This window comes from Myotis myotis, unplaced genomic scaffold, assembly GCF_014108235.1.
Source record: "Myotis myotis isolate mMyoMyo1 unplaced genomic scaffold, mMyoMyo1.p scaffold_m19_p_41, whole genome shotgun sequence".
Taxonomy (NCBI): Eukaryota; Metazoa; Chordata; class Mammalia; order Chiroptera; family Vespertilionidae; genus Myotis; species Myotis myotis.
This window is the reverse complement of record NW_023416348.1, coordinates 517,735-656,337: the sequence shown is the minus strand read 5'-3', so window position 1 is coordinate 656,337 and position 138,603 is coordinate 517,735. Positions and strand designations below refer to the sequence as shown.

Here is a 138,603-nt window from a genome sequence, read left to right as displayed (position 1 = left end):
TTATATCAGAGGCCTGGGCTGATTTCCTCCGTGCATGTCCTCCTCGGGCAGATGGGTGCAGTCTGCTCTCTGTCTCCCTGGGCAGGGGCTGCTCAGTGACCTTTCCTCCCGAAGGACCTCACCCACGGGTGGCAAGTCCTCGACACACGCGCCCCAGATCCGCTACCCCCCGCAGGCATACTGGTCAATTACCGTGCCTCCCACTCCCCAGTTGAGCCACCCAGACCCCCCCACTCTGACGGCTGGTCCGGACCATGCCTTGTCTTTGCCGTCTCTGTGAGTCTCTGAAATCCTTGACTAGACAGTCAGGTTAGAACTCGGTAAAAATTGGTTCCAGCAGTTCCACCGTCTTGAACTTCTGCTTTGGCCTCTCCACGGTCACCTGCCTTCTTCTTAAGCTCTGGATGGTTCCCCTACCGGCCCCCAGCTGAGCCAGCACAGGGGCCACAACCAACAGCAGCAGCACCTTGTGTACGACACCCAGCTGACCATCCCCGGCCCTCACACCTTGGCCTCGGGGTGGGGGGGTGGCCGTCTGGGGGATGGTCCTCTCAGGGCCAGAGTCAGAGAGGGGCAGTGGAGGCCCTGGAAGCTGGGCTCTGACTCCACTTTGCTCTTCAGCCTGCACGCGGATCACTGATTTGGAGGAGAATACCCATGCCCTCCGGGGCACAGTAAAGACGCTGCAGGAGGAGAACCAGCAGCTCCGGAAAGAGGTAACAGTGGGCGGTGTCCGGAATAGACGGGCAAGCCGGTGTCCAGGTGTCCCGTGGGGTGACAGGTTTGGGGTTTGCTCTCAAGCCAAGTTCAGTCTGTGACCTGACTGTGGCACGGGCTGGGTCTTTGGCTCTGCAGCTGGAAGAGTTGGGGACCCAACTCACCCAGGACAAGGCCAACAGCCAAAAGGAAGAGCTGGAGGGAGAACTCCAGTCTAACATCGCCAACACCGTGAGGCCCTCCAGGGCCACGCAGGTAGGCCCTCCAGAGCGCATGTCCCCCTGGCGCCCCCGCCTGCCCGAGGGAGCCTCCGGGATCACAGCCGTGTCCTGGTCATTGATCAGTGATTCCTGGGTGACCAGTTCCCTCGCTCAGCTGCAGCTCAGACCAGCAATTCTCAGCCGCTGCCGGCCGCGGGGGCAGGTGTTGCCTCCCAGGGACACTGGCCATCTTGGTGGTGGTTGACAGGACTGAGGGGAGGAGGAGGGCGGTGCTGCTGGCTGTGCCCATTCGATGGTTGTTCCGTAAATATCAGGGTCAGTTGGCTGCTAGTGTTGTTCAGATATTCTGTATCCTGACTGATGTTCTATGTACTTTTTATTTTTCTTTTCTTTTTAAAATATTTTTATTGATTATGTTGTTACATATGTGTCCTTATCCCCACATTACCCCCTATTGATGGGGGCAGGGAACTCATGTGCTCAGCCCCCTGTTGTCCGTGTCCATTGGTTAGGCCTATATGCTTGCATATAAGTCCTTTGGTTGATCTCTATGTACTTTTTAAAAAATAGGCTTTTACAATGGGTCACAGGGGGCAGCCAAGGAGCTGATCCAGAGAGCGGGCATCCTGTGCCCCTAAAGGTCCCGAGTGTGGAGAGGGCGCAGGGCTCCCGTAGCACCATGTGGGCCCGGCCAGCGCAGTTCCTTCAGTACTGGGAGTACCGCACTCAGCACGGCTGGTGCTGCCAGCCCCGAGGGTCCCTGCTCTTTTGGGGTCTGCACTTGCCCTGCTCTTGGCCCCTCACTGCGTGTGGGGGTGCAGGGATACGGGGTCTGTTGCTCCCCGGGGCCTGCACCCAGTGAGGCATCCTCACCTTTTCCCTCTGGGCAGGAGGAACCTTCCAGTCTGGGCCCCCAGAACCAACAGGGGGCCGAGGAGAGGGAGCTGGAGGAGCCGGGGGAGCAGGAGAAGCAGGTTCCTGAAGTGCAGGAGGCCCTGAAGCAGGAGCAGGAGGCCAAGGCCCTTGCCGCCGCCAGAGAGAACAACGGAGAGAAGGAGAGGCTGGGGCAAGAGAATGAAAGGTAACCGCCCCGCCCCTGCAGCAGCATCTGCCGCCTTTCAGTCACACCAACTCCCTCAGCTCCCGCTGAGCTCAGCTCAGGTGAGTCCCCTGGTAATGGTGCCTTTTCACCTGCCCTGTCACGGTCACGCTGATGGTCAGGAGGGAAGGGCCTCCAGCTGGTGGCTGGGATGGAGCATCGTCCAGGTGTGGGTGACCGCCCCTCCCACATGGATGATGGTGATGACTGTGTCGGGCACGGGCATCTTCATCCTCTCTCACCAGCCATTCCAGAAGGACATATGCTTGCTCCCCGTCATTCCCGCGTTCCCTGTTGGCGAACTCACCTCCTCGCTGAGATGCACTTGTCACCCCCCATTGGTCCCCATGGCCTGTCAGGGGCCTGTCCATAGGGCGAGATCCTGGAATCGCCTGATGTGCACATTTGCAGCTGCGGTTGAACAAGGCCTCTGACTCCTGCCTGTTTCAGTTCTCACACTGCACACGAGCATCCCTTCTGTGGTCCATTGAGTGCCATGGAGTCCTCTTCTCTTGCTTTCTGGTGGCGATTCCGCTGTTTGAAACGGCCCCAGATGGAGTGCTGCAGTGCTGTCTAGTGTCCCAGTGCACGCTGTGCTGGGCCTCAGGGAGAATACCCGAGTGGCACATGAGGGTCGTTCAGGCCCGAGGTCTGGTGCTGTTGGCTGTCCCAATGAGCATATGGCACAAAGCGTCCTTATGTCTTGATTGGTTGACAGAAATGTGGCCAGAGACTCACAGGAACTGGTGGGGACAGTTGCAGTCTACACTGCTCAGTGCTCGTGGGGGCTCCATAGGACATTATACCGCGGATCCTGAGAATTGACTGCGTTTGTATCCTTCTTTTCAAACAGATGAGGAAAGAGGCTCAGAGAGATTCAATAACTTGTTCGGGCCAGTCCTGAGTGTAGTGGCCCAGTCAGGACTCAAATCCAGGTCTTGTCTCAGCCCAGTGGCCTGACCACGTGAAGCCTTCCTTCGCACAGCCTTGTTTTAATATGTTTGGGGCTACAAAGTCAGGTGCCTGCGGGGCCAGGCAGGTCCAGCAGGTGGGGAGGGAGTGTCAGCGGCAGGGCAGGCCCTCGTGGAGAATACACACCCTCTGAAGGCGGTCAGCTGCGGGGCGGACCCGGGCTGCCAGGCCATCCTTTTGTTTCTACTTTTTTATTCTTCTTATTATTTAATCCTCATCCCAGGATACTTTTTCCATTGCCCTTCTGAGAGAGAGGGAGGGAAGGAGGGATGGAGGGAGGGGGAGAGAGAAACAGCGATGGGAGAGACACATCTATTGGATGCCTACAGCACACACGCCTCTATGCCGGGGAGCAATCCCACAGCCCAGGGACATGCCACTGGGAATCCAACCTGTGACCATTCCGGACACAGGCTGATGCTATCACTGCTGAGCTGCCCCTGCCAGGGCCTTTGCTTGATGCTTTCTCCCCACCCTCCCAGAATCTCGGTAGCAGAATATTGATGTGAAACGGAACATTTTTAGAAATATTGAATAACTAATTACTTTAAATTAAATCACGGAGACTGTGTGGGCCTCACAGGGCCCATCTGTGCTCACATGGAGTCCGTTAGCCTCTGGTCATTGAGATTTCAGGTAGAACCCTTACTCCTGGAAAGCCAGTCGGGTAATTATGCCGATGATAATGATGATGATGATGTCAGTGGCTTTACATAATGCTCCAGAATCTCTTATTTGTATCAGGAGTTGGGATCAGAAAGGGACTTGGAATTGGGGAGAAGAGCTGGGCAAAGGCAGAGTTTCAGAGCAAAGATGGTCTGATTCCAAGTTTTTCAAAAGTGTTTCAGTCGAAGAACCCTTTTTCCAAGGAGGCAGACATTCAAAGCCTTCCATGGGAAGGATTTTTCACAGGCTGCTCTGTTGAATTGTGTCCGAGCCTGCCTGTCCTGTGTCCCAGCCCAGAGTGTGGCAGCCGGGGTGGCCGCATAGAACCCCAACGGACACAGTTTAAGAACCTCTGAATGTGCTCAGCCCTCATTTCCACAGGGGAAAACCTGAGGCCCAGAGAGGATGGGGGTGTGATTGAGGTGTACATGGGACAGAGGCTGGGAGTGCTCCTGAGCCCTGGGCCGTGTGGCTCTCCACCCGCAGGCTCACTTCCTGGACTGAGCTGCTTCAGGCGGAGCAGGAGGAGCTACGCTCCCACAGCCAGGAGCTGCAGGCCACCCTGGAGGAGGTGCAGCGGAAGATGCGGATCTGTCAGGCCGAGTACCGTGACCTGAAGGCGGAGCAACGGCCCAAGGAAATCTTGCTCACCAAGCTGACCATGCAGTGTGAGGTGAGGCCGGGGGCTGGTGGGCCTCAGGACACCGGGCCTGAGCCCGGGGCTGACAGCCTGGGGCTCAGCCAGGTCCGAGTGGGTCCTCATTGGCATCTGTGCCCAAAAACTGTGAGGGAATGTCACCCAGAGGCCGAGAGGAAGCCAGAGGCATTTAACAGGGACAAGCACCTTGGCTGGTGGGGATGTGTTAGAAAAGACCTCTCACCAACCTTTGCTTTTGTATTTTTTAAATCTATTTTTCTTGATTTGAGAGAACAAGGGAGACGGAGAGAGAGATAGAAACATCTATGAGGACAAAGAATCGTGGTTCCGCTGCCTCCTGCACCACCCCCGCGGGGTGCCAGCCCACAACTTGGGCATGTGTCCTTGACCGGATTCGAACCTGGGACCTTTAGTTCGCAGTCCGATGCTCTCTCCACTGTGCTAAACTGGTTAGGGCCTGACCTTTCCTTTTCGCAGGGCCGGGGGGGGGGGGGGGGGGGGGGCGTGCATGGAAGCAGCTAAGTGCTGTTTTCATTCTGTCCTCGCGGCTGAGCTCTTTGCTCTGTGCTCCCCGTGTCATCTCACTGAATTCTCACAATGCTTTTGTGAGCTGGCGCCCATCCTCATCCTCTGAGGTTGGGTCTGAACTCAGTTTGTTTGAAGCCAAAGCTTGGGCTTTCCCGCCACTCCAGCCCGATGATGTTCTGGGTGGAGAGTTGAGCAACCTCAGCCCCGAATTCCTATCCAGCCCGGCATTTATTTTTCTGATGTCAGAGAGAGGAAGGGAGAGGGAGAGAGGGATGGGAACTTCAATGATGAGAGAGAACCTCTGATGGGCTGCCTCCTGCACGCCCCCTACTGGGGATCGACCCCTCATCCTGGGCGGGATCCTTGACCAGGCATCTCTTTTGTGAACTCCTGGAGCATGGGGGGCCGCTCCACCACCTGAGCCACACCCTTTGGGCTGCTTCCTAATGAGATACTTTACATTCTTTTTAAAAATGGCTGTCAAGTCCTCAGAGCCTCTTGTACATTTTGCACTGATGGCGCCTCTCTGCTCAGACTGGCTGTGTTTTCAGTGCTCAGTGGCCACACGTGGGCAGGGCTGCGCGACTGGCCGGTGCACTTGGCCATCCCCATGTCATTGGCTGTGTTGGTCCTTGCGACTGGTGAAGCTCATGCCGAAATGGCCATGTTCATGCACGTGGCCCTTTTCTCCTTTTGGGAGCAGTTTCCCAGCAGTGGAGTCACAGGGGCCCGTGGTGTTGAGGACATTGTTGGTCTGTGTTTCAGTCGCTCACCCGTGCGAAGAAGGACTGGCAAGAGGAGAAACGTCGCCTGAGGAGGGAGATAGACACCTTGAAAGAGCTGAACCAGAGCTTCCTGGACGCAAGTGACCAGCACTGCACTGAGAACATGTAAGGGGGAGGGGTGACCGACACCTGTCCTCACAGGGCTGCGGGCTTCCAGCTCCGCGCCCTGGCCTCCACATTCTGGGCAGAGAGCCCGCCAGCGAACTGGTGTCCCCAGGGCAAGGGAACAGACCATCTTCCCAGCGCACCCTGCTCTCCTTTCCCCGGAATGGCTCTAGAATTCTGCAAGAAGGGGTGGTTGGATTTTGCTGGCTTCAACGACATGGCCCACTGCCAGGCGCTTCTTAATCTGCTTTTGGAATTAAGCTCAGTTTAAAAATTATGACAGAGGTAAAGAGAGGTACCTAGGGAAGCAATCCAGGTCGCGGGTTGAGCCCGTTCTCTGCCTGATTTCCGCTTGAGGGGCTGGAGAGAGGGTTGTGGGAGCGCCGCGGTTGTCCTCCCTCTGCTGACACGACACGGACCTGGCTGTGGCGGAGGCCCTGCGAGGTGCACAGAACCAGTGACCTGGTGGCCACGCACAGGCAGGGGTGATGGCGTGTGAGCAGAGCTGTGTGCCCAGCAGACAGATGTTGAGGAGCTCCAAGGAGGCGGAGAAGGAAGCGTGGTGTGGGAGTTGGGGTTCTGCAGCTGACCCGGATGGGGACAGGGCTAGCCGGGGGGGCAGGAGTTGGGGGGACGTGAAGGTGGAGCACGGGTGGTTGGGGTGCAGGGAAGGTGCAGGCAGTGGCAGGAGGGAAGGCTGGAGCAGGGGGCACTCAGATGGGGAAGGCCTCCATGCCTTGCTAAGGAGTGAGATTCCCTGGGAGTGAGTGTTTATGGGAGGCTGGTCTAAGGGCCGAGGGAGCTGCCAGAGAGGAGGCAGGAGGAAGAGGCTTGGTGCTGGAAACCTTGGGGTTGGAAGTCAAGTGACCCGAGATGCATCTGGTGGGCCCAGGGTGGTCTTCACCCCGCGGTGCTGAGCTGCGGGACTGTCCTTCCTTGTGATGGGGAGTGGCTGGCCGTGTGGGACAGAGGGACATGGTCACAGTGACCACGGGGGGCACTGTCCAAGTCCCTGCGGTCATGGTGCTGCTCTACTGTTCTCTCAGATTCTTCTGCTCATCTACAGGTGGTTAGCCACCTACCCAGGATGGTTTACATGGAAAGCCACACTGTAGTTTTGGGGTAGAAATGATTGTGGCCTGAGTTGGCTCTCTATAGCGCAGTGGGTCCCAATGACCAGCAGTGGTTGGGTAGGTGCCAACTAGAAGCATCGGGGCCTGGTACCCAGGGGGATGATCTGATGAAGGTTTTGCATGAAACAGTGTGTGCAGGAGGCCAGGGAGTGGGCAGGCTTCCTGAGCTGCGCCGAGTGGAGTCTTCCCAGCCCGGGGCGGGTTGGGGGCCTGTCTTCTGTGAATTTGTGCGCCTAGTGGTGGGGGTCGGTCAGAGCCAGACAGGAAAGCGCTCTAGCATAAGGCCCAGCAGCACGGCTGAGGGAAGAGAGGAACACAGACTAGAAGAACAGATGCCGAGCCAAGGCCGCTGGGAGCAGGTCAGGGTCGGTGGTCCTGGGCCCAGCGGTTTGCGAGTCATCGCTTTTCACAGCTGCTCACTTCACGGTGAAGTCTCAGAAAAGCCCGCGTCTTAGGTGGGACCTCGGCAGCCTCATGGCCAAAGGAGCCTGAGCTGCTGCCTCGATCCAGGGGACTCATGTTCAAGCAAGGAAACCAGGGTCTCTGCCGTCAAGGCCCACGGGTTTGCCATCCTGAGTTGCACATGGTTCGGGGCTTGCTCTCCTGAGATGTGGTCCAGCCTGCTCCTTGGTGCTACAGCAGGTCTCCTCACGTGTTAGGGTTCCCGGACCCACGCCACAAGCTCCCCTCCCCATCTTCCCCCCTCGGCGAGCTTGACGGTCATGAGCACCGTGATGTCCGAGTCCCCGGAAAATGCCGGCCCTTCTGGGCCAGGTCCCAGCCAGGGCCGATGAGTCCATTGACACGTTTTATATAAAACCAGACTGTTCTTTCTTTCTCCTCTGTTTCCAGCGACACCCGGCAGACTATGCCTACAGGAGAGGCGGAAGAGGACCGAATTGGGGCTCCAAAGGAGGCTCAGTGTCCTGCTCCTAGGAAGTGAGTTGATTTCAGCAGCAGGAACTTCAACTCAGAACAGGAAGCTGCTCTTTCACGAGTGGGGAAAGCCATGTGGAGCAGTGACCAGTGTGTGGGGCCCGCACCTTCCCCTCTATGGCGGGTCCCCTTTGCGCACCTCCCTCCCAGCTCTGAAAGAATTGAGAGTTTCTTTCCGGCCTTCCTCGGGGTTATCCTCTGAGGGATGGCGAATGCCAGCTGCCATGTCCGGTTGAAGGGGCAGAGAGTCTGGATTAGAGCCACTGAAGCAGGACTATCAGGCTGTGTCTCCAGGTTTCAGGACCTAGAAAGCCATGTTTCTGTTTTGGGAAGGAAGCGTGGGCCAGACACCTGCCTAGCACCCAGGGTCTTCAATCATAGGGACATCTAGGTCTTCCCTACATTCCTCTGGAGTCCCTGGACCCCAGGGTGGTTCACAAACACCTTCCCTTCTGCAGAGTATCAGCCCCGGTGGTGGGCGGCTCGGTCCCCGAGGCTGCGGGCTTCCGTCCAGCAGGCCTTCCCCTGCGTCCGGGCCTGAGCCCCAGGAGCTGGGCCTTCAGATTGTCCTGCCCCAGCCCAGCCTTGAGGGCAAATCACCATGAATCCTGCAAGGGCTCTCTGTTGACATCACAAAACCACATAATTTCCCACCCTCCTCCTGTCCCTTGTGTTGGCGGGGACATTGAGGCCTCGATGAGGAAAGTACTCGAGTTGAGTCAGCACAGTGTCGCTCTGTGGCAGAGCCAGGATTAGAACAGGCTGCGGTTCTTCTTGTGACATTAGAATGCCTCCATTTCCGGTTAGCTGCACTGTATGACCCTTTAAGTTCACTGTTTTCATTGATTCGTTTTTATTTTACTATATATATATATATATATATATATATATATATATATATATATATATCTACATATATATGTATATATTTATATGTATATGTATATATATTAGTTTATTTTAACTGAATTCAGAGAAGAAGGCTGAGGGTGAGAGAGAGAAACATCAGTGATGAAAGAGAATCATTAATTGGCTGCTTCCAGCACACCCCTCACCGGGAATTGAGTCTGTAACCCGGGTATGTGCCCTTGACCAGAATGGAGCCCAGAACCCTTCAGTCCATAGAGTGATGCTCTACCCACTGAGCCCAACTGGCTAGGGCTATTTTAATTTTGCTTAAACCTCACCTGAGAAATTCTTTTTCATTGATTTTTGGAGAGAGTAGAGGGGAACAAAGTGTTGGGGGGTAGAGAGAGAGAGAGACATCAATGAGAGAGACATCAATATGAGAGACACATTGATTGGTTGACATCCAGCACATGCCCCCACTGGGCCGGCCCAGGGATAAAACTGCAACCCAGGTACATACCCCTCACCCAGAATCAAACCCTTGACCCTTCATCACCTGGGCCACTGATCTAACCCCTGGGGAACACCGGCCAGTGTCCATTCTTTTTATCCACATGGCCCACTGGGCCCGCCCTGTTCCCCCCTCACCCAGATTCCTCAGTGCCCGGAAGGGGCTAAGTCTGCCCGCCTGTCTCACCTATTGGGAGCTCCAGCGGGAAATGAGGAGGCCCTGACTCTCCCTGACATGGCCCTGGGATGCACAATTGCCAGCACACCTAGATGAGCACAGCACCTCTCCCGGTGCCTCCCAGTGACGCAGAGTGGAGGCTGCATGTGAGGTTCTGTTTCCCGAGAGGCTAGTGCGGGTTTCTGCCACAAGGAACGCTTCTCCCGTCTCTGGGTCTGTGCGAATGAACTGCCAATGGTGCCCCACGCCCTGAGGCCACATGCGATGATCCTGGTGCTGGCGATGCAGATTCGCGGGGAACCTGGTGCTGAACCCCAAGTGAACGGCCGCTTCCCCGGCTGGAGGGGCAGTGGGGGTTGGCAGTGTCCTAACCCTCTACTCCTAATAGGAAAAAGCGCTGGAGTCCAGCCAGAGCCTTCCTCAAATTTCTCCAACGCCAGAGAGACGGCTCACGAGGACAAGCCAAGTCGCCCCCAGACAGCCTTCCCAGGCCCCTGGAGGCCACCCCATCGTGCTCATACTTGGAGAAGGAGGGAGACGCCCGCCGTGGGCCCCCACCAAAAGGTAGGAGGGGCTGGCCTGGCTGCAGGAGGGCAGTGAAGGGGAGGATCTCAGGCCTTCCTCGAGGTCAGGGCAGAACCGACGAGAGGCGAGCTGGGTGCGCACACGTGTGCTTGGAGCCTGAAGGGGGCTCCGCACGCCCCCGTCTGCCCCCTGAGGTGTGTGAACACCCAAGCAGAACATGTAAGCCCACGTCACTGTGGTGGCAGTTTCATCCAGAACCATTTAGCTCCTTCAGCATGAGGAGCCTCCCCATCACGTACACTGTGGTGGGTCCTCGGCTATCCAGAGCGGATCTCCAGACAGTTACCGCGGAGACACGCTCAGGAGAGGATGTGTTTGGGGCTCCTTGTCTCTGCCAGGCCTCGGAGTAGCCATTTCCGTAGGGAGAGCCCCCATGTACCACGTCCTGGACGTCTGCCAGCCTTCAGCCAGGCTCGGGCTCTGCTCTCTCTATTGCTCTGAGAAGTGGGTGTGGTTCTCTTCCCCCACCTGACCTGGCCCTGAGTCCTCCCACCAGGGGGGCTGGACCTGCTCATTGAGGGCTGTGATGGGAGGGAGCCATTGGGTCCACAGTGGATTTGTAGCTGCATGTGCTGCATGTGTTTCCTGGGATCTAAGAGGCTGTCAGCTGTCAGCTGCCCGATCTTGTGCTCATAGAAAGAAAGTGATCGGGTGGTGGCAGTGAGGGTTTTGTCAGAATCGCCACCAGCCGACAGTGACTGGGAGGGATGCTCCAAGCTGCACCCTGATTTCAGAGATGGAAGGTTGGACGGGGGTGGGGAGGGGGTTCCTCTTAGAACCAATTAAACAAAGCCATCGACTGAAAGGTGGTTTAGTTTTCACATTCACTTTGAAATATCATTTTATTGATTATTTGCCTATAAACCTGCCAAACATGCCCCCTGAGGAAGTTAAAAATTTGATGAAGGACATTAGGACCTTCTGAAGATGGGGCCAGGCCCGAGACTCGTGGGCTCCCAGGGGCTGGGGTGCCAGGACCTGACAGGACCCGGGGCCGTGACGAGGCGCCTGTGTGACGGGTGCACCAGCCGTTCCGGGTGGCAGTCACCACTGCAAGTCCTGCTGTCACTCGAGATGCAGAAATGCAGTGTGCGCACGCGGACACACTGTCTGGGCGCTGCTGCTTGCGTTCCCGGCCTCACAGGAGGTGAAGTGGGGGAACCGCTCACGTGCAGGTAAATGACCATGAAGCTTACAGCCTTGTTAGCATTGGTTTTCTCCAGAGGGTTCTGTGGCCTCAGGTTTTCATGCTGGCTCCTCACACTTTTGGACATGTATCACGTCCACTTGTGTGATTGGCCAAGTTGATGAATGAGCTATAGTCAGCCCAATTGAGTCAGCAAAACCTTCTGAGCAAAGACTGCTTGACAGATCCCCGCTGTGGTTTGGATCCCTGAGTGAGCAGGTCAGGGGCTGCAGTTAGTAACGGCAGCCGTGCGAGGGGGCTTTCTGGGCTCAGCAGCCTTTCGGTAGTTGACCCACTTTGTCCGTCTCCTTGAGTTCTAGCTGCCATGGGAGGTCGGCTCCATTCCTGTCCCCCTTCAGAGCTGGGAGGGGAGCTCAGGAATGCTTGACCAGGGTCAGCACTGGCCCAGAGAATCAGTGTTGGAGCTGGGACCCGAACCCGCGTCTGACAGGTTCCGGGGCCCGAACTCTTAACCGCTGTGAGCACTGCCTGCCCTTCAAGCTGCTTTGGTCCCTGAAGATGCTCAACCAGGTTGGGGCCCCAGCACTGAGGAGTGGGTCCCTTCTCTGTGGTGTGAGCTGTGTCAGCAGGTGGCGCTGCGGGGGAAGAAATAGCAGAGGTGCGGCTGTGCACTTGAATCCTCCATCAGAACTGGAGAAATCCCTTCTGTTCATGGACTGCCGTGTTGAGGAAGTCACTAGACCAATTGTCTGCTCTCATAAGACTAGAACTTAAAGGCTGTGAGGGCTAAGCCAAGAGGAGAGGATGCGGCTCGATCTAAGCTGGAACAATGCTTGAGTTTGAGGGTGTTTGGGTACAAGATAGAGGTAGGTATTTTCGTTATGTGCAAAGTCATCCTGCCATCAGAGGCTGTGAGATGTACCAGAATTATTAGTGAGCCTGCCCGTTTGTCTCAGTGGTTAGTTAGAGCATCGAAGGAACAAAGGGCGCAACTTAGATTTCTGGTCAAACGCACATACCTCGGTCGCAGGGTTGATCCTGGCCGCGGTTGGGGTTTGTGAGAGAGGCAACCAGTGGATGTATCTCTCTCCCATCGATGTTTCCCTCTCTTGCTCTCTCCCTCCCTTCACCTACATCCTCCCATCCACTCTCTCTCTAAAGACCAATGGAAAAAAATCCTCCCGTGAGGACTTTTTAAAAAGAGGTATTGTTACTGAGGAGTTCAGGTGGACTGTTTCACTGCCTGCAGCAGGCCAGAAGCATGCCACTAAGTGTTTGGAGGGGAGCAGGAGTTGGTTGTGTGTGAGACAGGATGCCAGGGAGCCTGTCATTAAAATGGATGGGTAAGCGCAGCTGGTGTGGCTCAGCTGGGTGAGCATCGTCCCATGAACCAGGAGATCACCTTCTGATTCCCGGTCAGGGCACACTAGTATGGGCATGCAGAAGACAGCCGATCCATCTTTCTCATCATTGATGTTTCTATCTCCCTCTGCCTCCCCCTCTCTGAAAATCAATGAAAACACATTGGACAAAAAAGTGGATGGGTAAGGAAAGCTGCCCCCTACATCAATAAACACCCCTGCTTAATAATGTAACCCATGGAAATGGAAAAGCAGTCTAAGGCGTCGACTCCTTGAGCAGTACAGAATGCTCCTCTCGTGCTCCGTGGAGCCCTGGCTCCAGCTGCCACTCCAACTCTTGACTGGAGTCCGAGCAGACAGGGTTCACCGGGCCCTGATGCTGGTTGTGCTGGGGGGAATGTGGCCGTCTCTCCCGGGCTGGACTGGATTCTGATTTCCCAAGTACATTTGGCGAATGTAGCGTCATTTGTCCATTATTCAATTCATTTACTTGCTGTTTTCTGTGTTTTCATCCTTCCTCCCTTGCTTATCCGGATGACAATTTAGCGACGGAACAACGAAAGAGTGCCTTTTGGAGCAGAAAGAAGCATGTCGAGGTCAAAGACAAGCCTCCAGTGGCCAGCTCTGCTTGGTCTAACGTCATGAAATGCTGCATTTAATGCACCCACCCTCTCCTCCCTAACTGGCCTCTCCCTTTTTTCCGACCACGAAGATTTATAATCCTTTCCCTTTATCCCTGTCTTGATCATATACCCTTTATTTCCGAAAATTTTTTAAATTTCTTTTAAAAGAACAAAAAAACTCCAACAACAACAAAAAGCCCAAGAAAACCAGTTTTCTTGAAAAAAGAAAAATCCTGAACCTAATGGAAACCTCAGTCGCCATGACAACAAGGCCACGCCAAAGCAGGAGTCACCATCGCCCTGACTTAGTCGCTTGATGTGTCCCCTACTTGGACTCTTGCACCGGCACTAACTCCTGGGCTGCCACGGCCTGGTCCTCCCTCGGCCTGTCTCCCGTGGGCGCAGTTGGAAACCCGAGGTCTCTCTGGCTTGGCTGTGTCCGCCGCTCTGCTCCTCCAGGTGGCGTCACGCAGTGGAGGCCTGATGTCAAGGGGTAAGATTTGGGTGCTTCAATCTTCACGGTGGGTGTGACATTGAGTGGCTGAGGGGCAGGGGGGCAGGTCCTGGGAGAGTGAGGAGGGGCCCGCAATCCCGACAGTGGGTGTGGCTCCGGGCCCACAGCCCCGGGGCTGCCTGGAGCCCAACTCTGTGCAAACAGCCTGTCCTCGTGCTCCCGGAGCTCCACCGCACGCCTGTGCCACTGGGATTGGAGAGCCCATCGCCTGTCCCACGATGAGGTAGTTGCAGGTCTTTTAGGGGTTTTGCCCTCATGTTTTTTTAAATTAGGGTTCTGTTTAGCTTTGACAATAGTATACGTTCATGGTAGAAAATTCAGAGATTGCAGAAAGCACAAAATGCAAGGTAAACCCATGGTGCAGTCAAAGTCACCATGCGGAGAGGAGGACTTCTTAAACAGACGGTTGTTCGGGTGGCAACCGACTTGGTTCTCAAATCCTAAGGGTGCCCTCCTGGACGTGAGGGCCCGGACCACAGGTGCGGAGTGGTCCTCGGCAGACTCGGGTCAGGGTGCTTTGAAATCAGGGATCTGGGGACACAGTGTCTCACAGCGGGTGTGCCCAGGAGTTACGTGTTGGACTTGTGCCAACATTTGGTGCAGCCTCGTGAGTTGGTCCCCCAGGTTCTCCCAGCTGCTCCGGGCCCGCCCTGTGAGCCATGGGCAGAGTGGAGGCCTCCGCTCAGGCCTGCGGCCAGGGCCTCCCACTCAGACCACAGCCCGTGAGGCGCAGCCCCACCTCTGTCCCTGAGCTCCATGGGCCCTGCCGCCTCTGCTGCTAGGCCTCAGTGTGGTCGCCCCCCCTTGGCCTGGGGTGCTGCAGCCCCATGTCTCACTGTCCTTCTCTGCCCCAGGCCCTGGGGACCCGATACTGAAGGGAGTGGCCCTCCACGGAGGCAGCCTTGACCACTCAGATGCCTCTGCTGACCCAGCACCCAGGCCTGGCGTCCTGACCAAGGGCGCTGAGGGAGCTGAGGCGACGCTAGGCTGTCAACAGGCCAAGCAGGAGCGGAAACTTTGGTCCCGGCCATGTGGCCTGTGCGGGGCACGCCCTGGGAGGGGAGGGCTCTCCGAGAACCCTCCTGCCCTCACTCCGTCCTCTCCATCCTTCCTCTCTTCTCTGTAGGACACTCCCAGGTGCCCGATGACCTGCCAAGGTACCTGCTCAGAAACACTTTCATCTCCTGACCACCGGGGGCCAGGCAGGCGCACCTGCCAGGAGCAAAGGGAGGATGCCCTCCCTCTCTGTGCCCGCAGGAGGACTGTCAGCCCCTCCGGGGGAAGCTGCTGAAGGCGGGGCGGTATGTGAAGCCCAACTTGAGACCTGCTGAGCCTGAGGCCCACCCAGTGCGCCCTGAGGCAGCCCTGCCTCCCCAGAGCCTTTCTCTGGGCAGAGCCAGGCCACCCCATGCCCCTTGCCCCCCCACCTCCCACACAGCTGCCCGCTGGTGCCTGTCCCTAAATAGGGCGGTCAGCCTAGCCTCAGCCCAGCTGCTTGGGACCCGCAGGCCACAGGCCGGCAAACAGGAGTCACCTGAAGGCGGGGATTCTGAGGACTCGAGGGGCAGAAACAGCCAGCCACACCCTCTGCCCCAGCTCCTTCACCGCCTGGGTCCCCAGTGCCAACCACTGGACAGGAGGCGCTTCTCACTGGCTCCCCCAAAGGAGGAGAGGCTGGCTCCCCTGCAGTCTCCGCCACGGCCCCGCCACGGCCACGGGAGGTGGCAGCCGCAGCATCTCCAGCCCCAGCACCGGGCAGTGACTGCAGCCCCGGCTGCCAGGACGAGGCCTCAGCCCCGGACGTTCAGGGCAGGTGGCCACCGTGGCCCCTGTCCCGGCGGGTGTAAGCTTCTAAGAGCCCAATGGGTCCAGGGCAGGACCACAGAGAGGGGCTCCCTGACAAGAGCCCACGCAAATCACCCGATGTGGCTCCCACACCAACGGGCCCCTGAGAACATCAGTCACAGGAACAACTTAGAGAGCAGGCGGGCGTCGCCACAGCTGCGTGGGACCAGCAGGTGGAGCTCAGAGGATGGAGCGTGGCCGTGGGTGACTCCACTCTTGGACCCGCAGCCCCTGAGCCTTCAAACTCCTGACGCCCCTTCTGACCACCAGGGCCCCCTCTCCCATCGGCCTGAGGGGCCGGGAGCGACTTTGGAACGAGGAAGGGTTCCCCCCGCTGCTCCCAGCTTTTGGTTAGTGAACGGGCTGTGCTGGACCCCAGGGTCACACTCCCACGATGGCTGCACGCGTCTGACCCTCCAGAAACTGGTATCTTTGGAACAAATCCACGTTGGCCCGGGGATGCTCACAGTGCAGTGACACACACACCCCCTGAGGCTGACGCTGTGCCCCTTAGAACACGTGTCAGCAACCTGACCTCCATGAAAGCGTCCGTGTGTGTGCGGGTGCGGGTGAGCAGGTATATGCAGGCACGCACTCAGGGCTGGGCCTGTGGTCCGGAAACTTGACTCCATCTCCAGAAGCCTGGGGCTCCCAGGAGAAGCCCAGACCGGACAGACGACCAAGACCTCGCGGCCCTGGGTGGACCTTGGAGTCGGGCTCACTGTTACCCCAGAGTGTTGCCGAGCCAGGCCTGGTCCCCACACTCCTGAGCCCGGGGCCCGCGGCCTTCCAGGCAGGTGGCCTCAGGATGTGCCTCTCTCCAGCTGGCTCCTGGGGCCCCGGACCTGCCCCCGGGTTCACTTTTCTACCATCATGGGCTCTGCCCCGCCTGGCGCAGAGAAGCCTTGCCCGCCCCCTCCCAGCAGAGGCCACAGTGTGCAGAGGGGAGCGTGTGCGAGAGGCGGGCGCAGCCTGATTGGTAACGCGGCTGTAGCCCCCGGTGTCCGCCATCGAGGATGACACTTCGATTCTTTGTTTCTGCGTCACTTCCCGGGATAGAAACCCAATTTAATACCTTCCATACCCGGTGTAGGCCCTCATGAAATATATGTGTTTTGAGGTGTCCCCCTAATGGATGTACCACAGGCAGTCCACCAAATGTACACGCCCTTTAACAGCTGAGAACTCAATTTTCCCTCCGTTTCAGGGTTAGCGGATTTGACGGAATGGGTGAAGCCAGACTAAGCTTGGAACCAAGAAGATGTACCCTCTGGACTTTGTCATGGGGACACATCCAGGATGAAGTGTCTGGTCCCGAACGGGCCCCAGTCCAGGCGTCCAGGGCCGCTGTGGACAGAGGACGCGCAGAAACACCGAACGCAGCGATTCTCGGTGTTTGCGGTTCCGTGGCTTCAGCAGCAGCAGCGCCTGGACCAGAACTGACGCAGCCACGGAGTCGCAAACATCAAGAATCGTTCCTTCGGGTCGGTGTTTGTGCGCACCTCTCTCAATAGCTGCCCTCGATTCCTCGACTGCTGGGTGTTGGGTCCCCTCAACTTTAACTTTTCTGTGTCCCCATAAAAAGCCTCGTGGAGACATGGTCTTCGTTCAAATCTTACGGTCTTCACCCATTTCTTCAAATCTGTTCAAACTGAAAAGAAGTGAAAATTAAGTGCGTTATCAGCTGTTAACGTGTCTACATTTTGGGGGGATACTACACGTACTTTCAATGGAGGGAATTTTCCATCACTTGTCTGACCTCTTTGTACCTGTTTTGGGGGACAGCCTGTATTTACATTCAATGGGGACTCATTGTCCACAGCAGCTGAACTCTCTATACCATTTTTGGGGGGACACCTTATATTTACATTCCTATGATGTCATTTTTCATCAGCAGCCTGAGCTCTCTATACCATTTTTGGGGGGACACCTTATATTTACATTCCTATGTTGTCATTTTTCATCAGCAGCCTGAGCTCTCTTTACCTTTTTGGGGGACAGCCTATATTGACATCAGTTGGCCTCAATCTTTCTCCTTGGGAGTCGCACCTCAAGTGTGTATATGGCCGGTTTCCTGACACATGGTTTCCGGTTTACTAAGGTGCTCTCCTGGGATGGGCTTAGCCTAGGGATGGGGTTCTCTAAACAGGTTTTCCTTTGGAGTTGATGTGCTGAGAAAGAACTGGGTGTGCAAATGTGTTCTGCCTCGGAGTGCTGTGAGGTGTACGAATTAGCCATTGATGCTGGAACACAAGGATGGGTTTGTAATAAAATGAGTTGGAGTAGAATTGAGTCCTGGATTTCCTCACTGCTTGTCACTGGCAGTGATGCCCGGGCTCCGGGCTCCCCGCGCCCGCCCCCGGTTCCTGGGCCCCTGGAATGCAGACCTCCCTTGGCCAGGAGGCCAGAGAAGGGGAAGCCACGTTTCCTGTTTCCCAGGCAGCCCCTCTTAACAGGCCTTGGTGTATTTTAAGTCCCTCTAAGTGGAATCCCATTTTGATTTGGGATTTCTATCACAGCAGGAGCTCAGCTTAAAATGATCCTTGGGTTTTCCAAGGCCACTCAACTAGGAAGAGGCCGAGGAGGGAGGAGGACGGCAGGTGAAGATCCCCCCAGACCTGACCTCATGGCGGCCCGTCCAGCTGCCGCCTGCGTGCCCCTCCTCCCTCACCAGCCTCTTCTGTAAGGTGCCTCCTGTGGCCTCCTTTCCCCTTCTTTCCAAGGCCCTGCCCCTGGGGGAGCCGCCCCCTCTGCGAGCTGCCCTCCCCAAAGATGGGAGCCAAACTGAGCGTGTGGACCCCTGCAGGCCGCCTCCCCTGCGCCATTGGCTGTTGCAGGGTCTGAACCTGACCGGTCACCCCTGGGAGCTCTCAGCCTCTGTCCCCTGACTCTCTCCCGTCTGGGACAGCTCTTCAGGGCGCACACTGGCCAGTCCCTGGGTCCCCCCTCATCCTTTCCACAAACACTCATTGAAGCTCCCTGCGTGCCTGCTCCCGGGTTCCACCGTGGAGGCAGCCCCCTCCCTGCCCCTCTGCAGGGCTGAGCCACCTGCTCCCCAGCACTGACCGCTCCTGAGCTTCAGGCCTGAGGTCGCTGCCTTAGACCCCCTGCCCGGGCTGCGGGCTCCCCCACTCTCCCTGGCTCCTCTGGGCTCCCTGCTTATCCAAGGCCACCAGCTGTCAATCACAGAAGCCAAAACCTGGGGTGCGGGCTGGACCCCTCCTCTCTCCACTTCCCACAGGTGATCGCTCCCCTGAACCTGGGTCTGGAATGGATCTGGGATGTGCCTGCCCCTCTTAGCTGACTGTTCTCATCCCAGGTCCCCCCGACACCCCTGTCCCTGGGTCTTGGCAGGGCCTGGCCAACTGGTCTGCCTGCCTCCCACACCTTCTCAGGCCCCTGGCACCTCTGGCATCCACCCCGCTGACCTACCTTTGTGAACCTCCCTCCCTCAGCCTCCACACTAGCTACACCCGTCCTTCTGGGGACTATGTGTTCCGTGTGACTCACCGCGGGGTGCACCCCACCCGCTCTCACCCCCCTCCAGCCGCAGACAAGCTGGTCGTACCCACAGCTTTCACTGCCATCTTCCCAGAAGGCTCCCAGCACCACTAGCCCAGGCCTCTCCTGGGAACCCCGAGATCTGTTGCCAGCTTGGAGGTCCCAAAGACACCTCCACCCCACAATGCTCAGCACACCGTTCCCGCTCCTCCCCCACCAAAGCCTCTGTGCTCCTCCTCTCATCCCTTCTGTCCCCTTCCCCCAGACCATGCAGGGCACCGCCCTCTTAGAGGGGTTCTTTCCAAAGGCTGCTCCTCTGGTGTAGGGTTGCCAGAGAAAGCACAGAACTTCCAGTTAAAGTTGAACTTCAGATACACAACTACCAATTTAGTATAAGTTCGTCCCGAATATTGCATAACATGTACTTATATGAAATTATTTGCAAAATCTGGCCATCCTATCAGGGCCTGGCCAGAAGTGGAGAGTTTGAACAGTGAAATGACTATGTTTTAAAAGATAAGCTTTTTAAATGATATCATTCATCCATCTGCCTCCTGATCCTCAACACGTACTGTTGCAGACTGTGCCAAGCTCCGGGCACTCAGGTGTAAGCAATGGAGAGGATGCCTGCCATCACCAGCAATTCCCTCTGCCCACAGGCTCTACCAGCTTTGGTCTACACCTACCCACTGCTGCCCTTCAGAACACGGTCAAAGGTCCCCGTCTCAGGAGCCGGCCCAGCCCTCCATGACCAGGAGGCTTTCTTTACGGGGCACTGAGCACAGCCCGAGCACGCCACTCGCTCTGTCCCCTGCCACTGCTAACGCCCAGGGGACTGGGCATGTATTTTACTCACGGCTGGTGGAGCGGGTTCAGGGCACTCTCAGGCTTAGTGACTATTTTTGACTGAGTGGTCCTTTGTCTACGCCTGGGTCTCTAACCTTCCTGGTGCCCTGCCTAACATCCTTTCAACTAAATCTGTTCTGCGAGATGAGCGAGACTTGGATTTCCTGCTCGCAACAGAGAACCCTGATGAAACTTGGGCTTGGGAGCAGTTTTTTGAGCATCCAGACCAGAGGAGGGACCCCTCAGAGCGCCAGTGGCCCCTGGGACATCCGCGTTTGGGGAACCGACACGTTTGACTGTTGTCTTCCCAACACTTTCTCTCTGCTTTATTTCACTGCATGCAGACCCTGGCCCTTTGGAGTGAATATTGTCAGTTGCCCACCCAGCAGCTAGTCCAGGATTTATTCATGTGCTACTTAGTCAGAGGGTGAATGAAGACATTTTCCAGATAAAAGGGGGAGCAGACATGGAGGAACCGTTTAAAATGGTATTTGCAATTATTAGGGATAGACTTATGATAGAATACTAAGTAAAAAATGCAAGATTAAAATGGTATCTTAAGCAAGGTTAGATTGAATTATAGATATAGATATAGGTACAGATACAGATATAGATATATCGAGATAGAGATAGAGATAGAGAAAGATGTAGATATATAGATATAGATACAGGGTGTCCCAAAAATGTATACACACTTTGAATAATGATATATTCCTGTGGGTTAAATCTGAAAAGAAAGAAACATCCATTGACCTATGAGCTGTTAAAGTGCGTATACATTTTGGGGGGACACCCTGAATATGTCTGAAAATTAAAAAACAATGGCAGGAAGAATGCCAAGATCCCAGCGTGGTTGTGATGGGCGGTGGGAAATTCGGTGGTTCTTTCGTCATTTCTCGGGTTTTCTGTTATTTTCTAAGCTTTATTTAGCCAAAGCGAAAGCTCTGGGTAGAGGAAGTTTCCAAGCGGCAAGGATTCTCCGAGATGAAGTCAGCATTGAGCTGCGGTATCTGAAAACCTTTCTCCGGAGCGGAGGCCCTTTGCATTTTCCCCGTGAAAAACTCCCATTCGCTCCAAGAGGCCGCCTACCTTCTCCGGGAAGCCCCAGGGCCTCAAGTTTTTCCTCGCCCGAAGGAATGACGTCAGGCGCCGCGGGAAGGAGCCGGCATCCCGGAGTCGCCCCGGGGCGCTGGGCCCGCTGGCGGCGAGCGCAGGCGTAGAACCCTCATAGGCATCGTGGCGAAGCCCAGACCCTAGCTGGCCGGTTAGCTCAGTTGGTTAGAGCGTGGTGCTAATAACGCCAAGGTCGCGGGTTCGATCCCCGTACGGGCCAGAGTGCTCTTTTAGCAAAATCCACTTGCCAATTCTTTTACAGCATATTTAAAAATATGCTTTTCAAATACGGCTTTTGAGATCCGTAAACCGGGTGCAAACAGGAGACAGTCGCGCGATCATTCCGGACTCCGCCTCAAACCTGTCGCAGCGGCCATTGGGAGGGAGAGCAGGATCCCGCGCACGGCTGCCAGTGCCTGTCCCCCGGAGTCCCCGGGCGCCGCACCCCGCGGCCACCCTGAGGGTCTTTCTTAGGACGCTCTCAGAGCCTACCGACAGTGGCTTCCCCATGCAGAGCTTCCAGGGCCCTGGGTGGAGACCCCAGTTTCCCGGAGTTCTTAGAGTTGAAATCCCGGCTTGTAATTCATTCATTCCACGGATGTTTATGGAGAGAGCCTGGGGCGCGTCCCGCACAGAAAGCGAAAGACGCAAATGCCAGCCGCTCTGGAGACAGTGACCAGACCCGACGGCCGTGTTTTTAGGAGGCGGTCTGGTGTGGAAGCCTGTCTTTCATGTTGTTAGTGATTGTTAGAGAGCTTACATGTGCCCTGACCTGGGAATCGACCTGGAGGTATCGGGACGACGATCCAGCCAGCTGAGCCTCCAGGCCCAGGGCTTCTTGCCACTTTTTTGCTTTTTCAGAGAGCTCTTAGGCTTCACATTACTCCCTCTTGGTTCTGCAGTTTGCAGCCAGATGGCAACGGAATTTATTTCTCACTCATGGCTTAAGTCTGCAGGTGTGTAGTCAGGAGTGTTTAGATCAGCAAAAGCCATCTTTAAAAAACAAAACAAAACAAAACACAAGACACCCCAAAACATATTTTTATTGATTTCAGAGAGGAAGTTGAGAGGCAGAGAGAGATAGAAACATCAACGATGAGAGAAAATCATTGCTCTGCTGCCTCCTGAACTCCCCCTACTGGAGATTAAGCCTGCAACCAGGGAATGTGCCCAGACTGAGAATTGAACCATGACCTCCTGGTTCATAGGTCAATCGATGCTCAACCATTGAGCAACACTGGCCCACCAGCTTTTAAGGTCAATATCCTTTTAAAAAATATATATATATATTTTATTGATTTTTTACAGAAAGGATGGGGGAGGGATAAAGTTAGAAACATGGATGAGAGCAAAACATTGATCAGCTGCCTCCTGCACACTCCCTACTGGGGATGTGCCTGCAACCAAGGTACATGCCCTTGACTGGAATCGAACCTGGGGCCTTTTAGTCCGCAGGCCAATGCTCTATCCACTGAGCCAAACTGGTTAGAGCAGCCAATGTCCTTTTATATCAGGGTCCAGAGCAAGGGTTCCAGACATCTTTGAAAAATCTCCAGTGAGGCGGTAGCTGGCTTGGCTCAGCGGGTAGAGGGTCGGACTGAAGGGTTCCGGTTGGATTCAGGTCAATGGCAGATGCTGGGGCTGTGAGCTCAAGGGGCATCCAGGAGGCAGCCAATCAATGATTCTCTTTCATCTCTGATGTTTCTCTCTCTCCCCCTCCCTTCCTCTCTGAAATAAATAAAAATATATTTTAAAATAAAACCTTCAGTGAGAACATCTGTAACCAGAAGAGGGCCTGGCCTAGGGGGGTCAGTTAGAAGAATCTGGGGCTGCGGACACCAGGCATGGACTCCGGCCCATGAGCTGCATGTCGCATCTTGGATGTCTGTGTCAGGCTCCTTGCTAGATGCAGGGACACACAGAGGAGGCAGCTGAGACTGCTGCCCTCAGAGCGCACACTTTCCTGAACGAGGCCTGAAGGGGTCCAGAATATGCCTCTGTGACATAAAAAACATTTTGAGCAAAAGGCATTTGAATTCCTGAGCAGTCTTTTCTGCCTAAAAAAGCAGAGCCTTCCAAAAAGAACGCAGAAGAATGCGACTGTCATAAATCGCCTTCCCTGGGAGCAATCAGGAAAGACTAACTCAGGACACCTAAACGCATTTCACAAGCTATCATCGCCCCACCTACTGCAGGGAAGGGCCTATTCACCTTCCCAACAGCCCCGTTTCCCCGGGCGCCCCTCTCCCTCCTTCCTCTGGTAAGAGTGTACAGCCCACACTCTAACTGCCTCTTTGAGTCACTTTTATTTTCCTGTGAATTCTGGCAGGTACATGAATAAAAACATGGTTGCATTTTGTCTTTTTTCTAATTAACTTGTCTTTTGTCAGTTTAATTTGCAGGCCCTCAAAAGCCGAACCAAAATGGGAAGAGGAAACTTTTTTCTTGCCCGACAGGTTTCAAAAGCTGCCGGACATGACCCCTGAAGGTGAGGTCAGTCCTTGACAGACAGGCGTGGCCGGCTGGTTCTGTCGTGTGAGGGGGCGGGGCCACCCTACGCCCCGCCCACCGACGTATCCCTTCGCGGTCGCCTTCCGAGGCTTCTGGGCCCGCCCGGCACTCGTAGCCGCTCCTTTCCCGTGAGGCGAATCTGAGCCGCCGTCGCCCGACGACCCCGGTTCGAGTCCCCGCGTCGGACGCCATGGCGGGCTCCGAGCCCGGGGCCCCGGGCCGGAGCGGCAGCGCCGCGCGCCTGGCCCCGCTGGGCCCCGATCAGCTGCGGCAGGTCCTGGAGCAGGTGGCCCAGGCGCAGCCGCCGCCCTCCGTCCCGCGGGCCGCCCCGCAGTCGGGTCCCCGCGCCCAGCTCGCGCGCCCGCCGCGCCCGCTGCCGCCCCAGGTGAGGCGCCGGGAGGGACGTGGGGAACGGGGCCGGGGAGGCCACGTCCGCCTGGCCAGACTCAGGGTCCCCGCACTGGCCTCCCGGGGACGGCTCGCCCCCACCCCCCGCCGTCTCCGCCGGGGTTTGCAGCTCCCGACGCGCCTGGCCGGGAGCCTCGCCCGCGCCGGGCCCTCCTGCCGCCCGGCCGCCAGCGCCGCCGCAGGCCTCGCGGTTCACTGCGCACTTACGGGCACTTCCGCGGACGAGCGTCACCAGGACACCCGGCGGGCGCTCCCGGGCAGGTGCCGGGAGCCGCAGGGGCCGCGGCAGCGAGAGACCCGGATGGATTCCCAGGAGCCAACGCCGAGAACTTTTCCGGTGGCAGCTGCTGAGACTCAGGACAGAATTAAGTACATTTTTTGTTAAAAAGTATATTTTTTTATTGATTTCGGAGAGGAAGGCAGAGGCGGGGGAGAGATAGAAGCATCAGTAATGAGAGAGAATCATTGATCGGCTGCCTCCTGCACGCCCCCCCGCCCCCCTTTCTGGGGCTGGAACCGTGACCTCCAGGCTCCTAGGTCGATACTCAACCTCTCGCCGCAGAGTTAAGTGCGTGGTGGTGGCGGGTGCGGACTTGGCGCCCTGCAGTAGTAGCGCCTGGATTTGTAACTCAGTGCTCAGCACAGCGCCTGCCATACCCTTCATGCATGAAATATGCAAAAAATATACCACAAAACCTCCTTTCCCAGTGGCATCCTTTCCAGGGTGCCAGGCTCTTGGTTAGTAGGGAGGTGGGGAATGAAACAGGGTCTTGTAGCCCCTGAAGCCCAGGTCCCCTTTCAGCACTGGGCCGTGAATGACAGCCGCCCCTCATCCCAGCTTCCCCAGGCGCTTCTTCCTCCAGGTGGGCAGAGGACAGAATGGACAGTCCTCATGGTCGAGGTCCCCTCCCCGCACCCGGTGATTTCGGCTTCTTGGAGCTGTACCCACTTCCGCATCGACCCTGGAGAGTTGTCTAGCTAAAGTTGGAGAAGACAAGTACGATTCTGCCCAAACTGCTTCCTCCTGCATGCTCTGGACACAGCACGTCTGAGCAGCCAGAGGGTGAGGGTGGCTGTCGCCTGCACACACCGCTCCCCGCCGGCCCCGTGCTGCGCACAGAGGGGCTCTCAGCAGCCGCGCACAAGGGTTTGTATCAGCGTTTGCAGGCCAGCAACAGGCTCAGAGAGGTTAGGTGCCTGTGCCCAGGGTCCCCCGCGTGTGGCTGCCCTCCAGGGCCTGTGGAATGTGGCCACAGCCTTTTGGGTTTGGTGTGACAACTTAGGAAAGAGTCCGAAAATGACATTTTCCACCACATGAAAGCAAACTACAGTTAGGAGGCGCGATTGTGTTCTGTAGCTCCTCTAATTGGAAGGATATAAATTCTGTGTGTGTGTGTGTGGTTTTTAAAAAATATTTTTTAATATTTCAAGAAAAATTATTTTAAATATAATAATGTTATATGCAATAAACATTAATATTTCAAGGGAGGATATAAATTCTACCTGGAATCACAATAATGGAATTGTGTGGCCTGTTCAGCGAGTACTCTTGGACCAGCTGCGCCACGGAGGCCACAGAGGCAAACAAGATGTGCCCCTGGCCCCTAAGGAGGCAATAATCTAACCAGGGAGGTAAAACGGGACTCAAACTTCTGATCACAGTCGGAGAGCTAGAGGACACTGCCGGTGATGCTCAGTGGCTGAGCATCAACCCATGAACCAAGAGGTCACTGGATCGATTCCCGGCCAGGGCACATGTTTCTCTCTCTATCCTTCTCCCTCCCCCTCTCTCTCTAAAAGCAATAAAAACATATTTAAAGAAAAGAAAGCTGTAGGCACAGGGGAAGGGCTAAATGCATTAGAGAAAGAGGCTTCTGGCTGAGGGGTCAGAAGCGGTTGTGGAAGAGGTGGTGTCCGCACTAGATTGGGAGGGGGTGCCGTTGAACGTGCGGAAGAGGAGCGCATGCGGGGGGTGCATTTAGAGAAGGGGGTTCTCTGTGGGGTGTGCGGATCGGAAGGCACAGCCCCAGTGGACACACACCCACGGGTCAGGCTGTTCCCGTCCCTCCCGTTCCTGCCCCGCGGAAACACTGCTAGCTTCCTCTAATAGCCGCGCCCTGTTTTTCTTACACCTGGAATACCTTCCCACCTGGAAAAATTCTACTCAGCCTCCAGGGCCCCGGCCCCCACCCCCCACCCCAGAGGTCATTCGGGAAGCCACCCACTCCTGGGAGTCACTGCCCCTGTTGCCCCACGGTGGCGGGTGGCATTGCTTTCCTGTCTGCATTCCTTAGGGAACCTCTCTGCCTTCAGAACCAGCAGTGGAGCTGTTGAAAGTACAGATTTCAGGGCAGGAGGTCCCGCTCAGCTCGTCTGCAGGCGACTGGGGCAGGCAGGGGACTAACTACCCGCCTCCTCTGGGGAGGCAGGGCTTTGCCGATGTCTACGCTGGCGCCCAGAGGGACTCAGAAAGTCTGCTCAATGAAACGAATGTGACACCCACATGGGAAACCAGTGGCCATAGCAGATCAAAAATTGAGGCCATGTTTGTGCTGTGGTCGTTCTAAAACAATAGGGTTTGGCGCACACACTTCTATTTCTTAGTGTGCAAATGCTTCCACACTAACCTGTGGATGTGACAAAATGTATCACTTGGTGAGAAAGGTTCAGAAACATCACTATAAACGGTACAGCTATGCAGGCTGTCCCCAAAACTACACACTTTAACAGGTGACGGCTCCATTTCAAGAATGAAATGTTGCCAGAACCGGTTTGGCTCGGTGGATAGAGCGTCGGCCTGCGGACTGAAAGGTCCCAGGTTCGATTCCGGTCAAGGGCATGTACCTTGGTTGCAGGCACATCCCCATTGGGGAGTGTGCAGGAAGCAGCTGATCAATGTTTCTCTCTCATCAATGTTTCTAACTTTCCGTCCCTCTCTCTTCCTCTCTGTAAAAAATCAATAAAATATATTTAAAAAAAAAAAAAAAAAGAATGAAATGTATTTGAATAAGCACTGCTTTTATAATTATTCAAAGTGTGTGTATACGTTTTTTGGGACACCCTATATTACATAGACTTTTTTTTTATTACATAGATTTTTGAGATGCATTTTATAATTTTATTTTTTCATACATTTTTATTGATTTCAGAGAGGAAGGAAAAGGGAGAGAGATCGAAACGGCAATGACTAGAGAGAATCATTGATTGGCTGCCTCCTGCCCCACCCTGGGAATGGGGCCTGCAACCTGGGAATGGAGCCCGCAACCTGGGCATGTGCCCTGACCGGGAATTGAACCGTGACCTCCTGGTTTATAAGTTACCGCTCAACAACTGAGCCATGCTGGTCGGGCATAATTTTATTTTTTTGAAGATTTTTTATTGATAATTAGAGAGAGAGGGAGGGAAAGAGAAAGAGAAACATCAATGTGAGACTAAGACATTGATTGGTTGCTGCTTGCACACCCCCGACCAGGGATTGAGCCCAGCACCTGGCGTGCACCCTGACCGGGAATTGAACCGGCAGCCTTTCGGTGCACGGGACGACGCCCAACAACTCGGCCACGGCGGCCGGGGTGCATTTTATAATGTAGAAAAAATGTCCATGGTGGATTTAAGATGAGAGCAAAATTGCAGAAACATTGATAAGCTAAATGCTTCTTTTCTTTTTAAAGCAACTGGAAACCATCTGTGTCACGGTAACGTCTGGAGAAACGAAAGGTCAGGAAGGGCCGAAGCCCCAGCTGGCCACCGTCCATCCCAGGACAGCCCGGCCGAGCCAGCCGCCCGGGAGGCACTGCCGCGTGTTGGGGCTCAGCGTCGCCAGCCCTCGGCTGCCCAGGGCACAGCCCCTCCTGAGCGCCCGGCCGCAGCCTCCTGTCCAGGTGCTGCTCCAGAGGCCACTGCCCGCCCTCCGGCCGGTCCCTGCGGTGAGACTTGTGGCCCCCCAGGCGCCAAATGGACTCGGCGCCACGTCGGCCCCTCAGTCAACCTCCGGCCAGCCAGCAGTAACATCTGTTTCATCCAGTTCAGCAAATTTATTTATTTCCAACTTGCATACAAAACACACTGAGAAACTAAAAAAACCTTTCAAAGTGAAAACACGTTCTGGGCGGATATCTCGACCTCCCAGGTATAAAGCCAAAGATTATAAATTCATACGGATGGAGGATTTGGCCGACAGCCACCCGTCCGACTCGGACGATTATTCAGAGCTGAGTGTGGAAGAGGAGGAGGAGCAGCGGGACAAGCAGGCGCTCTTTGACTTGCCGAGCAGCTCCCTGAGGCCCAGAGCCTTCAGGTGTCAGACGTGTGGGAAGTCGTACATAGGGAAGGGGGGACTGGCCCGGCACTTTAAACTCCAGCCGGGCCATGGCCAGCCCCAGCCGGAGCCGTTGCTGTCTGAGGAAGCCAAGGGGAGCATGGCCCGGGGCTGTGCGGAGGGCCCCACGCCCCCGGGATCGTCCACACCAGCTCCTCTGAGTGCGGAAGGGGCCCCGTCAGCTCGGGGTGGCCCGCAGGTGAGCTTTCTGTCTGGTGGCAGTGTCCTGTTGCTGCCGTCACCCTTAAAGTAGCCTTCATGGTGTTCGAGGGGTTCAGGCAGAGGCTCAAGCAGAACCAAGTCCTCTTGTTGGGAGATCTGAGACCCACCTTGTGGGCCTGCTGCCGGGGAAGGGAGGTGTCTGTCCGGCACAGCCCGGTCCTCGGCGTGGTCATCGGGCTGCGTGCAGCGCACTCCAGCTGACAGCGCGTCTTGGGAAAGGTCGGGATTGGGGGCGGCGGCCCACGGTGCCTCCTTGGACATCGGCAGTGACACCTGGGCGCCTCCTCTCCCCTTGTTGCCCCTCCCAACACCCTCTAGAACGGTCAGCCTATGGAAGGGGAAGCGGCGCTGGTGACGGAACCAGCAGATGGACGTTACTCAGCCCTTTGGGAATCAGAGAGACACCCCGGACCTGAAAGGGGCTACGCCCCGGCCCCCGCGGGCCAGAGCCGAGCTGCCAGGAGCAGAGCCGGGCTCCAGGAGGTACGTCGCTCTCACACGGGGTGAGACCTGTTTGGCGTGGAATGTGGCCGTTCGCTATTAGGCTCCTGAATTGGAACGTAAAGTACCGAGATCGGTAGGCAGTTCACCTGGAGTGCACTTGGCTGAAGCCCGCAGTTAATTCCAGGCTGTTCACCTAGAACCATTCAGGTTTACCTGTCTGAACGGACCAGAGGGTCTTACCTACAGCAAGGGCTGCTTGCCTTTACACATTTTGGAAAATTATAACCCGTGTTTTCATGGAAGCCATTCAGAAAACAACAGAAGTAGTTTTTGCGGTTGTTACTGTCATAAGTTGCAAGATATAAAAGCATGTTTCAGGTTTTGAGTCCGGGAATCTCCAACCCAGCCCGGAAAGAAGGTGTATGGAACTTATTTATTTATTTATCTTCTTTTTAAAAAATATTTTTATTGATTTCAGAGAGGAAGGGAGAGGGAGAGGTAGAAACATCAATGATGAGAGAGAATCATTGATCGGCTGCTTCCTGCACACCCCACACTGGGGATGGAGCCCGCAACCCGGGCATGTGCCCTGACCAGAATCAAACCTGGGAGCCTTCAGTCCGCAGGCCGACGCTCTGTCCACTGAGCCACACCAGCCAGGGCAGTGCACTGAATCTAGCTGGACTAACTGGGAAAAGTGGGACTCACTCAAGTTGCCTTTGGCCAGGATACATGTATTTGCCTGGTCACGGCGGATGGATGGATGTCTTAAGGGAAGTGAGAGCCAGCAAGAGAGCGCGAGGCCAGTCAGCGAGACACCGGCTCCACACGCAGGGGAGGAAGTGGTTTCACAGGAAGTGGCTTCCTAGAGAGCTCCGTGAGGTTACAGTTCTAGCGGGAAATGCGAGCCCTCGTGAACTGGCTTGTGGGGGTGGGGGTGGGGGCTTGTTCATTAATCCGGGTGACGTGTCCAGGAGTAGGAGGTGAGGTAGTCCTTGGCTTGACTCACTCGTTAGCATCAATTAGCCTCCACCACCGGGTTAGGCCCTCTGCACAGCCCAGCCGCGGCCCTGGCCCGTGCGGAGTTCGTGGTGCGCTCCCCTCACCGTCCCTGACGGTGGTTACCTCGCTTAACAGTGAGGAGCTGAGACTGCAGAGGCTGCACCGCGCACAGGTCCCCTGGGGTGGCAGGTCTGGAACCTGGATCTAGGGTGTTTGGTGTCCACGCACGGCCTGTCTGCTCCGTGTGACGGGGACTCGAACACGGTGGTCCTTCACGTTAGCGAGGTGGCACGGGACGTGAGGACTGCTGACCGCACCCTGACTCGCAGAGAGGCCGTCCGAACCGGGCGCTAGAGCACACGCTGCTGCCTGCACGGACCAGGCCTGTCCTGGGTGTGGGGGGGACAGTGTGCGCGAGAGACACCCCACTTGGGGAACGATGACAGCCACAACGGCCTGGGACAGTTGCCAGAGAAGGAGGAGGTGCCTGGCTGCTGTTGGCCAGGTGTGGCGAGACGATGCCCACTTTCCCTCCACCCACACCTCCCGAGTCCTGGAAACCCGCTGGTCATTGCTCTATGGGCTTTGCAGTGACAAAGGGCTTTGGACGGCCTCTGTTCCCAGCCGTGTACAATGTCATTGTCATCAAAGGGCTTAGTCGTAGTTAAACACCCGGTCCCGCAGAGAAAGGTCTTCCTTTTGCTTTTGTGACTTTCCTGAGCCACTGGCTCCGCTGATGGCTCCTCAACCTCCCTGAGCCCATGTCCTCCCTGAGCCTCGGGGCCTTCCTGTCTCTAGGGCTCTCCGCTTCCGCCACCCTATTGCTGCCCTGGCTGCCCTCGTCCATCCCCCTGTGTCTCGACCCGCGCTCCCCTGCTGGCTCTCACATCTGTTCCTCCTGTTCAGGCCTCTCTGGCGCTTCAGCCTCGATTCCAAACGTCCCACAGCTGGTTCCTTTCCCACCCACCTTGCCAGGTCTGCCCAGAGCTCAGCCGGGCACCCAGAGCACCCATGGCTCTCCTTTCCCCTCACGCACCCCTCCTCTTCCAGCGGTCACTCAGCCCTGGGGACTGCACCCTCCCTGCTGCCGCCCAGATACCCCCCCCCCCCCCCGCCCTGCCTGCCTGTCACCTGGTCCTCTTCCTCTCCCACCTGTGCTTTGGTGGGGCCCTGACTGGCTGCCTTGGGATTTCTGTGCCTGTTCTTCTCAGGCTGGTGAGCCTGGAGCCCTGGAGAGAAGGGAGCGCGTCTCCCCGTCGCCATGTCGTTATCCAGAACTCGTATCCACTCCGTGCTCAGGGCTGTCGGGGAGTCAGGCTCTGAATCCAGGTGGATCTCAGGATTTTGTTCATGGGGAACAAGCGAGAGTTAACAAAGCAGAGTGTTCGTGGTGTAGAGTGCTTCATCACTGAGATTTGAGGGACCTTTCTGCCTTTTATGTTCTTTGTTGCAGCAGCTTGTTGGCTGATGGGAGGCTCTGTGGGCTTTCAAAGATGTCAGTCGCTCTCTTCTGGTAGGTTCTGCAGCACTGTGGGCTCGAGGACCTCGTGGAGTTGGCTCTGCCCCGGCTGGCCCAGGCCGTGACCGTGTATGAATTTCTGCTGACGAAGGCGAGTGTTCCTGCACGGTCCAGGGGATGACCAGGGCCATTTAGAAAGGTGTCCTTCACGTTAGGTTAGGAGCCAGGCCTTCTGCAGTCCTTTCCCTCTGGACGGAGCTGGTGAGGCTGCTGGTGCTGCCGGAGGCCCTGGTCTCCCCGGGCAGCTTTAGCTTCTGTGGGAGGCACCGAGGGGGTAGCGGCAAACCCTGGCAGCACACGGCCCCAGCACCCACCTACCCACCTACCCACCCTCCCTCCCTGGCTTCCTCCACTCTGGACTCCCCCACGCTGGGTACCTCCAAGCGGGCTCTGGGCCCTGGTGAGCCCACTCTGATGCCGCGCCTGGGCTCCTGCACCCACACCGCACACCTCCCAGCAGCTGCCAGGGAGAGGAGGCCCCCCGCAGGCCTTTCTATGTCCCCTTTGCTCCAGGCCCACTCGTGCAGCCCTGCGGGCGCAGTGCTGGGCACACAGGCTCTCCCTGGGCAGTGAAGGGAACGCCTGCCGGGGACAGGCCTCGACGAGGGCTGAGGAACCCGTCTCCTTCCCTCGACGCGTCCTTCTGTATTTTCCCTCTCATTGCCTCCGGTGTCAACGTCTTCATTTTTATCTTCATTAAGGTTGAGAAAGGTCATCTAGCACAGCCTTTGTTCCCAGCCGTGTACAAGGAGTTTGAAGAGTTGCATCAGATGGTTAAAAAAATGTGTCAGGATTACCTCCGTGGCCCCAGCCCACGATCTCAGGAGCCCCTGGAAATAAAGGATCCAGAGGTAAGGGTCCCGCTGGGAAGCGCTCTGCTCGGAGGATGAGCGGTTCTGCAGGAGAACGTGCATTTCCGTGGTGACGTGGGCACTGTCGGCCGCGCTGTCACTCTTTCTTTTCACGTGAAGGCGATAAATGCTGTCTTCAGGGAACTCGGAAATGCAGATAAGCTCCAGGAAGTCCACACCATCACGATTCTCCTCCCGCTGATCGGAGTCGGAGTCACTGCCACGGTTAATAGGGTCCTTCATTATGTAGATTTTTGGGTTACACACAGCCCAACGGTCTTGCTTGTGGTTGTTTTGACAAATTTCTCATTTCAATGTCATTGTCATCAAATTGCCTTTAGCAATCTTGGGTCCTTGACAGAAATGCGGTTTTTTGTTTTGTTTTTTCCTTCTTTTTTGTGTGTGTTTTTTGCTTGTTTATTTCTGATAGAAATGTTTTTGAAAAAGCCCTGGTTTGGTTTCTTTTGGATACAAGCCTTTGCTGCGAGGACGTGTGCCACGTGGTCAGGGAGAATCGCCTCATCCCACTGCCATGTCCCGGAGCAGTTCTCTGGCCCGCAAAGTCCCACACTGTTAGCCAGGGGACACTGTCAGGTCGCTGGATGCTAAACTCGCCGGCCCCTGGCCTCTCCTCTGACCTTGATCTGCCCTTGCTTCCCTGCTGCCCCCGCATGCTCTTGGTGTTCTCTCCACGGTCCGTGCGTAAATGCCGACCGATGTCCACGACGACCTTCACACCTGCTGCTCCACGTGGAACCTGGCGTCATCCCCCCACCCCTCCAGCGGCTGTGGTCCCACATGGGCAGCTGCCAGGGCCAGCCGGGGCTCCCAGCCTCCCAAATCCACGTCCCGTCCACCGACTGGGAAAGGAGACGTGGTTCTGGAATAGGCAGGATTCTTTTTCTGAAGTACCAGGGAGAATTCAGAAAAGGAGGCACAGTGGGCGAGACAGCGGCCGTGGCAGCAGACTAACGTTATTAAGCTTGTGGTGACACGAAAGAGAGTGTTTTAAATTTTATTAAAAACCTTGCTGGTGTCTCCTGACCTGCTAACCCAGCGGCTCTGGCTCTGGGAGCGGCTTTCACCACTGGCTCTTCCACCTCACACTGACCTTCACTTTCCCTGTGCAGACGGCGCCTCGCTGTACAGAGGGACTTCGCAGACTCAGAGGCAGGCTTTCAGTCCTTCACCTGTGCTCCTCAGGTGGCCGAGTCCTTGGGAATCACGGAGGAATTCCTGCGCAAGGAGGAAACACACACCGACGGCATCCGACACGCGTGCCGTGGCCGGGAGGCCAGCCCGCCGAAGAGGGAGAACGAGGTGGGCCGGCGGGGCGGGGCCGGGCCTGCCTGGCGTGCGTGGGGACGGCTGGGTTTGCCTTCACTCTCAGCGCCGCTCCAGGAGGGGAGGTACCGGCCGCCTGCACCTTCCTTCCGCTGACTGGCTGCTCTCCCTAGACCGCAGGGGAGACACTGACTTCAGCGAAAAGGCCCAGAAGGGCAGCTCTGCCCCAGGAGCCCCCCGAGGCTTCCGCCTGCAGTGGCGGCCAGAGGACGTCCCCGGGCGGCCAGCAAGGGTGAGACGCTGTGTGGTTACGGCTGTGACTCAAGGGCCTGCTTTTCAGCCGGAGCCCCTATGGCCACATTTAAGAGAGCCCTGCCCTCCGGTTTCTCAAGAGCTTTATCTCGGCTTCCCCATGTTCTGTCGCTCATATGCGTCCCCAGGAATCTCGAGGTCTTGGAGGTTTTCTTGGGTCCCGTGTTGAAATGAAGAGCCGCCATGTGGTGGTGGGTGATGTGCCAGGAGGGGCCCAGGGCTCCCCCGAGTCTGGCTAGGCTTTCCGGAGACTGGGCTCCGAGTGCCCGCCGAGATGTAGCACTTGCAAACATGACGTATTCTGGCTTTCAGTCCTGCCCTAGTTGGGCACCTTGAACCTGGGCATTTTGAGAACCATGGGAAACTCTCTTACAAGCCAGCTTCGCAGGGCCGCCCGCTGGTGCGGTCTGATTTAAAGAGGCCTCTCCATTCCTAACTCATTGCTTAATCCTGCAGGGGGGCGGGGCAGGTTTATTCATGAGAACAGGGAAAACTCTGACCCGCGGGACCCAGCTTCCCTGCCCACGGGGCTGCACTTCCTCCCGTGGCTCCGTCCGTCCGTCCGTCCTGGGAAGCTCCCGTCCAGGCAGCAGGAGTTTATGTTTTCCTTTTGCTGCACATGCGCGTGGCAGCCTGTTTGGACAATGAGTGCAGCGCACAGGCCATGACACAGCACGTGGGTGACTTCCTGTTTCCCTCGCCGTAAGGTTTGCCCCTGGAGTCAATGGGACCGCCTGTCCCTGGCGTGAGGAAGGCCAGACCACACCGAGATCTGCGGGCGACAGCAGCACGGGCTGGGCCAGCAGCTGAGAGCGCTTGCCGGGGTAGCAGCCAGGAGCCTGTGTGGGGCCCCCCCTTGCGTGGGATGTCAGTGGGCCGGGCCTTCACGCTCAGCCCGGACAGCCCAGCCGGGGGTGCTGACCCGGAGCCGGCCGCAGCGAGCCCCACCGAGGGTGCGCAGGGACCCTCTTCAGACCTGGGTGGCGGGGACTCCGCGGCGGCTGCATGTCCGCGGGAGGGGTGCGTCCCTGCTGCCTGGCGGGGCTGGAGCCCCGGAGTGCCGGTGAGGCCCTGCTCACGCGGCTGCGGTCCCTCCGCCGGAGAAAGTCTTGTCCCTGCAGCCCGTGTCCCAGCCGGGCCTCCGCTGTCTGCTCCGTGGGTCTCGGGCCCCGTGCGCGCATGGACCAGTCGCCCTTCGGACCCGGCCACACACTGACCAGAGGGAACCGGAGAGCGTCGTCGCCGAGGGTGAGGCCGTGGCTTTGAGATCACCAGCGGGTGCCAGGAGCTGTTGTCTTCCCACGTGACTGTCCTGGCCCCTCCGGGCGCCGTAGTGTCTGGGAGGCGGGCATTGTCCACCGGCCCTGAGCGGAGCGGCCTGCCCTGCAGCCGGGCCGCCGGGAGGGCTTCCTCCGGAGACCGAGGCGCAGAGCCCTCCCGGCGAGAGGGAGTCAGAACACAGCCGACTGATTTTATGCAGAGGGTCTATTTCAAGGCGTGTATATTTTTCTAATGTGAATACTGACACCGAGGAGCCTTTTATTTATAAAGAATGATGTCTTTCCACCCCATGCCTACCTTTTTCTCTACCTTCGCATCACAGTGGTGGCTGCAGGGTATTGGTGATGAATTCCTCCGGGCGTCCATCTGCCTCAGCACCACTCACCGTCCCTGGGTGCCCTCCCTGCTCCCCAATGCCTGCCCTTCCCCAGGGCCATGTGCTGCTTTTCCCCAGCACTGTGCTGGGAAGCAGGAGGGCAGGGGTCTCTGCTTGGTGTTATGGAGGTGAGTGAGCGGAAAAGGTGGAGCCCCCGTCCTGTGATGCCCGTCAGGCACCTCACACAGCAGTGGGTCAGACACGCACTTACTTTCCACTTACAGGACGGTGCTCTGCTGCATGTCCCAGTGCATCTTCACGTCACCCGGGCATGAGCCTCACTGTGGATGTAAGTGGGCAGTGAATTTCACGATGGAATGAAAGTGCCCTGGCTGCACCGTGTAGTTGAAAGCACAGGAGGCCCTGGCAGCAGCCACAGGCCTCTGCTCGGGGAGCCTGTGTCGCTCCTCGGGCAGCGTTGGCGGGCCCGAACCCGAGCCAGCTTTTACACTGCTTCATCCTCACAGCACCACGCGGGCAGAGGGAGCGGAATTCCCTCCTCATCAGGAACTGTCTCCTGTCTACCTAGTGCTTACAGTTTATTTATTTATTTTTTTAAATATATTTTATTGGTTTTTTACAGAGAGGAAGGGAGAGGGATAGAGAGCTAGAAACATCGATGAGAGAGAAACGTCGATCAGCTGCCTCCTGCACACCCCCTACTGGGGATGTGCCCGCAACCAAGGTACATGCCGGTGACCGGAATCGAACCTGGGACCCTTCAATCTGCAGGCCGACGCTCTATCCACTGAGCCAAACCGGTTAGGGCGTGCTTACAGTTTAGAGGCTGAAATTAGGAGTGGGCATGGAGGCCTCAGAGCACAGACTGTACACATGCCCCTGAGTGCTGCGTAGGGGCCCGTGGGCCTCGAGGGACTGTTTCCAGCACTTCTCATGGTGCCCGGCTGTGGTCAGCACTGCACCCCTGCAGGCCCTGAGGCACAGGCCCCCCCTCCCCTCCCCATCCCACCTCCAAAGTCTTGGGTTGGGGACAGCTGAATGGGAAGAAGAGGGTCCTGGGAGAGTTGAGGTCCTTTTATTTATTTAACTTATTTTATTGATCTTAGGGAGGAAGGGGAGACAGAGGGAAACATCATTCAATGTGAGAGAGAAACATCCATCTGTTGCCTCCCACACACGCCCCAACCAGGGACCAAACCTGCCACCTGGGCATGTGCCCTTACCGGGCATTGAACTGGTGACCTTTGGTTGCAGGGGACAATGCTCCCACCAACTGAGCCACCCAGGCAAGGATGAGGTCCATGTTATGTATGTATGTATGTATGTATGTATGATCCTCTCCTAAGGATATTTTTTTCCTTTTTTATAAGAGAGAGAATAGAAGGGATGGAGAGAGAGAGAAACATTGATGTGAGAGAGACTCATCCATTGGATGCTTCCTATACATGCCCTGACCAGGGCTGGGGATTAGCCTGCAACCAAGGTACATGCCCTTGACTGTAAATCAAACCCCTGACCCTTTAGTCTGTAGGCTGACACTCTAACCACTGAGAAAACCAGCCAGGGCTCCACTGATGTTTTTTAGAGAGTGTGGAAGTGAGGGGAGGAACAGGAGAGACACATCGATGTGAGACACACCCATTAGCTGCCTCCTCACCCATTAGCTGCCTCCTGCATGTGCCCTGACTGAGGATTGAACCTGCAACCCAGGTAGGTGCACTCAACTGGGAATTGACACTGTATCCACTGAGCCACAGCTCCATATATATTTTTATTGATTTCAGAGAGGAAGGGAGGGAGAGAGAGAAACGTCAATGATGAGAATAATTGATTGGCTGCCTCCTACACACCCCACACTGAGGATCTAGCCAGCAACCCAGTCATGTGCCCTGACCAGGAATTAAATAAACCATGACCTCCTGGTCCAAAAGACAGATAGATGCTCAACCACTGAGCCAACACTGGCTGGGCAGGGCTCCTTATTTTTAAGATGAATCCTTGTTTTCATCCAGGGAATAGCACGGCCATAGTTGATAAATGTCAAGCACTACCGAAGGGCCTTGATGAGCAGTGCGGCCCCAACCTCAGCCCTCGGTTCCCCCAGCTGAGGCACCCGCCCCCCTTTCTCCTCGTGTCTGAACCTGGCTGCCTTGCTGCTTGACTGACTCATGTTAGATGTTAGCCATGGACAAACCACTGAGACATGGGGACCTGGCGCGTGTGCCTTCCCCCCCACACCCCCTGCACAGGTGCCCCTCACACACTGTTCACGTCTGCTTCGCGCACTGAATTGTAACTATGGGTCATGTGAGCCTGAGCACTACTGTAACATTTTCTTGTAAGAGTTTTGTTTTTCCTAGAGATTATTGCCTTGTTTTTTTTCATTTGCTTAGTTTTCTTTCTTTTTTGCTATTCGTTTTTTAACAAAATCATATCTGCATATAGTGTCAACTTTCTAGGACTTTTGTTTTTTGGGTTTTTTTAATTTAATTTAATTTTGTTTTGTTTTTTGTTTTGTTTTAATTGATTTCAGAGAGAGGAAAAGAGAGAAAAATAGAAACATCAATGATGAAAGAGAATCATAGATCGGCTGCCTCCTACTAGTGATGGAACCCACAACCTTGGCATGTACCCTGATAGGGAGTTGAACTGTGACCTCCAGGTTCATAGGTTGACACTCCACCATGGGGCCACACCAGCCGGGCTAAGACTTATTTTTGTAAAAGCAGCCCTCCTTCAATATGACACACAATGTCCACAGCTGAGCTCTGTGTAGTACGTTGTGTTATTTTTATGCTTTTGTGTATGTTTCTGTGTTCCCAGGAGTTAGTTTTCATCAGAGGTACTTATCATGACTTTATTCCCAACACCATTCTCTGTTTTGCTGGTCCTTTTCTATTCCTTTACTGTCCACTGGGCAGATTTCTGGAGGCAGAGGAGAGCACTGTTCTCTCGTGACATCACTGCTCTTTCCAATAGGAAGTGATCTGTAGATTATTTTACAGCTAGAGGCCCAATGCATGAAGATTCGTGCAAGAATAAGCCTTCCTTCCCCTGGCTGCCAGCACCGCCTTCACTCCAGCCCAGAGCTGCCTTTCTGCCTCTCGCCTTGTGTCAATTTGCATATTCCCTCCTTATTGGCTGTGGGCGCCACCATCTTTGTTGCAAAGTTACAGTCAATTTGCATATTCTGTCTTTATTAGATAGGATTGTGCAATGACTTTGGAATCAGCAAACAACCGCTGGAGAGCTCATCCGTTCCTTTGATCCCTCTCTGTTTTGTGACAGATCTCCAGGCAAATGCCTCCAGATTATGTGTTCCTCATTTCCCTCTTTTACTTCTGTTTGTTAATGGAAGTATCGATCCTTTCCATTAATTCTGGGCGAGTTGGGTGTCCAGGGATGAGGCATCACGGGACATGAAATGTCCTAGAAAAGCCTAGAAGTTGCTCTATGTCTCCACTGAAGAGTATGTCTCCACTGAAGAGCATTTATTCTCTAAGTCCCCTTCACTCCCCATTTCTGGGCCCTGCCCGTGGCCCTGGGCTGGGACCACAACCTGCCCCGAGGCAGCAGGACGTCATTCCTGCCAGAGGCCTGGCTACAGCATCCTGCTTTTGTGAGATTAGATTTTAGCAAATACTGCACAGGTAGAGGCAAGGGAACCTCTAATCACTGTCACTTTTAATGCTCTGATAGGCCACAGCACAGCACGGGGCCACGGCACAGCACGGGCATGACTCTCTTGGGACAGTCCCTGTTACGTATGAAGCCGTTTCTTTGGGGCACTTTTCTTTCCTTCCCCGGGAAGCACTTGCTCCTGGGACCTCGAACTTTAGTTTCATGAGGTTACAGCCCACTTCCCATAGCACGGAGCTCCACAGACCTGTGTCTGGGAGCATGGCAGAAGCGACCCCCTCCAAAGTTCAGTTGCAAATATTGCCAAACTATAGGATTTCCGCCAGAAGAATGATGTGGAAGAAACCTCGCTCAGCCAGTGGCATCCTCAGTATGCAAACAGGCAAATTTTTTGTAGGAAGTTTTCATTTCATGATCCCATCTTTGCGCAATTATCTCTATGGTATTTTTTTTAAATCAGTCTTTATTGTTCAGATTAGTTGTTCCTCTTTTTTCTTCCCATAGCTCCCCTCCACCCGGTTCCCACCCAATCCCATGCCCTTACCACCCCCCCCTAATGTCCTCATCCATAGGTATTCGATATTTGTCCAGTCTTCCCGCACCCCCCACGCCCTCTTCCCACCGAGAATTCAGTCCACTCCCTTTCTATGCCTGATTCTATTATAGTCACCAGTTTATTCTGTTTATCAGATTTTTTTATTCACTTGATTTTTAGATTCATTTGTTGATAGATATGTATTTGTTGTCACTTTGTTCATAATTTTTATCTTTACCTTTTTCTTCTTCTTCTTAAAGAATACTCTTCAGCATTTCATATAATACTGGTATGGCAGTGATGAATTCCTTTAGCTTGTTCTTATCTGTGAAGCTCTTTATCTGACCTTCAATTCTAAATGATAGCTTTGCTGGGTAGAGTAATCTTGGTTGTAGGTTCTTGCTATTCTTCACTTTGAATATTTCTTGCCACTCCCTTCTGGCCTGCATGGTTTCTGTTGAGAAATCAGCTGACAGTCATATGGGTACTCCCTTGTAGGTAACTGTTTTTCTCTTGCTGCTTTTAAGGTTCTCTGTCTTTTGCCCTTGGCATTTTAATTATGATGTGTCTTGGTGTGGTCCTCTTTGGATTCCTTTTGTTTGGGGTTCTCTGTGCTTCCTGAACTTGTAAGTCTATTTCTTTCATCAGATAGGGGAAGTTTTCTGTCATTATTTCTTCAAAGAGGTTTTCAATATCTTGCTCTCTCTCTTCTTCTGGCACCCCCATAATTCTGATGTTGGTACACTTGAAGTTGTCCCAGAGGCTCCTTATACTATCTTCATATTTCAAATCTTTGACTTGGTTCTTGGGGTCCTCTAGTCTGCTGTTGGATCTCTGTATTTCAGTCAGTGTATGCTTAAGTTCTAATTGGTCCTTTTTCATATCCGTGAGGTTCTCACTAAATTTCTTGGAGGTTTCTAGAAGACTCTTGAGTAACCTTATAACCGTGGTTTTGAACTCTATATCCAGTAGTTTGCTTTCCTCCATTTCTTTCATTTGTGACCTATTTCTTTGTCTCCGCATTTTGGCTGCTTCCTTGTGTTGACAGAGTGGCTTTGTGTGCTAGGTGTCCTATAGGGCCCAATGGCTCAGCCTTCCTAATTACCTGAGGTTGACACTCTTGGTGCACCCCTTTGTGGGTTGTGTTCACAGTCTTGTTGTAGTTAAGTCTTGAATGCTGTTGGTATCACTGGGAGAAATTGACCACCAGGCCAATTGGCTGTGAGGACCAGCTGTGTATACAATGGGAGAACTGCTGTGCTGGAGACACCCTTATGGGACAGGACTTGCTTCAGTGGGGCTTTGGGGCTCACCGAGTCTGCTCCTTAAGTGTGTCTATTATGGATGTGAAGAGTTGTAATCTGGTGTGGTCTCACTCTGAACACTGAGTACACTGGCTCTTGGATCTCCAAGGAGGTGCAAAGTCAGCCACTGCCTGAGGCCACCCAGCAGGAGCTACAGAGAGATCTGCAGATTCTTCCTCTTTGTTTGGGGTTTGGAGGTGCCCAGATGAGACCCAGCTGTGAAGTAATGCAAGCTGCTGACAAGCCTTGGGCCTTCTTTTGGAAGCTCTGGGATTCTTTGACCCAGCTGCAGTTTGTTAGATTTTAGATTGCAAAATGCCAGGCCATTCACATGCAAAAGCCTCTGCTCCGAGCTTGGGTGGGATTGTAAATTGGGTGGGGTGGGGTCTCAGGGAATCACAGGGTGGTGCAAACAGCAATGGTTGCCGTCGGCCCTGCCCCAATAGGTCCTTGGGTCTCTGTGTCCCTCGGCACCGTGCAGGAACAATGTATGCTGCAAGCACCTCTGAGAGAACACCGCCCTCACGTTCCGGCCGGATGCCAGACAGTCCAGTTTCTCCCTGTAGGAGTCTGGGTCCCCAGAGTCCTGCCTGGAACTGGAGTAAAGAGTAGTCGGGAGTTTGTATCTCCCGCTTGAAAAAGACCACAGCGTACCGACTTGCCAGCCCGTTTCGCTCGCCTCCGGACCTCTGCTCTTCTGCACCTCTGCATCTCCTACCTGTCCAGATGCCTTTTTCTTTCCCTCTAGTTGTTGAACTTCCCCTCAGCCAGCCTTCCCGTGGTTCTGGATGATATGTTTTGTCTTTTAATTGTAGTTTTGATGTAGTTGTGCAAGGCAGCAAGTTCAGGTGTTTACCTATGCTGCCATCTTGGTCTCTATGGTATTTTTTTAAATATTATTTTTTTGTTAATCCTCACCCGAGGATATTTTTCCACTGGTTTTTAGAGAGTGGAAGGGATGGGGAGAGACAAAGTAACATAGATGTGAGAGAGACATATCGATTGGTTGACTCCTGCACATGCCCCGACCAGGGCCAGGGATTGAGCCTGCAACCCAGATGCATGCCCTTGACCAGAATCGAACTCAGGACCCTTCAGTCTGTGGGCCAACACTCTATACATTGAGCCAAGCAGGCCAGGGCAATATATTTTTACAGATTTCAGAGAGCAAGGGAGAGGGAGAGAGAGAAACATCAACAATGATGAGAGAGAATAACTGATTAGCTGCCTCCTGCATATCCCCACTAGGGATTGAGCTGGCAACCTGGGCATGTGCCCTGACCAGGAATCAAACTTTGACCTCCTGGTTCATGGGTTGATGCTCAACCATTGAGCCCTGCCAGCTGGGCAAACTCTATATTATTTTGAACATTAGCTGTAATTACAAAACTCAAGAACTCAAACAATACAGATAAATATAAAGTAAAAACACTACAACTAGGGATTTTCTACAAAATGCCACCTGTGTAAAATACACCTGATTTACAGAAACAGGATCACACCATCCTTCCGTTGAACTCATTTATTTTGTGCCGAGGTCCTCAGGGGTGTTGGGTTCACCGTGGGTCGACCGGTGACACTGTGCGGCAGACAGTATGCAGCAGACACAGTGCATTTGCATAGGCCGTGGGGCGCTGGTGAACCGGTCCAGTCTGGACGACCCTAAGAAGGTGGCCAGGCCAGAGCCCAGGGCATGACATGCAAGACAGTCCACCGTGGGTGCTGCAGGGGCCAGTGGAGCAGGCGGGGTGGAGAGCAGCGGGAAGCCTGGAGTCACAGCGAGCGGTGCCCCGTCTCGAGCAGCATGCTCTCAAGAAGCAGCCTGCTGTTGCTCTGTATGTAGGGCTGGTGCAGCCACAGCGACAGGTAGGTGAGGGAGAGGTCGTGGTCCGCGGTGTGCGCCAGCCCATCCACGATGGTACGCTTCAGGAGGAGCTCCGCCCCGTACATGTCTGAGAGACGGCGGGAAGCCTCGTCTGTAAGAAATGCGAGTCTCCCCTTAATGGCAGCCACACAAGGAAGCACCTGGGCAGGAAGCTGCTGGCTAAACGCCAGATTCGGCTACGGCGCAGAGGTCAAGAGGTCAAGGACCGGCAGGTGTGCACGCCTGGCTGCGGCCCTCAGCAGGAGCACACAGCAAGTACACGATACAAAGACTAACTCTAACCTCCCAACTACTGGGAACCTGCAAGGCTAAAATGGTAGGTTAACCTCAAACTGACAACACTGCAATACACACCAGTTAGCTGGTTTTACCCACTTCTCACTGAAAAGTGAGATCTCAGTCAATATAAAGTAGCTTAGCCCTTCTCTTGACTAATAAAGCTAAAAATAACCTTACTTCATAGGACTTATGAAAGCAAAGGGTTCCATTGCCCAAGCAGTCTTCTCCCATGAGGTTCACTGAAGTATTATCCTTATTCAAACCAAACAAAAGGCAAAAGAACCATCTTAAAAAATTTTGTTTTTCTTCATTCTACCCACTGGTTTAAAGGGCCAGTAATGGCAACCTGCTTCATGGGTCTCTAATTGTGTTTTTATTATTCTTTGATTTCAGTGGTCGGCAAACTGCGGCTCACGAGCCACATGCGGCTCTTTGGCCCCTTGAGTGTGGCTCTTCCACAAAATATCGATTTCTACGCAAGGGCCACGAAGTTTCAATTGCACTGTACATGAGCGCCCGCACGTGGTATTTTGTGGAAGAGCCACACTCAAGGGGCCAAAGAGCCGCATGTGGCTCGAGAGCCGCAGTTTGCCGACCACTGGATTAGGTGATTAATGATTAAGCCAAGAATAAATGCTCTATTTATTTAAGATACCCCCGGGCTCCTTCCTCCGAACGCCTGCCAGCGTCTCGGCATGCCAGGTCCAAATGGCACAAAGGCTCTCCGAACGCACTGACAGCCAGGCAGAGAGGACTCACAGAAGTGGGCGGTGGGCCACGTGTGAAACAGGGGCGGCCGGCTGCTGTCCTGCCCATAATGGTAGTTTTCCAGCTCACAGACTCCCTTGGTAGTTGAAGACAGCTTTTCCATTTTCACCTGTATTTTGGTCTGAAACGATATTAATTTGGAATGAGAATAAGATTTGAAATCTACTCCAGTCTCACATTCAACAGCTCCTTAAGATTTCAAAGCTAAGACATGTAAATCTGTTGAGACCAAAAGTCCAGTAATTCCACCCTGTTGGCTCCGTGTACAGCAAATCCAGGCAACGGAGGCAGATGGCTGCTATGACGCCACTCATCTGGATCACTTCAGTAACAACCCCATTTCCAGCCCCACTTCACTCCGATTCCAAAGACCGGCAGGAACCAATCCCGCGCAGGCTCCTGCTTCTGTGGAAGGCGAGGGGGAGCCAGTAAATGATTTCATTTCTGATTCTTTCATCAGCTGCCTGAGTTTACTGGAGCCTCTTGGAGGAAGAGGAGGGTGGAGGGGGGATACCTGCTCTGTCTCCTAACACAGTACAGCTCCAGGCGAGAGGGAAGGCTGAGTCCCAAGGACGAGATAATTACAAAAACCTAATCCTTGAGAGGAGACAAGTAGCCTGCACACCGTCTGAAGTCGGTACTGCATTTCAATCTACAGAAAAGGCTGGCCTTCACTCGTGTGCTCAGTGGATAGAGCGTCCACCTGTGAACTGAAGGGTCCTGGGTTTGATTCTGGTCAAGGACACATGCTTGCGTTGCAGGCTCATTCCCCAGTAGGGGGCGTGCAGGAGGCAGCTGATTAATGATTCTCATCATTGATGTTTCTCTCTCTCTTCCTCTCTGATATCAATAAAAATATATTTTAAAAAAGAAAAGAAAGAAAAGGCTAAGTCCCCAACACACCAAAAAACATTCCCATCAGGAGAAGTTAAAACGTAAAGACTTTATGTTAACGGGTGAGTGATAGTTATCCAAGTTCAAACGTGCAAACCCCTATTCCTGTGCCCTGCAAAGAGGCGACGTGTCTTGTCCACGTTTGGTGGCCAGTATGGGGGACACTGGCCTTCGGACATCAGTCCATTAACCCCTGCGAGCGGTTCTTGTGTGCCAACCAGGACCCTCGGCCACCGCCCATGGAGCCTACTTCTGTACCAGCTGCCAGCTAAGAATGGGCCTTTTATTTTTTAAAAAGTTTTTTTAAAAATATATTTTATTGATTTTTTAGAGAGGAAGAGAGAGGGATAAGAGTTAGAAACATCGATGAGAGAGAAACATCTATCAGCTGCCTCCTGCACACCCCCTACTGGGGATGTGCCCGCAATCCAGGTACATGCCCTTGACCGGAATCGAACCTGGGACCTTTCAGTCCGCAGGCCGACGCTCTATCCACTGAGCCAAACCGGTTAGGGCAAGAATGGGCCTTTTAGATGGTTGAAAACAAATCGAAAGGAATACATGTGAGATATGAGAATTACATAAAATTGAAATTTCCGAGCCCATAAATAAGGTTTTGCTGTAGCACAGCTACCGCCATTTGCCTCCAGACAGAGCTGAGAGGTGACCAGAGACGCTGGGGCCCCCCAAGCCTTGGCATGTTTACCGTGGAGCCCAGCGAGGGGGCGGCCTGGCAGCGGCCAGCACGTAGGACCAAGAGAACAAAGGTCTAGGACAGCATCTTGGGACATCAAGACTTAAAGGGCAGGCAGAGGAAGAGACCAACAGAGGAGGCTGAGGAGGGAAAATCCAACTTGTGAGCAGGGAAGACCGCCCTCGGTGTCCTGAGAGCCAGGCAGCTCTGACACGCCCCGGGGCCTTGGGTCTTACCAAGCCGTCCAAGGTGACCCGCAGCTCCTCACACAGCGCCTCCAGCTCCGCGCTGTATTCCCGCGGCCTCTGCTCTGCATTCTCATCGCAAGCCGGGCTGCGGCTCTCCAACTCGATCTTGTCTTTACTCCTGGACGAAATGGAAGAGCGGCAACAAAACACGGTCCGTAAGCTAAGCTCGCCTCAGACGTCAGGGTAAACTCGCGCACACTCAATATCCATGTAATGTCAGATGGTCGGCAAAGGTGTTGCATGTCGTTCAACGTGTTCACTCATTGGCATATGCCATGAATACATCCGTCAGTGACTCAGTTTCCACGAGAACAAGCCAATTACACTCAGCCTGTGGCTCCTCGGTGGAGGGTGGGGTGCTGGTGAGGAAGATGAGTTCACAAGCTGGGGATGCCTGTGTAGCCTGAGGCTGTGGCCCACGGGGCAGGACCCTGACCTAGGGAGTCACAAGCAACTCGGAAGGAGAAAATTCCACATGAAAGAGAAGGGAGAATGCGGGGCACTGGGACCGGCTGAGCCGGCTCCAGGAAAACACAGTGGAGGCTCCAAGCGCCTCCGGTGGCGCCAGCGGCCTGGCCAGCAAGGGAAGCCTAGACGCGCCTGTGGACACAGGTGAGCTGGAGAACAAACGTATGTAATTAGGACTTTGAGGAGGTTAAGAAAACATATATACAGGCTGTCCCCAAAAGTGCATACACACTGAACAGCTGATAGCTTAATTTTGAGAATGAAAAACACTGCCTTTATAATTGTTCAAAGTGTGTGTATACATTTTTTGGTGACACCCTCTATATATATAATCTAACCTGGAGACAGCAACAGATCCCACAGGTGAAGGGCTCAGTCCCCACGAGTGACCCTCCCAGGGGTCCAAGTTGTTACCTGTACTTCTGACTGACAGGCTATAAATCAAGGGATCCCACAACCCTGTCCTCCAGTTCAAGTCATTTGCTAGAGTCATTCACGGGACTCAGGAAAACAGGTTACTCAATAGATTCCAGGCTTATGACAAAGGGTATTAAAGAACAGCCAGATGAAGGGGCGCATGGGGCAAGGTCCAGAGGGGCCCCAAACGGGAGCTCCTGTCCCTTGGGGCTTGGGACACCCTTCCCACACATCAAGGTAACCCTGTTTACAACACGGAAGTTCTAAAGCTCTTGGGGCTTTATGGAGGCTGCATGATGCAGGCAGGACGGACTGGACCACTGGCCACTGGTGATTAATTCAACTTCCAGCCCCTCACCTCCCGGAGGGGTGATGCTAAGGGGTGGTGCTGAAAGTGCAACCCTCTAATGGCCTGGCTGGTTCCCTTGGCAACCACCCCCTACCTTGGGGGCTTTCCAAAAGTCACCAAAAGTTACATAAACTCAGATGTGGTGGGAAGGGGCTTGTTCCAAATGAGCGGACACTCTTATCGCTCTGAAGCTAGTTCAGGAACGGGGACTATTCGAGGACAAAATACCAAACATTATAACAAAACATTCTCCCATTGCTCTTAGCAACTAGGAAATTATAAGGATTTTCGGAGCTGTGTATCAGGAATAGGGAGGAAGACCAAGTATGGTTTTCTTATAAGTCACAATAGCACAATATAAAATGCAACCTCATGAAGACAAAGTCCCCTTTACCTACCCCCACCCCCAATACTCATTCTTCCTAGAAGAGACCAATGTCCTGAGCTGAGCCTGTGTCCTACCAATCCATTCCAATACTTTCATGCACAGATGCAACCATGGTCAGCATGTAGTGTCATCTGTACTTAAGTGCACATATAGTTCACACTTGCATATACTGCTTTACCACTTTCTTACTCAATAGAATTTAATTTATCCATGTCCATAGAGACCTCCCTTAAAACGTGTGCCCAAGCAGGAAGGCTGCGGAGCTCGGAGCACGGGCAGTACTTACAGTAAACTGATTTTCATGTTGGCAATGTTGTTTGCAGTCGCAAAGCCTGCATCATTGAGGGTTTCCCACTTCATGATTAAATTATGCCAATCGGCTGCATTGTCCTTAATTTTTCTCGCACTAACGGATAAGACAGGTTTCCGGGACGTTGCACTTCCCAGGGTCTTTGCTGACAGGCAGTAAAAGAAACACAGTTATTGTGAAATTCTTGATCGTAGTTGGAGGGCAAATGCCCTCATAAATCTCAACTGTAAGCCGACCTGACACGCGACATCTTCTGGACAGACAGCGTGGAAACAGAAGAATGGATGACTGGGGAAGGTCCCAGAACAACAACAACAAAAAAATTGTTTTTACATTTTAAGACTCTCCGGAGATGGCTGGACCCTTTCCCAACTTAATGGCTCCACAAAGTTTTGCCTTAAGCACTTTGACCACTTTCAATGAATGTCTTTATTCTTATTCTTTAATTGATTTTTTTTTAGAAAGAGGAAAAGGGAAACAGAAAAACATCGATGGGCTGCCTCCCGCACACACCCCAACTGGGGATCAAACCCAAAACCTGGGTATGTGCCCTGACCGAGATTTGAACCCACGACCTTTTGGGGTGTGGGATGATGCTCCAACCGAGCCAAGGGCACTTGGACCATTTTCAAAGGCTGGGGATAAGACAGAGTGTGACTTCCTGCCCAAGCCCTCCAGGCCCCAGCCAGGGCTCCCATCACCTGCCTCAGGCACTGCTGCCCCACATTTGATCAGAGCTTCGTGCTTCTCCAGACACTGGCCAGGCTGGCCCTAGAGATGCAGAGGCCACCTCAGTGCTGAGGACGCAGGAGGCAGTCCCAAGTCCTTCAGGACCTGGCTTCCTCTCCACCGCAACCCCTTAACCTACAGCTAAAATGAGCTCCTGGCAGCGCCTGGAAAGTGGAGTCACCTGCAGCCCTTTGCACAGGCAGTCCTTTCTGCTGGAAAGTTCTGTCCTTTCCTGGGCCAGTGCTGCCCATGCTCCAAGACTCACCCGCATCCCAGCGCCTGCGGAAAGCAACCCTCAGACCGGCAAAAGCCAGCTCTCTTCCAGACCTCCCGTGCCCTCCCTCCCTCCCTACTTAGAACCCTTCAAAGGGTTCTGGTCCACAGGATAAAGTCCACATTCTGTGGGAGGCCCCTTAAGGAGTCCAGCACACACAGCGGTACAGTTTGGAGTCTAGATGCTGAAGACCATACTGACTGGTTAGAATCCCAACTCTGCCCTTGCCAGCTGTGCAATCTTGGGCGCCTTAGTTAACCTCTAGGGGCCTCAATGTTCTCATCTGTAAAACGGGGATGCCATACAGCTACTTCAGAGAGTTGATGTAAAGATTAGATGACGTATGTCAAGCTGTGAGGGCCTGGCACTGGCAGGTATCCAGCGTAGTGTTATCCCGAGGACCTCTCCAATGCGGCTTTCCATCACCACCGAGCAGTAACCTCAATTCTGACACTCACCGAAGAGGGCCTCGGATCCCGAAGGTTCAGGGCTCAGTCCTACAAGCCTGTCCCTTCCCCCAACCTTCCACTTCACATGCCAACAGCAAGCCCAGGTTGGCTGTTGCCTGTGCTTCCGAACTACCTGCTATGGATGGGAGCTTCCAAGACCCCTCCCTTGGGTAGAGAGGCTCACGGGACTCAGGAAAGCATTCCGGTGACTAGACCAGCTGACAGTGTGTGTACGCATCTGGGGGGACCCGTAGTCAGAGCACCACGCTCGCGAATGGCAGCTTTCGGTGCAAGCGCGGGGACTGAGCCCGCACGGACCGGGGAGGTCGGGGCACCGGCTCCGCGACGCTCACTTGGAAGGACGATTGCAATGGGAGCGTCGGGACCTGCGCCTCTCGCAGACACTGTCCCGCCCCACGCAGGGGAAACCGGGGCTCGGCCAGGCTGACGGCCCCAGGCCGATGCGGAGCCCACGCGGGCCGGGGCTGGGGCCATGCACGGAACCCGTCCCACGCGCCGCTCCCGCCTCCCACCCGCCCCGGACGGCGGCCCGTTTCACGCACCTTCCATGGGAGCCCGCTGATATCCCAGGAAGGAGGCCGGGGCCCCGCCCACGCCGCCGGAAGTTACGTCACTTCCGCCCGTCGCCGCTCTAGCCCCAGAGGAGCGGGCTGTCCCTCGGTGGGGCGGGCCCGGCGGCCCAGGGAGCGGGCTCCCGGCAGCCCCCGCGGCCCGGCCTCCACCCGCCCCTTCCGCCGGCGGCGCCGAGCGTCCGAGTGCCCGAGGGGCCGCCGCGGGAGGTGAGTCCGGCGACGCGGCCGGCGCCCCGCGCCCCTCGCCCCCGCCCCCCCCCCCCCGCCTCGGGGTCGCCTCGCTGTCCCGCTCCCGTGGCGACCGCGCGGCCGCCGAGGCTGAGTGTCCGCACACGGAGCGCCGCCTGGCAGCAGCTGTCGCCCGCCCCCCGCCCGGCTCCGGTTCCCCGGCTCCGCCCCGCCGCCCCCGCCCGGGCTCGGGATGGACCCTCGTGGGCCGCAGCCCCGGCACGTCCCGGGGGTGCGCACAGCGGCGCCTCTGTCCCGGGCTCAGGCCGGCAGGACGGGCCGTGCGGGTGAGCGGTGGGCAGGTCCGCGGGCGGCGACGTCCCCGCGCGGAGCCCAGTTCATCCCGGGAACCGGTGGCCCGTTCCTGCTGCGCCGGTGGAGGGGGGACGGGTCTGGGAGGCGAGGCGCTGGCCCGGCGCCGGCGGCCGGTGTGCCGGTGCCGAAGGGCGGCTCGGCCCCGCTTTCTCGCCAGGTTTCGGGCTTTGTTCCGCCGCCTCGGGCTCTGCGGGCGGCAGGGGGTACCGCCCGGGCTGCTGGGGGGCGAGCTGCACGGGGCGGACTCTGTCGCCCAGGAGCCGCTTGAGGGGCCCGGGGGGCCGGGAGGGGACGTTCCCGCAGAGACCGGGGGTTGAGCAGCAGGAGCAGCGGCTGAGTGACCGGGAGCGCATCCCGGGAGAAGGCGGGGCCGGCAGGGCCCCTGGCGAGTGTCACTGGAGAAGGTTGGCGGTCAGCCCGTCAGGTCAGCTCCGCAGACGGAGGGACCCACCGCTGGAACAGGCTGCGACCCAGCACCCCGGGCGCCTCGGCGAGGGCCTGAAGTCTCCGTGGGCCCAAGGGTTAGGCGCCCCCCAGCCTGGTCAGGTGCGCAGCGCCCACCTGTAGCTGCCGTCAGAGCTGTGCCTGTGACCTGGGGAAGGGAAGGACTTGGAGGGCAGCCCTAGATTCGGGTCCCAGCCCTTGGTCTTGAGCCTCTGGCCTTCTGCACCTTCCTCTAAAGTTGGCTTCGGCCCCACCAGTGTGGCTCAGTGGTGAGCGTTGACCTTTGAACCAGGAGGTCCCAGTTGGATTCCCGGTCAGGGCACATGCCCGGGTTGTGGGCTCCATCCCCAGTGTGAGGCCTGCAGGTGGCAGCTGAACGATGATTCACTCTCATCATTGATGTTTCTGTCTCTCTCCTTTCCTCTCTGAAATCAATTTAAAAACGTATAAAAAATAAATAAAGTTGGGGAAGATGCCAGCACCTGGCCTGTAGGGGAGGGTGAGGGTTAAACGAGTCACTTTGTCAGTTGTAATGCACTGTGTAAGGACTGGGTATCTAAGGAAGCTTTGAATCCGAAGTGCCAAGAGGTGTGGGCCTCAGGGAGGAACGGGTGAGAGGCCCTGCAGGCTTCCCGCCCGCCGGCTGCCCAGCCTGCTGCGTGGGGCTGGTCCGCTGTTCCAGTGCAGAGTCGTCCCTGCTGCTTCCACCTTCCATTCTCCTGGCAGACATCAGCGTTCAGGATGTTTTCCGCAAAGCCTGTCCCATTCTGACCGCACCACTCTCCCTCTTCTCATCAGGACCCCCGGATGCACACCTGAGCCTGGGTGGAGTTGCATATTTTCAGTTTCTTTGGCTCCCTGGCTAGATCATAAGCTACTTGGGAATAAGAACTGTTTTTAATATTTCCACCCCTTCCACAGTATTTTCACAATGTAAATTACAGGGGTCAGTACATAATGAAGTGCACTTTGAATTAAAATGCTCCAAACAACAATAACAAGTGGTCCGAATGACAGCTGGATGCTTTCTCTGTTTAGTGCGGCTCCAGGTGGTTCCTACCTGCCTGAGAGTTCCTGTTCTCACTACCCAACGTGACTTCTCTTTGTTCTCTAGCCCCCAGGTGTCCCTAGATGCCAAGCCAACACTCCTTTCCCTCCCTGAAGATCAGCCGTGGGAACCGTGGCCATGGCGTCCCCATCGGAGCCTGTTACGTTCAGGGAGTTCTGCCCTTTGTATTATCTCCTCAACGCCATTCCCGCCAAGATCCAGAAGGGCTTCCGCTCTGTGGCGGTCTACCTGACAGCCCTCGACACCAGCGGGGACTACATTGCCGTGGGCAGCAGCACTGGCATGCTCTACCTGTACTGCCGGCGCCTCAGCCGGATGAAGAAGTACAACTTCGAGGTGAGTCCGCTGTCCTCTGCATGCCGTGCCTGAGCCCTGGCTGATGTCTGCTTGTTTGTGAGTTCCAGCGTGGGACAGTTTACTGTCCATTTACTGGCATATGGCCTTAGATTCTCACCCAGACAATACTTTGAAATCATCTTTAATTGAGGTGGGCTATAGATTAAAACATTGTGGTTTTTTTCTCTCCTTCCTCCAGAAAAATCTAGCATCATTTTAAAAGAGAATATTTTAGTGTTTAATACTTAGCAGGAAATTTTGGAAGGAGGGATTTTTAAAAAATACATTTTTATTGATTTCAGAGAGGAAGGGAGAGGGCAAGAGAGATAGAAACATCAATAACGAGAGAAAATCATTGATCAGCTTCCTCCTGCACACCCTTAATGGGGATCGAGTGTGCAACCCAGGCCTATGCCCTTCACCAGAACTGAACCCGGGACCCTTTAGTCCACAGGCCAACGCTCTATTCCAGAGGTCCTCAAACTTTTTAAACGGGGCCAGTTCACTGTCCCTCAGACATTCCACACATGCGCACTGCGGGCCCGGGACGAGTTGGCTGCTAAGCAGGACAGGCAGCGGCGGCAAAAACACCCGGTGGGCCGGATAAATGTTTTCGGAGGGCCGCATGTGGCCCGTGGGCCATAGTTTGAGGACGCCTGCTCTATTCACTGAGCCAAACCAGCTAGGGCTATACTCAGTTTGAACTAACAAAAATGGTTAGCATGCATGTAGCACTTACTATATGCCAGGCATCATTTAACCTTTACATATATGCATTAACTCATCACATGCTCAGAAAAATTCGATGAGGTGGGTGTTATTTTGATCCCCATTTTACCAGGGAGACACTGAGACACAGAGATTAAGGGACTTGCCCAAGGTCAGGAGTTAGTGAATGGTGGCAATATTGTCTGAATTTGGGCAGACCGGCTCTAGAGTTTATATTAATATATTTTTTTAAATATATTTTTAAAAACATATTTTTATTTATTTCAGAGAGAGGAAGGGAGAGAGAGATAGATACATCGATGTGAGAGAAACATCAATCAGCTGCCTCCTGCGCTCCCCCTCCTGGGGATGAAGCCTGCGACCCGAGCATGTGCCCTGACCGGGAACTGAACCGGTGACCTCTTGACTCATGGGCCGACGCTCAACCTCAGAGCCACACTGGCTGGGCTGAAAGAGCATTTTTTCAGATGAAGTATGTTCCTAAAGAAGAAAGCAGACCTTTTACGTGATAAGCAGAGGCTGGCATGTGTTTTCAAGAATAATCCTTTTTGGAAACCTTTTCTTTTCTCTACACAAGTTAGTTAGAGAGAGCAGATGGCGACACAAGAAATTCTTGCTAGTGAGTGGCAGAAGCACGGAGAAATGTTGTGAGGAGCTAATAATAAGTATAAAAGTGTTATAAACTTGTTAAACATACTGTGACATACATAGGAATGGATCAGAAAGGTAACGTGCCCTGAGTTTCTGATTTTCTGTTTTGGAATTAAATGTATGATCTCCCTTGTTAGCACTCAGCAGGTTGTTGAGATTTCGTGGCTTTGCCTTCATAACTCTTTGCCCATCCACAGCCATGCTGGTCCTCATTTCTGCCCCTTTGCCACACCTGCTGTCCTGTGCATACATCAGTAAGCATGTGTCCAGCGCTCACTGTGCCAGGCCCATCCGAGGTCCTGGGGGTGCAGGAGAGCACAAAACAGGCCAGGTACCTGCCACATGGAGCTGGGAGGCTCACAGGAGAGTCAGAACCTAGCTGGGAGTCTAACGGGGATCGGAACCGAGCTGGGAGTCTAACTGGATCAGAACCCAGCTGGGAGTCTAATGAGTCAGAACTGAGCTCTGAGTGAAGTGAAGGGCTTTAGTCCAGAAAAGCAGGTCCTTTGTTTCCCTTTAGGTTAGTGGTCGCCAACCTTTAGGACCTCACGGACCACTGGTTGGCAACCACTGCTTTAGGTCATTAAATATTGTATAAGTATTCACACTGTTTTTCGTTTTATTTGTTTTAATACCATGCATCAGTCGGGTCCCTCGGCCTGGCCTGTGCCCTCTCAAATCCGTGACCCCTCAGGGGATGTCAGCCAATTTCGGCCTGATCCCCTCAGGCCAGGCTGTGCACCGGGCCTCTAGTATGCATATAAGATCTTTGACTAATCTCTTCCTCCCTCCCCCCTTCCCTCTGAGATTCATCAGTCTGTTCCATGTTTCCATGCCTGTGGTTTCCACTCCTGCGTTGAGCATATGCCCCCTGGTGGTCAGTGCACATCATAGCTACTGGTCATCCAGTCGCTTAGGCTTTTATATACTAGTGTACAGATATTTTTATTTATTTCAGGAAGGGAGAGGGAGAGAGGAATAGAAACATCAATAATGAGAGAGAATCCTAGATCTGCTGCCTCCTGCATACGCCACACTGAGGATCGAGCCCGCAACCCGGTATGTGCCCTGACTGGGAATCGAACCCTGACCTCCTGGTTCATAGGTGGATGCTCAACCACTGAGCCATGCCAGCCAGGCTAAGTATTCACACTTTAAACTGTGGTTCTTGTTAGTAAAAGAAGGAAACCAGTAAAACAATTCTTATAAATATAATGAATTCGTATCTTATTTGAGTCTTCTTAAATATTTCAGAATATTCAGGTCCTTTGGTCATTGGACGTGCTAGCGGTCCTTTCCTCCGCTCGCTCTGTCCCCCCTGCACTCCTGTCCCCCCTGCACTCCTGTCCCCCTGCACTGCTGTACCCCCTGCACTGCTGTCCCCCCTGCACTCCTGTCCCCCCTGCATTCCTGTCCCCCTGCACTGCTGTACCCCCTGCACTGCTGTCCCCCTGCACTGCTGTACCCCCTGCACTCCTGTCCCCCTGCACTCCTGTCCCCTGCACTGCTGTCCCCCTGCACTGCTGTCCCCCTGCACTCCTGTCCCCTGCACTCCTGTCCCCCCTGCACTCCTGTCCCCCTGCACGTCTGTCCCCCTGCACGTCTGTCCCCCCTGCACTGCTGTCCCCCTGCACGTCTGTCCCCCTGCAGTTTGGTCTCATGCATGGAGGGAAAGCTGCCTGCCCAGAGCCTAAGTGGGCTGCCGGCTCTCCTAATGGTGACATGTTTGTCCGGGAAGCCATTCCCAGCTCCTGTCGAATTACTTGTTAAATTTTTTGATTATTGGCTTTTATTTGAGGAAGTTAAGTTGTCACAGTGAGGCAACAAGTGCCCCGAGGAAGTTGCAAAAGAGGGGAACAGGAGCTGGCGACACAGTAGATGAGGTCTGAGAGGGACAGGCCCCTGACCGAGCTGGAAGCACAGCGCCCAGGCCAGGATAAGACTAGCTGTCCCCTTCCCGAAAGCAAAGAGGCTGTGACAGGAAGTGGGTGGCCTGCTGCAGCATAGGCCGGTTCCCGCGGCTGAGGGCGGGGCCCTTTGGGAGCCATGACCCCCTGGGTGTGCTGGCTCTAACGCTTCAGTGGTTTCATCAGAAATGGCTCCATGCTTGTCAGGAAGCTTTTGGACTAAAACTTGCTGCGCATGTACGTTAGCGTAGAGGAGTGTATGGCTCGTGCCTACAGAGCATTCTGGTTTGTTCGCCACTTCGTTCACTGTAAAATGTAATTTGGCTTGAACTTGCACTTCTTGTGCATTTGGTGATGGAGAGGCAGCCTTCCTGGGCTGATCAACACCAGGACACTAAGGAGATTGGGCATTGAGGCAGGGAGGCTGGGGGCCACACCTCCGTGTGTGAGGACATGGAGGCCAGGTTCACCCAGTCTCGGGAGTGGTGTTGTGAGTCAGGGAGGGGCACAGAGGGCTTCGGAGTTGTTCTGGATGTTCCCCTTCCCAAGCGAAATGGGATTGCGGTGCTTGTTCTATGATAACCCTTCACGCTGCTGTGTATGGTTATGTTGTAAATTGTCTTTTCATGTGATCGTATTTCCTCGTTTTCAAATGAAAATGAGGACAGTCCCATGCATGAGGCATCCTACGGGCAGCACCGTGCTTGCCCTCCCCTGCTGTGCCCCTGTGGAGTGGACCCCATCCTTCCCAGACCACCTGCACGGGTGTCGGTGCCGACACGCTGGGCGCGGCTGGTGGGTCTTGCTCCTTTGCCCAGGCCGTCAGGCCCCTGCGAGCAGCCCGGCTGTTGGTGTCCCTGCACAAGCACAGCAAAGCCGATAGTGAGCACTTCCTGCTGACCCCTTCACTGTCCATCTCACCGGAACCAGCAGCTCTGTGATGCGGGTGAGGCCCACCTCTCATTGTAGCCTGGTGTGAGAGATCAGACTCGCTTGGAGTTTAATGAAGTTAGTGCAGTGAAATTCCCATTTTTAAATAATGTGTTAACATGAAAGATTGGTTTTGTGAAACAGAAATACTTCCGAAAGAGATACTAATAGTGGATTTTAGCCCTAGTGTTTGGATACCCTGTAAGGGTTTGTGCATCCTGCTTCAGTCATGAAAAGTAACCCTCAAATATTCGATCTCTTCAAATAAAATAGAGTGTTCGTCAGTGTCTTTTGACTTTGTGTGTCGCATGGTAATGACTGCTGTGGGGGCGGCGTCAGTGGGCACTCAGTCCGCCACATGCGCGTTCTGAGACCACGGCCAGCGACAGTGCTGCCGGGACCTAGGCGGGCCGACCTCCTGCCTGGGAACAAAGCTCCCCTCTGACAGGTGCTTTGGGGTGGATGTTCCCGGAGTTGACTCTTCTTCATGGGCCTGTTTCCCTATGGCCATTCCTAATTACATGGCTGATCCTCACATCGAGATGCTGAGGGACCTGGGGACGCGGGTGGGGTTTACATTCACTCTGCCAGGCACCTCCGTGTGCTCCTCACCTGCAAGTGCTTCAGTTAAATTGCCTGGCACCGAGTTTCTTTTTAGCGGAAAGGATGAAAAATTCAAAGTCTGATGCTGAGTGGGGCAGGCTCGTGACTGCAGATTCTTAGGGAAGATTCTTTACTCACTGTCATCAGTGCCTGAGATAAGGCGAGTTCATTGTCAGCCTCCTTTGCCAGCAGGTCCGTTCCCCTCGTCCACCCTTCCTCTGAGGGCTGGATTCACAGGGGTTCTGGCTTTGGCAGGGGTTATGGGTTCCAGTCTCTACCTCATCTGACCTGAAGCCCGAGGTTCTGGTGCCAGCCAGGTAGTCCAGGGAAGCCTGCAGCTTCAGGGCTGGCTTCTGTCCTGGTTTGGCAATATTCTTTTTGATTTTGGCTCCTGTAAATGGTTTTACTTTTTAGAGATCAGCTATGCATTTAGAAGGATGTTTTTATGTATCTTACTCAGCATTTCTAGATATTTAGAGAGAAATGTTTTTTGGAATAGCTAGATGATACGATCAGAAGTTGAAGCCTCATATTTTGTTTCTATGTGAAATGTAGTTAAATGTGGATGATCTGATTCTTGGGATGTTTTGGTTATTGAGTCAAGAACTGTAACACTTATTAATGTCTAGAGGCCCGGTGCACAAAATTCATGCACAGGTAGGGTCCCTCGGCCTGGCCGGTGATCAGGGCTGATCAGGTTCCCTGCCTCCCGCCTCCCTGCCTCCTCCTTCCCTTGCTCCCTCAGCACCTGCCACTGCTGCTGGTCGCCCGCCATGTTCTGTGCCGCCCCTGGTGGTCAGCACACGTCATAGCAAGCGATGGAACTCTGAGGAGACATTTTGCATATTAACCTTTTATATATATAGAAGATTGTATTGAATAATATTAACTTGGACTCAGCACATTGGTTTACTAGAGCAGGTATCTGAGCACCACACACAGATATTCAGGCACCAGCCCAGAGGTGTGACGAGTTTTATTTTGAAACCGTTTGGAAAAATTACACACTGTTGTAAATTTATGCTAAGACATGGTAAGATTTCTAGTAAATGATTTTGATTCCTGATGTGGTGGTTTTATTTCTTATTTTTATTTTAGAGAGAGAGAGAGGAAGAGAAACATTCATCAGTTGCCTCTCATACCCGCCCCGACCTGGAAGTGAACCTGCAACCTTTTGGTGTACAGGACGGCACTCCAACCAACTGAACCACACTGGCCAGGGCTGGTGGCGCTTTTTATAATCACAAACTCCCAGGGAAAATAGCCCCTTTCCAGCATCCTGCTACCATGTCGAGACTGTCATGTCTATGAAAGCAGCCCAGTGCTCATCAGTGGGTGAGTGGAGAACACAGCTGTGATACGTTTCCACATGGAACACTACTCAGCTGTGAAAAGGAAGGAATATTCTCCTTTGCACAGCAGTGACGGCCCTGGAGAGCGTGATGCTAAGTGAAATTAGCCAGTCAGAGAAAGACAAGTACCTTATGATTTCACTCATTTGTGGAATTCAATGAACAAACTGAACTAACAACCAAAATAGAGAATTTAAAAAATCTATTACATTTATGATTGGTGTTTTTATAAAAAACACATTGAATCAAATCTTTATATTGTTCTGTTATTTGCTTTTTTTTCATGTAACATATCTATAAATATGGATCTACTTCATATTTTTAGTACATGAATTATATTCTCTAAGTGCCTCAAACCAATTTTCTGTTTTTAATTTCCAAACCATTATTGATTGGTAGTTTTGTAAATTACAGTGAATTACTAGGAAGATGGAAAAAATAACCATAATGTCTAAAACATTGGGGCTCATCCTGTCACTTTCTCCCCTCGAAGCAGCACCAACGGATTCTGCTAATGGAACCTCAGTCATGTCACCCGCATTCCAGGTGGTCAGGTCCTTCCCTCGCTTCCTTCCACGCGCCTCCCGGCCTTGGCTGCCAGGCCTGTGGACTCGCTTGCAGAGAAAGCCCAGGCGAGCAGGGCCTCCGGGAGGCACCCCAAGGCCACAGGGCCTTCGACAAGCCCTTGACCCTCTGGGCAGTGAGGACAGCACCTACCCACGTGGTAGTTTGAGGACTGCAGGCGGCAACACTGCATGTGCTTCACCAGCTGGGACACGCTCAGCCCACGAGAGGCCCGTGTGGTTCTCACTGCTGCTGCTGTCACTCAGCGGGTGTGGAGGGTCTCCTGTCTTCACCAAGGGCACTGCCTCTGCCCGTTCAGTTTGCCCTTCTCGGGGTGGCAAATACTACCTGCAGCCTAAGGACCCCAAAGGCTCTCTACTGGTCTTCCTGACTGGCCCTCCCCCTCTGCACCCCACTTCGAATCCCCTCTGACTGACGCATTGGCAAAATCGGGACTTTTCGAGGGCTCCTCCTTTCTTTCCTTCAGTTTCCAACCCAAACCCGCACCCTGTGCCACGAAGGTATTTGTAGCCCAGGACCCCTGAAAGCCCTGAAGGGCCAGAGGAACGTGAGCCGAGCTTAGTCATTAGCTTCCCCACTGGCTGCGGGCGGCAGTGCATGTTGCCACAGCAAAGCTTTAAGGGTGACCACGACCTGCTTTAGCTTATGTTACCATAGCACCTGGCTCAGTACCGTTCGACCAGCTGACCACCACCTAAATCACCACAGTGGGGTCACAGTGGCGCACTGGGGATCTCGTCATGGCAGCGAGGTCAAAACGGGTGTCACTTTCTGAATGAATGGTCTCAGGATAAAGATGATCACTTACGTGGACTGGAAGCCTGGTCGGCGCAGTGCCGGACACATGCTGCGTAGTAACCATGGTGGTAAGCCTGAATCAGTGTCACTTGCTGATTACTGGTCTAAGAACCAGAATGCACCAGAAGTCATTTCCAAAGCTCTTGCGGAGGTGCTGTCTCGCCGACTGGGCCCCCACAGTGTGAGAGACGGGGCCACGGAGAGGAGAAAGCAGAGCTCGGCCTGGGCGGCTCTTCTCGTCCTGACTCCTGACCCCTGTCTGGGTGGAGACCTCTCAGTATGTTACACTTGGGTGATCAGCATTTCCTTCATCAGAAATGCAGTTTTTCATGTTGTCATTTCAACAGTTACAAACCTGAAATGGGAAGGAGGGTTTAGCAGATTCCATCATCTCCCTGCACCGTGTGCACTTTCCCAGGGGTAGAGAGCTGCTGCCTTTGCAGGGTCCTCTCCGCCAGGATGTTTTCCGGAAGCCGCCTGCTGACAGGTGTTTGCATGTTTCCTCTTTCAGGGGAAAACAGAAGCCATCACGGTGGTGAAGCTGCTGAGCTGCTTCGATGACCTGGTGGCCGCAGGCACAGCCTCCGGGAGGGTTGCTGTCTTCCAGCTGGTGTCGTTGCTGCCCGGGAGGAACAAGCAGGTGAGCCAACAGGGTTCAGCATCTCTGACCATCATGGCAAATCCCCAGGGTTTTAAGTGAAAATCCTCATCTGCCTAGACAGCAATGGCCAGGAAAGCTCACACTGTGTTCTTGGTCATCAGGTAGCGTTTTTGTTCTGGTAGGACACTTGGCAAAAAGCACATGTGGTGATTTAAATTCCACTGGGTAATCTCTGGCTGTCCTCTGGGTTTTGAAGGTACATAGGTGTGCCATGCCAGCATGGCCATGGGTGAACCTGAGGGGGGCGGTGAAGGATCAGAAAACACAAAGAGAATACAGCTGGGGCTAGGTGGATCTCCGACACAGAGAGACCCAGCCTGCAAGCCAAAGCTTTATCTTATAGTCAGAGCACACAAAGCAAAACAAGAGAAGTGGTCAACATGATTACAATGCTCTTGTGAGTTGCACCTTGTTTTGGCAGCACTTGCTGCACCTCCCACAGCCCATTAGCTGCTTAGGAAGAAATTAGGGAGGACTATAAGGTTAAGCTGAATTATGCTAGGAGGGCTCTGCCCTCCAAGCTGGGCCTTGTTTGTGGCCCTGCCACAGGTCAGTCCGAGGCTTGGCCCAATAGCCGCTCCCTACATCTCCCCATTTTTTTGTTTTTAACCTATTATAATATCCATAAAAATAAAACTTGAATATCAAGAACAAAACTCTGGCTATTGAAACAATAACAAAACAATGCCAATGCAAAAACCAAACTACAGACATGTTAACATTTTCAGCTATAAAATGAAAGTTATCTACTCAGAGTCCTCGGACTTGGCTGTGCAAGGCTTTACAGAAGACTGGCAGCTAACCAATGCTAGCATAGCCAGAAACATGGTTGAGCGAGTAGCTTCCACTTCTTGCTTTTCTCCTATCTGCTGGACTTCAGTCTTTAACTTCTTCAGCTGACCCCATGTTGACACCTCGGTGCCTTGCGTTTCCACATCGCAATTCTCAGTCTTTTGAATGGAGGGACAAGAAGCTTCTCTGGGTACCCTGCACCTCCTCCAGCCGCCATCTCCAGGAGATGGTGCCGCTTCTCCATCTCTGTCTCGTTCTCCTTCCATTCCTTCAGTATGTTGCTTGGGGCTACTCCTATATGTGGCTGGAGTAGTCAATTGTCTGCAGCCACAGATACAGGTTGAGGCTCCAGGTGCAAGGTCCTAATTCATTTGTTCAGTCCTTCTCCGCAGATTCATGTTTCTGGCAGGAATCCACAGGGGCTTGGAGGAGTTTTCTGGAAATACACCAGCATATCCTCGACCAAAGGTTAACAAGGGGTCGGGACCCTTCCATAAACCAGACTCGGGATCTTTCCATTTAACCAAACCATTTTCCTTTGGTTTATTCTGACAACAGTGTAATTCCATAGGTGTCTTGCCATCAGCGTTTACAAGTGAAAAAATTTAAAGTTACTAAGGTTTGGTGTAGTTTACTTACAGGAGATTTCACCACTGTTCCCCCTTTTTGTTTTTCAAGTTGGGATTTTAGCCACTGATGGCGTTCTATAATTGCCTGTCCTTGGGAATTATATGGTAGTCCTGTAATGTGTTGAATTTTCTATTTTTTACAGAATTGTTGGAAATGACAGCTTGTGTCACTGAGTCATTTTAATCGAGCAGTCTCAATTCTGTTTACCAGGCCAGCAGCATAGGCAGAATCAGAAATAAAACTAAGAGGCTCTTGGATATCCTGCAGTGCAGCCTTGATAGCTTCTAATTCAGTTCTTTGCACAGAAGTATGACTGGTCTGGATGACTCGGTCTGAATTCATTGCATGATAAGCCACTTTACCATTAGATGAACCATCAGTAAACAGTTAATGCTCTAGGAATAGGTTCCTGCCTAGTATTTTTTGGTATAATAATAGGGGTGTAATATAAAAACTGTAGTAACTTATATTTTAGTAGGTGACAACTAATTTCCCCTGAATATTCACTTATTTCAATTTGCCAATTTAAATCAGTCTGAAATAAGGTTTATCTTCTAACTTCATTTGTCCTTGGGTGTGGACAGTAAATGACACTAATTGGATTTCTGCTATCAGTCTTTTTGAGTATATAGACATAAGCTTTGTTTAAGGAGGCAAAATGCAAATTACTTACTTTTAAATGTCCTTGGTTTAGGTAAGATAGGATTTACCAGATGGCCCCAAAACGATTGGCATTTATATTTTTTAGATAGCTGCAAACTGCTGTTACATGCGCGCCACGAAATTAGAGATTTTTAGGTAAGGTCTTAACTAATTAATATCCTCTAATAATTTCTAAAAGTCATTTAAGGCCTTGAGGCAATCCTTTCATATTTCTTACCTTTGGAGGCCTAATGCATTGATTTTTAAGTATAGTTCCTAGGTATTTGAAGGGCATTTCCCACTGTATTTAGAGCATTCTCTAAGCCACATTTAGGGAGTTTCTTTTAAAAACTTTTACTTTCTTTTAAACAGACCAACCAACTTGGTTGCTTTTCAGAAAAACAAGAAGGAGAGAAACATGCTGGACAATATTGCAATGCGTACATCTCAAGTAAAAGTAGCTTTCTTTTTACTTATGGTGTCTTATTAATGGTGAGATTTAATGCCCGAATAATAACTTTTAGTTTACTTTGTAAATAGTAGTGGAACAGATTTTAAAATTTCTTCTTTTTAAGCTTAAATTTACTTTTAAACTATTCTTTTTGGCTAGTGCTTATTTGCATATGTATGCAAATTTTACTTTGAACTTTGTTAGAACCAATTGCTTATAAAATATTGGCTTCTTATATAACTGAGTTTATGTAAGACTTTGATTATATTGTGAAAAGCCAACGAAGTATTCAGCAACCTTGTCCTGCCAAGCTTAGGGGTTGAAACCTTTCTAACACTTAAAATATATGTATATAAATAGAACACAGTTATTAATTTTTATTTGATAAAGCTTCCCACATGATTTCGAGTATATTAGATCAGCCTAATTTAGTGTAAAAATATTTCTTTTAAGAAGATAGAATAAATCCTTGACTCATTCCAGGGCCCTTGAAAGGTCCCATAGCTATCTCTCGGTTAAAATCTTGAAATTTAACTTGAAAAGATTATCAAATATACATAACCCAAACATTGTATTTTACACTTTTTGTAATTGTTTTTAAAAGATATCAATTAAATTTAAACTGGTTTTAATATTAAAAATTTGGTTTAGACCATAGAATTAATCCTTTTCAATCAGGCCAATAAAATATTATATCCTAGGTTGAAATTTTACCACATGTACTACAATATCTTATTTCTCCAGAGAAAACACAAGAATTATTTTTCTTAAAAATGAATTTATATACTTTATGCATTTCATTATTACAACCATATTAATTTCTCCCAACTTAATTAAACTTTTAACTTTTAGAAGCCTCAAATTTTAGGTGGCAAGTTAAATACTTAGCATTATTTCTCAGATTAGTAATATATTTATATTTTTAAGGATATATTTCAAATAAAATACAAGACATATTCAATTGATAGATTCAAATCTGTCCTCTAGAATTTTCATACGAGGAAACTCAGATTAATATTTCAGTATTCTGTTATTTCAAAATACCTAGATTTTAATATTTTTTATTTAATTCAGCAAACTCCGAAGTTTTAAGTTACCAGAGACTTTGAAAACTATGTTTAGTCATATATAATTACCACTTAAAAAACATTTACCATATACCTTTCATTTTAGTTATGTATATTTTGCCTTAACAACTTTGAGATTTTAAAGCTAATTATTATTACCCAAGGCATTTTCTTTGGCAAATTCTGTAACAGAGATGACTTACTGACTTTGAGTGGCTTTAATGTTAAAGTATTATTTTATTTTATTTTCCTTTATAAAAACAGGAGTGCCCCTGGGACCTGTGAGGCAAACTTGGAATGAGGTCCATTATTATTCAAGAATTACCCATTATTATGGAAACACTAATCTTATTGCCCAAACCCAGCCTGTATATTTTCTTTGTGTCACCTTTGTCATCTTTTAAAGAAAAACAGTCTGGGGCCTATTCTATAGCATCTGTGGAGATGGGGCTTGGGCCAAGAGGCCACCAAAATTGGGTGGGGTGCGCCTTGTCTTAAGCTAGCCTTTTTCTCTTCATGGATATAGAAATCCCAGACGCATCCCTAAGTTGTGAGAAATGTCTCATCCAAATTTCAAATGACGGACTGGGAAATAAAAACATGGCGAAAACGAGACTTTTAATAACACTCCCGAGAGTGGGTGTCCATTTTACAGGATCACCAAAGACCTAGTAATTAATGGCTGGGGCCTTTTTTAGTTACCTCCCTTTGTCTAGAGCAGCGGTTCTCAACCTGTGGGTCTCAACCCCTTTGGGGGTCAAACGACCCTTTCCCAGGGGTCGCCTAAGACCATCGGGAAAACACACATATAATTACATATTGTTTTTGTGCTATGTTTTAATTATGTTCAACTTGTAACAATGAAAATACATCCTGCATATCAGATATTTACATTATGATTCATAACAGTAGCAAAATTACAGTTATGAAGTAGCAACGAAAATAATTTTATGGTTGGGGGTCACCACAACATGAGGAACTGTATTAAAGGGTCGCGGCATTAGGAAGGTTGAGAACCACTCATCTAGAGAATTTTCCTAGAACCTGTCCTGTGTTATGGGCCACACGTGTCGCTCATATTCTCTCTCCCCACCCCCACATCCCGTTTGCTCTGGAGAAATTTAGTAATGGCCTGGCCACCTACTGTTTCTTTTCTGTGAAGATAAAGGCATGCTTAATAGACTAACAATAGACAAATTAAACCAAACAAAAAAGACAGATAAAACAATAATCAATAGACAAGCACGCATAACACATAGACAAGACTTACTAAATCAGAGCTCTTTCCATGGATCTTTCCGATGTTTCACATGGCCTGGGACTTACAACCAGAATGCAGCTTAGACCTCAGCCTGTTGTTTACAGATCTCACCCTATCCTGCTCTCCACAGCACTGACTGGCGTCTAGAGTTGTTTTAGCTAAAACCTGCCCGTCCCGAGGCGTCAGGTGGTGATTGTCAGACAGAGCATCAGAGCCCTTTTGTGAAAGGACTGTTTTCCCATTTTCTCCAGCTGGGGAGCCAATCCCATCAGAGGTGGAGGGTCCGGGGCCTTAGGTGTGACAGACTGTTGATCCCCAATACGAAGTGGGCATAATGCAGTCAAACAAGAACCCACCTAGTTAAAGATGACCAGGGCACTCATTTTCCTTGAGCCTGATTTAAGAGAGTACCTTTTGACACCTTAATCCTTTATCCTTGAGCATGCAAGCTAAAAATTTACAATGATGTTTTTGCCTTTTACTCGAATTCTGCCCCATTACAACCTGGTTGGAATCTAAATGTTCCTTGTTCACTTACGGTCGCAACTCCGAAGCTGGCACAGGCTTTGTGTGCGGTGAATTTCCCCATCTTTCCGGTCAACTTCCCACCTTTCCAGTGAATTTCCACTTTTCCTTTTTCACTTCATTTTTTGCTTAGGCAACTCTTCTCCTCCAGATTCCTATTGGGGTACCAGATGCCGCGTTCAGCATGGCTAGGGTTCAGGATCTGCTCTGTCTTTGTAGTCCTCAGATTTGGACAGTCTTAATTTAAGAAATTTAAAATTGCTTCATTGAGCATTGTTTTAGAGGTCCCTTTCCTGAGATCCTCAATTTCCCATGTTTTACACCTAGCTGCTACCAAACCTCGCTCCCTACCCTACTTTTGCTTTCTGCACGTGCCTCACGGGAGCGTCCTTGCACCTGACAACTGCAGTTCCCCCAAACTCAGGTCCCTGTTCGGGCGCCATATGTGCCGTGCCAGCACGGCCATGGGTGAACCTGAGCGGGGGGCGGTGAAGGATCAGAAAACACAAAGAGAATACAGCTGAAGTAGGTGGATCTCTGACACAGAGAGACCCAGCCTGCAAGCTGAAGCTTTATTTTATAGTCAGAGCACACAAAGCAAAACAAGAGAAGTGGTCAACATGTTTACAGTGCTCTTGTGAGTTTCACCTTGTTTTAGCAGCACTTGCTGCACCTCCCACACCCATTAGCTACTTAGGAGTACTATGCCCTCCAAGCTGGGACTTGTTTGTGGTCCTGCCATAGGTCAATCTGAGGCTTGACCCTATAGCTGCTCCCTACACATAGGCAAATGGGACCCAGTTCCCCCATAAATGGGACGGTTCCGTCCACCTTGTCCCCAAAGCTCCACCCCCGTGCTGATCCTTCCTGTCTCTTGTGTGACTGTGACTGTTTCTTCCTAGCTCCGGAGATTTGATGTCGCTGGGATTCACAAAAACAGCATCACAGCCCTGGCGTGGAGCCCCAATGGGATGAAACTGTTCTCTGGAGATGACAGAGGGAGAATTGTCTATTCCTCTCTGGACCTAGACCAGGTAAAATTATGTTCAGAAGCACCGCTGGCCTGGTGTTTGGGGAAATGATGTTCATCATTGCATTTTTAGTTAGTCAGCATGTGTTCTCCATCATCATCCTGTTATCTCAGTTGTTAGGAACATTTTCTTTCAAGGACTTTTCTAATGTTTCATGAGCCTCTACTTCGTGATAAAAGAGCCATGGCCTTTATTTGTACTGGACCATCCACTTTTTCATTCTCTTGTCTCTTCTACTAAGAAAAGAAGCCACCGTTGTTCCTAATTCTTTGAGGGTTTGTAGGAACGAGGTGACGCCCTCCCTAATCAGCTGGACAGAGGCCAGCGCTTCCAGTGGCGCACAGCTCACCCCTCGCCCAGCCCTGCCGCTGTGAGATGACCAGGTCCAGCCCCACCCTCACGTTTCTTACTTCATTTAATCCTCCACAAGTCCCCTGAGCTGTGTTCTCACCCCAGTCAGTGGAGGAAACCACTCCAAGAGCCACAGTCAGCAGGGCGGGACCACAAGCTAACTCCTGGCAGAGCTCAACTGCAGACTGAGCTCCCACCGCCAGCCTGCCTTCCCCCTGCACAATGGCCTCGTGCCTGCCTGCCCGGCTGGTCTGCCCTCCGAGGTGGCACGGCCCTTCCATTTTCTTATTTGTAGCCTTCACGCCGAGCGCGGGGTAGGACTTCAGCAACTACTCGCGGAGTGGCTTTGTCCCTCCAACCCAAGACTGACTTCTGATGGGTCCTCTCCAGCAGTAGCTCAGACTGTCTGGTCTCAGGACCCCTTCACACTCCTAAAGTGGGGACCCAAAGTGCTGTTTTCTGTACGAGTTCTACCTTCTCAGTGCACCCTGTTAGAAATCAGACCTGAGAGAGGAAAAAATATTTATTAAATTTATTTTTAATAATAATAGACCTGTTATATGTTAACATAAATAACATTTTTATGAAAATATTCTCAAAACAAGTAGAAAGAGTGGCATTGCTTTACATGCTTGCGAGTCTCTTTCATACCTGGCTTGGGGAAGACGGCCCGCAGTCTGTCGCAATTACATTGTTTTGCTTGGAAGACGTAAGGAAACTCCAGCCTGTGGTTAGAAACGGAGGAGTGTTTTAATAGCCTTTCCAGAGAATTGTGGGTATTCTTCTTTAGTTCTGTCACAAACTGACTAATGGCAGTGTCCTGAAAGGTTAGTTACAGTATGGAACTGAAGCCGTGGGGTGAATTTTTTGTGCTGTTACCATAAAATCCACTGGTCCGTCTTGCAGTCAGAATGGCTCTTTGATCCACATGCGATTTTGTAACGTGCACAGGTCACTTAGAACATATTGAGCCCTTGAGCGAGGGCAGTCTTCCAAGTGTTGACACATTTGATAATGTAGTACGGAGGAGAGCAGCTTTGTTAGTGTCGCCATTCTGATCAGAAAAGCCTGACACCCTGGTGTGGCCTATTGCAGGCTGCACTGGGAGAACCGCTGTGCGGGAAGCTGTCCGTGACACTGCTGAGGGTGCCCGTGTGTCCTTTCCTGCCGCCACTCGCCGGCCCGGCCTGTGGGCAGCGCACAGGACGCTACTCAGCAGGAAGCAGTGTCCTGAGCAGTCTGATCCTTTCTTCCCCGGCTTCATTGAGGTTCTGATCATTGTTTTTTAAAGACTCTGTGAGATTTATAAAAATAAAGCCATAGGAGGATGTAGGTTTTTGTAAAATGCAGTACAGTAAATTTCATTGCGTTGCAAGGTAAGTGAGAAACTAAAAAGCTGCCATTTGCATAACTGCAAATGTGGGTGGGAAATCTGCCTAAACAGTCCTTGGAGCTTGAGGGGACGGGGCTTCTGTGTCCTCATCGTGGTGACGGTTACCCGGCTGGGTCCTGTCACAGTTCATGGAGCTGTGTCTGGAGGGCGAATTGTCCCCTGTAAACCTGATGGTGAGTCTGAGTCTCAGTGCTGTCCGCGGCCCTCAAGGCCTGTGATAGCACAGCAGTACTTCTTCTCGGAGAAACTGGCCCAGGAGAGGAGTGACGATGCAGGCAGATCTCTGCCACCAAGAAGTAGAGTTTGTGTTAACAGCAAAGTGCCTTCTAGATATTACTTTTGTTCTTTAATACATTTAATACCATTTTAATTTCTTTCTAACCTCCTGTTTTCTCTGACCTTTCAGTCCGCCGGAATAAAATGTCCCCAAAATTGCATTGAACTGGGGGCGGGGGGGGAGTATAGTATGAACTTAGCTGGTCGTAATCACAATAATTTTATGGAAAGTACCATGTGCTCCTTTATAATCCTATCTAATAAAAGAGAAACATGGTAATTGGTATACAACCGCTATCCTTCCCATTGGCTAATCAGGGCGATATGCAAATTAACTGCCAGCCAAGATGGCGGCCGGCAGCCAAGCAGCTTAAACTGAACATGAGGCTTGCTTGCTTCAGTGACGGAGGACTGCAACCTTCCCCGCCTGCCTTGCCGGCCTCTGAGCCTGCAGTTTAAGAAACATTGTAACAAATATAGAAGCTAAAAAAAAACCCAGAAACCAGCTTTCAGCCAGCTGGGATCTCAGAGCTGGAGTTGATAAAGAGTTTCGATTATAGAACCTAAACAAACCAGATACCTGCTTTCAGCAGCTGAGCCTCAGAGCTGGAGCCAGGCTAAAGCTGACCCAGAATAAAAAAAAAAAAAAGAAAAAAGAAAAAAAGGAGCAGTTGGGAGCTTCAGTCCCAGCCTGAAAACAGCCCTCAGCCCCTCACCCAGACTGGCCAGGCACCCCAGTGGGGACCCCCACCATGAAGGGTGTGTGACCAGCTGCAGACAGCCATCATCCCCTCATCCAGGCTTGCCAGGCACCCCAGTGGGGACCCCCACCCTGATCCAGGACACCCTTCAGGGCAAACCAGCCAGCCCCCACCCATGCACCAGGCCTCTATTCTATATAGTAAAAGGGTAATATGCCTCCCAGCACCAGGATCAGTGGAGCCACGAGGCCTCCCGGCACCGGGATCAGCGTGACGGGGCAGCGCCCAAACCCCCTGATCGCCCTGCGGCTCTGTGTGTGACAGGGTGCAGCGCCCCAACCCCCCCCACCCTGCTCTGTGTGTGACGGGGTAGAGCCATAACCTCCCCATCGGCCCTGCCCTGAGTGTGAGAGTGGCGGCACCCCAACCCCCTGATCAGCCCTGCTCTGTGGCTGATAGAGGGTGGCGCCCCAACCCTCTCCCCCCCCCCCACGGCCCCTGCTCTGTGTGTGATGGGGTAGAGCCATAACTTCCCCATCGGCCCTGCCCTGAGTGTGACAGTGGCGGCGCCCCAACCCCCTGATCGGCCCTGCTCTATGTGTGACAGGGGGCGGTGCCCCAACTCCCCTATCGGCCCTACTCTGTGACTGACGGAGTTCCCCAACCCCCTGATGGGCCCTGCTCTGTGTGTGACGGGGTGGCGCCGCAACTTCCCCATTGACCCTGCCTTGAGTGTGACGGGGCAGTGCCCCAACCCCCCAATCGGCCCTACCCTGAGCGTGACTGAGGGTGGCATCGCAACCTCCCGATCCGCCCTGCTCTGTGCATGACAGTGGGCGGCGCCCCAACTCCCCAATCGTCCCTGCTCTGAGCCCGACCAGGGGCTGCACCTAGGGATTAGGCCTGCCCTCTGCCACCCGGGAGCAGGCCTAAGCCAGCAGGTCGTTATCTCCCAAGGGGTCCCAGACTGCAAGAGGGCACAGGCCGGGCTGAGGGGCCCCCCTCTCCCCCCCGAGTGCACAAATTTTTGTGCACTGGGCCTCTAGTAGGATAAGTAATACTCGTGGTGCAACATGTTTCTGCTTAGGTGTTTATGAATTTTTCTTTGAATGATCTACTGAGACATTTTAAAATATACAGAATTTTTAATGTTTCTTGTCAAGCTTGAGGTAGTCTGAGATAGATGTTAACATTGACTGTTTTCTTTTTAGTAAGAACTTTTCCAGATAATTTCAGGGCGATGGGTTGACACCACATGTGATGCAAGTTAAAGCGTGCACTTTAAGGGGAACTTGGCCTAAATAAAAGTAACAGCGGGTGCTTTCCTAGTCATGGAGGAGGTGGGGTGCTGGGCCCCTGCGTGGGGTAACCGGCCTGCTAGTCTCTGGGGAGGTGGGGGGCTGGGCCCTGCGTGGGGTAACCGGCCTGCCTCTGCCAGGGCGTCTGCAAGTCCCACCTGGTGCTGGAGGAGCCGTCCTCCATCGTGCAGCTGGACTACAGCCAGAAGGTGCTGCTCGTGTCCACCTTGCAGCGAAGCCTGCTCTTCCACACCGAGGAGCAGTCTGTCCGCCAGGTCGGGGCCCAGCCGAGGAAGAGGTGAGTTTCCCGGAGTGCGGCCTGCTGGTCACGGGCTGACGTTTTCCCAGGGTTCCGGTGTGCCACGTGCAAGCCCACACGGCTCTAAGCCTGGGGTTCCGGAGGGCCCCCAGCCTGCCCTGGACACCTCGGCCTGGCTTCTGAGAAGTTTGTCCCTCAGCCACTCTGCCAGGGGTGCCAGGGTCTGGGGGAGGCAGCGGGGGAGGGAGGAGATGGGGAAGAGGTGAAGGATTCTAGGCTGGGATCGTCCCTCCTTTGACCTGATGCCAGAAAGAAAAAGTGACAAGAAGGATTAGGCCAAGTCCACCTGCCTGCCTGCCGTGGGAAAAGGCAGCAGCAGCCTGTGGGTGACCAGGCCCCTGGTAGGACTCTGTGCAGGGTGGGGGTGGGGGGACTGAGGAGGGGTGGAGGGAGGGACAGTGGGAGAGGGTGGGCGGGAGCTGGACAAGTACCCAGGAGAGGACGCCCGGGCTGGGAAGGAGGAGAGGGTCGGGGGTGGTGAGTGGGCAGCGGGCTGGCTTGGAAGTGTGGTGGAACTGAGGCGCTGGTGAGGGCCGGGGAGGCTGGTAGTGCCGGTGCCATCGGGGGAGGGCGGCTGAGGTCAGCGGGTGCAGCCAGCATTGATCTCTGTGCCCCACACACAGGGGGAGTTTATTCTCTGTTCTTCGGGCAGCCGCCCCCCCCCCCCCCCCCCCCCGCTGAGCAGCCCTTCCATTAGCAGCTTGGTCTGTTCACAGCAGTGACCTCCTGCCGGCCCTGGAAAAGGCAGATTGACCCATGGGATCACCAAGCAGAATTGATTTGACAGGAAAGGCAGGGGAGGGGTGGCCGCCCTGCTGGAACTCCTTTGCGTCTCAGGGCCGTGATGAGACGCGTTGCTGGTTAGAGAGGTGTCTCTGGACACCCTCAGTTGGTAACAGTCTTCGTTTGAAAGTGAATTTGACCCATGGTATCCTCCTTGGACCCTGTCCAGAGGGTTGTCGTTACTGAGGTGCCGTGGGGACCTAGCGAGACACAAAGGGCAGAGAAGCACCCACATACTTTATTTGTGACCCCTGGGGGCCCCGTCCGGGGATGGGTGTGCTGCGGTGCTGTGCGGTGGGGAGACACAGCACACAGGACCGACACTCTCTGGGCCCGTGGGTAGAGTGAGGGGCAGCTCCCAGCTGTGAGCGCCTGCAGCCGCGTGCATGCAGGTGCGCGACTGTGGGGACTCAATCCTCACCTCAGCCTTGGAGATGGGAGTTACTATCCCTTTTTACAGACTAGAAAACCGAGGTCTAAAAGGGCCACACACCACATAGCTAGGAGGTGTCGATGTGAAGCCAGTACTCTTTTTTAATTAGTTTTTAGTGATTTTCAGAGAGAGAAGAAGGGAGAGGGAGAAGGTAGAGAGAGAGAGAAACATTGGTAGGCTGCCCCCTGCACACCCCAGCTGGGAATCGAGCCTGCAACCCAAGCATGGGCCCTGAGTGGGAATCGAGCCAGTGACTTCTTGGTGCCTGGGCCAACACTCAACCACTGAGCGGCCGCTGGGCAAGCCAGTCCTCTCTCTACTGTTCAAAACCAGAGAAATATTTTGGAGTGAGAATCAGCAGGACTTAGGGTTGACTTGAACCTCTTAACACACGAGCTGGTGAAGGCTGAGGTTTGCCAGCGTGGAGCAGTGAGGCGCAGAGACGGCTGGTGGGAGTGTTGTCGGGATGGTCGCTGGGAAAGTTTGAAGTGGTCTCCAGACTTCAGTTTCTCTCACTCCGCAACCCACAGTCCCGCTTCCGCGGTCTCCACAAACTGGCGCCTGTGTGCTGGAGGTCACGTGCAAAAATGCGCCTCGCGCCGCTGTGCAGAACGGAAACGGGGAGATCATTCAAATCGCATCCACATGGGAGTATGTGAGCCAGCGTGGGGTACTGTGTGGCGGTGGCGGTGAATGAGCCACAGCCTTACCGGGAAGGACGGGTCTGAGAAATGCTCCTGTGTCATGTTAAAAGCAAGTGTCGGAAGTGTGCAGAGAGCAGCCACAGTGCTCATTCAGGAAACATGGGCTATGGCTCACCCATCAGCGAAAGGAAGGGCCCGGGGAGCACTAGCAGCCTAGCGGCCACCCCTGGGGGTGGAGCAGCAGGGACTTCGTGGGGCCCGGGAGCATGAGGGAGGGCTCCTGGGTATATGCGTCACAAACAATATACCACATACATGACACATGTTCTTTTGTTAGCGTTTGATATTTCATGGTTTCAGAAGGGAGATCTGGTCCCTCTGACAGTTTAGAAAAACTCCTGAAGGACGGCCAGGACCCCAGACGTGAAGCTCGTTCGTGGGGAGTGGGCGTGAGGCGGTGAGCAGGCGGAGCGGTCTCAGCCGGGGCGGCGGGCAGACCGGAGTTGCCAGCTCCTGCTTCAGTTTTCTCTCGAACAGGAGTCGTAATATTTGCCTCGCAGGGTCGTGGGGATTAAACAAGAGCGTGCAGCTAAAGCAGTGGGTGCAGCGCCACAGGGAACCCAGGACACGGTGGCCTGGGAACCAGGAGGTGCGCTCATGGGTGCACCCTCCTGGGTGTCGTGAGGAATGTGAGGAGAGACCTGTCGGCTGGGTGCAGGGCTGGCTGGTTCCGCTAGCAAGAGAAACAGGAAAGGGTCCTCAGGAATCTGTCTTGTTTGTTAGGCTTAGCAAACATGCCTGTTGGAGTGAGCAGCAGCGGTCGCTTTCAATCAGCCATGTCTTGTTTCTTTCTTTCTTTAATTCCAGCACCGGGAAATTTGGTGCTTGTTTTATACCAGGACTTTGTAAGCAAAGCGATCTGACCTTGTACGCATCCCGGCCAGGGCTCCGGCTGTGGAGGGCTGACGTCCAGGGGACTGTGCAAGCCACGTTTATCTTAAAAGATGCCTTTGCTGGAGGAGTCAAGCCCTTCGAGCTGTACCCGCGCCTGGACTCCTTCGACCCGGGAAGTGGCAGCTTACCCGAGAGGCACCTGGGGCTGGTTTCCTGCTTCTTCCGGGAAGGCTGGGTGCTGAGTTGGAACGAATATAGTGTTTACCTTCTAGACACTGTCAGCCAGGTAGGTGGCACGGCTACACCCCATCCTGGTGTCTCGAGGCTTATCTGGGGCTGCCTCTCAGGTGCTGGAGGGAACGGAATAGGTTCTCATGCTTTACTTGTCCCTCTGGGCCAGTCAAGGAAATCAGGTGAAGGTTTGATTATTTGTGTAGATTTGAAAAAATACTTGGTTTGCTATTCATATTCCTGCCCCCGGCCAGGAAATGGTGGGGGTTTTTTGCACTTAAGCACAAAATTAAACTTGTTCTTTGTAGTCTATTTGGGTCATGTTTCTCCTGACTGCCAGTGGCTAAGTGTGTGAATGAAGGCCAGCTTGGCAGGAACAGTAGCAGAGAGTGACTCCCGCGGTCTCCCCAGGGCGGCCTGAGCCGACGGGGCTCTCTCCAGCTTCCTTTCCACCCTGTTCTCGTACCCTTGGCCCCTCTGCCCAAATGGAGACACATCATTTTACCATTTCTGTTTAAAAATCATGGTGATAATAGATTATTACTATTAGAGTCGGATATAGAAACTTAAAGTTTCAGTTTCTCATCTTACGAGCAGAGCTGTGTGAGGTCGCCAGGCAGGTCCTGCAGGGAGGAAGAGCTCCGTGTCATAGGGAGTGGGGAGCAGGTGAGGACAAGGTCCAGAGAGCGGCCAGGAGGTGGGAGACTGCTCCTCACGCACGTGAATTTACTGGTGAGGAGTAGACTCCAAGTCAGACCCCGCTCAGTGTCACCTGACTGTGGGTTGGACCACCTACCAACTTCCATGAAGTTTCATAACAAAACACAGGGGACGTACTTGGGTCCCTACGCTGCTGGTGTGCTCGGGTCTAGTAGAGCAGTCTTGCCTGGTGTTGTGATTTTGTTTTTGTTTCTGGACAGGCCACGATTGCTGGATTGGAAGGATCGGGTGATATCGTGTCTGTTTCCTGCACAGAAAATGAAATATTTCTCTTAAAGGGAGATAGGAACATCATAAGGATTTCGAGCAGGCCGGAGGGACTAGCGTCCGTAGGTTTGTATTGGAAATGCAGGTACTGTGTGTGCAGTGGCAGTTTTTATTTATGACACTGACCATTTTGCTAAATGATTGTGGCTTTATCTGAACAACGAAGGCATCTAGCAGGCTTCTTATGATTCTTAAAATACTCTGTATGCCACTGTCCTTGAAGGCTACCTACTTTGCGTCCTGCATCAGACAGGTCTCCCCTTGGGAGAGTTGCTCCCATGGGTCTGGAAGGTGGGAGGTCGGGTGAGGGGGAGCGAGAACTCAGTGCCCACTTGACCGACCGCTGATACTTTAGGCAGCATGTGGGACTAATGCTGCAAAAGACCTAGATTTGCATAAGATTTTACAACATTTAACCCGTCGTCTGGGACATACTTCACCTACCACAGCTCGTCCTGTAGAACTGTTATCCTCTGTGCCTTTGACTTTTGTTTGGTAATTCACACGAGCCCAGATTCTCACGAGCAAAGGACCTTACTGTGGCTTCTTGGGCACACATCACAGCACTTATGCTCGGCGTGCTTAGTGAACTGGTCCTGGTGGGAACCAGAACGGCTAAGTGCTCAACATTCCCGATCTTACAGACCCTCAGAACAGCCGCATGGGAGGTGCCGAGTCTCAGCAAGGTGCCCGAGGAGCCCAAAGACACCACCTCTGCGCTGCATGAGCCAAACACGGGGCATCCGATCCCAGAGCCCCTGCATTTGTGGGGCCTCTGAGGTCACAGAGCAGTGTCACGGGGTTCTGTTGTCTTTTACAACAATCCTGTAGGAAGTGCAGGACCCCTGTCCCTCCACCCACCGCCTTCCTCATCCTCCCCCCCCCCCGACCCCAGGGGTTGGAGTGACTGTGTCCCTCCCTTGCTCTGTATCCGCACTGTCCGGCAGGTGGCACTGTCCACACCTGGCTGCTGAGGACTGAGTGGCAAGTGCAACTGAGGAGCTGCCTTTCAGTGTTTCATTTTAATTCGTCTGAATGTAAACAGCTCCATGGGTGGTGGCTTCTGTGCCGGACAGCGCAGCGCCAGACCGAGCGCTGCCGTCCATTCGCTGTGTGACCTGGCACAGGCACCGCCCCGCCCTGGGCTTCACGCAGCAGGGCCTGCTCTGCGGTCCCGTGAGCCCCAGGAGCCGCTCTCTGCCCGACAACCCCGGGAAAGGAGGGCTGGCTGCCGGTGACGGCCGCCTCTCAGCACCTGGAACGGTGTCTGGCACGCAGTAGATCCAAGCGGCCCCCGGTCCTGTGCTGAGGAGTGACTGGAGCCGCTCGGGCCCTGGGGACCTGCTGGTGTCGAGTGAGAGAAGGGCGGGCCGTGGAGGGGGACACTTGCCTGTTCTCTGTGCTGGGCCAGAGCCCGGGCGCCTTCCCGGCCGCTCCTCTCCCTGCCTCTGCCTGGAGCGGGCGCTGCCTGGGCTAATGAACATGGTCTTGAATTCGCTCTGGTGGACACCTGCCTTTCCTCCCTGATGTGGAGAAGTGTCATGACAGGCATGCAGATGTTTTCAAAGCCCCTGGGCACATGAACGGATATCCAGGGCCCGGGGTGAGCACAGGCCCTTTGCAGGCAGGCCCCTCCTCTGTCCATTATTCGTGAGTCAGTGAGAGGCACTCTGTACCCAGTGGTGGTCCCTTCCTGTGCAGTTACTGACGAGACAGCGGTGAGACTTTGATAGATGAGCTGCCTGGAGAACAAGAACCGTTGATTGGAATAAATTGTGCGATTCTTTGAGTTTTGTGAGTTCTCTGCATTCAGAGGCTGGTGTGTGGGATAAGTTAACATAAGAGCACGTCGACTCCTGGATACACGGTGGTAAAACGGAACTCTTCTTTCTCAGTACGAGACAGTCTGGAGACGCCAGGATGCACAGAGCAAGTCCCCGCGCAGCACACAGAGAGGCCGCCAGGGGCCACAGTCTCGGAGCCGAGGCTCAGAGGCGCTTCCGTGGCCAGCTCCGTGGCCAGCGAGCCGAGGAGCAGGAGCAGCTCGCTCAACTCCACCGACAGCGGCTCCGGGACCCAGGCCCTGGAGCTGGGCAGGGGCAGCCAGCCCGCCTCGCAGAGGTTCAGTGTCATTAGCTCGGAAGACTTCGACCAGGAGCTCGTTGTGAAGCCTCTCAAAGTGAAGAAGAAGAGGAGGAAGAAGAAGGCAGGTACGTCTGTGTGGGGCACACGCTGGTGCCTCCGCTCCGGGGGCCTTGGGAGTGCTGGTGCTGAGTGGGCACTCGCCCTTCACAGGACAGGTCAGCAGAGAGGTCCTCAAAACAGAGTGTTCCTCCCCCAGAGGAGGCGCGCTGCCAAGTTCTGCCCTTGACGCGGGAAGCGTCTCCGTGAGGGTAAATAGGAGCGAGCGCCCACCTGTGCGTGGGGCGCCCTGCCTCCCGGCCGGGTTCTGTGCTCTTCGGTCTTTAAATGAAAGTCTGGCTTACTCGTGTCTACCGCTTACTAGACAGAGACATTGGGAACCTCACTGGAGGGCATGAGACAGGAGTGACCCGTGTCCAGGTGGATCATTCATGTTGACCGCCGGGTGTGTTTGCTACCAGACACGGGGTTTACATGGAATATCTTCAACTTCAGACTCCTCTTAGCTAAAGACATTGCAGTATTGAAGGGAATTTTACCAGATTCTTTAGCACTTTCATAAGTTCTAAAAGTTGTTCTGTGGTTCATTTGTTCTTTTATTTTTCTGAGTGACATGTCTTGAGGGAAGCCTCAGAGCCCATGGCATGTGGGATGTTTGCATCCATTTAAATATCCCTGCGTTGGTGTCACTTGTACTTAAGAGGTTTGTTCTTTGCCAGTTTAAAAAGTATTTTTTCATTTGTTTAAAACATTTTTTCTTTACTTAAAATATATTTTTCTTGAGCCAGAACTCTTTTTTTTTTTTTTTTTTAATATATTTTATTGATTTTTTTACAGAGAGGAAGGGAGAGGGATAGAGAGTCAGAAACATCAATGAGAGAGATACATCAATCAGCTGCCTCCTGCACATCCCCCAGTGGGGATGTGCCCGCAACCCAGGTACATGCCCCCGACCGGAATCGAACCTGGGACCCTTCAGTCCGCAGGCCGACGCTCTATCCACTGAGCCAAACCGGTTTCGGCCAGAACTCTTTTTTTTAAAAAAATATATTTTATTGATTTTTTACAGAGAGGAAGGGAGAGGGAAAGAGAGTTAGAAACATCGGCCAGCTGCCTCCTGCACACTCCCCACTGGGATGTGCCCCCAACCAAGGTACATGCCCTTGACCGGAATCGAACCTGGGACCCTTGAGTCCGCAGGCCGACGCTCTATCCACTGAGCCAAACGGTCAGGGCGAGCCAGAACTCTTTTAGAGAGAAAGGGGAAGAGAGAGAAGTATTGTCCCACTTACGTCTGCATTCATGGATCACTTCTTCTGTGGGCCCTGGCCAGGGTCAAACCCACAGCCTTGGCGTATTGGGGATGATGCTCTAACCAACGGAGCGACCTGGCCAGGGTCTTAAAATTGTGATTTTTGATTCGTGTCTTTATGGAGGACCATACCTCATTTTAAACATTCTTATTTTAAATTAGAAGGCGGAGGCAGGAGCGTCTGGCACAGTTCCCTTGAATCGACTCCCTGCTGTGAGTTTCCTGATGGCAGTCCCCAGTCCCTGAACACAGACCTGCTGTCCATGACCTCAAGTTTGGGCAGCATCGTGGATCGGGTGAGCACAGAGTCTCCCGACTGGGAGAGCAGCCTCAGTGGCGAGGTGAATGGTGTCCTGCAGGAGAACTATGACCCGGAAGCATTCAGTGTCCTGGAGGCGCCTGAGCCTGCCCCTGACTTACTCGGCGAAGATGACAGAATGGAGATACCGCGATGGAGCTCGGCAGGCGAGATGGAGCTGCATGGTTGCGGGTTGCGCCTACCCCTAATCCCGAGGGGAGACGTGGAAGGTGGCGAGGTCACAGAGCTCGAGGGGGAGCCTCATCCTGCGGACAGTGGACCCAGTAGCAGACAGTCACCTTGCCAAGACCAGGACAGCCCTGCTGAGGCCCAGGAGGAGGGGGGCTGCGAGCCTGAGGATCCCCAGTGCACGGTGTCTGAAGCCTCTCTCCTGGACTTGCCCCCCGTGCCATCCAGCCCTAGCTGGGCCCCCAGTGCTGAGGGCAGGCTGCTGGAGACCAGAATGAACAAAGGCAGCGCCAAGGAGACCAGCGGAGAGCAGGGCCTGCTGATGCACATGGCGGCTCCTGGCCACCTCGGTTCCGACCCCTGGCATGCTGTCACTGATGATGGCACGGGCCAGAGAGCAGTGGTTGCTTCCGAATGTGATCTGGGGAGTGTGGGCGGATGGCTGACTCCTCCCATTTGTGCCTTGGCGGCCAGCGCCCAGGACCCTCGCCCCGAGCATTCCTCACGGGATCAGGTGCAGACGTCCAGCGACGAGGAGGACATCTATGCCCAAGGGCTGCCCTCTTCATCCTCGGAGACGAGTGTGGCGGAGCTCGGAGGCAGCCGCTCCCTGCAGGACCTGAGCCAGCCGGCCGACGACGCTGGGCTGCTGAAGTCCAATCAGGTATGTGGCCTTCAGCTTCAGGGACGTCATCGGCGATCTGTGTTCCTTTTTATGGAAAGAGGTTCTATTTCTACTGCAAAACCTGCGGGGCAAGTGTTTGAAGTCTGGGTGGGGGCATTTCCGGTGCAGGGCCTGCGCATGGCCTGGATTCGTGCTGACCTGTGTCCCTGCTCCATAACCCGCGTCTCTGCAGAAGCAGCGTCCTGCCAGCACAGGCACTAGTTTTGGTTGCCTCGGGGAGGCCTGACGCGGCCGGGCCATTCCAGACACCGGTGGGCAGAGGACCAGCACTGGCGGTGGAGAGGTCTCTGAGCAGGGGGAGGCAGGGACTGTCCTCGCCACCGCCTCAGGCTGCCCACGGCACCGGCTGCAGGAGCCCGGCCCTGGCCCGGCCTGCAGCACTGGCGCCACGGCTCCCGCAGGCTGGGTCCAGTGCCTCGGGCCTCCGAGCCCACGCAGCCGGAGACGATTATGAACCGTCCTTGGTCATTTATTTAAAAAGTGCTTTTTAATTAGTGTTCACTTCCCTGAGCAGGTAATTACTGTTAGAGGTATTTGGTTTCAGAATGATCCCTGTGTGGTAACTTTTCCTACCGAGTGGGGGTGAGTGCGGTTGTGAGTGTGAGCGGCAGCCACCTGTGCTTCCTGCACGTCCCGCCCAGTTCTCGGCGCTGGTAACGGTGCCGTTTGGGCAGGCACCATGCCAGGCATCACAAGTTAACTCGTTACTTCTCTAAAAACAGAACAAGCCAGGAGGTAGGCGCTGTTGTCCCACTTCACAGAGAAAGAAACGGAGCCTTGGGGCAGTTGAGTGGCTTACACGTAGCCAGTGAAAGGCCAGGCTGGTCCCAGACCCCTCTCGACCTGCTGTCTCGAAAGTGGGACGCACAGCTCCCTGGTTCTGGGACGAAGTGCCAAGGGCCTGGCCTCCGTCAGTCTCTGGCGTGTCTGTCTGTTCTAGTGCCTCGGTTGCCGGCTGTTTGGAGCCGGGGATGCCACAGTGCACGTGACAGCAAACGGCATCGCCAGGCGGACGCGGTGTGGGGCAGGCTCTGGGGATTCGGGCCAGAGCTTAGAAAAGTCCTTCCCCAGAGGAGAGGGTGCCTGGCACTTTGAGGACCTTTCTCCTGCCTTCATGCCCCTGAGGAAAACCTTAGTCCTCACAGTTCACCCCACAGCATCCCGGCCAGATTGCTACGAGCCACACCCCGTGCCTTGTGCGCGAGGATTGGGACAGTGACTGAAAGTGTGGGCTGGAAGGGGTCAGTGGGGGGAAATGGATATCTGTCATATTTCCAACAATAAATATCTTTAGAATTGATGAAAACACACACAACCAAGATGGTGGCGGAGCTGCTCCTGCTAATGCTGGTGGTGAGGTGCTGCCCCGACACGTCTGTTGGTGGGCTGTTCCTGTGGGCAGGGCCAGGTCTGCCCTGGAAGCGTGACGTCAGGAAGGACGGCATAGCACGGGGCTACCCGGGGTGACTGCAGCAACGCAGCCGCGTGCTCTGCACAGAACTCACCGCTCTCCTTAGTTTGCAGAAAGCTGGATGGGCTACTCTGGCCCCGGCCACGGCATTCTCAGCCTGGGGGTCTCCGAGAAGCACGTCTGGTGCCTGGACTACAGAGGCGGCCTGTTCTGCAGTGCCTTGCGGGGCGCCGGGCTGCGCTGGCAGAAGTTTGAAGATGCCGTCCAGCAGGTGGCAGTCTCGCCCTCAGGTTCGCTTGCTCTGCTTCCCGCCCCAGGGTCACCACCCTCACTGGGGTTCCCTGCAGCCCATTCCACAGCCAGCTTCTCTCCCCCCTCCCCCACCCCTCCCCCAGGAGGAGGGCTTTCTCCAGACAGATGCTTCGTTTGCTATCAGTTAAATAGTGTGAAGGGATGTTCGGTCTGAGTTTTTGTTTTTTTATTAATGGCAGCGGTAACACGTGAACATTTTTTGTAGGCTAGACGAATAACTTGAATTTTGAGGATATGGAGGGAGATGTTAACATGCTCCTTATAAAAATAAAATGCATTTCTGTTTCTTAGCGTTGCTGTAACGCAGCTGGACTAAGGGAGATGGGCCGATGCATGTGTTGGATATGTTCAGGCTATTTGGTTTCCTTTTTAGAAATCATCTTTAAATGAGCTATGTCATGTTTTCTCTGGGTGACTGATCTCCCTGACTGTAGAAAGAAAAAGCACCCATTGTGTGCTGCCACGATCGTCCACTTTGACCTAACGGTGCCGGCATCCCTGAATGAGGAGCCGCTGGGCTGCAGTGCCTGCTCACTGTTCAGTCGTGGTGTTTCCCACCTCGCCTCTTGGGGGGCGGGCAGGCAGAACAGAGGTGTTTCTGTGTGTCTGCCGGCAGTACCTGGTTTGTTGCTAGGGTGCTGGTAGGAAGTCCTACTAGAGTGCGTCTGACCTTGGACTGTCCTCTGTGCCTTCGCAGTGGATTCCCTTAGCTCCCCCTGGGCTTTGTCACTGTTTAAAATACTAGCTTGTCCGGTTTGCTTGTTTGAAAAGTGTTTTTCCTTAGAGGCTGACTGAGACCACCTCCTCCACCAGTGAGCATTACAATTGTGTTTCAGTTCTTTCTGTCATTCCCCTTTGGGCTCATCTCCTCAGCCATTTAGACACTTTGGTTCTTCCCTGACCCTGTTCATTGCCTTATGTTTCCAACCTTCCTGTCCCTCGTTCTCCAGTGAGAGCTCTGCCTCCAGAAGGTGGGTGTCTGTGTCGGCACCTGAGCCCTGAGCCATGGCACTTAGGGGGAGCTTTGCTGGGGCACCTGTCCTGCTTCCTCTCCTCAGGCGCATCCTCTAGTCCAGCTGCTGTGCTTTCCGTCATTCCTGGGCAGTGGCTTCTCACTCTTGGGTGCCCAGCCTGTGCCACACCCCCTGTCTACGAGGCCCCCCATCTTCCCTTTCGCCGTCCCTCCCCTTCTTCATGTCCATCAGACCCCGTGAGTGAAGAAAGCACAGCCCCGGTCAGATGCCTCCTTCTCTGCATCTTGTCCATGGAGCTGGTCCGGAAGCGACTCCCCTCTGACACCTGCAGGACTCCCGCCCGCGGCAGGGCACCACTGCGACTCCCGTGTTCACGGGGGCTCACCTCGGCCACCTGGGCATGAAGGCCCCGCCCCTGTTGAGTGTGATGAGTGCCGTGAGGTGCCACCCCTGTGCTGTGTTGGTGATGTGGTCTTGCCATTTCACAGATGAGACCAGATGGGCGACACTACATGACAGGACACCCAGAGCCACACTGGCAGGTGGAGGCCCCAGATCGACCTGGCACTGAGGGCTCTTCCCAGTGAGGCTGCAGCCAGGGCGACGTTGAGAACCCCCTCCCCAGCGCCCAGGGGAAGGCTCCCACATGATCTGACGGGCGCTTTATCTGCACAGGAGCCCTCCTCTGGAAGATTGAGCAGAAGTCTAACCGGGCTTTTGCTTGTGGCAAAGTGACCATCAAGGGCAAACGGCACTGGTACGAGGCGCTGCCCCAGGCCGTGTTTGTGGCACTGAGTGAGGACGCTGCCTGGGTCATCAGGACCAACGGAGACCTGTACCTGCAGACAGGTAACGGCGCGCCCGGTGGGATGGCTGCTGTCTGCGCCCTGCTTTGTGGGAACGATCAGATGACTGAAAAGCCATTTAAATTAACACCTTCTAAAAAGAGAGTGCTTGCCATTAGATATACTCGCTATTTCCTGCTGATTCAAATTCAACCAGGACAAATGTAGGGCAAGAACGAACGGGATTACTTAGGAGCAGAAACAGAACCTTGTTCTCCTTCCTCGTGCCATTGAGTGTCACTTACCCACAGGGTGGGGTCTGAGAGAAGGGCCTGGGCTTCTCAGGCCGCAGCCCGCCTCCCTGCACGCACTCACATGTAGGTCAGGAAAAACAAGGAGTCGTCTGCTCCAAATAGCTCACGGAAACTGCCCTGAGGGGACCTTCGCTGCTGGAGGAGACCCAGGGGACTTGTTTATTAAGAGGGGTCTAATGAGAGTCCGTGTCCATGTGGGTCCCAGAGCAGTGATTCACGGGACTGGGGAGGATGGGGGCAGGAATTCTCCTTATTGTTGTTCATCCTCACCCAAGGATATTTTTCCATTGATTTTTAGAGAGTGGGAGAGAGGAAAAGAGAGAGAAACATCGATGTGAGAGAGACACATCGATTGGTTGCTTCCTGCATGGGCCCCGACCTTGGGCCCAGGTATCTGCAACCCAGGTATGTGCCCTTGACTGGAAATTGAACCCGGGGTCCTTCAGTCTGCAGGCTGGTGCTCTAACCACTGAGCAACCGGCCAGAGCCAGGAGCTCTTTTCTGGTTGTCAAGAGACCATATTGGATTTCCGTAAAGATCAGTCTTCTAACCAGCAGTATTGCTGGTGCCAAATGTTGTGATCAGTCTTACGAACTATCAGGGCTGATTCCTGGAGATTCAGAGCCTAGCTGTGGGAGGGCCAGCGCATCCCAGAAGCCTGCTGGAGCCCTGGGGGCAGCTCCTGGGTCATGGGCCAGCCCTGGCCCCTGGCCTACTTCTGTGTCTTCCTTCCAGTGGAAGGAGCTCTGGGGATTTGAGTTTGGTTCTTGGTGGGGAAACGGGTGCTCCTGCCTGGGGGTGAGGAGCGGGTGGCCTCATAACCAGCAGTCTCCAGGGCAGTGGTTTCAGACGAGCCCTGTACCCCCTAGACCAGTGGTCAACAAACTCCGGCTTTGGCCCCTTGAGTGTGGCTCTTCCACAAAATACCGATTTCTGCGCATAGGCCACGAAGTTTCAATCGCACTGTACATGTGTGCCCGCACGTGGTATTTTTTTAAAATATATTTTATTGATTCTTTACAGAGAGGAAGGGAGAGGGATAGAGAGTTAGAAACATCGATCAGCTGCCTCCTGCACACCCCTCACTGGGGATATGCCCGCAACCAAGGCACATGCCCTTGACCAGAATCGAACCTGGGACCCTTCAGTCCGCAGGCCGATGCTCTATCCACTGAGCCAGACTGGTCAGGGCCCGCACGTGGCATTTTGTGGAAGAGCCACACTCAAGGGGCCAAAGAGCCGCATGTGGCTTGCGAGCTGTAGTTTGCCGACCACTGCCCTAGGCCTACTGGGTTACAGTCTCAGGGAGGCCCGAGGACTTGTCGGGGAAGAAGTCCTGCAGGTGAGTCACACCTAGTTTGTGGGAGGAGGTACACCCCAAGGCCTGCGATTGAGCAAGATGTGTGTGTGACCAGTGGGAGCACATTGAAGACCACGCAATATGGGGTGCAGGTCCTGCCCGCTCTCCTGGAGGGCCTGCTGCTCGCTGGGCAGAGGTGCCAGGAGGCAGGGTGAGAGCCCCGTGGGGAGTCAGGTGCTGCCCCAGCAATGGGCCATGCTGTTCACCTAGGAAACACGGGGTCTTCGTGTTAACACGGGCACCCCTTCCACACACACACACACGCACGCACACACACACACGCACACACACCAGGTAAAAGCAGGGCGAGGGGCCCTTCGTTGGAGCTGCTCTGAGAGGGTGGCTGGAGGCCTCAGATGCTGCTGACCCCTCTGCTCACCCTGAGGCTCAAGGGGTGCAATGTCCACAGGGAAGGGCATCTCTGAGAGCTGGCTGCTCTCGGCCTGGGCCCCGTTCTTTGGGGTCTGGCTGCTCTCTTGCTTGGGTATTACCCGTCCAAAGGCCCTGTGCCTGATGCTTCGAAAGGCCAAACTCAGTGTCAGAATTTGGGGTGAGGAGAGGTTTATTTACGGAGAAGTCCCCAGCCTAGAAGATGGGAGGCTCAGGCTTCTTTTATGTCTGGGGAAGGGGGAGTGGGAGGGCAAGAGGTGACGGGTGACTGAAGACATCTGGGACCAGCAGGGTCCAAGGAAGATTGTGCCAAATGATGTGAGTCTGGTCATGCGGTTCCTGCAAATCTCTGATAAATAGTCGTTAATTCTTACACGCTTCACTTACCTCCTCGGGAGAGGCACTTTCTGGTAAGGAGAATTCCTCTAACGATTAGCACGTCTGTGTGCAAGAAGCTGTTATCCTAGAGGCCGTGGGAGCAAAGCAGGCGACTAGGTGGAGCCAGAGGCTAGCATCTCGCTCTGGCACGGGCTTCCCGCGTCTGTCAGGACACCTTACGTACCAGACTCGGTTGTTACTCCTGGGTTTCCCAAGGGCGTCTGAAATGCTGCACCTGATGTTACATTTCAGCACCATTTCCCCGTGTGTGTTGACAACACCTATTTTCCCTTTTTTATTGATCTTACTGGGGTGACATTGGTTAATAAAATTATATAGGTTTTGGGTACTATTCTATAATACATCACCTGTATATTATATTGTGTGTTCACCATCCAAAATCAAGTCTCCTTCCATCACCATTTATCCCCCAATAACCCTCTTCTACCTCCCCCCACCTCCCTCCCCTTGGGTAATTGACTAGACCTTTTATTTTATTTATTTATTTTTCATCCTCACCTGAGATTGTTTTTGTTGATTTGAGAGAGGGGGCGGGTGGGGACTTCAATGTGAGAGAGAAACCGACCGGTTGCCTCCCGTACATACCCCCAACCAGAGATTAAACCTGCGTCCTCTCTGTGTGTGGATGATGCTCCAACCAATTGAGCCACCCAGCCGGGGGCTGACTAGATCTTTTAAAAAGCACTTATTACAAAGGAATATAGCAAAATACCAAAAAGAAAAGTAAGTAAACGTGACAGTGAGGTGTGACAGCCCGATTGTGTGTGCTTGGGGCTTCCTGTCCATCTCTCCGGCAGGTCTCAGCGTGGATCGCCCCTGTGCCAGAGCCATAAAGGTCGACTGCCCTTACCCACTGTCCCAGGTGACAGCCCGGAACAGCGTGGTGTGGGCGCTGACGGAGCAGAGAGCCCTCCTGTACCGGGAGGGCGTGAGCAGCCTCTGTCCTGAAGGGGAGCAGTGGAAGTGTGACATCGTCAGGTACCGGGCCTGTGTGTCCCTCCTCTGGTCCTTGTCAGCAGGGCACCCCTCAGGCGTCCAGCGGAGCCTTCCCGGGAAGAGCTGGTTCCCTGGGGGTTTCCATGGTAATGGTGTTCTCTGCAGTTGTCGGAACCGGTTTGAGCAGCCTGACCTTGGAGACACATTCTGTCTACCTCTGACGCACTGCATGTTGGGTCAGAGCACAGCTTTGTCAATGCTGCTGCCTCCTGTGCAACCCCGAGCCGCACACGCCACCCGTTTCTCAGGACTGTCTGTTCAGAACTGCCCAGTGGCGGGGGCCGGGGGGGGGGGGGGGTTCTCTTTAGAATCTCGGATGCTGTAGAGCCAAATACTTTTCTTTATTATCCTCCTAGTCAATTGAAATTGACCTCTGAACTGTAATTTATTGGTTACATTATGCCTTGCAAAATTTTAATTACAGAATTACTATCCAATCATCTTGCTAATATGAAATTATTAATAGCCCTTAGAAAATTAGATTAGGATATTGGTTTGCATTTAGCAACCCAGGAAAGTTGAGCAAGTCGCCATTGTAAGCCAGAGCTGCTGCACTGCATGTGCGGAGACCACTGAGCCTGCCCTGCCTCACAGAGCTCCCAGTGGGAGTGTGAACTGACCCCTCGGTTAGTGCCGATGCTCCTGAACCAGGGAGCGGAGCAAGCACTGGGCCCCCGGCTCCACCTGCGGAGGCCGAGGGCATCGCGCAGAGTGGAGCCCAGCAGAGCCTGGAGGCTGGTGAGATGGCACCAGAAGCCCAGAGAGAGCGGCGTCTGCCCAGCTGCAGCTGCCCGGCACAGCCTGGCACAGCGAAGGGGGGACAGGGAGGGGGAGGCGCCTGGGGGCCTGGATTCCTGCTGGGCCTCTGCCCACTTTTTTCTTAGGCTGTTTTCTTCCAAGAGCTTTCCTGTCATTCTGGGTCTGTGTATGTCTTTCAGAAGCTACGACGCGTTTGAACAATTGATGTTGCACAGTAACTTAACTCAAAATGCGGCTTCCTTCCTGGGATCTTGTGGGTGGGGTGTCTTCTCCCAGGCCGACCCCCCAGGGCGCCCTCTGCTGGCAGTCCTAGGCCCTCTGGGGCTTCGCCTGGATGCTGACTCCCATGTCGTCCTCCATTTCAGCGAAAGGCAGGCCTTGGAACCTGTTTGTGTGGCGCTCGGGGACCAGCAGACCCTGTGGGCGCTGGACATCCACGGAACCCTGTGGTTCAGAACCGGCATTGTTCCCAAGAAGCCCCAAGGGGAGGACGACCACTGGTGGCAAGTGGGTGTTCCGGTCGGCCCGGGTCTCCCTGGGGTGGGGCTGCTGCCCCCTTCCAGCCCCTCCCTTTGCCCTAAAGAGATGGGGGGGAGGGGGTGAGTAACAGTGCTCAGTTTACTGAGTCAGATTGCTGGGTCCCAGCAACTGGAGACACCTAGACTTCCCCCCTGAGGAGGTGCCTCGCGGAGCTCTGCTCAGAGCGCAGGCTGTTTCTGTGGGTGTTTAGAAATCTACTTTACGTGAAATAAACCCTTGGCGTCCATTCGAAGACCTGGGTGATAATGATGTTTAATTCTGACAGACTCGCCAAGAAAAGAGACTAGACAATAGGGTTGGGAAACCCAACCCACAATTACAGTCCCTCTCTCTCTGCTTGTTCGGAAGTCCTCTGAGTGGGAGGCATTTCAACAGGGGAACCCTCCGCTGGCTCCCAAAAGGGAGGGTGTCATCAGCCCCCTTTCGTGACTTGGTGCCAGCCAGGTGGCTGGGATGTTCTCAAAGGGGCGTCTACTCCCCCTGTGGGGCGGGTGAGGCTGCGCTGCCCTCGCAGCTGTAAACACGCAGCGTCGCTTCAGCGTGGTGTCCACGGCCTCAGGTCTCACTGTCGCCTCAGACCTGCCTTGTTGCTCTTGGTCCTTGAGGTGTGAATGCAGGGAAGTCGGTGTGTTTGCTCTTTGATGAGTGTGCGTATGTGTACAGACGTCTCTAATCTACAGGCCAGGTGCCACTCGAAGAGTTACACGAGGGCCTTAAAATACTGTCTCTCTACTCGTCACCATGTTACATGGTTGCACATGCACACGCACACACACACGCTCACCTGTACGTGCGTACTAAATTCTGTTTTTAAGTAGCCAAGAGGAAAGCAGGTACGTTTTATCATAATGTTCAGATCATTATCTTTAGAGAAATTTAATCGGCAGAATCACCTTTGAGGTATTTGAAAGCAGTTAGTGTAATTACTAAAGACTGACTCTTTGTAGCATGAGAGCAGCACTGTTTGGCTGCTCAACTTTATTTACATCTGCATCCTGCTCATCCGCAGGTCCTGGGTGCTGGGACTGCGTCTGTCCCAGACCTGGTGTGGCCTTGGCGAGGTGCACACACCAGGAAGCGCGGCCTCCCCGAGTGGTCACAGCGCCAGCGTGTGCGGGCCCAGCATTCTGAGGGCTCCGGGCTGAGAACGGGGCCTCGGGGGCCCGACGGTGAAGCCTGTGCTTCTGCTTCGGTTAGGGCGGCAGCTCACACTGACCAAGGGCAGTGTTTGCACCCAGTACTGACTTTTACAGGAATCTCCTTTTCGTCCCTGTGTTTGTAAATGGAGGTCCCTTTCACTCAACAGTTCCTTGTGCGAGACTTGGGCCCGTCACCTGCACGAGACTATCCTAGGAATAGGGCAGCGAGTCCCCTGTGGTTAAGCCCAGCAGGGCAGATACGTGTGTGAAAGCCTTTTAGAAAGAGCAGGAGGGGTCTCCTCAGGAGGCACCTGGAAAAGCACCTTTCAGGTCACGTGAGAGAAGCAAGGGCCTGGCATCTGAGCCAGGTGCTGCCTTCAGTCCAAGAGGGGGCTTTAGGCTGTTGGCCTGGCATAAGGACTAACAGGCCTGGTTTAGATAATAAATTATTACGTATATTACCTTCTTAAGTCTTATTATTGTATAGTTTAAGTATTGTACATGGGTGCCCATGAGAAATACCTAAATTTAAAAACAAAACAATTCTCTCTCACTAACTGGAACAAAAGACGTGGAGGTGTAAGGGGGTGATGTTCAGTCACAGGCTTGTAACAGATCCACGTGATAGAAGAGTGTATGAAAGGTGACATTTTCCGCCTCTAACTCCAACTCCCCGGGGTCACGACAGCAGCTCGGTGGTGTCCTGACCGCTCCGTCCTCACTGACGCACGTGCACGCGGCGGGAGGGCGGCCCTGACCGTGTCTGCCCGTCCCCGCAGGTGAGCATCACAGACTACGTGGTGTTCGACCAGTGCAGCCTGTTCCAGACCATCATGCACGCCACACACTCGGTGGCTACGGCGGCCCAGGCGCCCGTGGAAAAGGTGGCCGACAAGCTGCGCACGGCGTTTTGGTCTCAGCAGCTTCAGTGCCAGCCCAGCCTCCTGGGGGTCAACAACAGCGGCGTCTGGATCTCCTCGGGCAAGAATGACCTCCACGTCGCCAAGGGGAGTCTCATCGGTGGGTGCACTGCTTAGACTTCACGCGCCTGAGGCAGCTTCCCTCAGAGGAAGGGGCCGGCACGTCAAGGAAAGCGTCAGGCGCTCAGCCTGCGAAGGCGACAGGCCAGTGTGGGGTGATCGGGACGGAGGCATTCTTGGTGCCTGTCCGTTTCCCTCCTTCATCTGTCGTTGCTGCCGCTTGGATCCCAGGGTCTGGTGGTGTGCGATCAGTCTCCACTGGGGACCTATTATGATAGAAAGCAAATGGAGCTCAGTTTTACATTAATAATTTTTTATTTAAATGAGAAACCACCCAGAACCTGAAGAGCCTAAGAAGAGAGAATAGTCCCTTTCCTGGAGGAACATTATCATGCTGTTGAAAATGCCAGGCTCTAGCCAGATGGGTGATGCGGTGCAAGTCCACGCGCACCCGTCCTCCCTGTAAGCGCACCCCTGCTTGGTGGGTTTTCACCAGCTCCTCGCCCCTGGGCAAGTCTGGCTCTGCTTGCCGGTGCCCACAGAGGGCCAGGCCGGCTCTCGAGTGCTGGCTCAGCCCTCCATGTAAGGACAGGCCGGACCCAGCAGGGAGCTGCAGGGCCTGCTGTGGTCTAGCACCCACGCCCCGGGGGGTGGTTAGTTCCTTCTTTCTCTAACACCTGCTTCTGGTTCTTCTTTCCAGGCACTCACTGGAACAACGTTGTTCCCCGCGGGACAGCTTCTGCTACCAAATGGGCCTTTGTGTTGGCCTCCCCTGCTCCCACAAAGGAAGGTTGGTGGAGAGCAGTGCCGTGGCCGTGGTAGTGAAAGCCACAGTCTGCCTGTGGCCTTGCTGGGGTGGGGGCGTGGCTGAGTGAACAGAGACAAGGCGGCTTGTGTCACAGGCCAGTAGCCCTTGTGGGCTGAGCCGAGGGCCCCGGGGCTGGGCCCACTTGACCAGGAGAGCAGGATCCAGAGCAGTGGAGCTGAGGGAGTCGTGACAGCACGTCCTGAGGAGGGGAACATGCAGTAGCCGCCGGGGCTGGCAGCAGTGACTTCCAGCCATCGCAGCGGGCCATGGCGCAGCAGCCAGGGGCCTGCGCACGCTGACTGACGCGCTGCAGCGGTGTTACTGCTACCGGGCGCTGCCGGCCTGGACTTAACACAGGCCGAGGTACTGCCCTAGGCCAGTGACGGCGAACCTTCTGAGCTCGGCGTGTCGGCATTTGAAAAGCCCTAACTTAACTCTGGTGCCGTGTCACATATAGAAATTTTTTGATGTTTGCAACCAGAGTAAAACCAAGACTTATATTTTTGATATTTATTTTATATATTTAAATGCCATTTAACAAAGAAAAATCAACCAAAAAAAGGAGTTCGCGTGTCACCTCTGACACACGTGTCATAGGTTCGCCATCACTGGCCTAGGCCTTCAAACCAAAGGAATCTTGAATTCCAAAACATCCCGGCCACAGGTTTAGATCGTGTTGTAGATCATGCATGTGCCACGCTTTCACTTCCTGGGGGTTATTCGCATTTTAAGCTGCATCTTCTTCACCTAAGGATCTGAACATGGTGGAGGGACGGGAAGGGAAGGCTTTCAGCTTCTGCAGGCCCAGCCCCAGCCCCCTGCAGAGCAGGCCAGCCCCTGGGCTCTGTGCTTCTGAGGCCCTCTGACCCCACGCCCTCCAGAGCGCGGAGGGAACACACCAAGTCTTTCATCATAGCACGTCCTGGGTCAGAGCCACTGGGCCAACATAGCCTTCCTAAAACCCCAGAAGCCCTGCTTTCCCTCACTTCTTTAAAATATCTGGGCTTGTTTCTTGCTCAGTCGTGGTGTGCCCTCCAACGCTACCTTAAAGCACATGGAGCTTCTGTCACGGTGGCGAGGGAGCAAGGGAGCCGTTGGTGTCAGCTGTCCAGAGGCAGCGGCTGCTTTTGTCAGTGACACCCCTGAACTCTCCTGCAGGCAGCTCCTTGTGGCTGTGCCAGGGCAGCAAGGACCTGTGCAGCGTGGGCGCCCAGCACGCGCAGTCCCGCCCGTCCACGGTGCAACTGCCTCCCGACACCGAGATGAGAGCCTACGCCGCCTGCCAGGACGCTCTGTGGGCGCTGGACAGCCTGGGCCAGGTATTCATCAGGACGCTGTCCGCCAGCTGCCCCACCGGCCTGCACTGGACCCGGCTGGACCTTGCCCAGCTAGGTATGCCGTCCTGTGTGTCGTGCCTGTGGATGTGACGGGCCCCTGGGTCCCACTTGTGTGAATTCTCGTATGACACTTCGTAAACTGCTGGCTTTCAGGAGGTTGATTAGCTGCTCCTGCAGATTAAATGGGCTGCTTACTTTTGTAGGAGCTTCACTCCCACCTTGTTTGGGGGTTTTCAGGCTCAGGAGGAGCAGACTCAGAGGAAGCTGCCGCAAAGAACTGCTTCAAGTAATCCCGTTGGTGCCATTGCCTCTGCCAGTCTGAATATGGCATGCAGCTTCGTGCTTTACAGCCTGAAAAATGGTGTGTCCTGCACCAGCATCAGTGACCCGTTTACTCTCTCCTCCCAGCATAGAATAGCTGCTCAGCGAGCAAGGCTCGGTGCTCAGCTAGCAAGGCTCGGTGCTCAGCTAGCAAGGCTCAGTGCTCAGCTAGCAAGGCTCGGTGCTCAGCAAGGCTCGGTGCTCAGCTAGCAAGGCTCGGTGCTCAGCTAGCAAGGCTCGGTGCTCAGCAAGGCTCGGTGCTCAGCAAGGCTCGGTGCTCAGCTAGCAAGGCTCGGTGCTCAGCAAGGCTCGGTGCTCAGCTAGCAAGGCTCGGTGCTCAGCAAGGCTCGGTGCTCAGCAAGGCTCGGTGCTCAGCTAGCAAGGCTCGGTGCTCAGCAAGGCTCGGTGCTCAGCTAGCAAGGCTCGGTGCTCAGCAAGGCTCGGTGCTCAGCAAGGCTCGGTGCTCAGCTAGCAAGGCTCGGTGCTCAGCAAGGCTCGGTGCTCAGCTAGCAAGGCTCGGTGCTCAGCAAGGCTCGGTGCTCAGCTAGCAAGGCTCGGTGCTCAGTCAGACGGATTGACACTGCACCTCCCACTGCTCTTCTCCGAGTCTCCTCTGGTTACAGGGCGGGCCACACAGCAGGTGCCTTTGATAAATCATTCATTTGTGTTCTAAGAAATGAGGTAATAGGATGAGCCCAAACAAGGTTATTCAGGCAGATTCTTTTTTTTTTTTTTTTTTAATATATTTTACTGATTTTTTTACAGAGAGGAAGGGAGAGGGAGAGGGAGAGAGAGTTAGAAACATCAATGAGAGAGAAACATCGATCAGCTGCCTACTGTACACTCCCCACTGGGGATGTGCCCGCAACCAAGGTACAGGCCCTTTACCAGAATCGAACCTGGGACCCTTGAGTCCGCAGGCCGACGCTCTACCCACTGAACCAAACCGGTTAGGGCTACAGGCAGATTCTTGATTGAACGGCAGCTTAGGTGTGGCTGGTCTGAGGCAGAGGGTGTGCCAGGGGCTCCAGAGGGTCCAGATGGGCCCTAGAAATACTCTGCCATATGGTCTCCCGGTGAACTGACAGCCAGCATTGCTGTGCAAGCTCTTGCTGTTTGAGAATTCAGCCACAAGTCCTCCACACAGACATGGAGCGGGAAGAGCAAGAAGGCTGCACCTCCTGATGCAGGGGCCGCTCACCACCCACCACAGGTCTCAGCCCAGGTGACTCCACAGAGTGCCATGCGGAGACCTTCATCTGTTGTCCAGCCAGGCCCCACACATCCAGCGCAGCTGCAGCTGCAGCAGCCGGCGGCCCTCCACTAGGCAAGCTCACTCTGGCCAGAGCTAGGCATCGCCCAGGGTCATGTTTTTGTGTTTGTTTGTTAATCCTCACCCAACGGATATTTTTTTTCCTTGACTTTTAGGGAGAGAGACACAGATGTGAGAGAGACACATCGATTGGTTGCCTCCCGTAGGAGCCTGACTAGGGCCAGGATTGAACCTGCAACCCGGGTACACGTCCTCACACTGTCTTTTGAACCTAATCCCAGCACCAGGGCCACTGTTCCGCCTTTGAGAGCATTTGCCAGCCGTTGTTAGTTGTCACTGATGGCCGTGGCCCTCCTGCCTGCCCCAGCCCACCCCCACAGCCCCAGCCAGACCTGTGTGGGAGATGCCGAGGTTCCTGGTGAAGGCGCAAAGCCCAGGTGTGGTTTGTCCTGCCACGCTGAGAGCTTGGTGCAGAGGGAGTGGGCATCGTGCCTGGCTCCACCCAGCACACCAGCTCCACCGGGGGCTCCCTGCTCCAGGCTCCAGCCCACAGCCCTGCCTCCCTGCATGTTCAGCCCGTTCCTCCTGGCACAGCTGGCCACTCGAGCAGGGCAGGGCTTGGCAGTGCCTTTGGGCTTCACTGGGGTGGTGGCCATGCTTTCTGGGGAGAAACAGCTTTGGGGGATGTGAGTCTCCATTTGAGGGGGAGCTGCATCTGAGTCGGGATGTGCTTGGTCGTCTGAGCACAGGCAGTGGGTGCTTGCTGCCGGTGGTGCAGGCGCAGAGAACGGAGCCGCCCAGCCTCCTGCCTGCAAATTCATCCTTGGCAAAAAAAAAAAAATTCATCCTTAGCAAACCAGTGCCAGGATCCAGCCAAGCCCAGAGTGGGTCACACAGCAGGTGGCAGGAGGCCAGGCTGAGGAGCGGGACTCACAGCAGAGGCAGTGCTGGCTGTGCCCAGAGCTGGGCCTGGCAAGCTGCTGTCTTCCCATTAAACCCAGTTCCTCACCTTCCTAAGGGGAACAGCGCCCACCGTGGAGAGATGGTGGCAGGAGCATCCTGTGGAATGTGAGCTGCCTCAGAGATGGCTGGCCCCTGCTCTCAGTCCTGGCCTCTCGGTACTAGTGCCCCGGCCTTAGAACCTTCAAATGAAAGCCTGTCTTCCCAGTGCCGACCATGAGAGCTGGGCTACCTCGTGCTGGTATTGACCTTGGCTGTGCCAGGTCATTGTAAAGTCTGGAATGTCACTGGTCTTCCCCATATGGCACACAGAAGTTGCAATTTTAAGGAGCAAAGTGTCAAGTCATGAACACAGTTTCTGCCTTTAATTTCTTCTTAAAGGGGTAGCATCCCTCTTCTGCCCCTGTGCAAACTACCAAATCAATTGCTGCTTTAGGTGAAATGAAGAGAATTCTTAAATGTTACGCTATTGAGCCCGGTTATAACAACAGCATGGAATTTGCAATTTATTACAACCGTAGTTTTTGGAAGCAAATTGGGTGTTGGGGTCCAGCCCCAGCAGGTCCAGAGGTTCCCAAAGGTGTGGACGGAGGCAGTGTTCAGTTGATCAGCATAGCGAGGTTCTCCCTTTATTCTCCCATTACATCTGTATTTATACCATTTGATTTTAATCCTATCCATTCTATTCCAAAGATTAGGGCGTTTCTTATCTCCATTCCAAGGTCACTACTCTATTGTTCTGTTAAGCTACAAGGAAGTAACTGAAGGAGATTCTCCTAAGTAAAGATTATGTAGCTTAAGCGTGATTGTTCGTAGTTAAAGTGACTAACTACCCACCTGGCACTTAGTTAAGGGGTTTTACTGATTCCCTTCCTTGGTCCTGTTAATCCCTAACTCCAGGGAAAAATCCCCACCTGGGGAAACAACCTTTCCCGGAGAGGTGATCCCTGGTTAGAACACGTAGCGCTAAGAAGGGGAGCAAACATATTAAGAACAGTATGCCATATACCCCAGGTCCCTTGAAACATATGCTGTGCAGATGTTTCTTCCCTGCAGTGACTGTCAAGCAGCAAGGATGGGCCAGCTTCTGGCAAATTCCCCCTTTTTTATTTTTTAAATGCTAACGCGTGTAAATCAGCGGCCACCTCTCAGATTGGATTAAGACTCGAAGACCTGTTTGTGACTTTGCCAACAGGTCAGTCGGAGGCTTAACCCTATATCCGCTCCCCACAGTTGGCATCCTTTGTGGATGTTTAAGAGCCCTGGCACATGTGCACTGTCAGGCACGGGTCAGCACAGTGCGGTCTGTGATGACAGTCATGGGTCTCAGTGCGGGATGGGGAAGTGCTTGGTGTCAGTCATGCCTTTGGAAATGTGTGCAGGAAAGTGTGCAGCCCGATACAGTAAAACACCAAGTAGGTGCCACTTGCTGTTAAGGGAAGAAGTCTGATCTGTTGAATAAAGTAATTAAAACTTTTTTTTAATGGGAGAGAAAAACCCGAAAGTGGCAGGAAAATTGCGTGTGTTGGTTGGGCTGTGTAGCGACAGGCCCCAGTATCAGCGACTTCACAGTGAACGCCACCTACTCTCCCGCCAGCTTGGCTGTCAGCCTCGGTCTCTTAGGGCCATCGTGCCCGGGGTGGGAGCACTGGTCCCCCCGGTGCTCTGCGCCCTGGCCCCTCAGACACTGCAGCTGGAGGGCCCTGCGCCAGCTCCAGTGGTTCCGTTCAGGAGGGACAGTCACTTCTGCTCGTAGCCCGCTGGCCGGATGGGGCCCGGCTTAACTCAGGACTGAGAGCCATGGAGTGTGTGAGAGGGCAGGGTGTCTGCCACCTGCCTCGACCTCCCCCTCCCTCTGTGACGGACCAGAGCCGGGAAAGCAGAGTGAGCCCCCGTGGGCTGTTCTCTGCTTTGCCCTGCTCTTCAGTCCAGGATCAGCTGGTTGAGGCCATTGAGGTTCCAGCAGCTTCTGTATTCTAAAGGAATGTGCCCCTGATACTGTGACTGTGCTCTGCATGGTGTGTCCCCTCGCTCTGAGTGGCCGCCAGTGTGCCTCTCTCCCAGGTGCCTCCCCCCAGGTGCCTCCCCCCAGGTGCCTCTCCCCCAGGTAACTCCCCCCAGGTAACTCCTCCCAGGTGCCTCCCCCCAGGTGCCTCTCCCCCCGGTGCCTCCCCCCAGGTGCCTCTCCCCCAGGTGTCTCCCCCCAGGTGCCTCCCCCCAGGTGACTCCCAAGGCAGCTGCTGCCTGGAGCTGCTCTCAGGGCGGCTGCAGACCCCAGCATAGCATTGCCTTCCAGTTAGCATTTCTCAGCTACTTCTGGGACTTACTGCTGAAGCTCCTTTACTTTGATTGGTGCAAATGTTTTAATACGTAACTTAGATCCCTAGGGAGTCTCTTGAACTCCCTGGTAAGCCATCCTATAAAATATTGAGAGGAAAAGGCAGTTAATTTCAGCATAAGAGAAATCATCGTCTTTGAGAAATGCACAAAGGGGTGCTGAGGACTTCTGTGTTGTGGGAGTTCTACTTCTAAGTTTGTCTCATACTAAAGGCACGTGACAGGATTGCTACAGCAAGACCTGTGCCCATTGGTGCAGACACGTGGCAGTCATCCGATACCAGGGCAACTGCGTGGGGTGCCAAGGCAGCGCCGCCAGCAAGGGCAGCCGCACCACCTCTTCCCCAGTTTTAAAGTCCAGATGACCCGCCCTTTGGCTTCGTCATCGATGACAAACCACTCGGCTTGAAAAATGGGCAAAGACCTGAATGGACACTTCTCAAGAGAAGACACACAAGTGCCCCGGAAGCACATCCGTTGCCTCCGCACCAGGGCTCTCGGCACATGCAGGTTAAACGCGGCAAGATGCCCTCACACCTACTAGGAGGGGTGACAGAAGAGGTGCCGCAGCGGATGCTGGTGGGGGTGTCATGTCACTGGGGACACTGGCCAGGTGAACATCTGTTCTGGGGCCCAGAAGCTCCACTCCTGGGCGTTACTCCAGAGAAACCACTGCTCCCAGAGGTCTGCCAGAATGCGCAGAGCAGCTTTCCTCCCAACAGCAAGGCGCGGAGGTGGCCCAAAGGTGCCTCGCAGGTGAATGGATGGGCTCGCGTGGTGTTTGCTGCAGGGGAATCGTCCTCGGCCGTGAAAGAGGGGCCCTGAGCGGGAGAAGCCACACCCAGCGTGCACCTGGGACTGTTTCCGTGGAGGCCTAGGCGAGGCCAGACTCCCTGTGGTAGAAATCCACAGGGTCGTGGCCTGGCAGTGATGGGAAGGGGCCTGAGGCAACCCTCTGGGGTGGTAAAATGGCCCATAACTTGACAGGACGGGGTGACCAGGTCGGTCCATGTGTCAGAGCTGATGGAGCTGAACCGTGAGGTCTGCGCTCTGGATGTGGTTTCCCAGGGGCCAAGGTAGCTGGTGTGGGGTCAGGCCACCCTGGCTTCACCCTCAGTTCACCCTCAGCCTCCTGGCTGAGCCACGTCCCCACCGTGGGACCCTGGGCACATGCCTCCATGTCTGGTCCCGATGGCCTCACGTGGACAGGACACTGGGTGCTGTGATGAGGTTCAAAGTGAGGGCCTGACTGCAACCCGGCCCCACAGCAGCTGTTGGTGGTTGCCAGAGAGACTGTCAATCAAATGTGGTTTCTCTTTAAAGGCTCCTCCTTCCTCCCTACCTCTTCAAATCAGCTTAATCCACAAGGAGAAAGAGGAACAGAACAGTGAAGGTTCGGGGGCTGTGTTCGCTCACCTTACCTCCAGCTGGGTCAGCAGTGAAGGGAGCATCCTCTCCGCTCGTCCCTATTGCTGTTGCTGGTAATATCGCCTCTGAAGGCGCTAACCATAGGCCCACGTGGAGATACGAGTCCCCGTGCTCAGTGGCTCAGGGCCCCAGGCTGACGGCACCGGGACGGCCTCGCCTGGTACAGAGGGGCTGCTGTGTGGCGCCTGGCAGGTGGTCTTGGTCACGCTCCTCATCTCTTCCTTTGCAAAATAAAATTAAAGTTGATAGAGTCCGTGAAAGAGTAGTCATTTTACAGAAGTAACTCGTGTTTGTGTGTTTCCTTGTCTCCAGGAGCTGCAAAACTGACGAGCTTGGCGTGTGGAAACCAGCACGTGTGGGCCTGTGATTCCAGGGGCGGCGTGTACTTCCGCGTGGGCACCCAGCCTCTGAACCCCAGTCTCATGCTTCCGGCCTGGATAACGATTGAGCCACCCGTCCAGGTAAGCTTGAGGGAACTGCCCCAATATGCCCCTCTGTGAGACAGGCATTGCTAGGGGCGGCTGTCGGGAAAGCACCTCGCTGCACAGGTGGCCTCCCACAGCGGGGCAGGGACGTTTCGGGGGACAAGGTGGCCACATCCGTTGACCTCCCAAACGTGGGTTTTACAAAATGAGCATGTTTTTAAAAGCCAGTGCCCAGAAGTGTAGAGAAGAAAGTGAAAGTCCCCGAAAGTCTCGTCCTGGAGGTAGTCTATCAGTGTCAGCGTTCTGGAGAGCCTGGCCTGGCTTACACAAGAAAGCCCCTCCACTGGCCCCCGCACCCCGCATCTCAGTTTGCAGTGCGCTCTCAACGGCTTGCCTTTGCCCGTGGCTGTCCCGCGCTGGGTCAGAAGCAGAAGTCTGACTCCGGCGCCCTGTCTGGTTACTCTAAAGATTTGAGGGGCCTGGTTGCTATGCTTAGTGGATTTCTGTTGAAAAATGTAGTGAGGGGCTGCTGGATGTTCAAAGTATGTTTTTAATTCTTTTGGATGCTTTTGTACATGAAATTTAATTGTATTTTCAGATCATTCATTGCTAGTGTTAAGTTTTTGTATATTGATCTTGTATCTGGAAATCTTGGTAAACTTGTTTATTAGTTCTAATAACTTATTTGTAGGTTCTTTAAGGTTTCCTATATATAAGATCATGTTGTCTACAAATAGAGATAATTTTACTTTTTTCTTTCTTATCTGGATGTCTTTTATTTTGTTGTCTTGCCTAATTGTCCTGTCTGGAGCCACCTGTACAGTGTCGAATGGCACTGGCAGGAGTGGACATCCCTGTCTTGTGCCTGGCCTCAGGAGAAGGCATCCTGCCTGTCACGTTAAGCATGCTGCTAGCTGGGAGCGTTCTTATAGATGCCCTTTTGCAAGTTGAGGAAGTTCCCCTCAATCCTATTTTTTTAAAATATATTTTGTTGATTTTTTTATAGAGAGGAAGGGAAAGGGATAGAGAGTTAGAAACATCAATCAGCTGCCTCCTACACCCCTCCTACTAGGGATGTGCCCACAACCAAGGTATGTACCCCTGACCGGAATTGAACCTGGGACCCTTCAGTTCGCAGGCCGATGCTCTATCCACTGAGCCAAACTGGCTAGGGCTCTATTCCTATTTTTGTTGAATGTTTTTATCATGAAAGGATGTTGGATTTTTTCAGGTACTTTTTCTACGTCTACTGAGATAATTGTGTGGGTTTCTCCTTTATGAATATGATGCGCGAATTTGACCGACTTTGTGCGGTGGGCCTCCTTTTATTCTGGGACAACCCTGCTGGCCGTGGCCACGGCCTTGGTGGACCTTGCTGGATTTGGTTTGCTGGATTTTGTTGAAGATTTTTGTGTCCATATTCCTAAGGGCGGTTAGTCTTTGGTTTTCTTTTCTTGTCATGTGTCTTGTTTTGGGATCAGGGTGCTGCTGGCCTTTTAAATGAAATGAGGAGTGTTTTTTTATGTTTTTTGGAAGAGTTTTTGAAGGGTGGGTTTTAAGCATTTGCTAGAATTTATCAGTGTGGGCCTGGGCCTTTCTTAGAGGGATGTTTTAAATTACTGATTCAGTCTCTTTACTTCTTATAGGTCTGTTCACAACTTTCTGTTTTCTTCTTCTTTCAGTGTGAACAGTAGGTCTTTCTAGGAAGTTGTTCATTTCACCTACGTGTCTAGTTTATTGGCATCCGCTTGTTCGTGTTTTTCTTTATGACCCTTTTTATTTCTGTAAGGTCGGCAGCTATGTCCCTTCTTTCCTTCCTGATTTTAGTCATTTGTTTCTCCTTTTTTTTCTTACTTAATCCAGCTAAAGCTTTGATAATTTTGTTGATCCTTTCAAACCCCTCCTTTGGTTTTGTTGGCCTCTCTCTCTCTTTCTTTCTATCCTCTAGTTCCTCTGTGTCACATCAGCCTTTTGCTTCCCACTTGCCTGTGCTTTGCTTGCTCGTGATCCTCCGACAGCTCCCAGGCCCATCGACAACCTGGAATAACCTTGGACTGGAAAGCGTGTGGGGCCCCAGCATGGAATCCTGCCAGGGTCAGGGGGCGCTGCTGGGTGGATGAGCGCGGGTGGTGGTGAGGATGCTGCCGAGTGGGGCCGTGCCGGGCAGTGAGCCGAGGCCACGGGGCCAGGCCAGCCTGCCTCTGCTGCTCCTCGGCCGGCCCGCAGCTCATCCATGGGGCTGTGTGGGAGACCATGAAACCACACTCCTCTTCCTTCCTCCTCTTAGATTCTAGAATAACCTCTCGGAAACAGAGCTGAAACTGGGGGGAGAAAGCTGAACTTGGAGCGTGCTGCTGCCTGCAGTGACCAGCAGCCTTGCCCAGTGAAGTGGCCACTGTGGCACAGGCTCCTGGGAGGCCTGCAGGCTGTGCTCTGAGCAAGCCCGACTGCTAACGGTGTGGGAAGCAGTGGCCGTGCCGAGTGCCTGCTGAGCTGAGCCATGTCGCACTCGGCACACAGCGCCGTGGGATGTGTTCACACAGGTGCTGGGAAATGGGCTCCTGTGGGGAAACCAGGCTTTGCCCTTGCACCAGCCTGTCTGCGCGGCTCTCCCAGCTCTCTGTCCCTCTCCTGCTTCCCCCAGGGCTGAGGGCAGGAGTGGCTCCCACCTGGCAGTGGAAGCGTGGTACTTGGACAGCTCCGTGTGGGCGCCACAGCCCTAGTGAGTAGCTGAGCGAGACGTGCCCCAGGCCTGCTCTCCCAGCACCACCTGCGGGGCCGCTGCTCCTGGGCAGCGGGCTGAGCACTTCGTTGCTGCGTTCTGAAGTGGCCACGGGCACCGTTGCTGGGCACTCCCATGTGCCAGGCTAGCGCTTGAAGCACATCTTCCCCCCCTCCCAGTGCATGCTTATCCCTGCCCCTGCCCGTTCTGAGTCCATGGAGAGGACTTAGAATGTCAGGACGACTTGGTTGACCAGGTGTCCAAATGCAGACAGGTTCACATGTTTCAGCCGCGCCCCACCTCTCTCTACGGCGTCTTATTTATTCTTTGCCTGCGCTTCCTGGTCTGCATGTAGGACGTTTGCATTTGGGGCAAATGGAAGAGGTGATGGATGGATGCTGAAGGGTACAACGTGTGAGCCACAGAAATCTGTTACCGCAGTCTCTCCATTTCTCTTTCCTGGTCTCGGCCCTGAGACCTCCCTCCTGCAGCAGTTTGGGGTGAAGTTTTACAAAGCACTCAAACAAATGGCCCAGTTTTCAGACTTGCTAACGTGTAGAAAGGTTCGGAGAAAACATTGACAGTTGTGTTTAGCATCTCTTTGGAGTTTGCTGCATCAGTTGGAGATTTTCTGTCCACCTGAAAATTAGCTCTGAAGCTGAACACAGTTGATGGGATTTCCCGCGCTGCTGGTGCTGGGTGGGCATAAAGGAAGCCGGTCCAGCAGGTGGTCCAGCTCCCGCACCCCAGCAGGCCCCCCTCTTCTTTCACAGGGATCTGCTTAGCCCCTTATGCTCACCTCCGCCCCCTGGTCCCCTCCGCCCCCTGGTCCCCTCTGCCCCCTGGTCCTAGCGCCCCCTGGGAGGCTCCCGCCAACTCCCTGTGCGGACTGGCTCTGTCAGTTTCTCTGGGGCCCTTGTTTCTGCCTGGATTGCAGCTTTCCTGGAAGACAGAAACCTGGAAAACCAAGACAAATATGACTGCAAATGGCCAGACTAACACTTAAAACTTATTTTAAATTCAGCTGCTTTAGTTATGCTTAGTATATGAGCAACAAAATCAAACAAGCACGCGAACAGGGCATAGCTAGTACCTGAGAACGCCACGCTCACAATGCTGCTGGTGGGGATGGAGGGAACGAGATGGAACTTCAACGTCCAGATCTTTAGAAAAGCTCAGGCCCGACCACAGGGAGACGCTGGGGAAGCGCTGGTGTTAGAGAGTGTGCCCCCCCCCCCCCGCCCGCTCGCCACCCCTTCCCCCGGCTGGGCCTTCCATTGATCCGTCAGAATGAACCATCGTCCCGGCACCAGAGCAGAACGAGGTGAAGGGAATTCTACTCTCTGCTCCCGATCTAAGGCAGTGCCGCCTAACCCTCGATGTCACTCCACCCTCTGTGCTGGGATCTCACCCCAGGGTACCAAGATGTCCTGGTTTTGTGGGGGTTTTTTAAATATATATTTCTTTTTTAATATTACTTTTATTGATTTCAGAGAGGAGGGGAGAGGGAGTGAGAGCTAGAAACATCAATGATGAGAGAGAATCATTGATTGGCTGCCTCCTGCCCGCCCCACACTGGGGATTGAACCCTTAACCTGGGCGTGTGCCCTGACCGGGAATCGAACTGTGACCTCCTGGTTCATAGGTCGATGCTAAGCGCCACCAGCCGGGCAAGACGCCCTGGCTTTAGTGAGAGAGCAGAAGTGCTGGCTGCTTGGGCAGGGCCTGGGAGGCCGCTGCTCCTCAAGGGGATGTATCGGGGCCTTGCTGAGGGACGACACCCACACAGCGAAACCGCTGCAGCCGCGCACGGCCTCGCGCGAGAGCTGTGTTTCCTGGAGAAGTGCTCACAGAAGCACTGGAGTAGAAGCATCAGCTACAAAACACGTTTGATGAGCCTGTGTTTGCATTTAAGAGCGTACACGTTGGAAAAGTGTGAAGGCAGCAACACACAAAAGGAGCTCTGTCTGAGGGTGCTGTTGTGGCCCCTCCTCCTTCCTTCCGTCCCCTCTTTTCTGAGTATCTTGCCGGGTCACATGTCAGTGATGGAAAAAGCAGTCCATAGCTCTGAGTCGCCTGCTAACACAAACCCGTCCTAGAAAAGGGTCAGAAATGTTCCCAAAGCCGTTTGTGGTCACTGTAAACATGACCCTTGGTCCAGAGAGCGGGTGCCTGGTGAGCGCGCTGGCCCGCCTGGCGTGAGGAGCCCACCTAGCAGGTCACGACAGCAGCTGATGTAAATAATTGAGGATGCACTTTGAAATGGTGCTCTGGGCAGTACGGATCCGGAGGACTGTTCCGAGTGGAGGAGGGCGTTAGTGGTTTGGAGCTGGCCTTTGCCCCGCCTCCTGTGCCGGCGCTGCCGCCAGGGTTCGGGGACGGTCAGTGGCGTCTGTTCTCACTGTGCCCACAGCGCGCTCAGAGGAAGGTGGTGTGGTTCCCTGTTGTGAAAAACAGAAACCAAAACCAGAACGAGAAAATCCCACTACGTTCCTAGAAGAATCGATAGCGAAGTGACTGTTTTTGGTTAAGGGATCATGACCTCTCATTGCTGTTTTCTAAATTTACCTACAATGGGCAGGACATTTTTTTTATAATCGGAGAGAAAAACATATTTGACAAAGGACCCAAACTTTGTGGGTCAGCAGCCCTGCTCCAGGCCCCTCCCCGTCCGCCTTCCCTCCCTGCCCACCACACACACAGGTTTAGACCTGGGGGACACAGGAGCCAGCGCTCCGCTGTGGGCGAGGAGAGCGCAGCTGCAGAAAGCAGGCTCCCGTTCCGGCTCCCATGGGGCGGGTGCTTAGCTCCGTGTCCTCTCCGTTCCTCGGACACTTCAGGTTGTCATCTTGGAGGATCCCTCTGGGACACTCTGGTCACTCGGGTCCGGCCTGGTCACCCTGTCCAGCTGGGGTCGCCCTCACCTCCCTCGCTCCTAGATCCCGCGTCTTCCTCTTCCTTTGTTTTGGGGTTTATCCTCCAGTCCGTTCCTGAGGAGGTGCGTGGTAGGTACCTCTTGGAGACATTGCATGTCTGAAAAGTCTCTCCCACGTCACCCTGACCGTGCTGGACACGGCCGTCCAGGCTGGGGGTCGTTTCCTGAGAAGCAGGACGTCCTCCTGCACCGCCTCCTGGCGCCCAGCGTGGCCTGAGCCGCTCTGGTAGCTGATCCCTGAGATTTGACCTGCTTCTCCTCTGGACATTTGTAAGCTCTTTGTTCCGTGTTCTGAGGACAAATGGCGCTGTGCCCAGGAGGCCTGTCCTTTGTGCCAGCGGACCATGGCCTCAGTTCTGGGCCACGTCCTGTGCTGGTAGCAGCCTCCTTCCTGCCTCGGCCCTCCTGCTCCTCTGTTTGCTCTTTCCGGGGTCATGCTCTGTCCCTGGCTTCCTAACCTGGCCTCTGCTTACCTTTTCTCTCCTGCTTTCCCTCTCTTTCTGCTTTTATCCTACTTTCTAGAAGGTGTTGCCCACTTTTGGGGCTGTCTCGTGAGCACACTCAACCACTGAGCCACACTGGCTGGGCCCAACCTTTTTAACTCTCCCTCATCATGGAGCGTGTTTCGGGAGGGGGGAAGGGCAGGTGTGAGTTGGTTCTGGAATCGTCTCCCAAGCAGTGCTGGTGTTTGAGCGCGCGCAGGAGCGTGGGCTGCGTGCTGAGAGCCGGGCGCAGTCACCCACCCGCTCCTGGGCTCCCCGGCACGTTAGCTGCTCAGGACCACGCGCCGCCGCCTCCCGCGTGGCAGCCAATGCTGCTGACGCAACAACCCCGTTTTGAGGAAAATGAGGTTGTGCTTGCCACTTCCTTCATTATCCCCTGTTACCTCTGTTCCTAGAGCACCGTTGTTTTGGGGCTCTCTTCTCCAACCCTGGTCCTAAGAAATACCACCCTTCCCAGGGGCGTGTGTCTGTAGCCTCTGTCTCCTGCGCTGGGCGGCGTGGTTCCCAGCAAAGACCACCAGGCGCAGATGGGCTGCCATCGGGTGACCCAGTGCTCCCTAAAGCTGCCAGCCCAGGAAGGGTCTGCATCAGTCCTGGAGGAGCAGAGCCGGGCCTTCCCTGCACAGAGGCCGCCCCAGGCCTGCGTGTGCAGCGGCGGCCAACAGGGCCTGGGCGCCGGGGCCATCTGAGCAGCTGCCACGTGCCCAGCCACGGAGACAGCGGCCAGTGCGCAGGGAGAGTTTCTGCAGCGTCACGGTCACCGTGCTGCCGGCCGTGACGGGCTCAGGTGCTGGGCAGAAGGGTCACAGGCCTCGGCCTCCACGCGGGAGGAACAGGATGTGGCGGCCGTGCAGGAAAGGCGGCAGGTGCAGTCTCTGAAGTCACCCCCAGGCCAGGCACGGGGCAGTCACAGGGGCCGCTGGCTCTGCAGCTGCCGGTCAGGAGAGGAAAGAAGCCGAGAGCTTGTCGCTTCCGAGCCCGCAGCGGGGCTCCCTGGGCCGGGCCCTTCTCCCAGGAAAGCGCCCTGAGCTAGGCGGGTGCCACAGTGACGGCGGAGCAGCTCCGGGAATCGGGGGCTCCTGCAGGACCCAGCGCGCGCAGAGCGGGCTCACCCCCGGGTGGTCCACACAGCCGTGAGGCTCGGCCAGGAGGCCCGGCAGCCAGAACCCGCGCCCCAGCCTGGCAGGGGACACGGTGGGGGAGAGATCAGCCCAGGTCACAGGCTGACCAGAGAAAAAGTGTCCCAGCTCCCTGCCCGCCGCCCCCTCGCCCTGAGGGTCCCCTGCACTGAGACAGGCCTGGCCGGGGGAATCTAGTCCCAGCTGACCTGCAAGTGACAGACCTGAGCAGGAAGGGGCTCTGCAGGAAGACCCAACGGTCAGAAAGTACAGCCGCTGCAGGGCCACGGGGCAGGACGGGACACACCCCGCTCAGCCTCGCGGTGCGCGGTGCAGGCCCGAACCCGCAAGGAAACAGGTCCTCCTGCACGGCGGGAGGTGGGTTCAAGGTCAGTGACGCGGGGAAGGGAGGACGGGCCTCTGGAGGTGCGTGGCGTCCGGTCGCCTTGTTTCCAGGGCTCTTCCCAGGGACCTGCCACTGCTCCACAGGCCTCGCCGACCCACCGCATGTCCCGCAATGAGAAAGGCTGAGAACATGCTTTGTTTTTTTTAATGTGATCAATTCTGTCTGTTTTGTAAGCATGTCTCTCTGACCATCTGCAGGGATGCTTTTCTGTCCCTTATTCTCTCTCTTTTTTTTTTTTGTAATCCTCACCCGAGTGAGAATAATTTTTAGAGAGAGTGGAAGGGAGAGAGGGAGAGAGACACATCCATGTGAGAGACACATCGATTGGTTGCTGTCCACATGTACCCCGAGCAGGGGCGGAAATCATCGGACTTGCAACCCTGGTACCTGCCCTTGGTGGGGAATCGAACCTGCGACCCTCTGGTGCACGGGCCGGCACTAACCACTTGGCGCACTGGCCAGGGCTCCGGAACATTCTCATCACCCAGAAGGAAGCCCTGTGCCCAGGGTCAGTCCCCACCCCCTCTCTTCCCTGGAAGCACTGACCCGCTTCCTCTCGGTGGGTTTTCCTCCTGGAAACGGCTCAGGCACGCGGCCTGAGGGGGGCTTTGCTCACGTGCTGTCCGGGCTTTGAGGCCCATGTTGTGTCAGGGTCAGGCCCGAGCGAGATCCCACTGCAGGCAGAGCTCGGTCTCTGCGCCTCGCAGGCCTGCGTGTCCGTCCAGCGAGCGCGGCCCCCGCACAATCCGCCCCGCTCCCAGGCTCAGGCGGCGCTCAGCATTGTTTGGCAGTAACGTGTTTCCTGCTCGGTGTGTACCGGTAACCTAGAATGAAAACGGCCGTTACTACAGCGAATGTAACCATCGCTGTGAAACCCCCGGGGAGCCGACAATTCACATGACTCCCTCTGTTGCCGTGTCGCTTGGGGGCGGGCCGGGCGGCGAGCACCACCTTCTGTGTCCGGGCCTCCGGTGCGGGCGGGGCTGTTGTGAAGACTTCCACTGCTGTGGCCGTGCCTGCCTGTGGGCTGAGGCCCGCTCCAGTGCTCTGGGTAAATGTTCCCGCGTGGGCTTGCTGGGTGGGGCTGTTCACCCCTGGGCCTGCAGCCTGCTCTCCATTCCACACCCCATGGGAGGGAGGTCCCTGTTCTCCACGCGCTCCCTAGCTTGTTCTGTTCCGTTTCCTTTCTCCAGACGCCCTGTGGGTGTGAGGAGGGCTGCGCTGTGCTCTGACTCGCATTCCCACGGGCTAGTGGACGATGTCGGGCACCTTTGCATGTGCTTGTTGGCCTTTGCTATCTTTGGAGAAATGTCTTTTTTAAGGTGCATGTTTTAGTTGATTTTTAGAGAGAGAGGAAGGCGGGGAAGAGAGACGGAGAGAAACGTGGGCCGGCGGCCTTCTGCACTTGCGCTACCAGGGCTTGAACCCTCACCTCGTGCCTGGGATGATGCTCAACCGACCGAACCACACCGGCCAGGGCTGGAGAAGTGGTTCTCCGAGTCCTTTGTCCTTTAAAAACGTGGTTGTTTCTCTTGTTGTTGTTGGATTTTAAAAGTTCTGTATTCGGGGTCCTAGGCCAGGGGTGGGCAGCCTTTTTGTGAGTGCGTGCCAAAACCAGCAAAATCTGACTCAGAATTCTTCTGTGCGCCAACCCTCATTTTTTGAGAACATGGTACGCCTACCTGATCTCTCTTAAGGTGTACGTATGTGAAGAACCTTGAAGAAATAATAAAATTCATTCGAGCAACAAAAACACAGTATATGATGATGAAAAATACACTTATTTTTCAGTGTATACATGTACACTGATTGTCCGACAGAAAACTTTCTGACTCCGTTTGATAGTATCAGTGGGACTTTGCTGCTGCATCACTGATGACAGATTTTACCTCAGGTTTATATTTCGTGACCTTCAGAGATCTGCACGAGCTACTACTTTCATCTGTCAGGCTACTCCTGTTCCGAGACTTAACAAAATTCATCACTGAGAACAAAGATTCACAAGCGTATGTGGATGAAACCAAAACACTCTTCGGATCTAGGAAGGCAGGGAGAGTTAAGGCAGAGGCATAGAAATTGCTCTTCCCCTCTCTCGTCAATCCATGTCTATGGTCTTTAAGAGAACTTGTTATGTAAAATTATTTATTTATCTAAGATGCACCTACTCTGAATTTATCTGAAAAATAAAAATGTCGTATTAAGAAAAAAATTATAAATGGAAGATTATAAGAGAAGGTTTCGCGTGCCAGCAAGAGTTACTAGCATGCCAAACATGGCACGCATGCCAGGGGTTGCCCACCCCTGCCCTAGGCCCTATTCAGTGATCTGGAAGTGTTCTCTCCCCTTCTGCGGGCGTCTCTTCACTTTCCTTGTGGTGCCCTTTGAGGTGCGGAAGTTGTGAATTTTGATGAAGCCCAGTTTACCTTTGTGTCGCTGCTATCTTTGGTGTCGTGTAAGGACCGTTGGCAGGTCTAGCTCCCACGCTGACTCTGACCCGTTCGCGTTGCTCTGAAGGGGGCGTGAGGCAAGGACTGTCCCGGCTCCATTTGCCGGGAAGCCGCTTTCTCACTCGCAGTGTTGGCGCCCTGGGCAGCACCACTCGACTGCGTGGTACGGCTCTCGGGTCTGCCCCGTGGGCTGGCCTGTCTCAGGGGACCGGCCTCGCTGTGTGACCGCCGCAGCGTCCGAGTCGTCCTGAAAGCAGGAATTGCGAGACTTCCAAATTTGTTCTTTTTCAAGACTGTTCTGACCTTCGGGATCCCTTGCAGCCCCACATGAATTCTAGGATGAGCTTTTCCATTTCTGCCTCAATACCAGCTGGGCTGTGTGTGTGTGTGTCTGTGTGTGTGCATGTGTGTGTGCGCACGCGTGTCTGTGCGTGTGTGTGGTCTCGCCTTGCCTGTGCTTGACAGAGTGGAGAGCCTAGTGGCCCCTGAATCAGAAGCACCCGGGTGTTTGTCTACAAGGTTGTTTCGGGGCCCCAGCCCCAAAGTCTGATGCATAAGGGTTGGCCCCAGCCCCCAGTGTGCCTCTGTTTTTGTTAATCTTCCCCCGAGGATATTTTTTCATTGATTTTAGAGAGAGTGGAAGGGAGGGGGAGAGACAGAAAAACATCATTTGAGAGAGAGACGTTGATTGGCTGCCTCCTGCAGCTCCGACCTGGGGCTGGGGATCGAGCCTGCAACCAAGATTCATGCCTTTAACCGGAATCAAACCCTTCAAACTGTGGGCTGAAACTAACCACTGAGCCAGGCCGGCTAGTGCCTGAATGTGCCGTTTTAACAGCCCCCACACACGTCCAGGGACTCCAAGGTTTGAGAACCACTAGCCGTTCTTACTCTGGAGGGACTTGGGTTCAAGAGCGTTTCCTAGTTTGAAAATGGCCGGTGTGTGTACAGAGCAGCCTGCACAGACTGCAGCTATTCACCCGATTGGCCCTGCTTGGCCACTGGAGTAAGGTCCCTGGGAGTTTCCCAGGTGACATTTGTGAAGCAGTATGTCTCGGGCCGTGTTCAGGAGCTCTCAGGTGGGTGGCAGACAGTGGGTGACATCTGTGAGATCCTTTGCTGCCATATCACCCGCAGTCTTTTCCTTGTTGCCGCCACTTAACCCCATTCTCCCAAGTGCCAGGCGGTGCGCCCTCTGACCTCCCCGATGCAGGCGGTGCGCCCTCTGACCTCCCCGATGCAGGCGGTGCGCCCTCTGACGTCCCCGATGCAGGCAGTGTGCCCTCTGACCTCCCCAATGCAGGCGGTGTGCCCTCTGACCTCCCCGATGCATGTGGTGCGCCCTCTGACGTCCCCGATGCAGGCAGTGTGCCCTCTGACCTCCCCAATGCAGGCGGTGTGCCCTCTGACCTCCCCGATGCATGTGGTGTGCCCTCTGACCTCCCTGATGCATGTGGTGTGCCCTCTGACCTCCCTGATGCATGTGGTGTGCCCTCTGACCTCCCTGATGCATGTGGTGTGCCCTCTGACCTCCCTGATGCATGTGGTGTGCCCTCTGACCTCCCCGATGCATGTGGTGTGCCCTCTGACCTCCCTGATGCATGTGGTGCGCCCTCTGACCTCCCTGATGCATGTGGTGTGCCCTCTAACCTCCCTGATGCAGGCGGGGTGCCCTCTGACCTCCCCGATGCAGGCGGTGCGCCCTCTGACCTCCCCAATGCAGGCGGTGTGCCCTCTGACCTCCCTGATGCAGGGGTGCACCCACCTAACCTCCCTGCGTCCTCAGTCTTGCACGTTGCATCTTGTTTCCTGCATCTGCTCTCAGGCATGTCTCCAGAGCTCCCTGAACCGTCAGCCCCGGCGTCCCGGACCCTGGTGCCCAGCAGGCCTCCACTGCTTATGGAGGAGATGCCCCTTGCACAGTGCTGCCCGGCCCAGCCCCGCCCACTCCAGCCGCCTGAGCGGTGGGCAGTGGGCCCCCGGCTACCTCCTCCAGTGGTTCACAGGGCTTTCAGCCCCTTGTGTCCCCGTGCCCCTGCTTTGCAGACACTTCCCCCGCCTGGCACACTCTCCCCTGCCCTCCTCTCTGGGTCATTCCTGTTCATCCTGCCATCTTGGTATAGGGTGGGATCTAGGCCGGCTTCCCTGACCTCTGGGTCTGACCCAGTTATGTGGTCTGGGCGCCTCGTTCACCTGGGCAGCTTTTGCCTGGGGCAGCCTCCTGTTTCTCTGTGTGACTATTTGAGTAATGGCTGTCTCTCACAGGACTTGACATCCAGGAGACACCCAGCTGGTGTGGCTCAGTGGCACATGCCCGGGTTGCGGGGCTGATCCCCAGTAACAGTTTAAAAGAGGCAGCCAATCAATGATTATCTCTCATCATGGATGTTTCTATCACTCTCTCCCTCTCCCTCTCTCTCTGAAATCATTAAAAAAAATTTTCACAAAATCCAGGAGACAAGAAAATTGATTGCCAGCTCCTGGCACAGTGCCTGGCATGTGGTAGATGCTCAAGTACACCTGTTGGGTAGGTGGTGGGGGCATGAGTGGATGCGTGGGTGGTGACGTGTGGCTGAGTGGCTGGCAGGCTAGCAAGCAGGAATCAGCAAAAGTTTCTAGAATCTCCCGTTGCTGCGTCACTGACCTCGCCTTGCTCTGTCCAAAAATAACGACCCCCTCCCACTCCTTCCCTCGCACCCGCAGCCTGCCGGGGTCACCTTGGTCAGCGTCCACTGCAGCCCCAACGACCAGATGCTGTGGGCGCTCGACAGCCGGTGCAACGTGCACGTCCGCGTCGGGATCACCGAGGAGATGCCCGTGGGGACCGACTGGGATCACGTGCCAGGTGGGCATGGGTGGCATGGCGCTGTCCCCCCAGGCAGGCCCTGGCCGTCAGCCTAGCCTGGTAGCCAAGGTTTCACACTCGGATCCTTGTGCCTGAGGGCTGCTGGCGTGAGGGCCCAGCCTGCACCCTGGCTCTCCGTCGCCTGGCTGCTTCTTGCCCCTCAGCCCCCCCGAGGTGCCACTGCAGCCTGTCCCCCGGCGCTGTGCACAGGCCAGCGGGGCTCAGCGGCACCGCCGGACCCTCTGTCCTTCCGTCTCGGGCTCTCGGCGGCTCTGCCGATGGGCACCCTCTCCCTCAGCTGTCACATGGGGACAGGCACATGGCGGGACGGTTGCAGCGGCAGGACAGGCACATGGCGGGACGGGCGCAGTGGCAGGACGGGCACATGGCGGGACGGGCACATGGGGACGGGTGCAGTGGCGGGACAGGCACATCGGCGGGACGGGCGCATCGCGGGACGGGCGCAGCGGCGGGACGGGCACATGGCGGGACGGGCGCAGCGGCGGGACGGGCGCAGCGGCGGGACGGGCACATGGGGACGGGTGCAGTGGCGGGACAGGCACATGGCAGGACGGGTGCAGTGGCGGGACGGGCGCAGCGGCAGGACGGGCACATGGCGGGACGGGCACATGGGGGACGGGTGCAGTGGCGGGACAGGCACATGGCGGGACGGGCGCAGCGGCGGGACGGGCGCAGCGGCGGGACGGGCACATGGCGGGACGGGCGCAGCGGCGGGACGGGCGCAGCGGCGGGACGGGCACATGGGGACGGGTGCAGTGGCGGGACAGGCACATGGCAGGACGGGTGCAGTGGCGGGACGGGCGCAGCGGCAGGACGGGCACATGGCGGGACGGGCACATGGGGACGGGTGCAGTGGCGGGACAGGCACATGGCGGGACGGGTGCAGTGGCGGGACGGGCGCAGCGGCGGGACGGGCGCAGCGGCGGGACGGGCACATGGGGACGGGTGCAGTGGCGGGACGGGCGCAGCGGCGGGACGGGCACATGGCGGGACGGGTGCAGCGGCAGGACGGGCACATGGCGGGACGGGTGCAGCGGCGGGACGGGCACATGGCGGGACGGGCGCAGTGGCGGGAGAGAGCAGGCTCTTGGGAGGGTTGGTGCATCCGCCCGCAGCCGGGGTCTGAGGACAGACGGACGCCCTTCTTGCCTACAGGGCTGCAGGCCTGCCAGCTGGCGCTCAGCACCAGGACCGTGTGGGCCCGCTGCCCCAACGGGGACCTCGCCCGGCGCTACGGCGTCACCGACAAGCACCCCGCGGGGGACTACTGGAAGAAAGTGCCCGGGCACGCCACGTGCCTCACAGGCAGGTCCGGGTGTGGGCTGCGCAGGCCTCCCCGAATCCAGGCTCTGGACCGTGTCAGCGGCTGTCCAGGCGGCTCCCCCGGACTCCCTCTCCCCAAAGCCAGCCCTGGGTGATCCTGAGGGAGGGGAGTTGTACCCGGCTCTGCCAGGGCCTCCAGGAGGGGACAGGGCAACCTGAGGAAACAGAGGCACAGGTGGGGGGCGTCTGGCCCCACACCCAGAAAGGGCCCTGTCAGGACGTGGAGCTCTGGGTGCTCACTGTGGCCGCTCTTGTCCCTGCAGTGACCTCGTCAGATGAGCTGTGGGCGGTGGGCCCGCCCGGCTACCTCCTCCAGCGGCTCACACGGACCTTCAGCCACGCACACGGTGCCCAGAGCAGCCCGACCGCCACCTCGCACCCTGAGGACCTGGAGGACGAGTGGGAGGTCATCTGAAGGAGCTCGGGCGGCGCTCAGGGCGGCCAGATGTGCCGTGCGCCATCGGTTCTGAGCCGCGCTCTCGGACACGCCACATCCACGCGTCTGGACATGTGGGCACGTTGAACGCCCCACACTTGCTTTCACCATGTTTGTTTCTGTCTTGTTCCAGAACCACAGCCTCAGCCGAGTAACTGGAGCCTGCGCGGTCGTCCGCGTGGGGCAGTGGCTGCGGTCAGGGTCTCGTCGCTGACCACACCCTGTGGGCTGCCACAGCAGCCACGTCGAGGCCAAAGGTCAGTGCTCCCACCACTGGACACGCTCCCACGTGGTGCACCTCCTCCCAGGGACGCAGGTTCCCGCACACATTCCACGCCAGGCGCCCAGATGGGAACCCAAGGCCGCTTTGGAGGGGTAGGCGCTGGCCGTGCCAGGATGGAGGCCTGGCCGTGCACGCACCCAGGCGGGTCGGTGCAGGAAGGGCGGGGGGGGGCGCAGCGCCCTCTCGCTAGCAGGAGTCTGTGCAGCTCGTGCTGCAGGGCACAAGACTAGGGCACCCTCAGGAGCAATCTACAGTTGTCGCCTTTTTGTTTGTTGTACAAACCTGCATAAGATACCTCGTTAGGAATGAAATGTCAGATTTAGGAGAGAAACCTAGTCCCTGAAGCCCGCGGAAGGCCTCGCTCCCTCCGGGGTTTGTCCCGAGCCCGCAGCCTCAGCTGCCGCGTCCGACAGTGGGCGTCGCCTGTGCATCCTTGTGTGGGGAGCCCCTGGGCCTGCCGCTGCCTCCCAGTGCAGCCGCACTGTCACGGCATTTGGGCTGATCCCTAGGTTAGTGCTTGCTGTGGTCGGCTGCTGTGGCCCCGTCAGACGTCAGTTCATGGGTCAGCCTGCAGTGCCCAGTCACCTCGCTGGCACCTGAGCTGTAGGACTTGGAGCCCAGCCTGCGTCCACCCTGAGCCCCCTCCCCTGGACACAGCTGCCCATTCTGGCCGCTGCTGGTTTTAGCTGCCCTTTGCCCAGGGCCCAGGCACTCGAGGCCTGTTTCCTACTAACGCAAGCATGTCGAGCCCCCAGGACCTGGGTGGCGAGCAGGGAGATGCATCCTCCGAGGGCACCAGGCAGCGGTGGAGAGGGTCCTGCAGGTCCCGGTGAGGACAGGCAGCTGGGGCGATGCTGCTGCACACCTCGTTGTCGTAGGTCCTTCCTTAGGGTTGGGTGACAGCAGAGGGCCGCCTGGGGGCTGCAGCGAGTTCGGGCCTCACTGCTCTACGGACAGCAGGCTCCTCCAGGCCCGCGCGCTTCCACGCATCACCCCGTCTCCTCGATGCGCTGACCATAGAGCTGCAGTGCTGGGCACGGTTTCTCCCTGGTTCTGACTTTGGGTCGTGCTTGAGACAGTGCAACGAACTGGACGTTTTCCACGCCGGGTCAAGCCTGTGTCTGAGCCGTGACCAGGTGTCCTCTGGGCACTCGTGGAGGTCATGTGGTCCCTGCCCACCCACCCCACTGCCCGCAGAGTGCAGCGGATGTGATCGCCTGCCCCGACCCACGTGACATGCACACCGGCCTGCCGAGGGTGGCGGGCCTGCGGGAGGGGTCACCCCACAGGGGCTTGTGCCCCTGATCCCGGGAGGCGGAGTGCAGGCCGCCTGCTCACGGAGGCACTGAGGCCGGGGCTAAACCTCCATCCAGGAAACAAGGGTGAGCAGTGCCCTTTGGGACCAGCACACGGAGAAAGACCACGTGCCGGCCGGCAGGGCACCTGGGCCGGAGGCTGACAGCGTCACATCCCGTCAGCAGACATGGAGGACTGAGGGCTGGAAGTAGGAGAGCCGCGGATTCCCGGCGGGGGAGGGGCACTGCGGCCTCGGCTTCCCACAGGGACTCGCTCCTCCATCAGCTTGTCAGGACCCCCGCGTGGTTTCTACGTGGGAGGGGCAGGAGGCGCTCCCAAATAACGCCTGTTCACCACAAATGCCCCTGCCGGCCTCCGCCCTCCGCCCTCCGCGGGCCTGCAGGTGAGACTCAGTCACGGAACTCACTCTGCTGACATGGAGCCCAGCTCTGGCGCCCCAGGCCACCCACTCAGCACCCTCACTGTCCTGGGAAGAGGAGTGAGGATGGGGCGGGGGGCAGGGACACCCCGCAGCCCAGCCAGGCCCCCAGGGGTTGCACCATGCAGGTGGCATCGGGCTGAGGGGGCCGAGTGAGACTTCACAGCCCGTGGACCACTGCTCAGCTGTTGGCACAAAATAAACCTGAGGTGGATTAAATGGTGTCCGGTTTCTGGGTGCAAGGGCTTTCTGACCTCAGTGGTGGGGAAAGCGCAGAGGAAATGGATTTGATTTCTTCAGGGGAAATACTGCAGATTAAAGCCACGTGCACTGAAGGGAAATGGCACCCGGGGCGCGGTGTTGCGCACACACCCTCGCACTGGCTGCACCGGGAGGAGGGACGCCTCAGACCGGATGGACAAAGGAGGGGCAGGGGCCGAGGGTGGGGGAGCCCCTGGCAGCCCAGCAGCGGCCTCGAAACCTTCGCACCCAGGACTCCACCCCGGACACTGCCCTCAGTCCGAGTCCTGGGCCGGCAAACAGCCTGACGTGCAGCACAGCCCACGTCGGACTGGAGCCCACGGCACAGGCTCTCGGGCAAGCGGGCGCGGCAGCCCATCCACTGGGCAGCCTGGCTCCTGGGCGGCAGCTGCTGTGCCCTCAGAGGCCACTCGGGAGGAGGCTGCGCGCTCACTGGCGGGTGGAGAGCCTCCGCTCCATGGCGCCCGAGGCCCGAGAGGAGCGAGCCCACCACGCAGGCTGCTGCGCACAAACCTGTGTGCAGGTGTTGAATTCCGAGCCGCGTAGATTTCTATTCCAAAAGTAGTAAAACTTGCATTTTAAAGCGCAGTCCTCGCTAGCATTCTCTCTGTGCTCTCAGAAATAACCACCAAAGACTTCGTCAAACTCATGTTCCCAGGGTGTACAATATAGCTTATGCTGCGTGCGTTTAAAAATACTGTGTGCCATGGTGTCATGTATGTAACAACATGCATAGGAAAAATACCCGTATATACACTAATGGAAAACACAGGAAGGAGACACCGAACGCTAGCAGTGTGTCTGGGGGGTGGGTGTGGGTTGGCCTCTTGACTGGGGGCTGGGCTGGGCAGTGGGTGTCTCCAGGCGGGCCCCGCCCACCCTGCCCCAGCTTCTCTGCAGAGTCGGGGGTCCGCCGTGAGCGTGATTCTATAAGCTAAATTCCTTCACCTCAGCCAAGGTAGAAACCTGTCTTCCCCTGTCCTGACGGGGGGGTGGATACATGTGTGTAGACATTTGTCCTCCCTCAGACTATACACTCCAAGTCTGTGCATTTATTACCCGTCGATTGCGCCTCCATTTAACATGTAGCCAAAACCAATCCCTGCGGGGCGGGCTCTGTCCGGTCACTGCTTGTGAATCGGGTCCAGAGGCTACACAGCCTCCATCCCGACGTCCAGGACACGCCTTGTTCTGAGCAGGATGTGGGGTGACTGGAAACTGCTCTCAGGACAGTATTTGAAAGTTTAAGAAGGGGGGGCGGGATGGAAATTGGGGGAAAGAGTAACCTCGGGTGAGCGAGGCTGCAGAGGCACAGCGAGGTCAGCACAGGGTCACGTCACCAGGGCCCTGCAGCCTGCCCTCCTGGCATCCCCCCAGGCCACCCGACAGCACGCAGTGTCCTGTGCTGTCCCTTCAGGCTCTGGGCAGATCATGATACCAACAGGTGTCCAGGGTACAGATTCCGGCCTCCTGGCTGGGTTCACTAGGCCCCTGGATGGGCCTGGGGGACCGAGTTGGCCACAGTCAGATTTTCTTGTGAAAGGCTGGAGGAATGGACAAACTCGGCAAACGAACCAGCACTTCACTGCAGAGAAGAGGGGCCTATTGTGGGCAGAGAAGCCAATGAGCCCGCCTGCCAGGGGTTGAGAGTGGAGCTGCTGTCCACCAGGGGGCCCTGGCTGGGCCTGGCCGCCTTGTCCCCAGACTCCACGCTCATCACCAGGCGGTCATGGTGACGGGCGGGGCCCCTGTGCTTGCTGCCTCCCGGGGGCTGGAGGGCTCAGCCGGCTGATAAGCCCAAGCTGGGCCTGCCCTCCCTCCCCTCCAACCCTCCCCCCCTCCTGGCCAGCAGCGGCCACCAGATACCCTTATCTGCCCTGCACCTCCCCTCTCACCCACAAGCGTCAGTCCCCAGTGATGGTTGTGGAGGCCATGCCCAGAACCAGGCCCTGCCCTCTGGGCTGTCACAGGTCTGTGAGCTGGCCTGGGCTCCCTCTCCCTTCAGCGAGGACATTGGGCTGATGCCCGGGCTGCCCCCCTCCTGTCCACTCCTCCAAGGGGTGCTGAGATGGAACCCCAATGTCACCCAAGAAATGAGGGTGCAATCCCCTGCTCACCCCAAACCAAACCGCTCCACTCGGGCCCTGGCCTTCCCCACTCTGTGCCACCCACATCCTCCTGCTGGGATCCTGCCCCAAACTCCAGGACCAGCCCAGGTGCCACCTCTGCTTGCCTGACAATGAGAGGCATCCCCCTTGCAGGGCCTCAGGGAGCCCTGAGATGGACAGCTCCCCCTGCCCCTGCCTCACCCCAGTCCCAGCCCAGGGGGCACAAAGGAGGTTGTCCCCGAAGAGGGGGAGTGAGAGGGGACCTCGGCCTGGGCCCTGGACCAGCCCCTCGGAGGCCAGAGCTGGCGCTGGGGAAACTAAGAGGAAGTCTGCAGGCCCAGGTCCCCCGCCAGGTGCCCAGCATCAGGGCTCCAAGCCCCTTCCCCCCTCACCCCCAGAGCCACCGTGACCTGTTCTAGACACTCGGCTCCCCGTCCCGTCTCCCCTCAGGAAATGTCCCCTCCCTGACAGCGGCAGGACTGGGGCCGTGTAGAGGAACCAGGGGCTCCTGAGGCCGTTTTGAGTTGGGAGAGGTGAATATCCAACACCCCCGCCCCCTGCCCCGTGTCAAGGTTCAGAGAAGCTACCCAACTGGCCCAGGACACATGGGGCGGAGGGGCCCTCACTCCCACCCAGAGCCCAGGATCAGCCACTGGCTGCAAACCCTTACCCCCTCCTTCCCACCAGGCCTGTGCACCCCCCACATCCTAGAACTGGGGTCACATCCTTTTCAGGGCACGCAGAGCTTGGAGATGGTCCAAAACACTTTGAAAACATGGGGACACAGAAGTTCGGGATACAGGGGTGTGTCCCAGGTCACTCTGAGAGTGAGTGGTAGGTGCAGGCCAGAACCAGGTCCCACAAGCAAGACTTTCCTGCACCCAGGCCCCTTCTGTATCCCGTCCTATGGCCACCAAAGCCTCTTTGGCCCCCAGGCATGCCCCCGTCAGGGACGCTGGGGCAGGGTGGGCAGTGGGTGCCCCGCCAGGCTGGTGACCACGTCATGCACACCTTTAGCCCTCAGCTCCTGGCAGAACACCGTGGCTGCCACCCCCGGGTTGAATTTCACGGCCCAGAATTCCTGAGCCCTGCAGCCTGGCTGTGCTCCTGGTCCAAGGCGCCTGGGCATGGACCCCGCTTTTCCGCCAGGGCCCCTTTCCCTGAAAGGCTGTGACAGATCTGCTGGCCAGTCTGCACCTTGAGAACCTGCCTGCGGAAACCAGCTCTACTGGCTGGGCACGGCCTCCACAAGCCTCACTGGGGACTGACGCCTGTGGGTGAGAGGGGAGGTACCACATCGCAGGCTGCCACTGGGCGATGCAGCCACACCACCCTGGGCACCACCTAACACCCCCTGGGAGGCCCACCTTGGGGGACTGAGGGCGGGTCAAGGCACAGCCAACCCACCTGAGGGGGTGGAGCTGGGCCAGGAGCCCAGGCTGGGTGCCTGCTCATCCTCAGGGAGAAAAAAAGGGGGTGACAGCACGAGGCCAGGCCTGGGGAGACCAGGTTTGGTGGGGAAGTCACAGTGACACCCAGTGTGGGAGGGGGCAGGTGCCAATGGGATAGGGAGGACCAGCTTGGGGCACACCTCCCCCTGTAGCAGCCTTCCTGGCCTCCTCGCCCTCCAGACCCAGCCCCCTGCTGTCAGTCCACAGCCCGGCTCAGCTTAGCGGTCACTCCCAGAGGGATAACCTTCCAGGAGGTTCTAGAATCGAGAGATGAGGGTGGAAGGTTGGCCCTCACCTTCCTCAGGCTGGGCAGTGAGCTGAGGTCAAGGCCTGCTCTTGGGAGCCACTGATCCCTCAACCCCGCTCTGCGCAGGGAGGTCACGCACTGAGCCCAGCCAGACTCAGAAAACCTGCGGCTTGGAGCCCAGCTGCCACCCTCCCGGCCCCACGATGGGACAGACGAGGCAGAGTCTAACGTACAGCGGTCAGTGTATGTAAAGTGCCAGTACAACCTCCGAAAATAGTGCTCTCCCACGTCCAGTCCCAGGGCGCCCGGGGCTAGCCCTTGCCCGTGAGGTCCAGCGGCTGCAGGAAGGGCGGCAGCGGCAGCTCATCCAGGGCCTCGGGGAAGCGGCAGGGCGAGATGGCGGTGACCAGCACCTGCATGGCGCGCACGAAGAGCGAGGGCGGCGCCAGGCCCGCCAGCCACTGGAACTTGTCTTCGCCCAGCAGCCGCTGCCAGCGCGGCCGGTCGCCCAGCAGCTCGCAGCGGGCCAGGCGGGCGGCCGCGGGCGTGTACAGCACCAGCAGGTCCAGCAGCAGCAGCAGGTGGCGCTGGCGCGCCTCCCCGGGCGCAGCGGACGCCCCGGGGGCAGGGGCGGCCCCGGAATCGAGGCCCAGGTGGCGCAGCAGCAGCTCAAGCGGCGTGAGGCCCCCGCCATCGCGCAGGCCGGGCGAGGCCCCGTGGCCGAGCAGCAGGAAGAGGCACTCGGGCCGCGCCAGTTCGCAGGCCACGTGCAGCGCCGTGCCCCCGCCCTCGACGCGGCCGCAGCCCCGGCGGTCCAGCAGGCGCGCGCGCTCCTCGGCCGGGAAGTCCCGCACGGTGCGCAGGACGCGGCGCAGGATGCCCACGCGGTTGTAGCGCACGGCCAGCGCCACGTGCGGCCCGGGCGCGGCGCAGCAGCGGAAGCCGGCGCTGGGCGGCGCGAGCGCGCGCCGGGGGAAGGTGGCCAGCAGGTAGTGCGCGTAGGCCTGGTGGTCGTGCACCAGCGCGTAGAGCAGCGCCTCGGACGGCGAGTAGGCGGTGGCGAGCCCGCGCTCGTCCCAGTGGAAGGCCTCGCTGGCGCGCATGTCCTCCAGCAGCCACACGGGCAGCTGGTCGCGCACCGCCTGGTAGAAGGCAAAGGAGGACTTGCGGCACTGCTTCTGCGCCCGCAGGCGCGCTGCGCTGGCGCCGTCCGCTCCCCCGGGCCGCTGTGCGTCCCACGGCATGCTGGCAGGGGCCACGCCGGCCTCAGGGCATGGGCTCCGCGGCCAACCACCTACAGGCAGAGGGGACACGGTGAGGCGCCTGGGCCCCTGTCCCCACGGCCGGGGGAAACCGGAGGGCCTACGAGGGGATCTGCTCACCCCTCACAGGGCCGACACTGTACCCACCTCCAGCCTCACCGGCCCTTCAAGGCACTGCTCACAGCTCCCTTCCCTCCAGACCCCAGCCACCTCCCACCTCCTTGCTCCAGCTGCGCCTCACCTGAAATCCCCTCGTTCTCTGGCATCTCTAGGAGACCTACCTCTGCCCGCAGCTCCTCCCACCCCCATGATCACAGTAAAACCTTACCCTCCCCCCAGCCCAGGGACCCCACGGGGAGAGTGCCTGCCCCCCTGGGCCAGGCACATCCACCCCCAACAGAGAAAAGGCCAGGTGGCGGGTAGGAAAGTTGACCCACATCTCAAGAGGAGCCAAACTCTTTCTGTAGCCCAGTCCTTTCTGTAGAACAAATCCCTGTCCTAACCTTGACCTGTCCTCTGACCCCTGACCCCTAGAGTCTACCCCCAGGCAGGGCAGGGGCAGAGCTCTGGACTCAGACCTACCTGGTTCCTGCACGGGATCCCCTAGCAGACGCGGGTCTGTCACTGCGCCTTCATCTGTAAGGAAGAGGGGAATGCAGGCCACGAGCCCAGCAGGGTGAGTTTGCGGGGAGGCGGGACGCTACCTTCCACCCAAACATGATGTCTGCAGGGTGTCCACACCCCTGGCTCCTGGGAGGGGGCTGGAGGGTGAAGTCAACTAGAGCCTGGGGTGCACTCCCAGCCACTAGGGGAAGCAGGTGCTGTCAGCCATTCTCCAGCAAGGGGCAGGCTAGGCAAGGACCAGCCAGCAAGCCATGGCAGAGCCAAACCTCCAGCCCGGATCTCCTGCCTCCCATTTGGGGCTCTTTCCATACATGGGGTGTCCCAACCCCTGAGGGGGCCCAGCCTGAGCCCTGACCTTGCCCTCTGCGCCCCCAGCCTCCACCTGAGCCTTTGACCCCGGCCCAAGGTCCCCACTGCTTTCTCCCAGGGCTAAGTCCAAGATCAAAAGTCAAAAAGGTCCGGGAACTAAGTTACGGAGATGGGCACGGTGGGGGCGGCCTGCAGGCCCAGCGCCCTTTGGGGGGCACTGCGACTAGACACCCCCCACGCCTGGGCCTCTGCGCCCCAGGTGGACCCTGTGTGGGCAGCGTGGGGCGCCGGGCGGGTTACGTAAAGTTGGGCCGCCCCACGTCACCGGGCATTGAGTCACGGCCGCGGCTGGGTGAGTGGGGGGTGGGGCTGAAGAGAGCCCAGGGGCGCGTCCCGGGCCGTGCGCCAGCTCCTCCCGGTCCCCTCCCGGGGACGCGGGGACCCCGCCGGGGGCGAGGCCGGTGCTGCGGGCCGGCGGCTGGCGCAGCGAAGGCGGCACCTGCGTGTGCGTGTGTCCAGGGGGCGTGAGGGGGGCGGCGGCCCGGGGGGAGCGCCCGGCGCAGGGGCTGCGGGCAGGGAGGGCGGCGGGGGACTCACCGTGGGGGCGGTGGCCGCAGGCTTGCGCGGGGAGTGCGGAGGCGAAGGTCCCAGGACGGACGGACAGACGGGGAGCTGCCGCCGCCCGCCCGCCGCAGCCGCTCTCCGGGCCCCGCGGTCCGTCCCAACGCCGGGAGGCGGTGCGGGCGCGGGCGCGGGCGCGGGCGGCGGGCGGGCGGCGGGCGGCGGGCGGCGCAGTGCGGCCCGGGCCGGGCAGGACCGCGGGGCCGTCCGCCGCCGCCATTGGCCCGCCCTGCCGGCCCCCGCCGCCGCCCATTGGCCGTCGCGCTGCACCATTGTTACGTCATCAGCGGGGGGCGGGGCGCCCGGCGGGACCTGCTGAAAAGTTGGGAGAAACTTGAGGGCGCGCGGGGCGGGGCGGGGCTTCGGGAAACCGAGCCGCGGGGAGGGGAGGCCCCGGGCAGCGGCTCCTGCCTGCGGGGCGGCGCACGCGTGGACGCCCCGGGTCCATCGACCGGGACTTTCCTGGTCGCCCCATGAGTCGCAGTCTAGGTCCCCTTTGCAATGACCCTGTGACCTTGGGAAGACATCAGTACGCGGAGGGGTCAGGAGGCGGGAGCTGTGACCCCTAAGGGCCTCTGCCTGCTGGGGTAGGGCCCTCGGGGTCAGAGGCTCGGGTTCAGGCTGGGGGCGCCGAGGACGCTCCCAGGGAATGGACGAACGGGTGCAGACAGCAATTTGTGAGCTCCTACTGTGTGCCATGTTCACATTCGGTAGTGCTGGGAGCGATGAAATTGGGGCTCACAGAGGGTGGCCTCCTAACCAGCAGCAGCCAGGACGCAAGCCAGGCGCTTCCCCTGCTTTTCTTCAGACGTGTGCTGGGTTGGGCCCCAGCTTCCCCACAAGGGGCCCGAGGTTTGGGGCACCGCACAGGTCACGCGGAGACGCACCCAAAGCCCTGCCTGGCCTCAGTGCGGTGTGGCCTTGCAGGCCCTCCCATGCCTCCGGGGGCCCATGGCAGCCAGATGCACAGGAGCTGGGTCGCAGGCGGCAGCCGCACTCCGGGGAGCACTTAATGACTTGCCTGGATCTGGGTTCCACTTTGCCTGGCCTCAGCCTTGACCTCCTCCCCTCCCTCAGCTCCCGTTCCCTATCCCACTCCCCTCCCCTGTCCCGGGTGTCTCTGCGTAGGATGGGGTCCGAAGGAATGGTGGTTCTGGGGCTGACCTTTGGCCTCTGGGAGCCCCAGGTCCTGGGAGACAGCCTGGGGAGCTGGTGGCTCAGGCCTGCAGCCGCCCTGCTGCCTCGGCCCCAAGAAGACAAGGACTGGAGTGGAGGCCTCAGGCGTCTCCATGGCAGCAGTGGAATGAGGGTGAAAGGGCATCAGCTGTGGGTGCCTGGCATACAGCTGGCTTCCAGGCAGCTCTCTCTCCGCGCCTCCATGCCCTCCTTGCTGGGGTTCCCAGAAGCCCCTTTCTAAAAGTCATATCTGACCCCATTTCTCTACTGCTTAGGACAGTGGTTCTCAACCTTGGCTGCACATTAGAATCACCTGGGAATCTTTTTAAAATCCTGATATCTGGGCCCCCTCCTCCGGAAATTCTGTTTCTTTCTTACTGATGTTGTGGCCCCACCCCAGAACAAAGAAACAGAATTTCCGGAGGAGGGGGCCCAGAAATCAGGATTTTAAAAAGATTCCCAGGTGATTCTAATGTGCAGCCAAGGTTGAGAACCACTGGCTTAGGAGCTTGCCGAGGAAGTGGACTTAGTCAGAAAGACCAGGTGGGGAAGGGAAAGGCATTCTGGGGGGGAGGGGGAGGAACCCAGCTGGAGGGAGCAAAGGTCTGGGAGGGGCGGAGGGAGGCTGCAAAGGTCCAATGGGGTGAATCACAGGGCAAGGAGCTCCTGAGGACTTGAAGCAGGAAGCCTTTGGAAGTCTGAATTATTTCAGACACAAAAAATAGCCCAGCAGAGCGGCTCAGTGCTTGAGCGTCACCCTAGGAACCAGGAGGCACGGTTGGATTCCCGGTCGTGCGTGCAGGAGGCAGCTGATCCCACTAGCCAGGGCGGCCTTGATTTTATGTTGTTTTGTTTTGTTTTTTATTAATTAAATCTTTATTGTTCAGATTATTACATTTGTTACTCTTTTTCCCCCCATAACTCCCCTCCACCTAGTTCCCACTCCACCCTCCTCCCTCACCCCCCCCCCACATTGTCCTCATCCATAGGTGCACGATTTTTGTTCAGTCTCTTCCTGCATCCCCCACACCCCTTCCCCCTGCCCCAGAGAATAGTCAGTCCACTCCCTTTCTATGCCCCTGATTCTATTATAATCACCAGTTCATTCTGTTCATCAGATTATTCACTTGATTTTCAGATTCACTTGCTGATAGATGTGTATTTGTTGTTCATAATTTGTATCTTTACCTTTTTCTTCTTCTTCCTCTTCTTAAAGGATACCTTTCAGCATTTCATATAAAACTGGTTTGGTGGTGATGAACTCCTTTAGCTTTTTCTTATGTGTGAAGCTCTTTATCACTTTGAATATTTCTTGCCACTCCCTTCTGGCCTGCAAAGTTTCTGTTGAGAAGTCAGCTGACAGTCGTATGGGTACTCCCTTGTAGGTAACTGACTGTCTTTCTCTTGCTGCTTTTAAGATTCTCTCTTTGTCTTTTGCTCTTGGCATTTTAATTATGATGTGTCTTGGTGTGGTCCTCTTTGGATTCCTTTTGGTTGGGGTTCTCTGCACTTCCTGAACTTGTAAGTCTGTTTCTTTCACCAGGTAGGGGAAGTTTACTGTCATTATTTCTTCAAATAGGTTTTCAATATCTTGCTCTCTCTCTTCTTCTGGCACCCCTATAATTCAGATGTTGGTATGCTTGAAGCTGTCCCAGAGGCTCCTTACACTATCTTCGTATTTTTGGATTCTTTTTTCATTTTGCTTTTCCAGTTGGGTGTTTTTTGCTTCTTCGTATTTCAAATCGTTGACTTGATTCTTGTGATCCTCTAGTCCAGGGGTGGGCAAACTTTTTGACTGGAGGGCCACAATGGGTTCTTAAACTGGACTGGAGGGCCGAAACAAAAGCATGGATGGAGTGTTTGTGTGAACTAATATAAATTCAAAGTAAACATCATTACATAAAAGGGTACGGTCTTTTTTTTTTTTTTTTTTTTAGTTTTATTCATTTCAAACGGGCCGGATCCAGCCCGCGGGCCGTAGCTTGCCCACGGCTGCTCTAGTATGCTGTTGGGAGTCTGTATAATATTCTTTATTTCAGTCAGTGTATGCTTAATTTCAAGTTGGTCCTTTATCACAACCTCGAGGGTCTCATTAGATTTCTTGTAGGTCTCATTAAGTTTATCAGCAGTTTCTAGAAAGTTCTTGAAAAAGCTAAATTAGTTCATCACCACCAAACCAGTATTATATGAAATCCTGAAAGGTATCCTTTAAGAAGAGGAAGAAGAAGAAAAAGGTAAAGATACAAATTATGAACAACAAATACACATCTATCAGCAAGTGAATCTGAAAATCAAGTGAATAATCTGATGAAAAGAATGAACTGGTGATTATAATAGAATCAGGGGCATGGAAAGGGAGTGGACTGGCTATTCTTGGGGGGGAAAGGGGTGAGGGGGATGCGGGAAGAGACTGGACAAAAATCGTGCACCTATGGATAAGGACAGTGGGTGGGGAGTGAGGGAGGAGGGTGGGGTGGGAACTGGGTGGAGGGGAGTTATGGGAGGAAAAAAGAGGAACAAATGTAATAATCTGAACAATAAAAATTTAATTAATAATAAGAAAAAGAAAAACCTTAAAAGTGTAGTTTTGAACTCTATATCCAGTAGTTTGCTTTCCTCCATTTCTGTCATTTGTGTCCTTTTTCTTTGTCTCCGCATTTTTTTATGCTTCCCTGTGTTGATAAAGTGGTTTTCTGTGCTACGTGTCCTCTAGGGCCCAGTGGTTCAGCCTCCCCAATTACCTGAGGAGGACACTCTTGGTGCACCCCCTTGTGGGCTTTGTGCACAGTCTTGTTGTAGTTAAGCCTTGATTGTTGTAGGTATCACTGGGAGGAATTGACCTCCAGGCCAATTGGCTATGAGAATCAGCTGTGTCTGCAGTGGGAGAACTTCTGTGCTGGAGACACCCCTCTGGGGCAAGACTTGCTTCAGTGGGGCTTTGGTGCTCACTGAGTCTGCCCCCTGAGTGTGTCCTTTATGGTTCCACGGAGCTGCAAACTGGATGGTCCCACTCTGACCTCTGGGTACACTCTGATTTTATGTTTTATTACTATTTCAAAATTAAACCTTTGCAGAGAACTCAGGTGGCTACCAAGGAGGTAGGGTCAAGCTGTGTTTTGGTTTTATTTTGATAATAGTTTATTGATTTTTAGAGAGAGAGAAGGAACAAGAGAGAAACATCAATTTGAGAGCATAGTAACACCAATCGGCTGCCTCCTGTATGCCCCCTCCTGGGGATCGAGCCCGCAACCTGGGCACGTGCCCTTGACTGGAATCAGACTGGCCACCTCCTGGTGCAGGAGAGGATGCCCAGCCAACCCAGCCCTGGCCAGGGCTCGCGCTGTGCTTTTACTAGTGAAACCCGGAAGCCAGCTGGGTGGCCGTCCAAAGGAAGTGCAGAAGGTAACCAGACGCACCTTCCCGGTGGGATCTGGTCCCTCAGCAGCAAGCCTTTCTGAGGGGACTGTGTGAGCCTGAAGTCTTGGCACCACCCCCTCACCTGCCCTCTGCACCCCCCACCCAAGGGAGGCAGTCTCCATGGAACTCTGGGTTCTTGTAGGATCCCTGAACCCAGCTGTGCTTGAGGACTCGGACTGTCTCATTAAAGGAGCTGGTAAATTTTTTTTTATTTTTTAAAATATATATTTCATTGATTTCAGAGAGGAAGGGAGAGGGAGAGATAGAAACATCAATAATGAGAGAGAATCATTGATTGGCTGCCCCCTGCACACCCCACACTGGGGATTGAGCCCACAACCCGGGTATGTGCCCCAACCAGGAATCAAACCATGACCTCCTGGGTCGACATTCAACCACTGAGCCACACCGGCTGGGCAAAATTCTCTTTTTAAAAATGCCCTAACTCATTCGAGTATCCACCTGGGGCAGACCCTGTCCTCCCAGCAGGATTATAATGTCCCCTTCCTGCTCAGCAGGTCCAGGTTTATGAGGGAAATGACATGGCAGCTGCGGGACATGCATGTACAGGTTTTATGCAGCCACCATCAAGGTCAAGGTCAGAGAGCTGGCACTTCCAGTCTGTCAGGTGCAGACGAGAATGGCGCCTGCCCCAGAGAGCCGCCCACCCAAGGAGTTCTCTAGGGACCTGCTGTGCCCACAAGGGCTGGCCTTCGTGCCTGAGCTGCTGGGATTCATCCTATGTAATAAAAGGATAATATGCAAATTGTCCCTCGGGAGTTCAGCTGACCTCGAGGTCAACCGCTTGCTATGACGTGCGCTGACTACCAGGGGGTGGCGCAGGACGAAGGAAGGCCCTGGCTGGCAGCTGGCAGCAGGGGGAAGGAAGGCCCTGATTGGCCCTGATTGCCGGCCCCGCCTAGGGACTCTATCCGTGCATGAATTTCATGCACCGGGCCTCTAGTTTTTAAATATTTCAACATGAACATGTTAAAAGGAAAAGCATCCATATTGTCTTATAAATGCTATAAGCCACCCACTGGCCTGTTGACAGCAGTGCCCCTGGGGGGAGAGTCAGCAAGAGGAGGGAGGGATCCTGGGAGTTTTTATTCTAAACCTTCGATGAAGGACACATATTCACATATTATTTGTGTAATTAAGGTGGGTTTTTATAGAGGCAGTTCCCATTGGCAAAATGCTGCCTCGAGGTCATTGCTTCACTGGCTTTCCCAGCGCGGTAGGTCAGACTGTCAGCTCACTTTACAGGTAGGGAAACTGAGGCTGGAAGAAGAGATGGCTTTGCACACGGAGGTGGAACCTATGAGCTGCGCCCGTCCTGAGGGAAGGCTTTGGTGTCGGGAGTTCCTGAGCTCCTGGAGTTTCAGACCACTTTGTGCAAGTTGGTGAGGTCCCCTAGCATCACCGCCACTCTCAGGACGGGGGTCAGCTGCAGGTGGGTGGGTCCCTCCATCCCCGACAGGGAAGTCAGGGTCAGCCAGCACTCTGAGCAGCCTCACCCATTAATTTAGTCAACAAACTGGCCCCTGAGCCTGTTCTGAGGACCCGGGGTGAGTGGGCAGGAGAGGAGGCACCTGTGCCCCTCAAATGGAGTCCGGAAGGCTCTGTGTCCAAATGCCCTCACCCCGCTGTCACTGCTCCATCCACCTCCCAGGCCCGGGCTGCCCTGGACTCTCCCCCCCCCCCCCCCCCCCCCCCCCGCCTGCAGCCTGAGGGGTCCAGGCAAAACCCATCAGTTTGGCCCTTCCTCTGCTCAGACCTGCTGCCTGCCCATCTCTTAGCCTTAAGGCCAGACCCTTCACGTTCATTGGGAACTTGGCCTTAGGCCTCGGGCCTGTGCTTGCTGTTCCCTCTGCCTGCCCGCCCCCCCCCCCCCCCCCCCCCAGGTCTGCATGGCCTCATTTCAGGGTCACCTGCCTAAAGGAGCTGGGGAGCAGTGTCCCTGCTCCTGAGGGTTCCTCCTGGGTCAGCCCCCCGAGGGGGCCCACCTGTCCCTACAGGAGAACAGGTGCCCATAAAAGCTGATGGCTAAGTGGGGGAGTCATCAGGCTGGGGAGGCGGGAGCAGGGCCGGCAGGCCTGGTCAGCCTGGGGGTGTGGGCGGTGCTGGAGCAAGGGGTGCCCTGGGCAGGGCAGGGAACCCATGATTCATCCCGGCTGGGTCAGAGGCCGCTCCGGGAATCCTGAACCCTGAACCCAAGGGGACACTGGGAGGGGGTGCTCAGCGGTGGCCCAGCCCAGGACCTGCCCCCCATCCCCCTTCCCATCCCAGGACCTGCCCCCATCCCCCCTTCCCAGTCCAGCACCTGTCCCCCAACCCCCTTCCCAGCCCAGCACCTGCCCCCCATCCCCCTTCCCAGCCCAGCACCTGCCCCCATCCCCCTCCCCAGCCCAGGACCTGCCCCCCATCCCCCTTCCCAGCCTAGGACCTGCCCCCATCCCCCTTCCCAGCCCAGGACCTGCCCCCCATCCTCCTCCCCAGCCCAGGACCTGCCCCCCATCCCTCTTCCCAGCCCAGGACCCGCCCCCCATCCTCCTCCCCAGCCCAGGACCCGCCCCCCATCCTCCTCCCCAGCCCAGGACCTGCCCCCCATCCTCCTCCCCAGCCCAGGACCACAGACCATCTTCGTGGGGAGAGGCCAGACCCGCCGCCTGGGCCTCGGTGGCAGGAGGGGAAGTCGGCAGCCGCAGGCACTCCGCCTTCCCAAGGCCCTGCGCCCTCCGACCACCGCTCAGGTGGCGGGAGGGAAACAGGTGCCGGGAGGCGGGACTCCCCGGCAAGGGCCGGAGCAGGTGTGGGACGGGAGGGTCCAGGGCTTGGCGAGGCGCCCCTTTATCGGATCCCGCGTGAGCCGGGTGGGGGCGGCCTCAGTTTCCCCAGCGCAGGAGCCCCCGCCCCGCCCCACCGGCTCCCGCCGCCCAGCGCGGGCCGACACCGCCCCCTGGCGGCCGCGCGCGTCCTCGCACCCGCGGTGAGTCACGGCCCCGCGAGGGTGCGGGCCTGGCCCGGCGCCGGGTCCACGGGCTGGGTCTGCGCCGGAACAGCCCCCCTGCTCGCCACGCCCTCTCCCCCGGGAAACAGCCACCACCGGCCCCAGACCTGCGCGCACCCCTCAGCCCGCTTCCAGCAGCCTTTCCATCAGCCAATCAGAAGTCCCGCGGCGGGGAGGGGGCGGGGCGGGAAGCCCGCGGGTTTCCTGCTCCCACACCCCGCTTCCCCGGTGGCCCCCGGGGAAGTCCTCTGGCCCCCGCAGGGCACAGGGTGGGGAGGGCAGCTCTCCGGAGCGGAAGAGGCCGAGGGGAGCTTCAGTTTCGGGGAGACAGCCACAAACCCCCTCCCGACCTCCCCCTGGCCTCAGCCTCCCCCCAACCCCCCACCCCGCGCCTGCAGGCTCAGTGCCCCCGCTGGTGCCCCCCCACCCCCCAGCCCTCTGCACAGCCCCACCTTCCCCGGAAACAGGCCTTCGCACTGGCTGTTCCTCTGCCTGGAATGCCACCCACCCGGCCGCCCCGCGGGGCCTGCTGCTGATGCAAGCGGCCTAAGAGCCCCACCCAGGGCCGCCCCCCCCCCCCCGGCCCCGCCTCCCCAGGTGCACGTTTGTGAGGCTCCTAAGTGCTGGCCAGGCCCGGGGTGCGATCTATGGGCCCATTTTACAGATGCAGACACTAAGTCCTAAGCGGCCTGAGGAGCTGGCCACAGGCACGGTGGGAACCTAGCTTTCCACAGTGACCCGCTGCTGCACACCCCAGTGTCACCGCGCCCCGAGTCTGCCCTCATCTCCACTTTAGGGACCGCCCCACCTACCCCCAAGCACATGCCCTGGAGCCACTGAGGATCTGAGGATCCAGTGCTGTCTGCGTGGGGGTCAGCTCCCTGGGGAGCCTTACCGCACTCGGCACCCCTTGTCCAATGGGGAGCTGAGGCCCCAGAGGTGCCCCGAGGACCCTGCCAGGCGTCACTAAAGTCCTAAGCTCCTGACGCCCAGTGGAGGGAGCACGGGGGGAGGAGACAGGCAGGCCTGGGGGGCTGGTTGGCTCCCAGGAGGATTGGACAGGGCGGGAGGCGGGTGGGGCTGCAGTTACGCCAGTGAACCCCAGAGGAATGAGACGCCCACGCGCATGTCTGCTGCCTGCTGCTGTGTACAGGGGCTTGGACCGCAGTGGTGTCTTACTTCCCCCGTTCTCCGGGCTGGCTGGACAGTCCTCTTTGAGGGGCCAGAGCAGTGGAACAGCCGCTGCCCCTGCTGAGACTTGTCTACGCCCCAGTTCCTGGAGGCTCAGGTGGGGGCCGCTCCAAGGGGCTCCCCCTCGCAGCTGCCATGGATGCCCTCTGTCGGCCGTGGGCTTCCTCCCAGCATGGCAGCCAGGGTCCATGGAGAGCAAGGCCCGATGTGCATGAATGAATCAAACCTCCACTTCTCTCACATTTGCTCATTTAAAAAAATATTTTTTATTGATGTCAGAGAGGAAGGGAGAGGGAGGGAGAGAGAAACATCAACGATGAGAGTGAATCATGGATCGGCTTCCTCCTGCACGCCCCACACTGGGGATCGAGCCCACAACCCGGGCCTGTGCCCTTGGCCGGAATCACATCATGACCACCTGGTTCATAGGTTGACAACCACTGAGCCACGCTGGCCAGGCCACTTGCTGATTTTTTATTGGCCAGAACAAGTCACATGGCCAAGCCCAGAGTCAGTGTGGAAGCACATGACTACCAGGAAGCATGGGTGGCTGGGGACCACCGCGCTCCAGCTTCCACAGCGGGAAAGGAATGAACACGGCAGGAGACTTCAGGGGCATAACAACCAAGGAAGTTCCCTGAAGGAGGAGGGACTTGGCCAGAGACGGCTGGGAGCCTGTCCACCTCCTGCCCACGTCCCACGGGGGCTGCGGGGTAACCAACCACGAACAAGGACACACACTGGGACAGTGTCTGGTTGTGCTCTGTGGGCAAGAACACAGGGCGGGTGGCAAAGGCCGAGACCACTTTGGAAAACAGTTTGGTCGTTTCTTTTCTTTTTCTTTTCTTTTTTTTTAGTTTTTTAAATTGAGAGGGAGAGAGAGAGAGAGAGAAACATCAGTGATGAGAGAGAATCATGGATCGGCTGCCTCCTGCACGTCCCCCACTGGGGCCCGAGCCCGCAACCCTGGCATGTGCCCTGACGGGGAATGGAACCGTGACCTCCTGGCTCATAGGTCGGTGCTCAGCCCCTGAGCGAGGCCGGCCCGGCGGTAGGTTCTTGAACATACCCCGTGACCCCGCAGGTCCACGCCGAGGTTTCTACCCAGGAGAAAGGAAAGCTCGCCCGGAGGCCTGTGCACGGACATTCCCAGCTGCTTCACTGACAACGAGGAAGCGGAGACACGGGTCCATCCACGGTGACAGGTCAGAGGCGGTGGCACAGCCACGCAGCGCGGACTGGTCTGCACTCCACCCAGACGCGATGCTGCGATGCTGCGATGCTGCGATGCTCGTGGAGGAAGCCACGGCCTGCGGCCGCCCGGGAGGCCCTGCACCGCAACCCGCGTGGGAGGCGGCTCGGCTGTGTCCTCATCACAGGGAGACTCTTTTAAAAAAGAAAAAAAACAAACACAAGTGACCCCAGGTTGCCTGCCCCCTTTTACAGAACAAGCCACAGGCGCGGAGAGCAGGTGGGGGTGGCAGGGCTGGGAAGCTGCTGAAAGGCGGGAGCTGTGCCCTTCCCGCCCGCACTTCGTGGTGAATAAGCTGGACCCCAGCGCAGCCTCAGGAAAGAAGGGAAGACCCCCGGTGCCCGGCAGCCCCGAGCCTCCCAGCCCTCAGCCCAACCCTTGGGGCCGGGGTGGTGTTGGGGTGCCCTCAGGTCAGGGGCCCCAGCGGAGGATGGGGGGTGCCTGGTGGGTTGTTTACAGAAGCTGGGAGGGAGGGAGGCGTGTTTTCTGTTTTTTGTTTTGTGTTTGCACAGCAAAGGTGGAGATTTATTGAACAAGCACAGACTCCCAGGTGGGGAGGGGAAGGGTCCCAGAGGCATGTTTTGAATGACAAAAGCTCCAAACTCCACATTCAAAGCCCAAGTCAGAACTCTGCCAAACTGGGGGAATCAGGTTCCTTCCAATAACAAGCTGGGGCCCAGGGGAGGCCCCCCAGCTGCTCCGAGGAGGCAATTAGCAGCCAGTGATTAGGGACCTGCCCTGCCGGGCTGGGCCCTGGGCACCCGGAGGGAGCTTCCCGGGAGAAGTGGAATGTGTGCCTGGCAGGGAGCGGGCACACACCATGCCCTGCCACGCACCCCCTCCTGTGCCCCTTGGGGACAGGGCTGGGCTGACCCGAGCCTGGAACCAGAGGCGCCCACAGAGCCCTGTGCTCACAGGCTCCCTGAGGAGAGTCCCAGGCGCCACGGAGGCCAGGACAGGGAAGCTCAGGCCCTGACTGATGAGGGGAAGCGCCTGGGTCCCCCCACACACCCCGCTCCAACCGACTCCCCAAGCTCCAAGACCCAGGAGCCTAGTTAGGAGAAGGGGTGCGGGCAGGTCTCAGCCCAGGGGGTGGGGGCAGGACCGTTCCCCCAACACCCCTCCAGCCCTCAGTATCCTCAAGCTTGGGGCTCCCAGGCCTTGGCCTTCAGCTCAGACCTTGACCTTCCTCTCAGGCCCCTCCCTGCAGCAGCCCCCCTCAGACCGAGGTGGGGGCTTTATTTGTATTTTTTTTGGTTGCCTTCTGCATGCACCCCGACCAGGGCCTGGGCTGGGAGGAGCCTGCAACCAAGGTACATGCCCTTGACCACAATTGAACTTGAGACCCTTCGGTCCTCAGGCCAACACTCTATCCACTGAGCCAGACCGGCCAGGGCGGGGGGGGGGGGGGTGTGCATTATTAAACCCGCAGGTGCCCAGGCCCCACGGAGCCTTCCCCACCACCGAGTGGACAGGCATGGGCAGCTGACCGAGGAGAGCCCATCCATAGTGACCAGCGACTTATCAGGGGTGGCCAGGGCCAGCAGAGCCAGCGACGCCACCCTGGGATTTGGGCCTGTGGGGCCACGCCCTGGCCCTGCGTGCTATTGGCTGAGGCTGAGGGCCTTGGGGGGCAGGGTGGGCTTCGCCTCCACTTGACCCAGCTCTGTTTTACCAGCGGCCAGTGGTGCCTCTCACCCTGTTGGACACCCTCAACCAGCCTTGCTGCTGTGGTTGTGCCCCAGGCGCTCACGTCTGACTGCGCTGTGACTGGCTTGGCCCAACACTGAAGTGAATTCGCCACCGTCAAACGATGCTCCTCTCATTTTAAAAATACATCTTTATTTTTATTTATTTATTTTTTTTAGAGAATGGTTTGTTTTTTTTTTTTAAATATATTTTATTGATTTTTTACAGAGAGGAAGGGAGAGAGATAGAGAGTTAGAAACATCGACAGAGAGAAACATCGATCAGCTGCCTCCCGCACATCTCCCACTGGGGATGTGCCCGCAACCCAGGTACATGCCCCTGACCGGAATCGAACCTGGGACCTCTCAGTCCGCAGGCCGACGCTCTATCCACTGAGCCAAACCGGTTTCGGCAAAATACATCTTTATTGATGTCAGAGAGGACGGGAGAGGGAGAGACAGACACATCAACGAGGAGAGAGAATCACGGGTCGGCTGCCTCCTGCACGCCCCACACTGGGGATGGAGCCCGCAATCTGGGCCTGTGCCCTGACCAGGAATGGAACCCTGACCTCCAGGTTCATGGGTCGATGTTCAACCACTGAGCCACGCTGGCCCGGCAAGATGGTAGATTTTATGTTATGTGTATTTTACCACCATTTTATTTTATTTTATTTTTATTTAAATATATTTTTATTGATTTCAGAGAGGAAGGGAGAGAGAGAGAGAAACATCAATGATTAGAGTCATTGATCGGCTGCCTCCTGCGCGCCCCACTGGGATGGAGTCCCCAACCCGGACGTGCGCCCTGAGAGGGACTCGAACCCTGACCTCCTGGTCCATGGTGGAGGCTCAGCCCTTGAGCCACACTGACCGGGCCAGATGGTGCTCCCCGTGGGCCCCGGAGACGCCTCCTGCCGGGAGAGGGACCCGCCCAGTGGCCTCACGGAGGCTCCTGGTCCAGGAGCTGGGCCTGGAGGGTGGGTCCCACTGAGCCTGCCTCTCAGGGAGGAGTGTGGGTGCCTGTGGGGCAGGGCAGTCGCTGCAGTGTAGACACGGTCGGCTTCCAGAGGCCAGCGCCGGCGTTTGGGGCGGGAGGTGGGGAAGGGGTGAATGCAGAGCCTAAGGTGTGTGGCTCAAGCACCCCGTGTTCCAGGACAGAGCACAGCGCCCCAGGGCTTTCCAGTGGAGCGAGGCGCTTTGTGCCGGCAGCAGGGCCTGTCAGCACTGGCCCCCGTGATGAAGGAAACGGCAGTGGAGAGGTTGGAGAAGGCCGGTCACATCTGCCACCTGGGGACAAAGCACAGTGTCCGTTGTGGCACGCCTCCTGGTGACTGGGCCCTGGAACGGGCCAGCGAGGGTGTCGCTTGCGGCTGCCTCCCAGGCCCCTCGCCCCAGAGTCCTGCTCATCCGTGGGGGAGGCGGGCGGGCAGGGCGCCGCAGGAAGCCCAGAGAGGCGGCGGGAGGGGGAGGTGAAGGAGAGGCGGAGAGTGGGGAAGGGGCCTGGCGGGGACTGGGCTTGACCCAGGTGCCAGCTGTGAGCTGTGTGCCCTGGACAAGCCCGCCCCCTCGCTGAGCTCCTGTCGTCTGTGAACTGAGGGTGTAGGCCCTGCCCCCACGTCTTGTGCCCCTGCAGCCGGGAGTCCGGGGAGGCAGCGAGCAAGGATAGAGACTGCTCCTCTCGCCCGGGCCCGTTGAGCTCAGTGGGTAGAGCGTCGGCCTGCGGACCAATGGGCTCTGGGTTCCATTCTGGTCAAGGGCACACACCTTGGTTGCAGGCTCCTCCCCGGCCCTGGGCCCTGGTCGGGGCACGTGCAGGAGGCAACCACTTGATGTGTTTCTCTCACATCCATGTTTCTCTCTGTCTCTCCCCCTCCCTTCCACGCTCCTTAAGAATCAATGGAAGAGTGTCCTCGGTGAGAGTTAACAAAAAAGAGAAAACCCGCTCCTCCCCAGAGCTCCCTGGTCCAAGCCGTTGGGCCCACAGAGCACCGAGCTTTGACTTCCTACCTCCAGCTGATGGAGGCCTGAGGGCGGTGGGGCAGCTGCGCCGTGCCTGGAACGCACCGGGGAGGGGCGAAGAGTGACAGTCAGTCCTGAAGACATGCGGGCCGGGCAGGGGTGCGTTCACTGGGGACCCCCTGGGTCCTCCTGAGACGGGAGGGAGTGAGGGACAGATGTCTCTGTCAGGGTCACCGAGGTGCCAGGGAGAGAGAACCAACACTGGGGATGGGTTGGGGGAGGGACTGGGGCTGGTGAAGAGGGACCGCGGGAGGGAGGGGCGTCACCACTGGAGCTGACATGGCTCTGGGGGGGACGGGGCGGGGGGAGGGGGGATTGGATGGCCTGTGGCCGCTCTTCTCAAGCCCTGCTGTGGTTTCTTTGGTTTGCATTTGTTTCCTATTTTATTTTGTTATTTTTTATTTGTTTATTTTTATTGTTTTTCCTGTGGGTTTCTGTTCCTAACCCCGCCCCAGGTGTCACTGTGATAACACATGTCAGAGTCTGGAGAAGCCTCAGCGATGGCACCTCCTCTGGCTCTGGCCTCAGGGAGCCAGGCGCGGCGGTGTGGGGAGAGCAGGGCCTTCCTGCTGCCCCGCCAATGGAGGCCTCGGGCAGCCAACGGCTCTCCTTCCACGGGGCTGGCTGCCCCCCCCCTCGCCCCGCCCCAGTCGTCTCCAGGCTGGGACTGCTGGCTCCTGCCCAGATGGCCCATGGCCTGCCCGGCCCCTGCGGGGCACACATGCCTGAGGAGCCCCCTTCTGCACGGGTTCCTCTTGGTTCTAGGCCCCCCTTCCTGGGAGAAACTGAGGCCAGGGGGATTCAGGGCCCTCAGGCCCCTAAGGGCTCACAGGAGTTTCTGACACACTTTGGAGGCTGTGCTTCAGGGGGTCCCCCCACTTATTTTCATCTGTGATCTGTGAAGGGAGGCTGCCAGGCCTGGGTGGGGGGAAGGTGGAAGGGGAATCGGCAGGGGTCCCCGCAGGAGGCCGGGCCGGGAGAGACCAGCGCCCCCTCCTCAGCAACCCCATCCCTACCAGATTCTCCCAGCAGGCGAGCCCCACCCCCAGCCCTCCGACATCTGCCCAGTGCACACCCCCAGGTTGCACGGAGGAAGGCTGTCCCAGGAGGTCCTGCCGTGTGTGAATCCAGAATGAGGGAGCCAAAGGGGGAGCGCTGGAGCATTTGTTCTGAACGCTATGGCTTTTCCCCGGTCCCGTGTGCCTGTGTGTGCGTGGGTGTGCATGTCTACTGGATGTAGAGTGTGTGTAGATTGAATGTGCTGAGTGATAACTGCACAGGGGCGTGTGTGTGTGTGTGTGTGTGTGTGCAGTGCGTGTACAGTGTGTGGGTTGAGTGTGCTGAGTGATGCCTGCACAGGGCGTGTGTGTGTGTGGTGTGTGTGTGTGTGTGTGTGTGTGTGTGCGCAGTGCGTGTACAGTGTGTGGGTTGAGTGTGCTGAGTGATGCCTGCACAGGGGCATGTGTGTGTGTGTGTGTGTGTGTGTGCGCAGTGCGTGTACAGTGTGTGGGTTGAGTGTGCTGAGTGATGCCTGCACAGGGCGTGTGTGTGTGTGGTGGGTGGGTGTAGGCGGGGGCTGTTTCTCTGAGTGACAAAGCCGCTCTCACGCGGTCTGGACTGGGATATCCAGGGCGGACTTCCTGTCCCATCCCCCTGCCCCTCCGCCAGCTTGTCTGAAATTTCTCCATTTGAGTGTCTTCTGGGCAGAGCAACGCGTTCCCTAGGATGGAGGCGCCTCGCCCGCCCGCACAGACCCTGCGTCTGCTGCTTCGCCTCCGGCAGCTCCTCGCCTGGGAGGAGCTGTGCTGTCTGCCGCCCAGGGGTTCAGTGCAGGCCCTGCTTCACCGGCTGCAGGAGGAGGAAAGGGTCGGTCAGGCCCGGTCCTCCCGAAGGTTTCCTGTCTGGGTGGTTTGTTTGCTTGTGTCCCGGTTCTGGGTCCTTCTGCTCCTCTTCCTGTCTTTTCTTTCCTTGTTTGTTTGTTTTCAGTCTTCGCCGGTGGATATGTTTTTCCACTGATTGAGGAGGGGGGCGGGGAAGAGAGAGAGAAACATCTGTGAGAGAGAAGCATCACTTAGGGATGGAACCTGCAACCTGGGTACGTGCCCTGACTGGGAATCAAACCCGTGACCCTTCAGTGCACAGGATGACACTCAACCCACTGAGCAACACCAGCCAGGGCTGCTGAGCCTCGCGGGGCCTGCGTCCTGTCTGCTTATCTTAAACTGTGCCCCAGGTGCCAAAGCAGCGATCAGAGGTCCCCGTGGATGGGGGACAGAGGAGCTCTGAGCCCAGCCCTCTGTACCAGCTCCCCATTCTCACATGCTCACAGAATCACACCCATTCTAGAGGTGACAAAACTGAGGCTCACCATGTGAAACCCACTCGGCCCATTTAC

General features: G+C 55.7%; 4 protein-coding genes and 1 non-coding gene across 13 annotated transcripts; 3 read left to right on the top strand and 2 right to left on the bottom strand.

Annotated features, from left to right (window-relative positions):
- The first annotated feature begins 21,038 nt into the window (after positions 1-21,038).
- TRNAI-AAU lies at positions 21,039-21,112 on the top strand. Its single transcript has one exon. It is a non-coding gene; the product is annotated as a tRNA-Ile (tRNA).
- A 2,405-nt stretch (positions 21,113-23,517) lies between these two features.
- Positions 23,518-35,156, top strand: ZNF839 (zinc finger protein 839). 5 transcript variants are annotated; one of them, XM_036306413.1, is made up of 8 exons: positions 23,518-23,788; positions 27,483-28,328; positions 28,670-28,834; positions 31,315-31,407; positions 32,018-32,167; positions 33,371-33,487; positions 33,625-33,743; positions 34,471-35,156. In XM_036306413.1, the coding sequence occupies exons 1-8, from the start codon at positions 23,594-23,596 to the stop codon at positions 34,571-34,573; spliced, it is 1,788 nt and encodes a 595-aa protein (XP_036162306.1). In that variant the 5' UTR covers positions 23,518-23,593; the 3' UTR covers positions 34,574-35,156. The 5 variants fall into 5 exon arrangements, 4 of the variants coding, with proteins under 4 accessions (XP_036162306.1, XP_036162305.1, XP_036162303.1 ...); XM_036306412.1 differs by having other exon boundaries at positions 33,298-33,487; XM_036306410.1 differs by having other exon boundaries at positions 33,298-33,487; positions 33,625-35,156.
- A 7,210-nt stretch (positions 35,157-42,366) lies between these two features.
- On the bottom strand, positions 42,367-49,710 carry LOC118655074 (cyclin dependent kinase 2 interacting protein). Its single transcript, XM_036306520.1, has 5 exons — positions 49,575-49,710; positions 47,536-47,704; positions 45,616-45,745; positions 43,783-43,912; positions 42,367-42,835 (listed from the first exon to the last, which is right to left on the bottom strand). Exons 1-5 carry the CDS (start codon positions 49,579-49,581, stop codon positions 42,633-42,635), a joined length of 639 nt encoding a protein of 212 aa, XP_036162413.1. The 5' UTR covers positions 49,582-49,710; the 3' UTR covers positions 42,367-42,632.
- Positions 49,670-115,788, top strand: TECPR2 (tectonin beta-propeller repeat containing 2). 5 transcript variants are annotated; one of them, XM_036306512.1, is made up of 21 exons: positions 49,671-49,811; positions 51,706-51,996; positions 60,063-60,191; positions 66,483-66,614; positions 70,771-70,928; positions 73,677-73,989; positions 74,855-74,987; positions 76,817-77,131; positions 78,538-79,526; positions 81,065-81,248; positions 82,733-82,786; positions 82,920-83,093; positions 86,290-86,470; positions 87,613-87,754; positions 89,706-89,946; positions 90,607-90,696; positions 91,873-92,106; positions 98,683-98,831; positions 111,630-111,771; positions 112,948-113,097; positions 113,379-115,788. In XM_036306512.1, the coding sequence occupies exons 2-21, from the start codon at positions 51,778-51,780 to the stop codon at positions 113,528-113,530; spliced, it is 4,281 nt and encodes a 1,426-aa protein (XP_036162405.1). In that variant the 5' UTR covers positions 49,671-49,811; positions 51,706-51,777; the 3' UTR covers positions 113,531-115,788. The 5 variants fall into 5 exon arrangements, with proteins under 5 accessions (XP_036162410.1, XP_036162405.1, XP_036162409.1 ...); XM_036306516.1 differs by having other exon boundaries at positions 112,948-113,101; positions 113,379-113,529; XM_036306513.1 differs by lacking the exon at positions 49,671-49,811 and adding an exon at positions 50,205-50,693.
- Positions 115,789-119,866: 4,078 nt separating this feature from the next.
- Positions 119,867-122,632, bottom strand: ANKRD9 (ankyrin repeat domain 9). Its single transcript, XM_036306518.1, has 3 exons — positions 122,429-122,632; positions 121,481-121,534; positions 119,867-120,930 (listed from the first exon to the last, which is right to left on the bottom strand). Exon 3 carries the CDS (start codon positions 120,878-120,880, stop codon positions 119,948-119,950), a length of 933 nt encoding a protein of 310 aa, XP_036162411.1. The 5' UTR covers positions 120,881-120,930; positions 121,481-121,534; positions 122,429-122,632; the 3' UTR covers positions 119,867-119,947.
- Between the last annotated feature and the right edge of the window lie 15,971 nt (positions 122,633-138,603).

Excerpts from the sequence above, each read along its gene's own strand:
- ZNF839 (XM_036306410.1), top strand. The coding sequence starts at position 23,594 with ATGGCGGGCTCCGAGCCCGGGGCCCCGGGCCGGAGCGGCAGCGCCGCG. Across the intron at positions 28,329-28,669 it reads CAGCTCGGGGTGGCCCGCAG|AACGGTCAGCCTATGGAAGG; the intron begins GTGAGCTTTCTG and ends AACACCCTCTAG. Across the intron at positions 28,835-31,314 it reads GCAGAGCCGGGCTCCAGGAG|GTTCTGCAGCACTGTGGGCT; the intron begins GTACGTCGCTCT and ends CTCTTCTGGTAG.
- LOC118655074 (XM_036306520.1), bottom strand. Across the intron at positions 43,913-45,615 it reads GGGTCACCTTGGACGGCTTG|ACCAAAATACAGGTGAAAAT; the intron begins GTAAGACCCAAG and ends ATATCGTTTCAG. Across the intron at positions 42,836-43,782 it reads GTGGCCCACCGCCCACTTCT|ACGAGGCTTCCCGCCGTCTC; the intron begins GTGAGTCCTCTC and ends CATTTCTTACAG.
- TECPR2 (XM_036306512.1), top strand. The coding sequence starts at position 51,778 with ATGGCGTCCCCATCGGAGCCTGTTACGTTCAGGGAGTTCTGCCCTTTG. Across the intron at positions 70,929-73,676 it reads GGGGCCCAGCCGAGGAAGAG|CACCGGGAAATTTGGTGCTT; the intron begins GTGAGTTTCCCG and ends CTTTAATTCCAG. Across the intron at positions 83,094-86,289 it reads AGACCTGTACCTGCAGACAG|GTCTCAGCGTGGATCGCCCC; the intron begins GTAACGGCGCGC and ends TCTCTCCGGCAG.
- ANKRD9 (XM_036306518.1), bottom strand. The coding sequence starts at position 120,880 with ATGCCGTGGGACGCACAGCGGCCCGGGGGAGCGGACGGCGCCAGCGCA.